Raw genomic sequence first — 140,197 nt, 5'->3', positions numbered from 1 at the left:
CCTCCACATGAAGCCAGCTGGGTGACCTTGGGCTAGTCACAGTTGTCTTAGAGCCCTCTCAGCCCCACCTACCTCACAGGGTGCCTGTTGTGGGGAGGGGAAGGTGATTATCAGCCGGTTTGATTCTTCCTTAAAAGAATTCTACCTACCAGTATGGTGTAGTGGTTAAGAGCGGTGGTTTGGAACAGTGGACTCTGATCTGGAGAACCAGGTTTGATTCCCCACTCCTCCACTTGAGTGGCAGAGGCTGATCTGGTGAACTGGGTTGGTTTCCCCAGTCCTCCACATGAAGCCAGCTGGGTGACCTGGGGCTAGTCACAGCTCTCTTAGAGCTCTCTCAGTCCCACCTCCCTCACAGGGTGTCTGTTGTGGGGAGGGGGAGGGAAGGTGATTGTAAGCCGGTTTGATTTTTCCTTAAATGGTAGAGAAAGTCGGCATATAAAAATCATCTCTTCTTCTTCTTCTACACTGCAAACTGACACAGCTGCTTTCTACTGTTGGTGCATCCAGAACAGTAATGGGAGGTCTTTAGCTGAAAGAGGCTTTTCCAAATACGTACTGCGGCAACCACCAGGGATGAAACTGGGGACCTTCTGGATGCTAAATGGGTGCTCAATCAGTCTTTGATTTTTCCCTGTGAACACATGCAGCCTATCCAATTTACTACTTTGAGAGGCAGCAGTTCGTGTACCTGGCTTGGGGGGCTTGCTGGGTGGCACAGGGGGCGTTTTGGGTGGTCTGTTGCCTGCAGTCCAGCATACTTTGATTCCGCCTGGTGGAGGTTTCCCTGTCAAGAACCAAAAGAAAACGAATTGGATTTTTGTTATTCTCCCCAACAGTTCACAAGCTTCCTGCATTTCCAATCAGCTTTGAATTTTTGCAAGAAAACCTCCATTAGAAAAAAAATGTTGATCTGGATCAATTTTGTTTTTCGGAAGGGTGGTTACCGATTCGTTACCATTTCTCCTGCAGGGAATTATGCCAAGAGAGCCAGCGGACAAGCAACCCGGCCCCTTCTCAGCTGCTATTGGCTGTCAACAACTGCTTTAGTCTCTCTTTTTTAAAATATATATATATTTTATTAAAGGTTTTTTGGGGTACAAAAATAAAAAGGGTGGGGAAGGAAAAAGGGTAACCATTAAATTTCAGTGTCCAAACCTTTCCAGTACGTTACATCCAAATTTCATGAGTTGGCTTAGTTTAGAGTACACCCTTTGATTTCTTATCAGTAAAATATGCAGTATATCTTTTTGTAAACTAGTCTTATACAGATACTAATATCTTCTAATCTAAATATCTCTATTAAAGGCTAGCACTGAATATATCAGCTTCGGATTATATTTAACAAACTGGTCTATTAAGTGCAATTGGCAAAATTAATTGTTGAAACGTATTTGTCATACAGTGGTTGCTATTTACGCTTGAAGCCATCTAATGGCAGTCTTTTTATCAAACAGATTAGTTTTGACATCGAGGCAAAATCAAATAATTTATAAATCCACTCGTTCGTTGTGGGGATCTTAGAACCTTTCCAATATGAAGCGTACGAAGTTTTAGTCACAGTGATTACATATTGAAAAAGTTCTTTAAAAATTGGGCTCACTTGTGAAGGAATAATTCTCAACAGCATATATTTAAATCAAGTTTAAATACAGACGGGTCTTACTTCCATGTTTGGTGGACATGTCCTAAAATTCAACTGTACTGGAAACAGATTCACAGAGAACTCCAGACGATATTGAAAATGAAGATATTACAAGATCCCAAATATTATTTACTCAGTATCGTGCCACCAAACTTGCCTTTAAAACATCATGATATTTTTAAATATGCCACAACAGCAGCAAGAACGGTCCTGGCAAGGACTTGGAAACAAACGTCTACTCCCGAAATTGAAGAATGGAAAGAAATGCTTTTAGATTATGCCAGTATGGCAAAAATGACTTTTATTCTAAATCCAAAGATTAACGAATCCATGGAACAATTTAATGAAAAATGGGAGTCATTTTATACTTATATGTCTTCCAGATAAATAATTGATCAGCTAATATCTCTTTCAAAACGATATATTGACAAATGAAAGATATTTACTTTTAAAATATCATTTTATTAGATACACTGTACAATGTTTGTTCGATACTTTGTTGTACTCTATGAGCTTATTTTTTAACCGAAACTGTAACGATGTTTTTATATATTCATGATTTATCTTTTCCCCTTCCTTTTTTTTCCTTTTTGTACCCCTTAAAACATAAAGTAAAATAAAAAAAAAAAGTTGCACTTACAAAATATCTTGAAGCAAACTGTATATTAAATACAATTGTCAATGTTCACTGTTGAAGCATATTTTTCATATAGCGGTTTCCATTTACGCTTGAAGTCATCTAATGGTTGTCTTTTTATCAGACAACTGCTTTATTCTCAGAGCGTCACAAAGCCGGATCCACTTACCTCTGGCCATGTTGGTTTGCCTTGTCTCAACCTCATCTGGAAAAAAATAAAATGCAAAACAGGCATCAAAGAGATGGGGAGACAAAGGGGCTTTCTGTCCCCGCTTGAAAAATCCTTAAAAATTGGGCCCAAAATCTCCATCTCTGGGCCCGCTCCCAAGGTTAGAGTGTTGGACTAGGCTGGGAGACACAGGTTCAAACCCCTCCTGTGCCAGGAAACCCTCTCTCTCTCTCTCAACCTAGCCAATCTTAGGCCGTTAAGGCATGGCTCCTTTCTCGTTTCTTGGTCCCTGTTAAGTTGGATGCTTCCCCCCCAACCCAAAAAGAAAATGCAAGGCGCACCTGGTGGGAGCTGCCAACCGTGCTGTACTCCTCCACCCCGCTGTCCCAGGGTGGAGGCGAAAGGAAGCCAGCTGCGGGTGGAGGAGTGGGAGAGGGGGGGAGATAAGAAAGGGTATGGGGTCCGGGGGGGCTGAAAGGGGCAGCCGCGAACCTTACTTTAATATCAGGACAACACAGGAATTGGAAAACCTTGAAAAGTTACGCAAGAAGGTGGTGAGCGCTCCTTCCCTGGAGGTTTTCAAGCAGAGACTGGATGGGCATCTGTCAGCAATGCTCATCGTATGGCCTTAGGCAGATGGTGAGAGGCAGTTCATGAGAGGGACGGCATCTTGGCCATCTTCCGGGCATGGGGTAGGGGTCACTGGGTGTGAGTGGGGGAGGTAGTTGTGAATGTCCTGCATTGTGCAGGGGGTTGGACTAGATGACCCTGGTGGACCCCTTCCAACCCTATGATCCTATTATTCTATGAAAGGAGGTGGGTTGATCATGTGGGAGGGAGCCGACCGTGCACGTTGCCTGCAGAGATTCGCAACATTCGTAGGAGAATTGCAGGACGAAATGACCACGCGGTAGCGGCCTTAAAGAGACCATTGCGAGGATAAAATGAAGGGCCAAACTCTGAGCAATGTGGAGAAAGTGATCCAAATTAAATCAATTGCAATCGCTATGATTTATCGTTTTTTAGGAGGGAAGGGGGAAAGCTGAGGTGCCCGCTGACATATAACCGCCCTTGCGTCAGTCCTGGAAAGCTGAACAGTCGGTGAACATTCCAGGACCTCCCCGTGGCTCCTGCCAGCCACGGATGACACCCAATTTTTAACTCCTGATACAGCTCACCTTCAGGGTTCATATATGCCTGTTCTGGCTCATCTTCCACCATGTACTCATTCTCAGGCACGCCGGCTGGAGGGCTCTGAGGGGGTGGGACTGACGGAAGAGGTGGAGGGGCCGTTGGTGGTCGGCTTCGGGGAGGCAGTGAGGGCTTCTGCCGCTCCGTGACACCGTCTGTGTAGACAGATGGGATGGACAGAAGAGGAAGAGTCGGTTGTTATACCCTGCTTTTCTCTACCTTAGGTAAAGGTGGTCCCCCAGTGCAGGCACCGGGTCATTACTGGCCCATGGGGTGATGTCACATCGCAACGTTTACTAGGCAGACTGTGTTCATGGAGTGGTTTTCCATTGCCTTCCCCAGGTGTCTACACTTTACCCTAGGTTTGCCAACCTCCAGGTAGTAGCTGGCGATCTCCTGCTATCACAACTGATCTCCAGCCAATAGAGATCAATTCACCTGGAGAAAATGGCCCCTTTGGCAATTGGTCTCTATGGCATTGAAACCCCTCCCCAAACCCCACCCTCCTCAGGCTCTGCCCCAAAAACCTCCTGCCGGTGGCAAAGAGGGACCTGGCAACCCTACTGTACCCCCAGCAAGCTTCTCTACTTTAAGGCGTCTCAAAGCAGCTTACAATCACAATCCCTTCCTCGACCCACAAAAAGGCACCTTGTGAGGTAGGTGGGGCTGAGAAAACTCTAAGAGAGCTGTGGCTAGCCCAAGGTCACCCAGCTGGCTTCATGTGGAGGAGTGGTGAATCAAACCCGGTTCACCAGATTAGACTCTGCCGCTCATGTGGAGGAGTGGGAAATCGAACCCGGTTCTCCAGGTCAAAGTCCGCCGCTCTTAACCACTACCCCACGCCGGCCCTCAGGATGGACAGCTTATTTAAGCCTACCCCACCTAAAACCAAGACCTCTTTGAAATGTCTGTAGTAACTTCTAGAACTTACATCATTCATATGCCAATTTGGATTCTTATTAGGGAGAAAAGCAGGATATAAATGTTTTTAAAATAAGCCTTATTAATAGCATTGCCAACTCCAGATTGGGAAATTCCTGGAGGTTTGAGGGTGGCAACTGGGAACGGGGGAGATTCAGGAGGGGAGAGACCTCAGCAGAGCATAATGCCACCGACCCCACCCTCCAAAGCAGCCCTGTTCTCCCCCAGGAAGCTGATCTCTTTAGTCTGGAAATCAGTTGTAATTCCAGATCTCCTGGCCCCACCTGGAGGTTGGCAACACTGATTATTAAAATAAATAAGCCTCATGTGTCCCCCTGTCCCCCAACACACACACACACACACACACATACACACACCACAACGATAATGTATATGCCTTATTAATTTTAGTGAATGGGGTCAGAGCAGGATTTTCAGCGTCTGCAAGGAAGATGGGGTAGGGAGTAAAAACCAAGGCCATTTATGCAGGGCTGTTTCCCCGCCAACTGCTTTGGGGCTTCCTTTTGATTATGCATGCCTTTCTCGACCGTCAGAGGTCGCCTCGCTCTCCCCACCAGTTTTCACGCATTTCGCCCGTGTTCTCCAGATGCTGTTTTAGCCAAAATCTGGAAAACGTGGGGAGAAACACACGGAAATGTGCTGGGAGCGTAAGACACATGAAGCTGCCTTATCCTGAATCAGACCCTGGGTCCATCAAAGTCAGTATTGTCTACTCAGACTGGCAGCGGCTCTCCAGGGTCTCAGGCAGAGGTCTTCCGCATCACCTACTTGCCTAGTCCCTTTAACTGGAGATGCCAGGGATTGAACCTGGGACCTTCCGCATGCCTAGCATGTGCTTTACCACTGAGCCACAGCCCCTCCCATGAACACATGAAGCTGCCTTCTACTGAATCAGACCCTTGGTCCATCAAAGTCAATATTGTCTGCTCTCCAGGGTCTCAGGCAGGGGTCTTTCACATCCCCTACTTGCCTGGCCCCTTTAACTGGAGATGCCACTGGGGATTGAACCTGGGACCTTCTGCGTGCCAAGCAGATGCTCTACCACTGAGCCACAACCGCTCTGATGGTTTGGAAACCATGCACAATCAAAAGGTAGCCCCAAAGCAGACAGCACAGGTGCGGTGGAAAAACAGCCCTTTATAAATGGCCATATATATTTGCCCCATCTATTGGCATTTGCACTGGAAAGCTGAGCTGTCTATGAACTTTCCAAGACATCACAGGAACTCCGACAGACAACTAGGTTATAAAACTCACCTTCACTTGCTACAGAATTTGGGTTACCTCAGTGTAGTGTTGAGGACTTTAGTATCTCTATAAGCACAGTGTATACAGAGACCCAGTCAGTAGCAGAAACAAGCTGCATAAAATTTGGCCCAGGTGCTGGAGAAACCTGTTTTTTGCTGCCTGCCTCTCAGACTGCAAGAACAGAAAGTGCCTGGCCAGCTCCGGGAAGCCCACAGCGCAGGATCCAGGTCATTCAAAGTTGGGTGTGTCTCCCAAGAGCCTAGCCCTCAGCCAGCAGGAAAAGAAGAGTTTAGTTTTGCCCAAAGCCAAGCAGAATCACCTCTTTGGGGTAGCGGCAGGATATCAGGCAGCCGGGGGGGCTTTGGGACGGTCCGCACGCTCTCCCCGTTTTCATTATCCGTCACCACAAACTCTGTGAAAATAAGCAAAGGGAAGAAGAAGGGGAGCGGGGTGAGATCACCAAAGAGTCCTGGGTAGGGATGTTAAGAGCTAGACGGGAAAGAGAGATTCATCGTGAGAGCCAGCATGGCGTAGTGGTTAAGAGCAGTGGTTTGGAGCGGTGGACTCTGATCTGGAGAACTGGGTTTGATTCCCCACTCCTCCACATGAGCGGCGGAGGCTAATCTGGAGAACCGGGTTGGATTCCCCACTCCTACACGTGAAGCCTGCTGGGTGACCTTGGGCTAGTCACAGCTCTCTCTGAGCTCTCTCAGCCTCACCTACCTCACAGGGTGTCTGTTGTGGGGAGAGGAAGGGAAGGTGACTGTAAGCCGGTTTGATCCTTCCTTAAGTGGTAGAGAAAGTCGGCATATAAAAACCAACTCTTCTATTTCATCGTGGCCAGAGATGCTTGGAGACTCACATCAAGGTCTTTTATGCATGGCTGTTTCTCTTGCCGTCACCCCTCTGACGACTTCGGGTCTTTGTGTTGATTAGGCATGCCGTTTCCTACTGTCAGAGGTTGCCTCGCTCTCCCCCTGGTTTCCCCACGCTTTGCCTGCATTTTCAAATTCGAGATAAAACTGGACTCCGAAAATGGGGGCAAAACATGGGGAAATGCAGGGGGAGAGCGAGGCAACCTCTGACGGTCAAAAACGCTGTGCATAATCAACACAAAGACTGGAGGTCGTCGGGGGGGGGGGCAGCAAGAGAAACAGCCATGCATAAAAGGCATAAAACACTTTAGCCAGCATGGCGTAGTGGTTAAGAGCAGTGATTTGGAGAGGTGGACTCTGATCTGGAGAACCGGGTTTGATTCCCCACTCCTCCACATGAGAGGCGGACACTAATCTGGTGAACCGGGTTGGTTTTCTCACTCCTACACACAAAGCCAGCTGGGTGACCTTGAGCTAGTCACATCTCTCTCAGCCCCACCTACCTCACAGGGTGTCTGTTGTGGGAGGGGAAGGGACTCTTCTTCTTCTTCTAGTCCTCTCCAACGGTGACCTCAAGGGAGGATTCTCCAATCTGAAGGTCTCACAGTTGCTGAATCCACCTTTACCTACAACAGAGCCACGTGGGATCTGTTTCTGGGCAGGGGTGTCCCACTAGCTTCTGCCTTACCTGCGTCTATCAGGCATGCTGTTGAACAATCTCTATTTTGTTTTGGAGTCTTCATCACGGGACCCTTCCTTTTCATACCCTTGTGCCAAAATCTATGTGTTTTTTCAACCTTTTTTGTAACGAGGGCATCAAAACAGCATCAAAGAAATGGGGGACGGCAGCAGGAAAAATGGGGGCGCCGACAACAGGGACACAAGGAAACAATGATGAAAGGGCATTATCTTGTGCCCCAGCTGTCGTGATCCATGTGGTTAAGATAGATCCCTCCAGTTTTCCCCATCTGATCCTTGCCCCCATTTTCTCCTGCTGGTTCGGCACATCCCTGCATTTCTCTGTGTGAATCTCTGAAGTTGGAAGCCACCCCGGGACGGGTCATTTCGTTTGCTCAGGCCTTTCCCCGGCTGCTTCTCCAGAGATCTGCTTGGAGTCGCTCCCAAACCAGTAACACTGTGCTGCCCCAACAGAAAGTGAAATGTTACATAGAAAATGTTTGTAGTAGTTAGCCCTTTAAGACTTACTGGACGAGACAAACACAGGGGTGTCAAACATATGGCCTGTGGGCCGGATCTGGCCCCTTTAGAGCTCTTATCCAGCTTGCAAGCCAACCGAGGCAGCCACCTCCCCCAGTCCCGATCTGGGCTGGTGAGCCCACTGTGGGCTAGCCAGGTAAGGCAGCTACCTCCCCCCACCCCCACTCTCAATCTGGGCTGGCGAGGCATGCCCAACCAAGTGACATTTATGCCATATCCAGCCCTCTTAACGAGTTTGACACCCCTGTGGTAACATTTAAATGAATGACAAGGACCAAAGCCAACAGGAAATGATTTTTAGAGGATACAAATAGTTAAACATTTTTGTTTGGGGTGGAAGATTAAGCCTGGAGGAAGCGAGACCTCACTGAGGTCTGGTCATAGAATCATAGAGTTGGTTGGGACCACCAGGGTCATCTAGTCCAACCCCCTGCACAATGCAGGAAATTCACAACTACCCCCCCCAACACACACACACACACAGTGACCCCCTACTCCATGCCCAGAAGATGGCCAAGGTGCCCTCCCTCTCATCATCTGCCTGAGGTCACAGAATCAGCGTTGCTGACAGATGGCCATCTAGCCTCTGCTTAAAAACCTCCAGGGAAGGAGAGCTCACCACCTCCCGAGGAAGCCTGTTCCACTGAGGAACCTCTCTAAGGTTGGGTAAATTCCCCGCCCAGGTAGAGGAGGAAATCTCACAAAGGCCTCTCGCCGTGTGTGTGTGTGTGTGTGTCCCTTCTTCCCACAACATACCCAAGGTTTCGGCATAGCTGTCATCGAGTTGCAGGGGGATCAGGGTTTGTTTGCTGGTTTTAACAAAGAATTCCACCACGCCTGCCAGAGAGGAACAGCAATACTGCGGGACGGAACAAGGAAGCAAATGAGATTAACATTCAGTCTGATACCCTTTGTAGAAAGGGTTTCGAAGACTTTCACGGCTGACTGCTCATGGCATTCTTGGCATGTTTACTCAGAAGGAAGCCCATTCTATTCAGTGGGCCTTACTTTCAGGTGAATGAGACTGCCGCCTTTCATTTCCCAGCAAAGCCTTGCCCTGTCATCACTACGGTTGCTAACAGTCTTGGAGGAAAACGGCCTTTTCCTGTAAGAGAGGCGTCATGTATGGAAATGAGCAGCCGCAGCTTTTCACGGTATGGAGGTAAATCACATCACCTGGTAAAGAAAATCCCAGCCAGGGGTAGGAAATGGTTTCCTCCAGGCCTGTGGGTGACCCTAGGGACAGATGCTTCTTCAGCTCTACCAAACTTGGATCTTCGAATCATAGAGTTGGAAGGGACCACCAGGGTCATCTAGTCCAACCCCCTGCACAACGCAGAAAATTCACAACTACCTCCCCCACACACACCCAGCGACCCCCTACTCCATGCCCAGAAGATGGCCAAGGTGCCCTCCCTCTCATCATCTGCTTAAGGTCGTAGAATCAGCATTGCTGACAGATGGCCATCTAACCTCTTCCACTTCCTTAAATTAGTCTACCCTTCCCCTGCCCCCCTTGCATCCCCATATAGCTGAAGCCCTTGCCCAAAGGCCTCCTCCTCCCTATCTAGGATTGCCAACCTCAAGGTACTAGCTGGAGATCTCCCACTATTGCAACTGATCTCCAGCCAATAGAGATCACCTGGAGAAAATGGCTGCTTTGGCAATTGGACTCTATGGCATTTAAGTCCCTCCCCTCCCCAAACCCGCCCTCCACAGGCTTCGCCCCAAAAACCTCCCGTTAGTGGTGAAGAGGGACCTGCAACCCTATCCCTTACATCTATGGACATATGAAGTTGCCTTATAGTGAACCTGACCATCAGTCTATCAATGTCATTATCGTCTACTCAGACTGGCAGTGTGGTGTAATGGTTACAGTGTGGTGTAGTTGGTTAACAGCAGTGGTTTGGAGCAGTGGCCTCTGATCTGGGGAACTGGGTTTGTTTCCCCACTCCTACATATGAAGCCAGTTGTGTGACCTTGGGCTAGTCACACTCTCTTAGCCCCACCTACCTCACAGGGTGTCTGTTGTGGGCAGGGGAAGGGAAGGAGATTGTAAGCCGGTTTGATTCTCCCTTAAGTGGTAGAGAAAGTCGGCATATAAGAACATAAGAAAGGCCCTACTGGATCAGACCCAGGCCCATCAAGTCCAGAAGTCTGTTCACACAGTGGCCAACCAGGTGCCTCTAGAAAGCCCACAAGCAAGACGACTGCAGCAGCACCATCCTGCCTGTGTTCCACCGCACCCAAAATAATAGGCCTGCTCCTCTGATACTAGAGAGAATAGGTATGCAGCATGACTGGTATCCATTTTAACTAATAGCCATGAATACCCCTTTCCTCCATGAATATGTCCACTCCCCTCTTAAAGCCTTCCAAGTTGGCAGCCATCACCACATCCTGGGGCAGGGAGTTCCACAATTTAACTATGCGTTGTGTGAAAAAATACTTCCTTTTATCTGTTTTAAATTTCTCACCCTCCAGCTTCAACAGATGACCTCGCGTTCTAGTATTATGAGAGGAGAAAAACTTCTCCCTGTCCACTCTCTCCAAACCTCTATCATATCATCCCTTAGTCGCCTTCTTTCCAAGCTAAACAGCCCTGAGCGTCCTAACCGCTCCCCATAGGACAGTTGCTGTAGTCCCCTGATCATTTTGGTTGCTCTTTTCTGCACCTTCTCAATCTCTGTAATATCCTTTTTTAGGTGTGGTGACCAGAACTGTACACAGTATTCCAAGTGTGGTCTCACCATAGATTTGTACAAGGGCAGGACGTTGTCAGCAGTTTTATTCTCTATTCCTCATCTAATTATGGCCAGCATGGAATTTGCCTTTTTTACAGCAGCCGCACACTGGGTTGACATCTTCATTGAGCTATCCACTACCACCCCAAGATCCCTTTCTTGATCTGTCGCTGCCAGCACAGTTCCCATCCAAAATCCAAATACACAATGTCCACAGGCTCATTTCTGTCCACATGCTTATTGACGCTTTCAAAAAACTCTAATAGGTTAGTGAGACAGGACCTACCTTTACAGAAGCCATGTTGGGTTTTGCTCAGCAGACCCTGCCCTTCTATATGCTTGACAATTCTAGCTTTAATAATGCTTTCCACCAATTTACCCGGAACAGACGTTAAGCTAACTGGCCTGTAATTTCCTGTATCCCCCCTGGAACCTTTTTTTATAAATGGGTGTTACGCTGGCAATTCTCCAGTCCTCTGGTACAGAGGCTGATCGAAGGGACATATTACATATCTTTGTTAGAAGTTCAGCAATGTCCCATTTGAGTTCCTGAAGAACTCTAGGATGAATACCGTCTGGTCCCTGTGACTTGTTAGTTTGCAGTTTGTCTAGACGATGTAGGACTTCCTGCCTTGTTACCACTATTTGCCTCAGTTCCTCATTCTCTCCTCTCCAAAATCTCTGTTCAGGAGAAGGACTCTGCCCTGTATCTTCAACAGTGAAGACAGATGAGAAGAATTCATTTAGTTTTTCACAATCGCTTTATCCTCCCTTAGAGTTCCTTTACGCCCATTGTCAACCAATGGTCCAACCGCTTCCCTAGCTGGTTTCCTACTCCTAATATACTTAAAGAATTTCTTATTGTTTGTTTTGATGTGTTTAGAAATATACCCCTCAAAATCTTTTTTTGCATCTCTAATTATCTGCTTGCATTTCCTTTGTGCAAGTTTGTGTTTGCTTCTGTTCGCCTCATTTGGGCAACCCTTCCAGTCTCTGAAGGAAGACTTTTTTTCTCTAATTGCTTCCTTCACCTTACCCGTTAGCCATGGTGGTGACCTCTTGGACTTATTACTACCTTTCCTGACCTGTGGTATACAAGTTAGCTGAGCCTCTAGTAATGTGGACTTGAGTAACCCCCAAGCCTTTTCCAGAGATTTAACCCTCCTAACTGTTCCTTTCAACTTCCTCTTTACCAGTTTTCTCATTTTAGAGAAGTTCCCTCTTTTAAAGTCAAAGGTAATTGTGTGAGATTTCCCAGTCACTTTCCCACTTGCATATAAATTAAATTTGATGCCATTGTGATCACTATTGCCAACTGGCTCAACTACATCCACATCCCGCACTAAGTCACTGGCAGCACCTCAGAGTATCAAATCCAGGATTGCCTCCCCTCTGGTTGGGTCTATGACCAACTCTTCTTCTTCTTCTCTCCAGGGTCTCAAGCAGAGGTCTTTTGCTTGTCACCCGAACCTTTCACACTGGAGGTGGCGGGGATTGAACCTGAGGACTTCTGCATGCCGAGCAGATGCCCTGCCACTCAGCCACGGCTCCTCCCCTGTCTTCCTCGCAGTTCCCTTTGCTGACCTGCCAAGGGGTTTGGCCTTGTTCCCTAACTGCTCCCTCCAGCCCATGGTCTCAGGCAGGGAGGGGTCATTCTCAGCATCTGCTACCCAAGATCCTTTGTCAGCTGGAGATGCCAGGGATTGAACCTGGGGCTTTCTGCATGCAACCACTAAGCCTGACTACGCCCTTGCTAAATTCAAGAACTAGACCTTCTGTTTACCCGCATGGGGCAGGGAACTACCTGGCCCCAGCCCCAATTTTCTGCCCTTGAGGAATTAAGGAGCTGGTGTAAAAAATGGCCTCCACATAGTGACACTCTTGGACTTTCCCCTGCTCTCTAAGGGAAATACCACGGACTAGGGGAGGCGGTGTAGAATGTCACCCAAGAGTGACATCACATCCTCCCCCAACTCCACCCTGCCCAGGCACTCTCCCCCCCCAAAAAAAAAATCTCTTGGCATTGGCTGAGGCATTGTTGGGAGGCCAACCAAAAACTGCCATCTTACCGGATCTTCGAGGTCAACGATGTATTGCTTGTCAACTTGGTTGATTTTATAGTGCCTTAGCACACCGGTTCTGCAACAGAGAACAAAGGGTCTTCAGTCAAAGTGGCCTCCCGATGTCATGAGAACATAAGAACCCCCGTGGATCAGACCAAGGAGGGTTCACCTAATCCAGCATCCTGTTCCTACATTGGCCAACTATATTCCCATAACCAGAGTACAGTGACCAAAACCATCCTCAGCTGCTCCTTTCCATCAACCTGTGTCCAGAGTAGGCATACTGCCTCTGAACAGGGAGGTTCCATTTAGCCCTTGATGGCACGCTCCTTCTTGAGTTGGTCTCTAACCCATTTGAAAGTCATCAGAGTGGGGGGGCCACAGCTACCTCCTGTGAACACCAATTTTGTGTGGGAGGTTTTAGGGGCCGAGCCTGAGGAGGGGAGGGTTTGGGGAGGGGAGGGACTTCAATGCCATAGAGTCCAATTGCCCAAGCGCCATTTTCTCCAGGCAAACTGATCTCTATCTCCAGCTAGTACCTGGAGGTTGGCAACCCTAAATAAGAACAAAAGGGAATGTTTTTCTGAGCCAAACATGGGCAGACGTCTGGGCAATTCGCAGGCATAGCGAATCAGGAGGCTTCATACTACCTGCCAGTCATACTACCTGCACAACCCCATTCTCTTCTGCTCCTGAAAAGGGTGCCAAAGACCCCAGCACAAGGATCTGCGCCCCCAGATGACTGCAGCCCAAACTCACCCATTCACCACCTGGCGTGTGGTCACGGAGACGCTCTTGCCGTCCCTGCCTGGCCGCAGCAACATGTTCCCACAGCTCTCGTTCTTCTCCAGAAGCGCCTCGGCTTCTGTCCTGGAGACGCTGAAGAAACAGCTGGGTGGGGGAACCAAGGAAGCAGAGAAGGGTGGTAAATCCCATCCCGGGCAAGGTCCTGCCATCAGGAGATGTTACCTACTAAGGTGTTTTGAAATTATACTTTTGGATACATGTAGCTGACGAAGCCATATGCGAAACGTGATTATGATCTAGACAACACGTCCTGTCATCCTGTATTGTGGCTTTGCAAATGTTGCTTAATTTCCAGCGTACTGAAATATAGTCTGAAAAGACATACAACTGATCCCCATAAAGGGAATATTCTTCCTATATAACTACTGGATTTATTGGACTTACATCCGAATGGACTTCCAAGTCCTTGACATGCTGGATTGAGATATATTACTTACCTGTATCTTGTTGTATTATATTGTATATATTTATTGTCACTTTTGCACTTTACTCATAAAATTAAGCATTTCTTATATGGCCTCCAGGTGGTGGTTGGAGAGCTCCCACTATGGCAACAGATCTCCAGGTCACAGAAATCATTTCACCTGGATAAAATGGCCACTTTGGAAGGTGGACTCTATAGCATGGTACCCCATTGAAGCCCCTCCCCTCCCCAAACCCCGCCCTCCTCAGGCTCCACCCCCAAACTCTCCAGGTAATTCCCAACCCAGAGCTGACAGCTCTGTTGACCCCACAAGGCAGTGTTTGATTGGCAAAGACCTAAATCACCCGCTCCTGCCCTTAGGGTTGCCTGCTTGGGGTTGGGAAATACCTGGCGATTTGGGGGTAGAGCCTGGGGAGGGCGGGGCTTGGGGAGGGGAGGGGCCTCAACTGGCTTTAATGCCATAGAGTCCACCTGCTAAAGCAGCCATTTTCCCCAGGGAACTGAACTCTGTAATCTAGAGCAAGGCTTCTTAAACTGTGGGACGGGACCCCATATGGGGGTCACCTAACTGAATGTGGGGGGTAGCGAAAAATTTGGCAACGGTACGCAAATTAGTATGCAAATTTGCTTTTTCTTTAATAAAAGGTAAAATTGTATGTATACCAAAGAATTGTTTTAAAATACATTTCTTTATGATTTATCATAAGTAAATGTTTTATTTTTGTACCTACTTTATATACCTATATACCCGGGGTCATGTAAAAATTTCTCAGGTGAAAAGGGGTCACAAGTGGAAAAAGTTTAAGAAGCCCTGATCTAGAGGGCAGTTGTTATTCCTGTGTGTGTGTTACGTGCCGTCAAGTTGCTTCCAAGTTATGGTGACTCTGTGAATAACTGACCTGTATAACATTCTCTTATTAACAGCCTTGCTCAGGTTTTGCAGACTGAGGGCCGTGGCTTCCTTTATTGAGTCCATCCATCTCTTGTTGGGTCTTCCTCTTTTCCTGCTGCCTTCCACTTTTCCTAGCATTATTGTCTTTTCCAGTGACTCTTGTCTTCTCATAACAAAAGATGCTAGCCTCATGTCTACCCACCTGAAACTACCTATTAATACAGTTATTATCTTAATTGCTTGTCGAAGGAATGGGACAGGATAGAAGCCAAATGAAAATATATAAAACTTGTACATGCTGCCGTATTTGAATGGACTGACAAGACTCTGCCCTCAAGGAGCATACAAAGCCACCCACTCTGGATGTTTTGCCTCTGGCGCCTCTCTTCCAGGGGGAACGAAGTGCTCAGTAACCTTGGGGCTGGGGAAACCTTCCCGTGAGTCAGGCAGATCCAACTTGAATCTCTGCTCCCTCTCCTTCTCGAGAGCTTCCAAGAGCATGTAGATGTGGCCGGGGAGCAAAGACAGGCTGGAGGGGACTTTCATCTGTGGGGAAGCAGAGCACAGGATTAGAGCCCGGCTGGGGCACATAAGAAAGGCCCTGCTGGATCAGCCCCAGGCCCATCAAGTCCAGCAGTCTGTTCACACAGTGGCCAAACAGGTGCCTCCAGGAAGCCCACAAACAAGACGGCTGCAGCAGTATTGTCCTGCCTGTGTTCCACTGCACCTCATATAACAGGCATGCTCCTCTTAAAGCCTTCCAAGTTGGCAGCCATCACCACATCCTGGGGCAGGGAGTTCCACCATTTAACTATGTGTTGTGTGAAGAAATACTTCCTTTTGTCTGTTTTGAATATCTCACCCTCCCGCTTCAGCAGACGACCCCGCGTTCTAGTGCTATGAGAGAGGTAGAAAAGCTTCTCCCTGCCACTCTCTCCATACCATGCATAATTTTATAGACCTCTATAAACTATATAGACTATATATAGACTGGGCATCCTGGGGCAGGCCACCTTCACACCTGTGCGAGTCATAAGAAAAGTACTGCTGGATCAGACCGAGGTCCATCAAGTCCAGCAGTCTGTTCCTACAGTGGCCAAACAGGTGCCTTCGGGAAGCCCCCAAACAAGACGAGTGCAGCAGCATCCTCCTGCCTGCGTTCCACAGCACCTAATATAACAGGCCTGCTCCTCTGATCCTGGAAATAATAGGTATGCATCATGACTAGTATCCATTTTGACTAGTACCCATGGATAGCCCTCTCCTCCATGAACATGTCCACTCCCTTCTTAAAGCCTTCCAAGTTGGCAGCCATCACCACATCCTGGAGCAGGGAGTTCCACAGTTGAACTATGCGTTGTGTGAAGGAGGCTTGCCTTCTCACCCGGGGATATTGCTCACCTCCACCATTGTGAGAATGAATCCTTTCCACATCTCCCGAGACTCCACGCTCTCCATCTGAAAGAGAAACGCAACTCCGTCACATCGAATTTCCTCAGGTTAACTCACAACCGTCTGGACACAGAAGCGATCCTGTAGGCCTCCGTTCCCAGAAACGGCACAGTGGATGTGCAGAAACTGACGGGCTCTGAATGTGAACTTTGCCAGTCCAAAACGCCTGGCTGTATTTTTTATTAGTATTATTTATTGCCAGCAAGGAAGTAAGTGTGGAGTTATTTACAGGAGGAGCTCATTGGGTGGCCCAAAGCGGAGGAGCAAAGGTCACAAGTCGGGCTGTGAGAGAGGAGAGATACCGGGGAAAGGCTGGATGCAGGGATGCCAGCAGCCTCCAGGTGGGACCTGGGGATCCCCCGGAATTACAGCTCATTTCCAGGCTCCAGAGATCAATACCCCTGGAGAAAATGGATCCTTTGGAGGGCTGACTCTATGCAGTCCTCCCCAGGCTCCCCCCCCAAAAAAAAATCTCCAGGAGTTTCCCAACCTGGATCTGACAACTAGGGTTGCCAACGTCCAGGTAATAGCTGGAGATCTCCTGCTATTACAACTGAGCTCCAGCCGATAGATCTGTGTCGGCTTGGGCTGGAAATGCTTCGTGAGCGCCGTTGAGATCTCGTCGTAGGTTGCCGCATCTATTGCGACGGGGGCTATCAGTCCCTGGGCCAGCTTGAATGTTTCTTGTCCGCAGAGGCTGAGGAAGGTCGCCTTCTTTTTCTCAGCCGTTGTGATATTGTTGGCAACCATGTGATATTGAAGTCACACGGCGTAGGCTTCCCACTTCTCTGGAGCGGCTGGAGAGAAGGGCTCGATGTTGCCCTGGGATGCCATGGTCAGTTGCGCCCCGTCCTTTCCGCGTCTTGGGCTTGGCTGTCTATCGTCCCCATAGTACCCGATCTCTCAGGAGCCCATCCTCGTCGCCAATATTGTGTAGCGGGGGCGATACACAACAAGAGAGACGGAGCTCAGGATACAACATCTTTATTGCAAGAAACCATACTGGCGAACACAGAACAAAGCTCAATCGCCCTACTTTTATGTCCTCAGATAGCCTGTGCTTTCCCCCCCTCCCGTGCTCTAACTGGTGGGTTCAAACTGTGATCCAGTAGGGGCTATCTGCTCAGGGTTTCAAATGTTCCCGCTTAACTATCAAGGTTTATTGCATACGTAACACCCCCGTTGCCCAGAAGGGTTACCTTTAATTGCACTTCTCGGGTTCTCATCTTCAGGGTCAGTTTGGCCCCCTCCGCGGACCAGGCCGCCACCGTCCTCGGGGGATTGTCTTCCGCGAGAGACACGTAGTCAGACAGATCAAGTAGGTCGGCATACTGGGGAGGAATTGCAGGCAGGCTCAGGTCCCAAGTTTCTAGACCTCACGTTTCCGATTCAAGTTTTCCACCTCTCTGCCAGGTTTCTAGGCTTTTACGTTACCTTAAAGTTCTCCACCCCTCAGCCTATAATTAATCTCCTATAGGTCTCTGTTGCAAATGCTTGAAAAATGGCACAGCATTTTCTTTACTTAATCTTTATTTTACGTTTGCCCCGCCTTTCTCCCCAACAGGGACACAAAAAGCGACTTTTTTCATTCTCCTCTTCTCCACTTTATCCTCACAAAAACCACCCTTTGAGGCAGGTTATGCTAAGCATGTGTGACTCTCACACGCTCACCTGGCTAGCTTCCATAGCAGAGTGGGGATTTTGAACCTGGGATTTCCACATCCTACTCTGATACACTAACCACTACACTACACCACAGTTGGAATCTTCTATGCTATTTAGAAAAGCCCCCTTTCTCCCCACCCACCCCCACCCCACAGCAATTGCAGACCTGGGTTAAACCCCCAAGCCATAGATTTGCCTACCTGCTAGGCAACACTGCCTCTCTTCCCCAGTGCATTTACCTGGATATCTCTGTTGGTGTTGTAGAAATAAAGAATGAGTCCTCGAAGGCCAGCCCAGAATTTCTTGTATTCCTGTTGGTACGGGGAAGTGACAGTCGTTAGTATTATATTCTAGGTGCTGGATGGATCTAGAGTCTCTACTCCCAAGAAGTTATAATCAACCTGGAGGTTTTTAAGAAGAGGTTAGATGGCCATCTGTCAGCAATGCTGATTCTATGACTTTAGGCAGATGATGAGAGGGAGGGCATCTTGGCCATCATCTGGGCATGGACTAGGGGTCACTGGGGGTGGGGGGGAGTAGTTGTTAATTTCCTTCATTATTCAGGGGGTTGGACTAGATGACCCTGGAGATCCCCTTCCAACTCTATGATTCTAACATCAGTAAGAGGCAAAATAGAATGTGCTCTTTATTTTATTTTTAAGTCCCCACAAATCCTGTAATTTACCAAACAGTTGGAGATTCAGACTTCAGCCGCAGATCCTATTGTTTGGCAGAAATCCCTGCTGAATTCTGTCGAGCAAACATGTCCTGGGTCATCAGGCAAAGGTGGGATTTTCTGCATGCTTACTTGAGTGTCAACCCCCAATGAGTGGGACTGTCTTCTGAGCGAACATGCATAGAACTGCACTGAAATCAGGTTACAGAAAAGACTGTTTTTGCAACCTGCCTTCAACTACCAGCTTGGTGTCTGCACTGACTGCACCAGATAACAATATTTTTTCTCTCAACTGTGGATATTTGCAGACATAAGAGAAGGTTGCCCTGTCCCTCATCAGTCGGCCACTCTGAAAAAGAGAGCTCCTTCCTTCCTTTACAAACTCATATTTAACTCAACAAGAACTCTGGGGCGAAATCTGAGCTTAGGGTCGCCATGGGCCAGCTCCAGAATACGAAGCAATAGTGTCTCTGAGCATGCAGAAAAAGCCTTTGGGTTCATGCTCCCTAATCAAATGGCCACCAATTAAAGACCTATTTGTATCCCATCTCTCAACCATGACTGTTCTCTGGATGATTTATGTAAAATAATCAAACTGAAACGGACTGAGAACAACAACAAAAATCTGAGGCTAATTAAAACCAGCACAACAACCCCATAACCCCGCAACATTGAAGAAGCAAGAATGGTCACAGATCCTAAACACAGGGGGAAATATACCCAGTGAAGTGATTTAAAAAGAATACAAAAACAGGCAGCAAGAATATCTGACAGTTCAATAGGGCACAGAGGAGAAGCGTAAATCCATCAACTATATGCTAATTCTATGAAGCAATGCTGATTCTTTGGCCTTAGGCAGATCATGAGAGGGAGGGCATCTTGGCCATCTTCTGGCCATGGAGTAGGGGTCACTGGGGAAGTGTGTGTGGGGGAGGTAGTTGTGAATTTCCTGCATTGTGCAGGGGTTGGACTAGATGACTCTGGTGGTCCCTTCCAACTCTATGATTCTATATACAAGACAAGGAATGGGGAGATCGCCTACGAAAGACTTCTTCACCTATCTAACGAGTGCATTTTTCTCCCATCCTTCCTCCAACGCACACACAACATGCATCCAATATTCTCCATTTTATCATGACAATAATGCTGCCAGGTAGATTAGGCGAAAGAGAGAGAAAGTGACTAACCAAAGAGTATAAAGGGAACTCCGTGGCAGAATAGGAATCGGAACCCAGGTCTTTGAGTCTTTAGCCTGATGCTCTAACCATCCCGCCAGACAGGCTCTCACCTGGCTCACCGGGGTCAATTCCAGGCTTGCCGGAGTGCCCCGTCTGGGGGGCCACCACCAAGAAGGCCAATCGATAATCGGACGACTTTGCCAGACCCAAAAAGCGAAATAGGGGGAATCTCTGATTTACCAAACCGTAAAGCACCGTCTGATCAGCGGCGGCAGTCCCAGCCACCTTGACTCAGGAGGAAACCCACTAGAAGTGAGGTTCAGAAACGTTAACCAAGTTTTCTTTCGGCATGCTTATTTTAAAATCTTGCCAATCCATCACATACGTTCATGGTAATTACTCAATTCCTACCATCCTGAACAAACTGTCTGCTTCGGCCCCCTGCAACTGTGCCCTTCGTGGCCACCCGAGCTGATCATGCCCAGCTTCATGCCGCAGCGAGCAGGTTTCTGCCGCTCACACCTCTGCTAAAAGGCTCATGCGCTAGCTAAACCCGTTTTTTCCTGGACAGTTGGCAACACTTACTTTTTCCCGCGGCGCCTTCTTCTCCAAGTACCCCTCGTAATAATGGCGCGGCAGGCTAGCCCTTGGCTTCCTGCCCTGGCCGGGTGGCACGGCCATCTCCCACCGGCACCCTCGGGTTTCTGGCAGGTTCTCTCCCACACTCCAAAACCAGGAAGCAAAACGCAATAAATTAAAGCGCACTGTTGACTCTTTTCTGGTTTTTCTTTTACCTGAAATTACCCGGGGCCCTCCCCTCTGCGGGCGTGATTGAGCCGCTGAACCTTGGACAGATGAAAGGCTTTCTTCCTGCCCGGGCGAGAGGAAGAGCAAACCATTCTTTTAACCTGCAAATGCCCAGGGCTGCAGGAGTTGGCTCCCGGATGCCAACTTCCCAAAGCTGCCATGTGTGTGCGTATGAATACATAATAGTGTTCTAAACCAGCCCTTATATTGTAATGTCTGTGTTGGCAACCCTAGGAACTTCGAATCAATATAACACAGTGGGAGGTTGATAGTTTAAAGCAGCAGTTTATTGAGCTTAATATACATACCGGATAAAACTGCCCTAATGCGCAGGACAGTTTTCAAAGGATTGCTACCCCAGTTATAACTTCTGGTTAGGGATGTTCCAATTACGTTGACTTACTAAACATTGGTTGTCTGCCTTTCTTTAATTAACATAGTATATAGAGATTGGTAGAAGCTGTTTTTAAGCAAGCACTTGGTCTTGTGATTTACATTCTTAACAGTGAAGGTAAGACACTGTTTTTCTCTACAGGGGAAAGCCTGTACCAGGCAATGTGTTTTGTTGACCTCTTATAGTTATGGATGCCAACGTTCCCAAAGTTTCCATGTGTGGGTAGAATATATCTGCCTGATGCTATGCTCTATTTTTGAGCATAGCACCTCATGAACCTATGAATGTTTATACATATGAAAGAATATATGTTTTCCTATAAATGAAGTTTATAGGCACTTCAATATCTGGGCATTAAAGTCCGAACCGGAGTTTAGCCCTCAAATCTATTTCCAGCTCCATGATTCAGCCCCCGTATGTGAAATGTCCTTCCCAACCCTCTTCCTGTTTATAATGTCAGTCAAAACCCCACAGATGACTTCTGACATTTCTGCAGCTAGACAGTGGCAGCCAGAGGTTTATAGTATCGGTTTAGAAAAACAAAACCCCTCGGCTGTGCCAGAGGACGGCCAAAGCTCTGGTTCATAACGCTGGCGAAACAGAAGAGGATTGACTCGTTGCGTTTCCACCTCCAGTTATCCGGAGCCAGAAGGTTTCCTGCAAACTCTCCCTAAAAATGAGCCTGAAGGAATCCATCCTCCCCAGTCCCATTGCTGAGTCTCCCTTGTCTGAAAACTTCTGAAAAGCGCTTAGAGACCGTCTCAGTTTCTCTTCATTGGCAGCAGCCAGTAGATGGCACCAGAAATGCTGTCATTTGGAAAAGACTCCAAGCCGGATTATCAAAGGTTTGGGAACATGGTGCAAATTTATCATAGAATCGTAAAGTTGGAAGGGACCTTCAGGGTCATCTAGTCCAACCCCCTGCACAAGGCAGGAAATTCGCAACTACCCCCCACACCCCCAGTGACCCCTACTCCATGCCCAGAAGGTGGCCAAGATGCCCCCCCCTCTCATCATCTTCCTAAGGTCATAGAATCAGCATTGCTGACAGATGGCCATCTAGCCTCTGCTTCAAAACCTCCAGGGAAGGAGAGCTCACCACCTCCCGAGGAAGCCTCTTCCACTGAGGAACCGCTCGAACTGTTAGGGAATTCTTCCTAATGTCTAGATGGAAACTCTTTTGATTTAATTTCAACCCGTTGGTTCTGGTCCGACCTTCTGGGGCAACAGAAAACAACTCGGCACCCTCCTCTATGTGATAGCCCTTCAAGAACTTGAAGATGGGAATCTGTGATGGGAAATACTTGAAGATGGGAATCTCAGAGGGAATCTGTTTAAAATCAAACCAAAGAATCTCAGCATGAATGGCAGACGATACAATAAGTGAATGAGAATACGCCACCAGGGTTGAGGTTTGCTATATTACATAGCAGGGCATAATTTGGATCCCAAGGGCCTCCGCTGCGGGGAAGCTGATGCGCCATCCCTAGGGTTACCAACTCTGGGTTGGGGGATTCCTGGAGGTTTGGGGGTGGAGCCTGGGCAAGGGAGGGTTTAAGGATGGGAGGGACCTCAGCAGCGCTATTATGCTTTGGAGGGTCGGCTCTATACGCAAGCATTTTCTCCAGAGCAGCTGATCTCTGTAGGATGGGGATTTATTGTCATTCCGGGAGATCTCCATGCCCACACCTGGAGGTTGGCAACCCTAGCCATCCCACCTTAGGAGCCCAGAGCCTCTGAACCCTAAAGCTGACCTCTGCCATTTTATTATTATTTTAAAAGACCTTTTTTTTGTTGTTCTTTCTCAAAAGCGGCTGTGAAAGCCACTGTTGTGAGCTTGGAAACTTTCCCGGGAGAGAAGAAGGGGTTCCAAAACTTCTTCCCATGACATTTGCCACCTGAAAACCCCCCAGCTCCCAACGACTTTTACCCTCTGCATGATCAAAGAAATACACTTACATCTTTGCAAAAATGTCATGTCATGAGGGCAGGATATTGGGTGGTGGAGAACTGGTATTGGAGCAATAACACATCTTCTCTGTCTTCTTCCCATTGGCTAAAATAGCTTTTGCTCTCAAGAAACTGGATGGAGGTACTCCATTATCTAAACAAGTGAGAGTCACATTTCGAGGTCAGAAAGGCAGGCGCAGAGAGGACACATCTGGAACGAGACCCCTCCCCACTGCAGCGTTCTGCCAGCCTCCATCGGTCTCCTGCGGGTTTCATTTCCCCTGTCCCAAAACCCAACAGCATGCTTCTTATTTGCACTGGCATACAAGGAGCTTCACAGTGGTCGAAAACACAGCCCCTGATCCTGTGGGTTCAGTCAAACATCCGCTGTAATTAACCTGAATTAACCCCCTTGACTGGCAGGTTGCTCCTTGGAGGATTTCTGCTCTTGGGAGTCGCAGAGAGCTCAGGCCAGAGCACATGCTTGCTCATGGAAGGTCCCAATCCCTGCCACTGCCAGAAGGGCAGAGAGAGCGCGCCTGTTAGCAAGAGCTGGCAGAATTTAGCCAGGTGGAGCAATGCCTGACTCTGCCTAAGGCAGCCTCCAATATTTACCGAAGCTTCCAAAGTTCAGTGATACGGCATTTACTTTGCACACAGAAGGACCCAATCCCTGCCCTCTCCGCTTCTGAGGAACTCAGGACATAAGAGCATAAGAAAGGCCCTGCTGGATCAGACCCAGGCCCATCAAGTCCAGCAGTCTGTTCACACAGTGGCCCAACCAGGTGCCTCTAGGAAGCCCACAAGCAAGACGACTGCAGCAGCACCATCCTGCCTGCCTTCCACAGCACCTAATATAATAGGCATGCTCCTCTGATCCTGGAGGGAATAGGTATGCATCATGACTAGTACCCATTTTGACTAGTAGCCATGGATAGCCCTCTCCTCCATGAACAAGTCCACTCCCCTCTTCAAGCCTTCCAAGCTGGCAGCCATCACCACATCCTGGGGCGGGGAGTCCCACAATTCAACTATGTGTTGAGTGAAGAAATACTTCCTTTTATCTGTTTTGAATCTCTCCCCCTCCAGCTTCAGCAGCTGCCCTTTCTCTCTCTGAAACCCTAGGGACCCTGCCTCCTAAAGATCAAGAGTGAGGGAGCCAGGCACACCTCCATGGGGATGTTGTTCCATAATGGTGGGGCTGCCCCCGAAAAGGCCCTCTCTCGCTTATCCGCCAAATGAGCTTCTTTGATTGGTGGGGCAGTCAGGAGGGCCTCTCCCTGTGACCTTAACTCCTGGGCAGGAACATATGGGAGAAGACGGTCCTTCAGCTATAGATGTTATATAAATATATATATTTGCCTGAGCCAGCTTCACCCTGCAGTCGGCGTCTGTCTGCTCCTGGCAAGGAACATCCCCAATCTATTATGGTCTTCTGCTGTGGTCGGCCACTGATGAAGGGGTTCTGCTGTGCCAAGGAAACCCACGCAGGGAAATTATAGTGGACGGAGCTCAGCCGAGGCTCCCAGTCTGCGGAGAGAGCGGCTGGCCAGCGAGGGGTTCTTCGGACCCAGTGGAAGAGGATGGACCCCTCCTCGGCCACGAAAGCCACCCTCAAAGCGCTGGGCTGGTGCGCCGTCCTGCTGCTGCTGGCGGCCTCCGCCACCATCTCCGTGGCCGTCATGGTGTGGCACTCGGAAGCGGCCCGGCAGCTGAAGGGGTGCCAGGCAACGGCCACCAACGAGTCGGGGGCCCTGGCCAACAGGCTGGCGGAGCTGGAACGGGCTCGAGCCGAGCAGGCGGAGGAAGTGGCCAGGCTGGCTCGGAGGGAAGAGGAGCTTCGGCGGCAGCTCAGCCAGGCCACGGAGGGCCGGGAGAGGCTCGAAGCCACCTTGACGGGCTGCCGGGAGAACGTGGTAGGACCCGGGGGTGGGGGGAGGTCATGAATGGACATGCCAGTGACATCACACGGGGATGCTGACACATGCCCCCCCCTCCATTTCACCCATTCCCGTTGCTAATTTGTTTTTGCCTGGTGCCCTTTTCATGCCATCTCATTCGTAGCCAAGGCCGGGTATAGGGTTGCCAGGTCCCTCTCAGCAACCGGCAGGAGGTCTTTGGGGCGGAGCCTGAGGAGGGTGTGGTTTGGGGAGGGGCTTCAATGCCATAGAGTCCAATGGCCAAAGTGGCCATTTTCTCCAGGTGAACTGATCTTGTGGGCTGGAGATCTGTTTTAACAGCAGGAGATCTCCAGCTACTACCTGGAGGTTGGCAACCCTATTTGCCAGCTCTGGGCAGGGAAATACCTGGAGATTTTGGGGGTGGAAACTTGGGAGGGCGGGGTTTGGGGAGGGGAGGGACTTCAATGCCACAGAGTCCAATTGCCAAAGCGGCCATTTTCTCCAGGGGAACTGATCTCTACCGGCTGGAGATCAGGTGTGATAGCAGGAGATCTCCAGCTAGTACCTGGAGGTTGGCAACCCTACTGATGCTGCTTTTGTGAGAAACCCTCTTTTTCGGAACTTGAGGAGCTGAGAGGACCAAGAGGCGGAGAGGCGGCTGCCACAGTGGCAGATGCTCAAGCCGGGCCCCGCCCTTCCCCGGACCTTTTTCGGGCACACGTATAATTTGAACACACCTCCAGGTGGCGGCGGCAAATTGCACACCCACGTTTCTTTTTTTTAACCCCCCAAAAATTGCTGCCGGCCTAGCTGGAAGGCAACCAAGACGGAGCCAGAGATCTTGAAGGTGCTAACGGGGCCATGTGGAGAAAGAGAATGGGCGGCGGTGGCAGCATTTCCTAAAAAACAGGAGCCGGGGCTGGAAAATCCATCCCGTCCTTCCCTCGTCCTTCTAAACAGCTTCCTCTACAGCTGCAGGGGGGGGGGAGAGATGGAAAGGGGTGGTTGGGGAAATGACCCCACCTACATTTTTGGCATCTGAAGACGTGAGCTGTGACTCAGCTCTGACCCTGCCAGAAATTGTGTTAGTCTTTAAGGTGCTGCTGGACTCTTGCTCTTTTCTACTGCTTCCTTTTTGCCTGAATTTCTCCCTGGGGTCCCCCACATCTCACATGAAGCTGCTTTCTACTGAATCAGACCTTCAGTCCATCAAAGTCAGTACTGTCCACTCAGACCGGCAGCGGCTCTCCAGGGTCTCAGGCAGGGGTCTTTTCCATCACCTACTTGCCTGGTCCCTTTAACTGGAGATGCCGGGGACTGAACCTGGGACCTTCTGCAGGCCAAGCAGATGCTCTACCACTGAGCCACAGCTCCTCCCAAATACACATGAAGCTGCCTTCTACTGAACCAGACCCTCGGTCCATCAAAGTCAGTATTGTCTACTCAGACGGGCAGTGGCTCCCCAGGGTCTCAGGCAGAGGTCTTTCACATCACCAACTTGTCTGGTCCCTTTAACTGGAGATGCCGGGGATTGAACCTGGGACCTTCTGCATGCCAATTCTGCATTCCCAATTCCCTGCTCCAAAGTGGAACCGAGGGCCTTTGGAAAACTCCACCGCTCTGGCCATCACGAAATACTTCAAATGTCGTACAGTGCATTGTTCACGGGCCGCTGGCCACATGTTCCAGTTCTTCTGTTTGCTACACACCTCTGGTGCCCATGTGGTGTAGAGCCAGCGTGGTGTGGTGGTTAAGAGCGGTGGTTTGAAGCGGTGGACTCTGATCTGGAGAACCGGGTTTGATTCCCCACTCCTCCACATGAGCGGCGGAGGCTAATCTGGTAAACCGGGTTGGTTTCCCCACTCCTACACACGAAGCCAGCTGGGTGACCTTGGGCTAGTCACAGCTCTCTGCGATCTCTCTCAGCCCCACCCACCTCACAGGGTGTCTGTTGTGGGGAGGGGAAGGGGATTGTAAGCCGGTTTGAGTCTTCCTTAAGTGGTAGAGAAAGTTGGCATAAAAACCCAACTCTTCTTCTTCAACGTGCTTTCATACAACACTCAATAGGGCTGCCAACTCCAAGTTGGGAAATTCCTGGAGATATGGGAGTGAAGACTTGTGCAGGGGGGGTGGACTAGATGACCCTGGAGGTACCTTACAACCCTATAATTCTATAACTAAGGAGGGGGGAGGGGAGGGGCCTCAGCAGGGTATAATACCATAGCGTCCACTCTCCAAAGCATCCGTTTTCTCCAGGGAAGCGGAGCTCTGTAGTCTAGAGATCAGTTGTGATTCTGGGAGATCTCCAGGCTCCACCTGGAGGTTGGCAAGCCGAATCATCAAGCCGAACACGTGATGAGGTCTGCAAAAGCCAGTCTTGTCTCTCCTCTGCTTGGGTGTGACTCTCCAGGGTCTCCAACAGAGAGAGGCCCTTGCTCAGGAACTGCATGCCCCCTACGGTGTCCAGCCTCCAGGTGGGGCCTGGAGATCTCCAAGGATTGCAACTGATCTCCAGACTACAGAGATCAGTTCCCCTGGGGGAAATGGATGCTTCGGAGGGGGGACCCTCTGGCATCACTTCCCCCACTGAGCCCCCTCCCGTCCCCAGACTCTGCCCTCCACAGGCACTGCCCCCAAATTTCCAACCTGGAGTTGGCGACCTCAAAGGTGGTTCTCTCCTGCTCCATTGAATCCACCCTAAGAGCTTCATAGGGAAGTGGTGATCTGAACCCAGGTTTCTCCAATGAGCTCACTACACCGCGCTGGCTGTGCCCCTGGATCTCTTTCGCTAGACATTTGGAACCGGCCTGTCCGTTGTGCCCAGGTTTCCCACCCCAATTAAACTCCCTGCGGTGGTAAAAAGGATCAGCTTTGGCGCATGATAGTTTAGTAGGTTCCAGGCAGGGCTGCCTGCCTTTGCAAGCTTGTTTTGTTATGGGGGGGGGGGGCGAAGACCTGATTTCTCAAGATGCAGGTGTGGGGGCTTAGCCCTTTGAGAGACCCCCTGGAAGAAATCTCCACTCCTGGTGCTAAGAAATTCTGTACATGCTCAGATATTGCCTTTCCTGCCCCCTCAACATGTGAGTCCTGTTTCTTTCAAGAAGGAGTTATGGCCAAAACTGGGAGGGGGTTGATGCTAAATGGGTGTTGATAAAAGAGGGAAAGGGCGGGGCTGTAAGTGGGGTTGCCAGCTCCGGGTTGGGAAATACCTGGAGGTTTTAGGGGCGGAGGCTGAGGAGAGCGGGGTTTGGGGAGGGGAGGGGAGGGACTTCAATGCCACAGAGTCCCTAAAACCTCCAGGTACTAGCTGGAGACCAACTGTAATAGCAGGAGATCTCCAGCTAGTACCTGGAGGCTGGCAACCCTAGCTATAAGAGCAAGCTGAACTTGCACGTTTCCCTCTCCCTCGCTCTTTATGCAAGTGGCCTCCTACTCTCTTGCAGACCCTGTTGGACGCCAGCACGTTGGCCCTGCACAACGAGGTGTTTGCTTTGCAGGCAGCCGGCACAGAGACGGACAGTCAAAATGGTGCCCTGAAGGGTGAGGCGGCCATTGTAGGGTGCAGCGGGGTGGGGTGGGGTTGCAGTGTTTGGACAGAGGTTGCCAACTCCAGGTTGGGAAATCCCTGGAGATTTGGGGGTGTGGAGCCTAGGGAGGGATCTCAGCATGGTGTAATTAGGGTTGCCAGGTCCCCCTTTGCCACCGGCGGGAGGTTTTTGGGGCGGAGCCTGAAGAGGGCAGGTTTGGAGAGGGGAGGGGCTTCAATGTCATAGAGTCCGATTGCCAAAGCGGCCATTTTCTCCAGGGGAACTGATCTTGGTCGTCTTGAGATGCTGACAACCCTCGGTCAGGGTGAATTGGCCCAAGAGGGAAGCGTGGAATAGATAATCCTGGTTCGCCTTCAACCAATAAGAGGCACCTACTTCTGGAAAAGGCCCTCCTACCAGTAGCTCCACTCCTTGCATGAGGCTCCACTAGGGATGCCAACCTCCAGGTCCTAGCTGGAGATCTCCTGCTATTACAACTAATCTCCAGCCGGTAGAGATCAGTTCCCCTGGAGAAAATGGCAGCTTTGGCCATCGGACTCTAGGGCGTTGAAGTCCCCCCTCCCCAAACCCCTGCCTTCCTCAGACTCTGCCCCCAAAACTTCCCACTGGTGGCTAAGAGGGACCTGGCAAGCCTTACGCTCCACCCATCCAAGCTGCATGAATGGAAAGAATCTGGGCTGTGTTCCTTCTCAGATCTCCTTCAGTCCCCCATTTGAACTATTTATGGCTATTATTCCATCAAAACATTTCCATCACGGTGGACACATCAAGGCAGGCAGATAAAAATGCACTAAAAATGTCATCAAAGTTGAACATTTGTAACGGAGCCCTAGAATGAGGTCTTTCGTCCAGTTAAAAATATTAATTAAATATGTGTGCTTTAGTTGAATCTGCATACATTTATACCTGAGAAAAACAATCTTTTTTTTTAATCTTCTGTTGCTTTAGGTGAGGGATGCATGTGTTGCATAGCTAGGGTTGCCAACCTCCAGGTACTAGCTGGAGAAAATGGCTGCTTTGGCCATTGGACTCTATTGCATTGAAGCCCCTCCCCTCCCCAAACCCCACCTTCCTCAGGCTCCACCCAAAGATCTCCAGGTATTTCCCAACCTGGAGCTGGCAACCCTATGCCCAGCCCCGAAAGAAGCCTTCTTCCTTTCCTCTGTCACACGCAGGAGGGAATGCCTCTCGGAAGGCAGAACTCACTTGCCCCAATTCTTGCTGAATTTGTCGTGTAACCATTTGACTCCAGGCGCTTTGTTAGTCAGCCAAAAGGTGTGAAATTGATTAACTGAATATTGCAGCTAGGGTTGCCAACAGGCCTGGAGAAAAATGTCCTGCTCCCTTTAACCAAGGCGCCATGTGAGGGACTGCATGAGGTTGTCAACTCCAGATTGGGAATATTTTGAAATTTTGGAGGTGGAGCCTGGGGAGGGTGGGTTTGCGGGAGGGGAAAAACCTCAGCGGGCTACAATGCCCTAGATTCTACCCTAAAAAATGTCAATTTCTTCCAAGGGAACTGATATCAGTAGTCTGGAGATCAGCTGTAACCCCAGGAGTTCTCCAGGTAGAGTTGCCAGCTCTGGGTTGGCAAATATCTGGAGATCTGGGGAGCGGAGCCTGAGGAGGGCAGGGTTTGGGGAGGTGAGGGACTTTGGTGGGGTATAATGCCACAGAGTCCATCTTCCAAAGTGGCCATTTTCTCCAGAACTGATTTCTGTCACCTGAAGACCAGTTGTCAACCCTATCTCCAGGCCTCACCTGGAGGTTGGCAACCCTAGGAACTGGGCAGCTGACGCTTTGCAGGGCAGGGAGCAAAATAACATCCCCTTAAGCCTCTTTCGAAGGACAGGGCATTTTTGTCTCGAGGCCGTTGGCATTGGCAACGTTAGGCGTAGCCCCATTTTGCACCCTGGCCTCCATGTTTTCTGGGGATAAGGAGAAAACCTGCTTCCCTTCCTACTGCAGCGGAGCTGGCCCAATGGGAGGCACAGGTGGCCCACCTGGAAGGGCGGCTGGAGGAAGCCGAGCGAGCGCAGGCCACTGCCGAGGCCCAGAAGGGGGACTGCGAGGCCAGGCAGGAGGCCATCCAGGAAAGCCTGTGAGTAGAGGAAAGCTGGAGCCCACCGGAGGGAGGAGCAGCCGGAGGATGGGTCTCAAGGAGCATTGGGGGGGGGTGCAACTTGTTGGAAGGGAAGGACTTTGCGCTATTGGAAAGATAGAGGAGACAGAATATGCTTTCTTCGACTGCTCCGATGCTAACTGTTAAGTCCGCATGGGAAGGATTCACGAGATCAGAGACGGAGTTCAACAACACAGCTTTATTTGATTTCAGCACAGAACTAACTTACACACTGAACGTGCCCTGCTTAGATGCCCCCCTGGCCGCCTGCGGCCACTCCCCCCCCGATCTGTGATGGGGAGAATACCTCTCGGTGACCAATGGGACATGCTGGCTTAGGGCCAACAGGATCCGTTTGTTTGACCAATAGGGTGAGCAGGGTTTAGGATCCTTCGTGCAGAACTCAAGCTCCTGAGTCCCCCTTGATTACTCCCCAACTATATACATACACAACACTAACCCTTGGGTGTGCAGATTGCTACTCTCTGGGAAACCTCCTTCCAGCGCAGATTGCTACTCTCTGGGAAACCTCCTTCCAGGGAGTTCCCAAACTAGCGCTGGGACCCTTGTGCCCAAATTCCTTGGGCCAACCTCAGGCCCAGCCATTCAACTGGTGCAAATTCTGGGGATTCAGTTATAGAAATGCCCCTGGTTTTGAACACATGAAGCTGCTTTCTACTGAATCGTACAGACCCTGGGTCCATCGAAGTCAGTATTGTCTACTCAGACCAGCATTGGCTCTCCAGGGTCTCCGGCAGAGGTCTTTCACATCCCCTACTTGTCCAGTCCCTTTAACTGGAGATGCCGGGGATTGAGCCTGGGACCTTCTGCATGCCAACCAGATGCTCCGCCACTGAGCCACAATCCCTCTCCCCAAGAGTTACCAGAGTTAAGGGGATTTGCTACTCAAGGCAGAGAGAAATTCCAGACCAATAAAGGAAGGGGGGCAGATTTTCCGCTTTCTGCATGAGGGGATGGGTGGGTAATGGCCGGTGATGGAGAGTAACTCCCTCTTCCTTGTTCTTTTCTCTCCGCAGCCACGGCTACCAGGCCGAGATCGCTTCCCTGCAGCGCCGCCTCAGTGCCCGCCCCTCTACCCATCGCAGGTGCCCCCCCTTCCGGTACTTACTGTGGGGTCTGGCAGGCTTTTCCCCTCATATGTTTAGGAGTGAGATGAGTTCTGGTGGAACTCCCTGCCACAAGGAAGAGAGAGACAGAGGCCAGGAATAATATTAATGCTGGGAGAGTTGAGCGGGTGACGATGGGGAGCAGGAATGCATCAGGGGGGCTTCTGAAATAGCCATAGACACTCTGCACATGCTCAGATATTGATGGAGCCAAGTTTTAAAGAGGAGGAGGAGGAGGAGGAGGAGAAGGAGGAGGAGAAGGAGGAGTAGGAGAAGTAGTAGTAGTAGTAGTAGTAGTGGTGGTGGTAGTAGTAGTGTTGGTTTTTATATGCCGGCTTTCTCTACCACTGAAGGATCAAACCAGCTTACAATCACCTTCCCTTCCCCTCCCCACAACAGATACCCTGTGAGGTAGGTGGGGCTGAGAGAGCTCAAAGATTGCTGTGACTTGCCCAAGGTCACCCAGCTGGCTTCATGTGGAGGAGCGGGGAAACCAAGCCAGTTCACCAGATTAGCGTCCGCTGCTCATGTGGAAGAGTGGGGAATAAAACCTGGTTCTCCAGATCAGAGTCCACTGCTCCAAACCACTACACCACGCTGACTCTGTATATGGTTTTGGACCAGCATACTTTAAGGACCACCCACTCCCATGTGAACCTACCTAGCTTTGGGGGCCCTGCTTTGGGTGGCCCCTGTAGTCTAAGGTTAGACAGGTGGCAACGCCCAAGACAGGGCCTTCTCAGTCAGGGCACCAGAATTATGGAACCCCCTCCCCAGGGACCTTCGGTGCTCCATCACTGTCTTCCGCCTGCAGGTGAAGACCTCCTTGAGGCATTCCCCCAATGACCGCTCCTTCCAGTTTTCATTGTTGATTTTGTGCTTTTATGCATGCATTTTATTTTGGGTTTTGTAATGGGTCTTTGATGCTCTGTTTTTAATTGTCAGCAAAAAAAAAAAAAGGCAGGATATAAATTTTGTAAATAAGTACAATTAACAAGTAAGTTTTAACCTGTTGATGCAACCCTGTTTTTACCCCTAAACTGAGCCCCGGATACACCACCGGAGACCAGCCTTACCAGCTTGCCTCACCATCAGATTGCCCTTGCACTCTTCCTATGCTCAGAGGAACACCCTGATCTCCAACGATCTGACGGGATGAGGGAGAAACAAACAATTCTGGTCTCCAGGCCCCTGATCCTCCTCGTCGCTCTCTTCTGCACCCACTCCATTCTGTCCACATCCTTATCCATCTCTAAGGTGCTGCTGGACTCGAGTCTAGCTATTCTCCCACAGACCAGTTCAGCAACCCTCATAAAAATAAAGCCACCTTGTGATCTGACGACAGGGGTGACCTTCGAAAGTGGGAACTTCATAGTGGTTCTTGCACTGAAACACAGGAGGATACCTTGTGGGTGGAGTTTGAGAAATTATTCCGGCAGATCCTTGTGTGGCCCTGCTGTTATAAAACACCGGCTGCAGAAGGATTGATCCAGCTTAAACACGGACAGTCGGTAACCATCATCACATGCAACTCATCCGATGCTTTTTGCGTTCTCTCTTTCAGGAAAGGCTGAAATCTCTCCTCTGGAGCGACTTGGCGGAGCCTTTCCAGAGATGGAAACTGACTGGAGACCTTTGTTGGCTGACAAATGCAGGCGCACGCAAGTTCCGTTGCAATTTCTGGGAAACAACGGGACACTCACGCCAAACAAATCCAGCCGATTGTTCTTTTCATGCCAAATTAAAATGTTTTGCTATCCAGGTGGCCAATTTTCCTTGATGCGTGGTTTTGCAGATTTAACGTGTACTCCTGAATCCTGGCTGCTTCCACATGCAGTCCCACCTTGGCTTTCTTATTGCAGCGGGCATGTGACGTTGTCCTGTTTATCCGTGGCCATTTGTGCATGGCTGTTTCCTCGCAGTCACCCCGCCAACAACTGTGGGGCTTTGCTTTGATCATGCTTGCATTTTCCAACCGTCAGAGTTCATCACGCTCTCCCCACGTTTCCACATGTTTTCCTAGCGTAGCTCCTAAGTAGTTGGCAGGGTGGCTGTGAGGAAACCTTGTTTTCTTGCATTTTGCTGTAAATTTTCCCAACCCCCTGAATAACTTTTGCACATGCCAAATAATCCACTTTCAATCCACTTTCAATGCACTTTAACGACAGTTTGCAAGTCGATTTTGCTGTTTCGCACAGTAAAATCCAGCTTCAAAGTGAATTGAAACCGGATTGGAAGTGCAGTATTTGGCATATGCGGAAATGCCTAAAGTTGTTACAATCTTTTGGGAAAGATCACAAAGGCCGTTTATGCTTGGTAATTAGCAGCGCGTTCCAGGCTGAAGTGCCCCGCATATTGTTATTTCTTCATGCTGAACCTTCATTCCATCCATCACTGCGAAGCTGGGCACATACCTGCTTTGCATTTCTTAAGAGCCCCTTTAATCCTCTGCCCTCACATTGAAGCATTGACTGAAGGAACCATGAAAAATCACAGCTGCGGCTTAGCTATGCAAACGATTGCTAATGGCTATGCAAATGAAAGAGCAAAGGAACAGGCAAGTGTGTGTGTGTTATGTTCTGTCAAGTCGCTTCCGACTCATGGCAACCCTATGAATGAAAGTCCTCCAAAAGGTCCTATATTTGACAGCCTTGCTCAGATGTTGCAAATTGAGGACTGTGGCTTCCTTTATTGAGCCAATCCATCACTTGTTGGGTCTTCCTCTTTTCCTGCTGCCCTCAACTTTTCCTAGCATGACTGTCTTTTCCAGTAATGTGTCTTCTCATAATGTGACCAAAGTACGACAGCCTCAGTTTAGTCATTTTAGCTTCTAGGGTGCCCTGACCTGGATGGCCCAGGCTAGCCTGATCTCGTCAGATCTCAGAAGCTAAGCAGGGTCAGCCCTGGTTAGTATTTGGATGGGAGACCGCCAAGGAAGTCCAGGGTTGCTGTGCAGAGGAAGGCACTGGCAAACCACCTCTGTTAGTCTCTTGCCATGAAAACCCCCCCAAAAAAGGGGTCGCCATAAATCGGCTGCGACTTGACGGCACTACACACACACACACACACACAGCTTCTAGGGTCAGGTCAGGCTTGATTTGATCTAGAACCCACTGATTTAGGTTCGGGCTTGATTTGATCTAGAACCCACTGATTTGGGTTATAGCAGGCAAGTGGGGGTGGAATTTGTTTGACTTTCTCCTCTTGCATCGGGACCATGAATAGTCATTTTAAAGGGCGGATTTAAAAAAGCAGCTTTGAGCGAGCATCAAAATGGACCCTACATAAATGGCCAAAGCGCCATTGGACAGAAAAGTGTGCTTTTTCAATAGGTCCCACCATTCCCCTTTCCCCTGCAGCAACCATTCCCCACCCCACCCCATTCCACAAAGGCTTTTTCCAGCCTGCACCTTTCCCCTTATAACTTCTCAATTCAAAGTGTTTCAGACTTTTTTCTTTTGGCAATAGATAAGCCTAACATTATTAGGCTATAGCAAACCAATTGTTGTGTGTGTGTGTGTGTGTGTGTGTGTGTTCTTTAATGCCCCCTGGTGGAAGGGGGAGAAATGACAGCATGGCATGGCATTGCTCTGAAAATGAGAAGTCCCCACATGTCCCGGTTAAAACTGTGGCCACCCTTTTGCCATAGCTGCCTTTGGGTGGGCACTGCAGAGGGCCCATGGGGCAATGGGAATTGACACGGCGACCATAAAGGTAAAGGTCCCCTGTGCAAGCACCAGGTCTTTACGGAGTGGTTTGCCAGTGCCTTCTCCAAAGGAGACCATAGCCAGAGGCAAAAGGGCTATTAGACCTGGGCTGATTGAACATTTCTCCCTCTCCCCTAACACTGGGGCCATTTATACAGGGTCGATTCTGCTCCTCGCTCAATGCTGATTTTTTAAAATCCGACCTTTAAAATGACTATTCACGGTCCCGATGCAAGAGGAGAAAGCCAAACAAATTCCAAAAGAAGAAGGCTTTCTCTACCACTTAAGGGAGAATCAAACCGGCTTACAATCACCTTCCCTTCCCCTCCCCACAACAGACACCCTGTGAGGGAGGTGGGGCTGAGAGAGCTCTAAGAGAGCTGTGACTAGCCCAAGGTCACCCAGCTGGCTTCACGTGGAGGAGTGGGGAAACCAAACCCAGTTCACCAGATTAACGTCCACCACTCTTGTGGAGGAGTGGGGAATCAAACCTGGTTCTCTAGATCAGATTCCACTGCTCCGAACCACTGCTCTTAACCACTATACCATGCTGGCTCTCTCTGGGGGATTTGTTAAATTGCCGCAGCTCCACCAGCACTTGTCCAATGGTAAGAAAATGCCTTTTTTTATAGGTCAATGTTATCTGCGCAGTAGCCTGGTCTGCCCCAGCAGGGATCTGCCTGGGCCTTTGGCCTGGCAGGGCGGGAGATGACTTGGTGCTATTTCAAGAATTGGAAAGGGAAGGACGCCTGAACTGGAAAAAGGAGACTCTCTGGTGGGAAAAAGGGCGTTGAAAGGACCCGCATCTAATGGGATCGAGCAGGCAGGATGCCAGAGGGCCCCCTCTCCCTTTATATTGGCCCAAACCCTCCTGCCTCTGCCCAAGAGAGTATTTGAATGCAGATCAGGCTTTAAATATTCAAACACTAGGAAATTGAGGCGGGGGGAGAGAAATATTTCAATCTCCCTGGACATTTAGCAGTAGACTTCCGAGTTGCAAAACGTCAGGAGAAAAGTTTCAAAGGGAGACTCCAACGTGAAACTTCTGGAATTCACATCTGGACTAGTACTGTTATGGGGAGGTGAATTTCTTTTTCTGAAATTCATTTAAAAAAAAGATTTAGCCATCGATTCCTCTTTTTCTCCTTTTCCCTCTTTTAAGAGGGATTTCTCTTTGAAGAGAAGTCAGGGCAGCTTTTTGTATCTTTCAGCCCTTGCTGATTTTTTTTTTTTTAATGTGGTGTTCTAACAGGACAGAAAGCTTTGAGAAGATGTTGCTGCCTCTGAGCATCTGCAGAGTGAAATTCTGCAGAACCCCCCTTCCTGCCCATTCTCTCTTCAAACTTCTCTTCGATCAAAATGGAACTGATTACAAACTGACTGCAAATTCTTTAAAAGGGGGGGAGGGAGGATCGTTGGGTTTCAGGGAGAAACTGGGTAAAGAGGAATTAAGAGAATTTCTCTTAACTCCCCTAGATTTAACACTATCAAGCTTGGGCTCAAGAGGCTCTGGGAGTTGCTGCTGACTCATCCTGGAGAAGAAGGGTTGGTTTGAATATGCCGACTTTCTCTACCACTTAAGGGAGAATCAAATTGGCTTACAACCACCTTCCCTTCCCCTCCCCACAACAGGCACCCTGTGAGGGAGGTGGGGCTGAGAGAGCTGAGACTAGCCCAAGGTCACCCAGCTGGCTTCATGTGTAGGAGCGGGTAAACAGATCCAGTTCACCAGATTAGCCTCCGCCGCTCACATGGAGGAGTGGGGAATCAAACCCAGTTCTCCAGATTAGAGTCCACCGCTCCAAACCACCGCTCTTAACCACTACACCATGCTGGCTCTCTTGTTGAAGTTTACCAGCCCGATTCAGTTTCATCCTCCTTTGCCAATTCAGTACCAGGAAAGAGTGGACCACACACCCACCACAGTCTGTCAGCAGTCTCCCAAAAACCTCTGCCATAATACAAGTGCCCATTTTTAAGACACCACAAGTTTCCAGGGGCTTCAGACCTCAGCGGACTAACATGCGTGGGAGCAGGGGAGACAGATGTCTTTATTTTGTATTCATTCTCCTTCATTTCTACTCCCAATGGGGATGCAAAGCAACATACATCGTTCAAGGTCACCCAGCAAGACCAGGGACTCACGCCTGGTCTCCTAGTCCATCACTCGAGAAACTCTGGGTCTCCGGGATGGGGCTCCTGTGCTTCTGCAAGCTGACCCTGTTTCGCAAACGGCCAGGCGCCGTGCCAGACCCTCGGCCGCCGCTCTCCTGGCTGACGCTTTCCCCGGGCCCTCTGAGACCGAGGGGGCCCGCTCGGCCTCGCTCGGCCTCCTCCGGCCAGGCCCAGAAGCAAAACAAACAGGGGGGAGACGTTTCCCCTCATCTGGGAGAACAATGGAGCTTCTGTGGGCCTGTTGTGCGAACCCATAAGTGGCGGCCGTTCCGGCAGGGCAGGAAGGAGCCAGGAGAGAGGAAATATTCATCAGCGCAATCTAAACAGTGGCGAGAGCCTCGCCCCACCCCGCCGAGGCAAAGGCCGAGCTGCCGAGGGGGTCCGGCCAGTCGCCGGAGGCAGCCATGGAGAAGAATCCCTACACCATGGCCAAGCTGGGCCTGGAGAGCAACGGCAAGCTGCACTCGCAGCGGGACTGCGGCTTCTACGCCAAGTACGTCTTCCTCTTCCTCTCCCTCATCCAGTTCCTGATCATCCTGGGTCTGGTCCTCTTCATGGTCTACGGCAACAACCGGGCCGCCACCGAGAAGCACCTGCAGGGGATGTCCATCTGGCTGCAGGAGTGCCGCGTCCAGACGGGGGCCCTCGCCAAGGAGAAAGCCAACCTCACCAGCCTACTGAACGCCAGCCGCGTGGAGAACCGCCAGATGATGGCCGAGGTGAAACGGCACAACACCAGCGTGAAGTTCTGCCTGGCAGAAAAGGTCAGTCTTCGGTTTCGTGGTCCTCTTGGGAGGGGCTGTGGCTCAGTGGTAGGGCATCTGCTCGGCATGCAGAAGGTCCCAGGTTCAATCCCCGGCATCTCCAGTTAAAAGGGACTAGGCGAGTAGGTGATGTGAAAGACCCCTGCCTGAGACCATGGAGAGCCATGGAGAGGGACCATGGCTCAGTGGTAGACCATCTCTTCGGCATGCAGAAGGTCCCAGGTTCAATCCCTGGCATCTCCAGTTCAAGGGACTAGGCAAGTAGGTGATGTGAAAGACCTTCTGCCTGAGACCTTGGAGAGCTGCTGCCAGTCTGTGTAGACAATACTGACTCCGATGGACCCAGGGTCTGATTTAATAGAAGGCAGCTTCATGTGTTCATGTGTGTTCATGCGGGCACCCTGCCGTCTGCCATGCTGGGAGAGAAGCTGCCATTTCCAGCTAAGATTCTCCCCATCTCCAAACGCATTCTGGATTTGTGCTGGGGTCTGCTCCAAACGGAGACCTGTTTGAATCCTCGTTAACAAGGGTTAGGCGGGTTGCAACCCGGGAGAGGGCCTTCTCGGTCAAGGCCCCAAAGCTCTGGAACTCTCCCTCCAGGGAGACTCGCCTGTCCCCTTCTGTCGCCGGCTTCTGCCAGCGGGAGAAGATTTTTTGTTTGTTTGTTTCGTTTGGCATTCCCTCAATGATCCCTCCTTCCTAACCAATGTTTTAATTACTATTTTTATGTTTTGTGTCCATTTTAAGTATCTTTTAATTGTTTTCATGATTTGTGCTTGGGGGAGGGGGTTGATTTTAATGTGTTAGTCTGTCTCTAGCAGCAGAAAAGAGCAAGAATCCAGTAGCACCGTCAAGACTAGCAAAATTTCTGGCAGGGTATGGAGCTTTTGTGAGTATCTGAAGAAGTGAGCTGTGGCTCAGTCTTCTCCTCTTCAGGCTAAGCATACCCAGCTCCGCCAACCTTTCCTCATAGGACTTGGCCTCCAGACCCCTCACCATCTTTGTTGCCCTCCTTAACCGCCTGTCATTCATCTCACCCAGTTGCAGGTTGAGGCTCAACCCGTTTTGCCTTCTGCGATGGCAACAGTTCTCCAGGCCCCCGGGGCAGAGGAAGATCTTTCCCAATTCCGGCTCCCCGAGAGTCTTTCAACTTGAGTTGCCAGGGGCTGAACCTGCAGCCTTCTGCAGGCCAAGTCAATGCACATTAAGTTAGGTGTAAAGCAATAGATGGACAGTCAGATACAGGCAGGTCAAGTAACGTTATAAAGAAGCCTGCCAAAGGGAGAGAAGTTTGGACTGGAGAGAATTGGGGAGGCTTTCCTCCAAGTTGCGTTCACCCTACCATCTCGGCTAATCCCTTCCCCGCCCCCCATCCACCCCCTGCCCCTGGGAGATTTGGAGCGCTTTCGAGCCTTGAGGTTCCAGCAACTCTCTTGAATTGTGCCCAGCTTAACTAAAAGCAGCATTCCCAGCCATCTTGAACACATGAAGCTGCCTTATGCTGAATCAGACCCTTGGTCCATCAAAGTCAGTATTGTCTACCCAGACTGGCAACAGCTCTCCAGGGTCTCAGGCAGAAAGAGGTCTTTTTTACATCACCTACGTGCTTAGTCCCTTTAACTGGAGATGCCGGGGATTGAACCTGAGGCCTTCTGCATGCCAAGCAGATGCTCATCCACTGAGCCACAGCCCCTCTTCTTTCCCAGTCCAGCATCAGCCACAGGGAATAAACATCTCATGATCTTTCTCTAGGTGAAGGTACAGGTACTGCTTCGGCAGGCAGAAAGCACAATCAGCAGCTACCGGGAGTGCTACCAAATTCTGAGTTTCTTCAACGCTACCTATCCAGGTAAGAAAGCCCATCCCAGCGGGGACAGCTCATCATAGAGAGGATGCTGCGGAGTTGTTTTCTTTTGCCCCAGATGGTCGGACCAGAAACAACGGGTTGAAATTAAATCAAAAGAGTTTCCGGCTAAACATTAGGAAGAACTTTCTAACAGTGAGAGCGGTTCCTCAGTGGAACAGGCTTCCTCGGGAGGTAGTGGGCTCTCCTTCTTTGCAGGTTTTTAAGCAGAGGCTAGATGGCCATCTGTCAGCAATGCTGATTCTATGACCTTAGGCAGATAATGAGAGGGAGGGCAGGAAGGGTTGCATCAGCGCTTGGCTCTCGTGGCCCTTTCTTACATGCCCAGGGAAATGCCAATCGCCACTTTGGGGGTCAGGAAGCAATTTTCCTCCAGGCCAGATTGGCCAGAGATCCTGGAAGGTTTTTTTGGCCATCTTCTGGGCATGCAGCAGGGGGTCACTGGGGGCATGGAGGGGGGGAAGGTAGTTGAGAATTTCCTGCATTGTGCAGGGGGTCGGACTAGATGACCCTGGTGGTCCCTTCCGACTCTAAGATTCTATGATTTAGAGGCAAAGGCCCAAGAGCTCTTCTCCTGGATCCGTCTTTCCACCCGACTTGTCAGCCACCTCCCCACTGCACCTCTAGGAACAGAAATGGGCAAAGTCCCTCGCATTCACCTGATTTAGGTAAGGTAAAGGTCCCCTGTGCAAGCACCGGGTCATTCCTGACCCATGGGGTGACATCACATCCCGCCGTTTACCAGGCAGACTTTGTTTACAGGGTGGTTTGCCAGTGCCTTCCCCAGTCATCTCCCCTTTACCCCCAGCAAGCTGGGTACTCATTTCACCGACCTCGGAAGGATGGAAGGCTGAGTCAACCTTGAGCCGGCAACCTGAAACCAACTTCCTTCAGGATCGAACTCAGGTCGTGAGCAGAGCTTGGACTGCAGTACTTGCGGTGGGGCCTCCAGGTCTGTCACAGGCCTTCTGTCTCCCCTCTTACAAGAAACCACAGTAACACAAGTCAAAATTCACAACAAAATATACACTTCAATTCACGTAACAATCTATATACATTGGAGTTCATTTCACATCCAAGAATCAACAGTAATATCTAATTTCTCCAGTAACGAAATAAAGTATAGTCCCTTATTGCATAGGGAGCATGCCAGTGATGATAAGCAAAAGTGAATTGAAGTGTATATTTTGTTGTGAAATTGACTTGTGTTACTGTGGTTTCTTGTAAGCCCTTCTGTGTTGGATTTTGTTACTACAATCCATGTAACACAGAGGTGCCATACTTTTGGCTAACCACCTGGAGGTTGGCAACTCTACTCACAGGGTCATTGCGAGGATCACGGAGAACAGGGAATAGCGGTAGAAGACAGAGCCAGGATACAGGATGATCTTGACAGGTTGGAGAAATGGGCTAGAATTAATAAAATGCACTTCAACAAAGACAAATGTAAAGTTCTGCATTTAGGTAGGAAAAATCAAATGCATAATTATAGGATAGGGGAGACCATTCTGAGCAGTAGTGTGTGCAAAAAGGATCTTGGGGTCTTAGTAGACCAAGCACTGAAGCTGAGTCAGCAGTGTGATGTGGTAGCTAAAAAGGCAAATGCGATCTTGGGCTGCATCAACAGAAGTATAGTGTCCAGTGTTATGTATGTATATAGTTAGGCGATATGCAGGGGGAACTTAGGAGCTTGACCGACCTCGTGTGTCCTCCCCACGCGGACTTAACATCCAGAACACATGAAATGCTGGTATCGCTTTACTCTGCTCTGGTTAAACCTCACCTAGAGTATTGTGGTCAGTTTTGGGCACCACAATTTAAGAAAGATGTAGACAAGCTGGAATGTGTCCAGAGGAGAGCAACTAAGATGGTGAGGGGGTCTGGAGACCAAGTCCTGTGAGGAAAGGCTGAAGGAGCTGGGTATGTTTAGCCTGGAGAGGAGAAGACTGAGAGGGGATATGAGAACCATCTTCAAGTACTTGAAGGGCTGTCATAGAGAGGAGGGTGCAGAGTTGTTTTCTGTTGCTCCAGAGGGGCGGACCAGAACCAATGGGTTGAAATTAAATCAAAAGAGTTTCCATTCTAGACATTAGGAAGAATTTCCTAACAGTTAGAGCGGTTCCTCGGTGGAACAGGCTTCCTCGGGAGGTGGTGAGCTCTCCTTCCCTGGAGGTTTTGAAGCAGAGGATAGATGGCCATCTGTCAGCAATGCTGATTCTATGACCTTAGGCAGATGATGAGCGGGAGGGCATCCTGGCCATCTTCTGGGAGTGGAGCAGAGGGTTGCAGGGCGTGTGTGGTGGGGAGGTAGTTGTGAATTTCCTGCATTTTGCAGGGGGTTGGACGAGATGACCCTGGTGGTCCCTTCCAACTCTATGATTCTATGAACCACTTTGGGTCACCACTGAGGAGAAAGGCTGAGTATAAATGAAGTAAGTAGGCCAACGCGTCTGCTCATCCCTCCCTGCCCTCTGTGCTTTGCTGGTCTCCCGCAGACAAAGTGAAATCTCTCCAAGAACAGCTGAAGGCCAAGTCTTTGCAGGCCGAGCTGGAGAAGAAGAGCTTGGAGCAGGAGAACCAGCGCCTGCAGGCCCAAGTCAAGAAGGCCGAGCAGGAGGAGGCGGCCTGCCAGCGGGAGGTGCTCCAGGTCAGGACCCAGGTGAAGAAGGCCGGGGAGCTCGAGCACCAGGTGATGGGCGAGATGCAGGCGGCCAACCTGCACCTGAAGGGCATGGTGGAGACGGCGCTGCCCAGCCAGACCATTTGGAGCTGCAACACGGAGGAGGTCCGGAACCTGCAGACCACGTGCAACAATCTGTCCAAGCAGCTGGACGGCTACATGGCCACCCTGGGCCACCGGCTGGAGGACAGAGTCAACACCGTGGCCCAGGATATCGCCTTGCTGAAGAAGGAGAAGGAGGCCTGCGCCCAGGGCCAGCAGGATCTGAGCAGCAAACTCAAGGCCCAAGAGCAGCAGGCCGCGCAGGAGAGGGATCTTTGCAGCACCACGAAGGCAAAGATCTACGCCGAGCAGCAGAAGCTCTTCGACGACAAGGAAGCCCTGCAGCAGGAGCTGGACAAGATCAAGCAGAAGTGCTGGGTATTTATTGAAATTGGTTTCAAATCTGGTCCCTGGCGCCGTGGTTCAGGCTGGAGGGTGGCTTGAACTAGGGTTGCCAAGCTCCAGGAACTAGCCGGAGATCTTCTGCTATTACAACTGATCTCCAGCCGGTAGAGATCATCAGTTCCCCTGGAGAAAAGGGCCGCTTCGGCAATTGGACTCTTTGCCGTTGAAGCCCCTCCCCTCCCCAAACCCGCCCTCCTCAGGCTGTGCCCCAAAAACCTCCCGCCAGTAGCAAAGAAGGACCTGGCAACCCTAAATCCAGAGGTTGACCACTGCTGGACATGGAGGCTCCATTTAACTATCATAGCTAGTGGTGCTGATATAGACCCTTCCTCCATGAATCTGTCGAGTTTTCTTTGAAAGCTGCCTCAGCCAGCCCATCTTGAGGCAGGGAGTTCCACTGCCTGTTTCTCAAATTGTAACTCTGGATTTGCTTAGAAGCTTCTCAAGGGTTCCTTGACGAGAAGATCAATGGTAGCAGATGTGTTTGCCCCACATTTCCAATCTCTTCCTGTGATATTTCTTTCTGTAGGCACGGCTGTACTCCTTTTCTCCCCACTGGGGACTCACAGAAGTTGACTTTAAAAAAAAAAAAAACACCAGAAACGTGTATTTTAAACATTAAAGACAAAAATATACAACATGAACTCCGGGGCAGAGCCCAGATCGACCGGGCTAAGCAGTCACAGCTACGAGCCAAGAGCTATTTGGCTCTCACCTCTGGCTTAAATATCTGCAAACAGGAAGGGAAACAGAAGTTCAGCCTGCAGTAAGCAAAGCAATTCCCCTCCCTGCCAGCAGCCGCTGGGGTAGGATTGCCAGGTCCCTCTTCGCCACTGGCGGGAGGTTTTGGGGGTGGAGCCTGAGGAAGGTGTGGTTTGGAGAGAGGAGGGGCTTCAGTGCCATAGAGTCCAATTGCCAAAGCAGCCGTTTTCTCCAGGGGAACTGATCTCTATTGGCTAGAGCTCAGTTGTACTAGCAGGAGATCTGCAGCTAGTACCTGGAGGTTGGCAACCCTATGCTGGGGTACAGTCTAAGTTGCAGTTGAGGGTAACGATTAGGCCCAGTGGTAGGGTTGCCAACCTCCAGGTGGGACCTGGAGATCTCCTTGAATTACAACTTATCTTCAGACTAGATACATCAGTTCACCTGGAGAAAACATAGGATTGCCAGCCTCCAGGTACTAGCTGCAGATCTCCTGCTATGACAACTCATCTCCAGCCGATGTAGATCAGTTCCCCTGGAGAAAATAGTAATGCAAATCAGTCCTGGCTCCAAAAACAAAACACTCGCATTCTTTTCCTGCCAGATAACAATGCGAACACACCAATGAATATATTAATTATTTTTAATTAAATTGTTTTAAACTTACTTTTACCCGGGTGTTATAACAAGTTTTTTTTCCCTTGTGGAGGCAATTTGTTATATTAACATCGCTTCCAGGATGAGGTAATTGATTAAATTCTTTGGTTCTTGTAGGTTATCTGGGCTGTGTGACCGTGGTCTTGGTATTTTCTTTCCTGACGTTTCGCCAACAGCTGTGGCAGGCATCTTCAGAGGAGTAACACTGAAGGACTAGTGTTACTCCTCTGAAGATGCCTGCCACAGCTGCTGGCGAAACGTCAGGAAAGAAAATACCAAGACCACGGTCACACAGCCCGGATAACCTACAAGAACCAATGAACTCTGACCGTGAAAGCTTTCAACAATAGATTAAATTCTTATTTGTTTATTTATTTGGTAAAAATAAAATACTTTTTTTTAATTTTCTTTATTTTTTAAGATTTGAATATTGCTATGTAGAGCAACCCTAACTCTTTACTCAGTGCATATTTCTTGTATCTTAGTAATGTTTCACTGTGGTATATTGTCCATATTTGATGACCACTGAAGAAGACATAGTCGAAATGCGTCTGATCAAGCATTTCTGATCTGTTTTGATATTTTATGTATATTTAGATATTTTGTCAATCATGCATTCCTGTTTTGTTTTGGTATTATATGTAGACAGAGATAGTTTGATAATACATTTAATATACATATATATGTACGCTCTTGTTCGTTTTCTGAACGTCTTCCTTCCTCCATCAAAGTAAACAAAAATAATAATAAAATAATAAAAATAAAGAATAAGAAGTTGCAGAGGAACTATATATATATAGTTCCTCTGCAACTTCTTATTCTTTATTTTTATTTTTTTATTATTATTTTTGTTTGCCTTGTTGGAGGAAGGAAGACGTTCAGAAAATGAACAAGAGCATAGTTTTCCTTTGCAAGAAAATTGCAATTCAAAGATTTGTTACTGTTATTCCCCACCCCCATCAAAAATAAACAAATTATAGAATCAGGTTGCCATTCCTCTGTAAATCAAGTTTGTAATTACCCCCCATAACCCTGAGGTCTGTCTTTTATTCTACAGGCTGGCCCTCAGCCAAGGGTGCCTGGGGCTTCGGGCGGCACAAGCCCTTTTGGCAGCTTCCCTGGGAATTTCAACCCCGTAGTCCCGATGGCCCCTAACGCCTTCAACCCGCATTGGCCAAGGGCCGGAGCCCTGCATGCCCCGCCTCGCGCTTTCGGTGACCTGGGGCCACACGGGAACCTGCCTGCTCAGCGGAACTCCACACCACTGGGAAACGTTGGCTCCCACAGGACTTCCAGCCACACCGGTGAGTTTGCCACTCCGGGGCAATGATGGGCGAAAACGCACGGTCACTTTATCCTCCTTTAATCCGTTTCAGCCAGGATTCAGCCAGGATCGAACGCATGCTTTTCGCCTAATGTGCATTCAATCCTGGCTAAAACAGGGATTAAAGGAGGATAAAGCGACCATGCGTTTTCGCCCATAATGTCCTAGAGAAGAAGAGTTGGTTTTTATGTGTTGACTTTCTGTACCACTTAAGGGAGAATCAAACCGGCTTACAATCCCCTTCTCTCCCCCTCCCCACAACAGACACCCTGTGAGGTGGGTGGGGCTGAGAGAGTTCTGAGAGAACTGTGACTAGCCCGAGGTGACCCAGCTGGCTTCATGTGGAGGAGTGGGGAATCCAACCCGGTTTCCAGATTAGCATCCCCTGCTCACATGCAGGAGTGGGGAACCAAACCCGGTTCTCCAGATCAGAGTCTGCCGCTCATGTGGATTCGAACCCGGTTCTCCAGATCAGAGTCCGCCACTCCTAACCACCACTCTTAACCACTATACCACGCTGGCTCTCAGAGATGCCAGGAGAGGTCCTCCCCTGACCCGGCAGTAGTCCTTGGTGCGATCAAGGCTATTAAGAGGCTTGGGAGACATTGGCGTGGAAAAGCAAGAGGGAGGGGTGCCAAAGGGGGGCCGGTGTTAGGGTCTGGAATAGGGTTGCTAACCTCCAGGAGGGGGCCGGAGTTCTCCCAGAGTTGCAGCCGGTCTCCGGACTACAGAGATCCGTTCTCCAGAGGGCAAACTCCATGGCATACCATAGATCCCAGGTGAAATCCCTCCCCAAAATTTTCTCTCCACAGACAATGCCCCTGATCTCCAAGAATGTGACAGGCTGGAGTTGGCAACCCTAGTCTGGAACCTAAGGGGTCCCAGGTTGAGGGGGAAGCCGTGGTGTTCCTATTTCCCAAGACTAGTATTCATAGCCCTGTCTGGGTCGGGGTAGAGTCAGGGTCCCGTGGGTCCTTAAGTCAGGGGTACAGCATGGGATAAGGGCCTGTGGATCCCCAGGGCTGGGAGAGAGCGTGTGTCAGGGGTCCGTGGGTCCCTCTGTGAGGGGTAGAATGTGGGTCAGGGGCCCATGGGTCAGGGTAGAGAATGGGTAGGGGCTTGTAGCTCCCTCAGTCGTGGGTAGGACATGGGTCAGAGGGCCCACCTGTGAGTCCCTCAGTCAGGGGTAGAGCATGTAGGGTTGCCATCCTCCAGGTACTAGCTGGAGATCTGTTATTAGACTGAGAGGGGATCTGATAACCATCTTCAAGCACTTGAAGGGCTGTCATAGAGAGGAGGGGGCCGAGTTGTTTTCTGTTGCCCCAGAAGGTCGGACCAGAACCAAGGCGTGGAAATTAAATCCAAAGAGTTTCCATCTAGACATTAGGAAGAACTTTTTAACAATTAGAGCGGTCCCTCAGTGGAACAGCTTCCTCATGAGGTGGTGAGCTCTCCTTCCCTGGGAAGTTTTTAAGAAGAGGCTAGATGGCCATCTGTCAGCAATGCTGATTCTATGACCTTAGGCAGATGATGAGAGGGAGGGCACCTTGGCCATCTTCTGGGCATGGAGTAGGGGTCACTGGGGGGGGGGAGGTAGTTGTGAATTTCCTGCATTGTGCAGGGGGTTGGACTAGATGACCCTGGTGGTCCCTTCCAGCTCTATGATTCTATTCCAACTGATCTCCAGCCGATAGAGGTCAGTTCCCCTGGAGAAAATGGCCGCTTTGGCAGTTGGACTCTATGGCATTGAAGTCCCTCCCCTCCCCAAGCCCTGCCCTTTTCAGGCTCTGCCCCAAAAACCTCCCGCCGGTGGCGAAGAGGGACCTGGCAACCCTAAGAGCATGCGTCAGAGGCCTGTGGGTCGAGGTAGAGACTTTTGCTCTTGTCAGGAGGGAGCGTTCTTCTGCACGAAATGCTTATCAATGTTTGCTTCTTGTTTAGGCCACACCAAGCCGGAAGAGGGCAAGAAGCCTGTTGGGGCCGACGCCATTTCCCCCTACCAGCCCCTGCTGAAGCCCGCCGGACAGCCCAGGTGCTCTTGATAGCTTGTGCTTGTAAAATGTTAACTCAGTGGGTGGCGCCAGGGGCGGGGCTTGTCTGGCCAGGGGTGGGTCTTGAGTTTGGGGCAGATCCAGGTGTCCCTTCAGCACCTGGGGGTGTTGCCCATTAAGACACCCCCGGCACTCCCTTCTTCCCCGGGACTAGCAGGAGTCTGCTGTGACTGCAGCAGAGGCTTGCAAAACTTTGCAAGACCTGAGCTGCTTGGCTGATGCAGCCGTGCTTCGTTCAAGCTGCAGGGAGGAGGGGTCGTGGCTCAGTGGTAGAGCATCTGCTTTGCATACAGGAGGTCCCAGGTTCAGTCCCCAGCATCTCCAGTTAAAGGGACTAGGCAGGTAGGTGATGGGAAAGACCCCTGCCTGAGACCCTGGAGAGCCGCTGCCGGTCTGAGCAGACAATACTGACTCTGATGGACCAAAGGTCTGATTCAGTCTAAGGTAGCTTCATGTGTTCAGTTCTGTGAGTGCTTGCTTGTGGGCATGCCCCACGGGGGGTGGGGGGACTGCTACTGAATGTGACGCGTGTAATCCAAGTTGCATATGGGACAAGGCAGGGGAAATGAAGGAGCAAGAATTCTTCTGCATGAAATCCTTAAGGCCGTTTGCAACAAGGAGAGAAAACAGAAAGAGAGAAAAACGGCGTCCCTTAACCTGCACCGCTTTCCCCACACGATCACGTTCTGTTTTCTTGGAGAAAAAAAATGTTGCTTCTTACCTGGTTTTACCGTTTCCGTCATGTCCTTTTTGCATTTCCTTTCCCCCTTCCAGCGGTTAACGGGGTCAGCAGAGAAATGCCAGCCAGAAACAGCCCCTGGCCCAGTGGATTGTGAAACAGTGCAGAAAATAATGGACTGCGAGGGTCCGTGACTGGAAAATTTCCATGCTGGACGCGCACTTCAGACTGGCAAGAGAGAAGAGGAGGCCCTGGGCAGCTCTCTTGAATGGCAATGCCAGGTTGGCATCTCTCGGCCTTGCCCGCCTTGGACTGGGGCCCCCCACCCCTAGCACATCCCGTGTACATAGGTATTTCTCAAGGTAGCACTGCTCTGTTCGGATAGCCCTTCCCCTCTTGAAGAGCCCTTCCCCCCATCACCAGCAGACACAGTGTGTGCTGCATGACCCCCCTTCCCGGAGCACTAACAGTCCTGCAGGCTTACCTACCCTGCAGGGTTGTCGGGAGGCTAAAATTGAGATGTCCCCCACATCAAGAGCTCTTGACTCTATGGAGAAAAGGAACATGAATCCAGTTAGAAGAAGAAGAAGAGTTGGTTTTTATATGTCAACGTCCTCTACCACTTAAGGGAGAATCAAACCGGCTTCCAATCACCTTCCCTCCCCCTCCCCACAACAGACACCCTGTGAGGGAGGTGGGGCTGAGAGAGCTGTGACTAGCCCATGGTCACCCAACCGGCTTCGTGTGGAGGAGTGGGGAATCAAACCCGGTTCTCCAGATCAGAGTCCACCACTCTTAACCACTACACCACACTGGGTGTAGTAGAGGACGGCTTCACCAAGAAAGGAATTCCTGCTGCCATATTTTTAAGACATGTTATGTTTAATGTATGCACCAATTGTATATGCATGATGTACACCTTTAAGTATAGATCTATGTAAGACCAGGTTAACAAAAAACAAAAAAACATTTAACGGCTTCCCCGCCTTTCCCCTGATGGGATTGCATTAGCCAGGATAGCAAAATAGCCCCTCCGTCTTCCACGGCAGAAGCTTCCTAATTCCCAGATGCTCTGGGACAAACTAAAGGGAGTTCTCCATCACTGCTTGGTATGCAGAAGGCCCCGGGGTCCCACTGCCATTGCAGGGTGTTAGGAAAGGCCCTGCTGCCAGTGAGAGGGGACAGGATGGATCTCTAGGGTTGCCAGGTCCCTCTTCGCAACCGGCGGGAGATTTTGGGGAAGGAGCCTGAAGAGGGCAGGGTTTGTGGAGGGGAAGGGACTTCAATGCTATAGAGTCCAATTGCCAGCGCGGCCATTTTTCTCCAGGTGATCTGATCTCTATCGGCTGGAGATCAGTTGAATTAGCAGGAGATCTCCTGCTACTACCTGGCAGTTCAAACAACAATATATGTGACCTAAGCTGTCTTTATCGTACAGATATTTCAACTACCTGGCAGTTGGCAACCCTATGGATCTCCTGGGGTGAGATTCCATCTTAGAGGTGCCCTGCTCCGCCTCTGGCATTCTGGAGGCATCTGACCCGCTCCCTCTCCGATCTGCAGCTCTCTCCGTAATGCCCGTTTTGCAGAGCCCTGTGATCTTTGAATTAGAATAACAGAATCATAGTAAGCGTGCAGGGGTGCGCCATCCAACCTCAGGGACAGAACCCACGACCAATAAATGCTCTATGAAAACATGGCCTGGAGCCGCTCTTGATTGGGCATTGGGGTTTGCAATCTGAAACACTTTGCAAGTGGGATTACTCATGAGGAGGAACCCAGACAGGCTTTCCCCCAGCTTTCAGGATGGCTCTAAACAAACACCCTTGAAGGTTGTTGGGCAAAAGCTTGGAGAGGGACACAGAGGAAAAATCCCAGATGCCTCAGAAGTAGGATTGCCAACTCCGGGTGGGAAAATTCCTGGAGATTTGGGGTTGGAACCTGGGAAGGGCGGGGTTTGGGAATGGGGGGGGAGGCTTCAGCGAGGTATAATGCCATAGCGTCCACCCTCCAAGGCAGCCTTTTCCTCCAGGGGAAATGATGTTTGCGGTCCGGATAATGTGTAATTCTTTGAGATCACGAGTCCCTACCTGGAGTCTGGCGGCTTTACTCTTCGGACGCCTGGTTTTATGTGCTCCTTCCTTCCTTTGCATGCCGAAAAATTCCAGGAACAGTCATGGTGGGGGTTCCTTCCCTTTGGATGGTGGGGAGCACTGGGGATTTAGTGCTCAAGATTCAGTGCGTAAGTGCTCAACGTATAAATGCACACCAGAAGAACAAATGTCAATGGAAAAAATAGAAACGCAATAAAATCCACCACCTAAAAAACGTTCAAGGCTGCAGTTAAAGTACATTTGAACAGCAGCTCAAAAGCGGGAGGGCTGGCTTTGCCCCCTTGCCATTCTGGCCCCTGGCCCACAAGACAATGCCCTGCCAGGCTGGCAACCCTTCTGGGACAACCAGACCTCCTTGAGAAGCCACCTGTAGCCCGGCCCAAAGGGGAACTTGCTGGTGACACCAAGCCGAACCAAGAGCACAAAAACCTCCTCTCCAGAGACAATGAGAGACCCACGCCCTTGCGCCCAGGTTCGTGCACACCTGAGCCACACCAGCCTTCTCCAATTGCCTGCACCGGCTTCCCGAGCTGTTCAACAAGAGGGTGCTCAGTGACATGAACGGATTAGGCCTCGCCACCACAAACAGTTCACAGTGGGTAGCCGTGTTAGTCTGTCTGCAGTAGTAGAAAAGGGCAAGAGTCCAACAGCACCTTAAAGACTAACAAAAATATTTTCTGGTAGGGTAGGAGCTCTTGTGAGCCACAGTATCTGAAGAAGTGAGCTGTGGCTCACGAAAGCTCATACCCTACCAGAAAATATTTTTGTTAGTCTTTAAGGTGCTATTGGACTCTTGCCCTTTCCTACCACCACAAACAGTGCGAGCCTGGGAGAACACCCCTCTTCGTTAGATTCGAGTCCAGAAGCGCCTTAGAGATCAGCAAGATTTTAGGGGTGCAGGCTTTGGAAAGTCAAAGCTCTCGGGAATTTTGACTCTCAAAAGCTCATAACCTGAAAATATTATTGGTCTCTACGGTGCTTCTGGACTCGAATCGAGCAGGTCTGCCGCAGGCCAACACGGCGGCCCTCCAAAACCCCTCTTTGTGTTTCATAAGAACATAAGGAAAGCCCTGCTGGATCAGACCCAGGCCCATCAAGTCCAACAGTCTGTTCACACAACCAGGTGTCTTTAAGACCGCAAGTAAGATGACTGCAGCAGCACCATCCTGCCTGTGTTCCACAGCACCTCATATAATAGGCATGGTCCTGGAGAGAACAGGTATGCATCATGATCCTGGAGAGAACAGGTATGCATCATTACTATCCGTTTTGACTAGTAGCCATGGATATCCCTCTCCCCCATGAACATGTCCACTCCCCTCTTACAGCCTTCCAAGTTGGCAACCATCATAACATAAGAAAAGCCCTGCTGGATCAGACCCAGGTCCATCAGTTCCAGCAATCTGTTCACACAGCGGCCAGCCAAGCGCCTCCAGGAAGCCCACAAGCAAGATGACGGCAGCAGCAGCATCCTGCCTATGTTCCAAAGCACATAATAGAATAGGCATGCTCCTCTGATCCTGGAGAGAAGAGGTATGCATCATGACTAGTATCCTGAAGAGAATAGGCATGATTCTGATCCCAGAGAAAATAGGTATGCATCATGACTGGTCTTAATTTGTGGTTATTATTCACAAGCGCTGCTTTCTGCCCCTCTCCCCACATTACAAAAGTAACCACGGGAAAAAGTCTAAAACAGGGGTGTCGAACTCACGAGGGCCGGATGTGACATGAATGTCACTTGGCTGGGCCATGCCTCGCCAGCCCAGATCAAGAGTGGGGGGCGGGGGGCTGCCTTGCAGGCTAGATCAGTGGTCTCAAGGAGCCGGATCCTGCCTGCGGGCCGTATGTTTGACACCCCTGGTCTAAAATCTCTCTTTTTCCAGCTTAAAAACTTAAATAGCACCATGGAGGGGGTGCTAGTCCTCAGAAGACAGCAATCTTTCCTTCTCTTTTCATCTACTCTCAGGAGGCTGAATCCGGCTCAAGTTTGTCTTTAAACAAATATTAAAGTTAAGTAATTTTAGGATATTTGGTTCACATAATTTTATAGGGCTATTTTAAATGTTGCTTTAATGGTTTTATTGACTAAGTGGGATGTTATTCCCTTGTAAGCCGCTCTGAGCCCAGTTTTGACCGGGGAGAGCGGGGTAGTAAATCGAAATAAATAAATAAAGATAAACTAAGTGAAAATTTGTGGGCTCGTTCGGGTTGCACAATTGGAGACCCTAATGGAAAAAAGAAATCCTCTGCCATTCAGCCTTGGAGAGCCTGGCAGCTGGTAATAGTCACAAAGGAATACGTCCCCCCCACCGCCGCCTTTTAAACTCACGTGAGAAGGTCAAGCCGTGTGTGACTACTCGGTCCTGGCAGAAGAACAGGCTGCCCAGGAAGGTGACTCGCATTGTTCCTACTTTATAAGGGGACCTGATGTTACGAACAGATAAGCAACATCCCCCTCCATTTCAAAAAAAATGTCCCCTCTTGCAACCATGACGCAGGGGTAACAGTATCCTTTGACTTCCTCGCACACCACAGGGGTGATGGAAAGTACTGTCCAGTCGCAGCTGATTTATGGCAACCCCCTTATGGGGTTTTCGAGGCACGAGAGGAACAGAGGGGGTTTGCCATTGTCCGCCTCTGCCTAGCCACCCTGGGCTTCCTTGGTGGTCTCCCATCCAAGTACTAACCAGGTCCGACCCTGCTTAGCTTCCAAGATCTGACTTGCCGGGGCCATCCAGGTTAGGGCCTGGAAGAGATGGGGGTGTACAAACGGGATTTTGCGGAAACCGATTCTCTGGAGTGCTCCGTGGGGTGTGGGGAGAGTGACAGTGGAAGCAAAGGGACTCCCAGCAAATGCCCAGCCTGGCCCCATCTGGGAGTTCCCTCAACGCCTCCACGTTCACACGCAGTCTATCTCTGGCTATGCAAACAGACGTCAGGGAGGGCTTTCCTGTCCCGCTGGGGCGGGCTTGCCCAAAACCATCTGGCTGTCCCCTGCGGCAAACAGGATGCCGGACGGACTTTTTGGCGGATCCAGCCGCCGCAATTCAGATGTTCTTAATCATTCCAAAACGGAACTCTCCCCGCCCCCCAAGCACAAAGTGTGTCATGAACTATTCGGTGTTGGCAAAGATTTGGCATCCTCATCTTGCAAACGTCAAAGTCATCCATGACCCTTGTGAGTGAGTTTAAGGAGAGTTAGAGCAGTTTCTAACAGAGCGGTTCCTCGGTGGAACGAGGCTTCCTCAGGAGGTGGTGAGCTCTCCTTTCCTGGAGGTTTTCAAGCAGAGGCTAGGTGGCCATCTGTCAGCAATGCTGAGTCTATGACCTTAGGCAGATGATGAGAAAGGAGGGCACCTTGGCCATCTTCTGGGCATGGAGTAGGGCGGGGTCTCAAAACTGCGGCTCCAGAGCCACATGTGGCTCTTTGGCCTGTTGAGTGCGGCTCTCCGAACTTGGTTCGGAGCCCCTGCTCTTGCGGCCGCTCGCGCTGGCAGCCGGGCTGTGGAGCCGGCGCGCCTAAGAGAGAGTGGGCGAGCGGGCTGTCTCTCCCCCCCCCACGCCGTGGAGAATGGCTGGGTCCCCCTTTCCCTTGCCCTCAATGGTTGGGAGGCTAAAGCCTGCCCTCCCCTCTAGCCACGCGATTGCTGGGCTGGTGGCTCAGCGGTTCCTGCCCCCCCGCCGCCTATCAGCTGTTGGGCGGGGCGGGCTTCCTTTGGTAGACCTGGCCTCCGGCTGAGTCCCATTGGGAGGCCATGTCTACCCACTGGCTTTCTTGGCGGTAGACCTGGACTCCGAGGAGGGGAAAAGTCCCCCTTCAGAGGCCAGGTCTACCCATTGGCTTCTATGGGCCTCCGGAGGCCAGGTCTACTGCCAAGAAAGCCAATGGGTAGACCTGGCCTCCCAATGGGACTCAGCGGGAGGCCAGGTCCACCAATAGGCTTTTATGGCGGTAGACCAGGCCTCCAGACGAGGCCTCCAGACGGGGAGGGGGAAATGGAAGGGACGTACAATTTAATTTTTATCAATAAATAAGATCACTATTAAGTATGATATCAAGTTTTATTCAGTGTACCTATAGTTTAATTAAGACTTAAAACTTTAATTAAAATTTATCAAGTTAATAAACAGTGTACCTACCGATATAGTTTAAGAAATTTGGCTCTCAAAAGAAGTCTCAATCGTTGTACTGTTGATATTTGGCTCTTTCGACCAATGAGTTTGCCGACCCCTGGAGTAGGGGGTCACTCTGTGTCTGTGTCTGTGTGTGTGTGTGTGTGTGGAGGTAGTTGTGAATTTCCTGCATTGTGCAGGGGGTTGGACTAGATGACCCTGGGGGTCCCTTCCAACTCTATGATTCTATTATATGACTTTATTTTTGCTTCTGAATTCTTGCTTTCACATTTTCGATATATTCTCCGGTGTGCCCCCCCTCCTTAAAAACGACTAATTTGTCATATTTCCAGACCTGCCCCTCTTGACTCTGCCTGACTGTCTCTGATGTGATTTCTGGTTCAGATTGGGCCAAGGGCTTACAGAACAAACAACCCCCCCCCCAAGGCCAGGATGTATTTAATGGGACAAAAGGCAGTTTGTTTTTTTTAAAAAGGGGGGTATTCTCAGTGCTGGCAGATTTCCTCCTGTCACTGTAAATCATTTTTACAAGCTTGTTTTCCTGAACTGGCAACTGGGAAAGCCAGAGACAGCCCCTCTCCTCCGGTGCCAAGTCAGAGGGTTTCGGTAAAACACAGCAAACCTTTCCAAAGAGCCACGATTGGGTTTATCGGGTTTCAGCATAGGGTCACTGCCTTCGAGAGCACGAGGGTCCTGCTTAAATCCAGGCCCTCGAGAATCTGGACCTCCGCTCGTCTATTCATTGAGTGGATGCCCATAAGCCGAGCGCCCATCCCTCACTACGACCCGGGTAGTGATTAGACTGTCAGGCTGGAATCTGGGAGACCCAGGATCAAATTCCCACTCTGCCATGGAAGGTTGCTGGGGGACCTTGGCCTGCGCAATCCGCCTAACCTACCTCGCAGCGTTGTTGTCAGGATAAAACGGAGGGAGAGAGTAATGTAAGCCGCTTTGGGTTCCCACTGAGGAGGAAAGTGTGGCATAATTGAAGTTAAATAAATAAAACCACCTCTACCCAACCCCAGATCTGTGATCTGGAGACAGGGAGAGGGCTTAAACAGAGGCTTCCACTGACTTGTGGCAGAAAGTAAATATAGCCCATCATAGTAAGAGCGTGGTGTAGTGGTTAAGAGCGGTGGTTTGGAGCGGCGAACTCTGATCTGGAGAACCGGGTTCGATTCCCCACTCCTCCACATGAGCGGCGGAGGCTAATCTGGTGCACTGGATTTGATTTCCCCACTCCTACCCATGAAGCCAGCTGGGTGACCTTGAGCTAGTCACGCTTTCTCAGTCCCACCTACCTCCAGGGTGTCTGTTGTGGGGAGGAGAAGGGACGGTGACTGTAAGCCGGTTTGAGTCTCCCTTAAGTGGCAGAGAAAGTTGGCATATAAAAACCAACTTTTCTTTTTCTAGTTAGGTACCAGCATTGGAAAGCTGCTTCTGCTTTGCAAGGAAGATACTAGGTTCTTAGTTTCAGTGAATGGCCAATCCTTGACTTTCCCGTCTCAAATATCCTCCATGTCTTTTCAAGCAGATCAATATGAAATCTCCTATACACAAATGGGTACAGAGACATAATTCTGGAACTATTGCTTGACCAGCATGGTGAAGAGTTCCTTTCATTTTTGGAATGTGTGAGAACTTCTGATCAGCAGCTTCCCCGGTTGGATAGTCATTTGAAGCATAATTTAGAATTTTGGGTAATTATTTTATCTCAAGTTTTAACTACATTGTATTGTATTATATATTCGAACTGCTGGAAGCTGCCCTGAGTCCCGACTTGGTTGGGAAAGGGCAGGGTATAAATCGAATAAAATAAAATAAATAAACAGATGGCCTTTGACACAGTTGATCATTTGGTCCTTGCCTCCCTGGGGTTGAGGGGCACGGCCCTTCGTTGGTTCTCCCCGTTCCTCCAGGGACGCTCTCAGAGGGTTGCTATCGGGGAGGAGAGGTCTTCCCAAGAAGCCCTGAATTGTGGGGTCCCACAGGGTTTGGTCCTCTCTCCGATGTTCTTTAACATATCGATGCACCCCCCTTGCTGAGATCGTCAAGAGGTTAGGTGTTCGGTGCCAACAATATGCCAATGACGCTCAGCTCTTCTTCCTGCTGGATAAACAGCTGGCGGCCAGGGCTCTCGGCACTGTCTCAGGATGCAGGAGTCCCGTGGCTAAGGGGGAGCTGACGGAAGTGGAATCCACCCAAGACGGAGGTCCCGTGGCTGGGAAAGACCGAGATGCTACAGTACCTGGGGGGCCCCTCCCGAGGCACGATGGCACCCACCTGACAACCGCTGACTCCGTAAATAGCCTCGGTGTTTGGTTAGATTCTGCGCTCTCATTGGATGAACAAGTGACCATGGTCCTTGAACTAGGGTTACCTGAGTAGACAATACTGACTTTGATGGACCGAGGGGGGTCTGATCAGTGTAAGGCAGCTTCATGTGTTCTGTGGAAGGGCCATAGCTCAGTGGTTGAGCCTCTGCTTGGCAAGCAGAAGGTCCCAGGTTCAATCCCTGGCATCTCCAGTTAAAGGAACCAGGCAAGTAGGTGATGTGAAAGACCTCCGCCGGAGACCCTGGAGAGTCGCTGCCGGTCTGAGTAGACAATACTGACTTTGATGGACCAAGGGTTTAATTCAGTACAAGGCAGTGTCAGCTGTTCAGATGCTTCAGGTGAGTTCTGGAATTACATGTGCTCTCCCAGCTACAGCAATCAGGGCCCCTGGAGGAAATGGCAGCTTCACAGGGTGGACTCTATGGTATACCACAGAGTCGAGGAGAAAGGCACTGCTCCCAAACATCCAGGAATTTCCTAAGCCACAGTTGGCAGCCCTAACTTGAACCCAAGATGCCCCCCCTTCTCCATCCTAGACTGACACGCTACCCACGACCCAGGGCTGGGTCCCTTCCAGGCCCCGTCTTCCTGGTCTGTTCTCATTAACAGGGGGGAGGGAAATGTGGGGGGGGGGTGCACTTGCCTCTCTCTCCCAAGGAAACGTCTGCTTCCCATTGATGGATGGGCTGGGAGACGCCTGCAAAGAGGAAGCATCCCCCCCTCAAGTTCCTGTCTTCAGCTCCTTCTCAGCGCCTGCAGAGGAAACACTCTTGTTTTCCTTGCGTTCGGACAGGCACGACAAGAGATTTTCAAAGGCAGCTCCCACCTTCTCAACCAGCAACATGGGAGTCCCCAGGGTGGGGGTGGGGAGCAGACAAACTGCATAGGACAGCCCAGACTGTGCCCCCTCAAGCCCCCCTCACCTGACAGACCAGAAACATGTGTCCAATCTCTGCAGCAGTAGACAGCGTGCTGTTTGTGGAACTGCGGGCCACAAGGTTAGAGGGCTTTTCAGAAGGGTTTCGTGGAGGGCAAGATCTATCATGTTTGCAAGCGTGAACATCTCCAAGAAGCCCAGAAGCAAAGCACCGAGACTAAAGCCCTCCGCTTCCCAACAACTGTTGTTTAGAGGTAGACTGCTTCTCAGCATGGACTCTCCACTGACCTCCACTTCCCAACAGCTGTGGTTTAGAGGTAGACTGCTTCTCAACGTGGACTCTCCATTGGGCTACTGCAGGCTTGCCTGCCATGATATGTACACCTCCCTTTAAAAAAAAAAAAGAAGAAGCATCTAGCCTTGTGACCACCTCCCATCTCCTGAGGCCTGGCATTCCAGACGTTAACAAAGCATTATGCACAGGCCTTCCCTCTAGGTATGGGGTCCTGAGCCTACAAGCAGGCAGCTGAACACCACATTGCCCCGTTCTCTTTTACGCTAAACCAAAAAGCCCGCAACAGGGAACCTGGGCAGTCAGCATCTTGAATGTGCTTCGGAAAACTTGTGTGATGGGCAGGGAGTCATAGAATCATAGAGCTGGAAGGGACCACCAGGGTCATCTAGTCCAACCCCCTGCACAAGGCAGGAAATTCACAACTACTTTCCCCCCACATACACACACACCCCCTGGGGACTCCTACTCCACACCCAGAAGATGGCCAAGATGCCCCGCCTCTCATCATCTGCCTAAGGTCATAGAATCAGAGTTGCTGACAGATGGCCATCTAGCCTCTGCTTCAAAACCTCCAGGGAAGGAGAGCCCACCACCTCCCCAGGAAGCCTGTTCCACTGAGGAACCGCTCTGTCAGAAAATTCTTCCTAAGGTCTAGATGGAAACTCTTCTGATTTAATTTCAACCCGTTCGTTCTGGTCCAACCTTCTGGGGCAACAGCAAACAACTCAGCACCATCCTCTAGATGACAGCCCTTCAAGTACTTGAAGGTGGTCAATCATATCACCCCTCTCAGTCTTCTCCTCTTCGGGCTAAACATACCCAGCTCTTTCAACCTTTTCTCCTGGGACTTGGTCTCCAGACCCCTCACCATCTTTGTTGCCCTCCTCTGGAGACGTTCCAGCCTGTCTACATCTTTCTTAAATTGCGGTGCCCAGAACTGAAGACAGTACTCTGGGTGAGGTTTGCAAGGATGAACATCTCCAAGAAGCCCAAGAGTCCGTCATTCCTTCTGCCGAATACAACTCACCCACTGCCCCATTCTTAAAACAAAACCAGATTCCTCATTTGCTTCTTCCTCAGCTCCTGCAGATGTCCTTCCCTGCCGAGCCTTTGGAACTGCCTGCCACTTGGAAGAAGGGCCCACGCCCATGGCCTGAAGAACCGCTGCCCACTGGCCGCCCGTCTCTCTCACTTCCCAATGCAGAAGTCCTTGAAGATGAGAGCGAGGATCTCCTCAGCCCCCACCTGCCCAGTCAGCTGCCCGAGGAGTCGGCGTGCCCGGCGTAGGTCCTCGGCTGCCAGGGCCAAGTCCAGGTCCCGGTGTCGGCGGAAATGGCTCAGGGCCTCCAGGCACTTGGTTAGGCTGAGCCGGTGACGCGCCTGCGTGGGGCTGGGGGAACCCAGGAGGGGGTCCCCGCACCTGGAGGGGAAGAAGAGAGAGTTGTACTGGTTAGGTGAAACCCACGGGGTAAGTCTGTGCGGAGGCAAGATGAGAAGAAGAGTTGGTTTTTATATGCTGACTTTCTCTCCCACAGGATTTTCTAACAGTCAGAGCGGTTCCTCAGTGGAACAGGCTTCCTCGGGAGGTGGTGAGCTCTCCTTCCCTGGAAGTTTTGAAGCAGAGGCTAGATGGCCATCTGTCAGCGATGCTGATTCTATGACCTTAGGCAGATCATGAGAGGGAGGGCATCTTGTCCATCTTCTGAGCATGGAGCAGGGGTCACTGGGTGTTTGTTGGGGAGGTAGCTGTGAGTTTCCTGCATTGTGCAGGGGGTTGGACTAGATGACCCTGGTGGTCCCTTCCAACTCTATGATTCTATGATTCTAAGGAAGGAGCAAACCGGCTCACAATCACCTTTCCTTTCCCTCCCCACAACAGACACCCTGTGAGGTAGGTGGGGCTTAGAGAGTGTGACTAGCCCAAGGTCACCCAGCTAGCTTCATGTGTAGGAGTGGGGAAACAAACCCAGTTCACCAGATCAGCCTCCACCGCTCATGTGGAGTGGGGAATCAAACCTGGTTCTCCAGATCAGAGTCCACCGCTCCAAACCACCACTCTTAACCACTACACCACACTAGAATTGCCATGAAATTGTTATGAGGGATTGTTGATAAACAGGAAATGTACTCCCCATCCCCATAAGAAAGGCCACAGTTCTGATCCTGTGGAAAGTCCCAGTTGAGTCCTCGGCATCTCCTGTTACAAAGGTCCAGGGTGGAGGGAACCACCTTGTAGAGCCGCTGGGTGATAGAGACCGCCCAACCGCTCACTTCTGCGTGGGCAAGACTGTGAAATGGAGACGACACAAAATGAGAATTTGGCTCCCCCACCACTTAGGGTAGAGAGCCCCGTGGCACAGAGGGGTCAGCTGCAGTCCTGCAGTCAAGAGCTCTGCTCACGACCGAGTTAGATCCCTATGGGAGTCAGTTTCAGGTAGCCGGCTCAAGGTCGACTCAGCTTTCCATCCTTCCAGGGTTGGTAAAACGAGTACCCAGCTTGCTGGGGGTAAAGGGAAGATGGGAAGACACTGGCAAACCACCCCATAATCACAGTCTGCCTAGAAAACGTCAGGATGTGACGCCACCCCATGGGTCAGGAATGACCCGGTGCTTGCACAGGGGACTACCTTTACCTTTTTTCCCTTTAACACTTAGGGTGGCCCATCTGGCATCGACCAGAGCCCAGGCCTTTGCCCATCATGGTTTCGGCTCTGCGGAAGGGGCCCCCAGAAGAGGTGTGTGTGTGTGGGGGGGGGGGCTTCCTGGAGATCTTCCGGAGGCCGTACAAGGCCTGCATCTTTGCCAGGGGTTTGGAGGGAGTTCGAATGGCGGGCATCTTTCAAAGGGTGGCTTGGGATTTGGGGGTCTGATATTTTTTTAAGCCGCCTTGAACCACAAGGAAAGGCTGGATATGAATGTTTTGGAGGTGTTTAAGCAGAGGTTAGATGGCCATCTGTCAGCAATGCTGATTCTATGACCTTAGGTAGATGATGAGAGGGAGGGCGTCTTGGGCATGGAGTAGGGGGTTACTGGGGGTGAGGTAGTTGTGAATTTCCTGCATTGTGCAGGGGGTTGGACTAGATGACCCTGGTGGTCCCTTTCAACTCTATGATTCTATGATAAAACAGAAATAAAATAAACCACACAGGTTTTGAGTGCCAGCTCCCGGCCACCCCCATTTTCCTCGCCATTCTCACATGTGGCTGAGCTGCTCCTTGAAGGTGCCCAAGAAAGCGGGGAGCCCTTCTCCAGTTTTGCAGGACATCAGGCAAGCGGGAGGGAGCCCCAGCCGGCCGCAGGCCCCCAGGAGCTCAGCTTGGTCCTGCCCTCCAAGCAGGTCGGATTTGTTCAGCACCAGCAGACTTGGCCGGGCCTCAGCTGGCTGGGCAGGAGGCAAGATGTCCCGCAGGGTGTCCGCCAGTCGGCTGGGCTGCTGGGCCACCTCTGCCGCATCCAGCACGGCCAGGATGAGGTCCGCGCTACGTACCCTGCGGAGGAGCAGAGAGAAAGGTCAGGGCACTGCCATCACCAGCCCGAGTCCCAACAGAGGTGGGATTCTGCCCACTGCTCATTTCCAGAGCTCACAAGATGAAGAAGAGCTGGTTTTTATATGCCGACCTTCTCTACCACTTAGGGGAGAATCAAACCGGCTGACAATCACCTTCCCCTCCCCACAACAGACACCCTGTGAGGTAGGTGAGGCGGAGAGAGCTCTAACAGAGCTGTGACTAGCCCAAGGTCACCCAGCAAGCTTCATGTGTAGGAGTGGGGAAACAAATCCAGTTCTCCAGATCAGACTCTGCCGCTCCAAACCACCGCTCTTAACCACTACACCATGCTGGTCACCACCTACAGGAGGGGTCCCCAACCTTTTTGAGCCTCTGGGCACCTTCTCACACAGGGTGGTGGGTGCCACCACAAAATGGCTGCCACAGGTGACAAAGCTACCCATACAGAGAAATACCAAGTGCAGGGGAGAAGAGGAGGAATTAAAAATACACTGGGAAAGAGGAGCGAGAGAGAATAAACCCCCCGATGTTGCTCCATTCCTTTCACCTCTCACGAGCTCGACTCACGCCCTCCTTCTCAAGGGCATCATCTGTGTCCCGCATCCCCGCCGTGTCGCTCAGCACCACCGGGAACCCCCCGATGTTCAGCGCTGCTTCCACCACATCCCGGGTGGTCCCTGCCACTGGGGAGACAATGGCCGCTGGCTTCTGACCTAGAAGAAGAGGGCGTAGTCAGGAAGACTGTACCAGATGGGTGAGAGACAGTGGCAAAGATACCCTGCCAAGAAGAAGAGTTGGTATTTATATGGCGACTTTCTCCACCACTTAAGGAAGAATCAAACCAGCTCACAATCACCTTCCCTTTCCCTCCCCACCAGACACCCTGTGAGGTAGGTGGGGCTGAGAGATTGTGACTAGTCCAAGGTCACCCAGCTGGCTTCATGGATAGGAGTGGGGAAACCAACCCAGTTCACCAGATTAGCCTCCGCCGCTCATGCGGAGGAGTGGGGAATCGAACCTGGTTCTCCAGATCAGACTCCACCACTCCAAACCACCACTCTTAACCCCTACACCATAGCCCATTTCCAGAAATTTTGAAGCCAAGGGAGAAGTATTGGGAAAATGTAAATACATGTCATCCTTATCAGGTTATATTTGGCATACTTATTATGTTTTCAAGTGTAAATGCCATAACTTCCCACACGCCAAATTGCAAATATACCTAATATTTAGACAGAGAGAATTGCAAGCTACTGCGTTCTATGCTACCTTAGCACGTTTAGCTTCGTTTTTGGTAGGAAAAAAACAGAACTTCAACATAGAAAACAGTGTCTTTGTAGTAAGCAAAAGAAAATGTATGATTTAGACAGGAACAGTCATACAATCATAGTAGAACTAAATCGATATCTAGTTATGTTTTCTGTCGTGAACTCTCAATAGTGTATTATTGTCAGATGTTATGGCATACTGATTGTGGACAAAATTAGTAACACTTGAACAACAGACATCTTTGTCTACTGTGTAGACAAAGACAGCATCTTTTCAAAGGAATGGTCATTCTCTAAAACCATAGATTATTACATAAAACAATCTTCATTTCACACTTTCGCTGTGACTAAACCCTTGTCTTAAAAAGCAGTTCCCTAATTCCAAAAGAAAAATTGTTCCAAACCATTTTTCTCACTGCTCCCCCAAATTTCCAATCTTGCTTCCAGAGAAATATTCCCTCCCCCTGGGGAATATTTCAAAAACAAAACAGGAAATGTCAGGAGTGGCAGATTCCCTTCAGTACGTTTGTGAAGGGCTGGAAGACTCCTTTTTCATTTCAGGAAAAAAGCAGGGGAGGAGAAGGGCCAGATAGTTTTTCTTAATTAATTACCCCCCCCCCCGCGTGATCAGGCTTTATAAACAAATTACTAACCCAGTACTCCATCCCCAATGACCTTCTAAGACCTTCAGCAGCCAACACGCAACAAAGAGACAGGGTCTTTAGGTGCGATGCCCTGCCTGACAGAGCATCAATTCAGAAAGCACAGTCTGCACCATGGCTTAAATTATTTAAAAGCAACCACCTTAGAGCCCGAAATCTAACTAAGATTTCAAATTATAACCTCAGAGCAGTGTTTTCTGCTCTGCGCTTTGAAACTATGCCAACGGCCGTTTTAGTCGGGCGGTACAAACAAATCCCCAAGGATCAACGCTAGGGTATCTGCAATACCCGTGGGCAGGAGGATTTACCCCATTATTTATTTCATTGTCCACTCTACGCACAGCCCAAGATTAAGTGTCTTGATGGGCTACTAGCGGGTATAGACCTCCACTCAAAAAAGGAGAAAATCATATTCTTGCTGTCTGACACCAATGAGTCTATTTCTCATAGAACATCATTGTTTGCTCTGGCAGCAAGAAAAATAAGAGCTAAGGTAGTTAGCTTAATCCCACAAATGATGTTGTTTTTGGTGGTTCATATCTTGTACATGTCCCTTTTTTAACATTGTGCTACTCTGTGGATGATGTTTTGTGAAGGCCTATGACCACATACAAATAAATTCTACTACCGCTAATTAATTACCCCAGTAAACAAACCCAAGATGAACCAGGCATGCCAGGGAGAAGCAACCCATAAATCGCTGGCTTGCAGGGGCAGAAATGGACCCCCCCATTTACATTCCACCCCCTTCCAGTACCATCTAGCCCCCAGGCTTAACTCTCTCCCACAAGCAGGAGGGGAAGGCTGGGAGATTCTAAGGAAGAGAGCCAACAGGGCCGTACCCCGGCCACCCAAATTTTCCCCAGCTGGGGCTCAACCTGAGACATCTCCAGGTTGGGAAAGCCCTCTCTCTGCTGGAGAACAACTTCCAGCCTGAGCAGGGACCACAGGGTCATCTAGTCCAACCCCCTGCACAATGCAGGAAATTCACAACTACCTCTGCCCTACACCCCCAATGACCCCTACTCCATGCACAGAAGATGGCCAAGATGCCCTCCCCTCTCATCATCTGCCTATGGTCATAGAATCAGCATTGCTGACAGATGGCCATCTAGCCTCTGCTCAAAAACCTCTAGGGAAGGAGAGCCCACCACCTCCCGAGGAAGCCTGTTCCACTGAGGAACCGCTCTGACTGTTAGAAAATTCTTCCTAATGTCTAGTCGGAAACTCTTTTGATTTAATTTCAACCTGTTGGTTCTGGTCCGACCTTCTTGAGCAACAGAAAACAACTCGGCACCCTCCTCTACGTGACAGCCCTTCAAGTACTTGAAGATGGTTATCGTATCCCCTCTCAGTCTTCTCTTCAGGCTAAACATACCCAGCTCCTTGAACCTTTCCTCGTAGGACTTGGTCTCCAGACCCCTCACTGCCTTTGTTGCCCTCCTCTGGACTCCTAATAATGCTGCTGTTCGAGCAGCCTAGAAGCTAACAGCCCTCAGCGTGGTGTAGTGGTTATGAGCGGTGGAGTCTGATCTGGAGAACCGGGTTGGTTTCCGCACTCCTCCACACGAAGCCAGCTGGGTGACCTTGGGCTGGTCACACTCTCTCAGCCCCACCTCCCTCACAAGGTGCCTGTTGCGGGGAGGGGAAGGGGATTGTAAGCCGGTTTGATCCTTCCTTAAGTGGTAGAGAAAGTCGGCATAGAAAAACCAACTCTCTTCTTCGTCTTCTTCTTCTTCGCCGAAGCATCGACAGCCTTGTGCTGCCACCCTGTGTCCATCCAGGAGAGCACGCCAAGGTAACAGCGAGCAAAACAAACCTTCTGGCCGCAGCTGACGGAGACGTCCTAACGCTGCCAACATCCAGGTGCTGGAGAGAAAACTGCCCCATAAGACGGTGCAAAATGTTGGAGGTGGGAACCCACAGCATCAGCTAGCAGGGAAGTCATGCCACACTGGCCGCGTCCCGCAACCCAGACCGAGCTTTGGGAGACACGGCGCCCCACTCACACAAGTGGTTGAGAAGGCTGCTCTTCCCGGCATTGGTCGGCCCGGCTATTGCGACGTGGACACCGTCCCTCAGCCTCTCCCCACGCCGGCTGTCTTGCAGGTGCGCCCTCAGCTCTCTTTCCAAAATCTCCACCGTGGCCTCCACTACAAGAAAAGAGGAGAAGACTCCGCTGAGGAATTTTGGCTCCCCTATTTTTCCTCCACAGCCACAAGGCCGAGTGTTGCGCTTTTGACTCTGGAGGGCTTGGAAAGGGAGATCTCGCTTTCCTCTGAAAATGGGGTTTCCGCTGCCACTAGATAGCCTCCGCCTCCCCACGAACACATGAAGCTGCCTTACACTGAATCAACCCCCCCCAACCTGGTCCATCAAAGTCAGTATTGTCTGCTCAGACCAGCAGCAGCTCCCCGGGGTCTCAGGCAGAGGTCTTTCACATCACCTACTTGCCTGGTCCCTTTAACTGGAGATGCCGGGGATTGAACCTGGCACCTTCTGCATGCCAAGCAGATGCTCTACCACTGAGCCACAGCCCCTCCCAAATACACACGAACAAATGAAGCTTTCTACTGAATCAGACCCTTGTTCCGTCAAAATCAGTATTGTCTTCTGAGGCCAGTAGTGGCTCTCCAAGGTCTCAGGCAAAGGTCTCTTATATCACATAGTTGCCTAGTCCCTTTAGCTCAGTGCTTCCCAACCTGTTTTTGACCAGGGACCACTAGGACTTTTTGGTTCGGTGCAGGGACCCCAAGGTTTAAAATAAAAATTCTGAGAATTTGAAAATAAACTTTAATCATAACTGTTAGTTAAACATTAAACTTAGAAAAATATTTGAATATATATTTTTATAATAGAGAACTTTTAATTGAAAATATTAATTTATTATGGGTTTATAACTTTGTTTCGTGGACCTTAATTTAGTTCTCGCGGACCCCTGGGGGTCCACGGACCCCCGGTTGGGAACCAGTGCTTTAGCTGGAGATGCTGGGGACTGAACCTGGGACCTTCTGTATGCCAAGCAGACGCTCTACCACTCAGCCACGGCCCCTCCCCAACTCTCTCTCTAACCCTCTTAATCAATAAATCAATAGAGTGTTTTATCTATTCCTTGTTTCCCAGTATTGTTATCTAGTCCAACCCTCTGCACAATGCAGGAAATTCACAACTACCTCCCCCCCACACACCCCAGTGACCCCTACTCCATGCCCAGAACATGGCCAAGGTGCCCTCCCTCTCATCATCTGCCTAAGGACATAGAATCAGCATTGCTGACAGATGGCCATCTAGCCTCTGCTTCAAAACCTCCAGGGAAGGAGAGCTCAACCACCTCCCGAGGAAGCCTGTTCCACTGAGGAACCGCTCTGACTGTTAGAAAGTTCTTCCTAATGTCTAGATGGAAGCTTTTGAACTAAATAAAACGAGTGCTTAATTTCTCCTTTTTTCCCTATTGTACAGCCTGCTGGGTGTTTTCAGTCAGGTACCGTTCTAAAGTTCCAGTTAATGTCGTGGCCAAATATTTCAACTGTGATGTGCCTAAAGGTAGTAGGTGAGGTGTCAGAATTCTACTTTTCACACACACACACACCCTGACACCCCAATTCACACAGCCGACTAGGATTCTGTCTTTGGGCAATTTGATGAGTCCCACATCCAGGGAGTTGTAAACACTCTGCTATATTCCACACAGGAAGGCTCACTGGTTGTATATTTTGCTACCAAACTAAGAACTTTTTCTCAAAACCTTTCTCTCGCCCTCCTTTCTAAGAATCTCTCCCAACAGTCTCTCGTTCCGCAGCCAGTCAGCACGTATCTCGCAAGCCCCCACCTGGCTTCTTTTCTTTTCCCCTTTCTTACCTCCAGGACTCCAACTTTAGGAATATAACCAATGTACAATGAACTTACCAAAACATGGAATTATTAACTAATGAGCATTTCAGAAGTCAAAAATCATTACAGCTAGCAACTTCTTTCTTTTTCTAAACGTCAAGATTGCAGTGCCAAGATTCTATGGAACAGTTGGTTTTGTTGAGCTGAATGGAAAAGGGATGGGGTGACGGCTGCCAACTTGGAAGGCTTTAAGAGGGGACATGTACATGGAGGAGAGGGCTATTCATGGCTACTAGTGAAAATGGATACTAGTCATGATGCATGCCTATTGTCTCCAGTCTCAGAGGAGCAGGCCTATTATATGACCCCTGCCTGAGACCCTGGAGAGCTGCTGCCGGTCTGAGTAGACAATACTGACTTTGGTGGACCGAGGGTCTGATTCAGTGTAAGGCACTGAGATGCTGTGGAACACAGGCAGGATAATGCTGCTGCAGTTGTCTTGCTTGTGGGCTTCCTAGAGGCACCTGGTTGACCCCTGTGTGAACAGACTGCTGGACTTGATGGGCCTGGGTCTGATCCAGTGTGGCTTTTCTTATGTCCTTAATAAGAAACAGAGGAGGGGGCTCACCTTGGGAAAGGACCCCCTCTTCAATGTTGTCGTCTTCGCTGAAGTCAATGTATGCTTCGACATGGGCCAGGGCCTGCAGGGAAGGAAGGGTTAATACAGCTGGGACACCCTGTTTCTCTCTCTCTTTCACACACACAAATCTCTTTGCATCAAGGATTCACAGAAGGGTAGGTTGTGTTGGGTAGGCAGTCTGGGCCGCTCCCACCCCCTGCGACCCAAATTAAAGTAGCCGACTGAATCCAATAGAAGATGGAAGCCACTGAAAACTGAGACAGCCTGACTTTGAACCCAAGGCTTCACCATCTTAGTCCAAAGCTGTAAACTTACACACGTGTGTGTACACACCCTCTCCTGATGGAGAGACCTGTTGTGGCCATGGAAGTCTGCGCAGCTTGCAGTTTGAGGTGTTGCAAGAGGCTGCCTCAAAGTACATCTTCGTTGGATCAGCTGCATCCACTGGGGGTTTCCTTCCAGCTGGGATCCAAACTGCAGTGGGTTTTTCTGGAGGACTCACAGCCCCCCCCTGCCCCGTGGTCCCCTTCCCATGCTTTCCCTCCAGCTGCTGCAACCTCTCTCTTTCAAAAGGTCGTAATAAAAAGAAACACCCTGGGAAGGTGTGCATTAATGCACGCCCCACCCACATGGGCGCCATTTCCCCTACCTCGGACTCTCTGCAGCTGCCATTTTCCCACTCCAGAACTGGAGGGATTGAGGGGGTTATTATTGGAGAACTTATTTGGGCGGAAAGGCAGCACATAAATGTTTTGAATAAATAACTAAAATATCTCTGCCACAGTGTGTTAGCAATTAAAAACAAATAGAACTGGAGATTCAGAAGACTGAATAGAAAGATTGCTATAACAATGTCTTTTATAACCAAGTTTAAAAACAAAAACTCTAGTAGAAGAGTTGGTTTTTATACCCCGTTTTTCCTCTACCTTTAAGGAGTCTCAAAGCAGCTCACAATCACCTTCCCTTCCTCTCCCTACAACAGACACCCTGTGAGGTCGGTGAGGCTGAGAGAGCTCTAAAAGAGCTGTGACTAGCCCAAGGTCACCCCAGCTGGCTTCGTGTGGAGGAGCAGGGAAACCAACCCGGTTCACCAGATTAGAATCCACCGCTCATGTGGAGGAGTGGGGAATCGAACCCGGTTATCCAGATTAGTCCGCCGCTCATGTGGAGGAGTGGGGAATTGAACTCGGTTCTCCTGATTAGAGTCCACTGCTCTTAACCACTACACCATGCTGGCTCTCCAGTAGTGCAAAGGAGAGAAAAAGAGCCAGTGTAGTGTAATGGTTCGAGTGTCGGACTAGGATCTGGGAGACCCAGGTTCAAATCCCTGCTCCGCCACGGAAGCTTGTTGGACCAATCACTCTCTCTCCCTCTCTCAGCCTAACCTACCTCGCAGGAATGTTGTGAGGATAAAATGGAGAACGGCGTAAGCTGCTCTGGTTCCCCACTGGGGAGAAAGGCGGGGTATAAATGAAGCAAATACATTTTTTAAAATGGCAGCCGTAGGAGAACGGGGGAAGAAAAGAGCAGGGGAGACTTTGGGGTGGGGGCTCCATTGGCAAGGCCACTACTCTGCATTCACAGGGGCCGTGAAAGCTACATCAAAAATGGTCAGAGCTGGACCATGGGCATCCTGGGGGCGTTCCGCACCTGCAACCCGCCCGCCTTGCCTTGGTGAGCGCGTCGCTCCAGCGCTGGTACAGCCGCCCCAAGTCACCACCCATCTGGCGCAAGGCCTGCCTGCGCTGGCCTTCTGTCTCTGCATGGATCAGGTCCCCCAGCCCCTCCGCCTCCGTTAGGTCGAGTTTCCCATTCTGGAAGGCCCTTTTGGTAAACTCTCCAGGGTCTGCAAGGCGCAGCTGAGGGAGGGATCCTGAAACAAGAAAGAGGGGTATCTCAAGCCCCACAAGTCTCAGAGGAACATAAGGACAACATAAGAACATAAAAAAGGCCCTGCTGGATCAGGCCAAGGCCCATCAAGTCCAGCAGTCTGTCCACACAGTGGCCAACCAGGTGCCTCTAGGAAGCCCCACAAACAAGGTGACTGCAGCAGAATTTATCCTGCCTGTGTTCCACGGCACCTCAGATAATAGGCATGCTCCTCTGATCCTGGAGTTAATAGGGATGCACCATGACTAGTATCCATTTTGACTAGTAGCCTTGGATAGCCTTATGCTCCATGAACATGTCCACTCCAGGTGCCTCTAGGAAGCCCACAAGCAAGACAACTGCAGCAGCATTATCCTGCCTGCGTTCCACAGCACCTAATATAATAGGCATGCTCCTCAGATAACGGAGCGAATAGGCATGCATCGTGACTAGTATTAAGAACATAAGAAAGGCCCTGCTGGATCAGACCCAGGCCCATCAAGTCCAGCAGTCTGTTCACACAGTGGCCAACCAGGTACCTCTAGGAAGCCCACAAGCAAGACGACTGCAGCAGCACCATCCTGCCTGTGTTCCTCAGCACCTCATAGAATAGGCATGCTCCTCTGGTACTGGAGAGAATAGGGATGCATCATGACTAGTATTCATTTTGACTAGTAGCCATGGATAGCCCTCTCTTCCATGAACATGTCCACTCTCCATTTAAAGCCTTCCAAATTGGCAGCCATCACCACATCCTGGGGCAGGGAGTTCCACCACTTCACTATGTGTTTGTGTGAAGAAATACTTCCTTTTATCTTTTTGGAATCTCTCACCCTCCAGCTTCAGCAGATGACCCCGCGTTCTGGCATTATGAGAGAAGGAGAAAAGCTTCTCCCGGTCTACTCTCTCCATACCATGTGTCAGCAGAAGATAAGGATTTGAACATAGGTAAGTAAGTAGAGCCACGCTGGATCAGACCGAAGGCAAACCAAGTCCAGCAGTCTGTTCACACAGTGGCCAACCAGGTGCCTCTAGGAAGCCCATGAGCAAGACGACCGCAGCAGCATCCTCCCGCCTGGCCTCCCCCGCAGCTAATGTAAAGAGGCTATCCATCACAGCAGGTAGCCATTGGTAGCCCCGTCCTCCATGAATGTGTCCCCTCCCCTTTTAAAGCCTTCCGGCCCGGTGGCCATCACCACGTTCTGTGGCAGCAAGTTCAAAAATCTAACCATGGCTTCTGTACAATTAAAAAAAAGTCAGAGCTGTCCAATTTATTGAAAAGGAAACCTACCCAAAGCTGCCAAGACTCCGCTCACCACGGCCGGCCCACCGTGGACGTGGAATTCAGCAACGTCTTCCCCCGTGAAACTGCCCGGCCCTGAAAAGCAATATGATAGTCGGGGGAATTATCTGACCTCAGTCCAGAGGGAACAGGAGAAGGACATACAAACACACGGAGCTGCGTTCTGCTGAATCAGACCCCCCCCCCCTTGGTCCAGGGTCTCAGGAGGAGGTCTTTCATATCACCTACTGCCTGGTCCATTTCAGTGGAGATGCCAGGGTTTGAACCTGGGACCTTCTGCATGCCAAGCAGATGCTCCGCCTCTGAGCTACGGCCCTCCCCAAAGGAGCATCTTCCCCAGCCCACCAAGGCCAACCACAAGAGCGCAGAGGTTTCGCTTTTCTAACCTGGGAACCACACGACGAGACCCCGGTCCAGCATTTCCGAGGACTCCGGGTCATAGATCCGGCGCAAGGCAGCCGATCGAGGGAGAGGCAGCTCCTTTGCCCCCGTCAGGCGGCGGACAGCCGGACCGCTGGCCGGGCCGCTGGTTCGGATCACAGCCACGCCACACTTCCCTCGGCCAGAAGACAAAGCAAAGATGGTATCCCTCTTGGCAGTCTGGCTGTACCACCTGCAACAAGCACAGGAGAAGAAGAGTTGGTTTTTTACTTTCTCCACCACTTAAGGGAGACTCAAACTGGCTTACAATCGCCTTCCCTTCCCCACAACAGACACGCTGTGAAGTAGGTGGGGCTGAGAGAGCTCTAAGAGAACTGTGACTAGCCCAAGGTCACCCCAGCTGGCTTCATGTGGAGGAGAGGGGAAAGCAACCCGGTTCACCAGATTAGAGTCCACTGATTATGTGGAGGAGTGGGGAATCAAACCCGGTTCTCCAGATCAGAGTCCAAGGAATTCCTGATTGGTGTGGTGAAGAGGAAAGGGTGTCGTGGAAAGGGTGTCGGACTAGGACAGGGGTCTCAAAACTGCGGCTCCAGAGCCGCATGCGGCTCTTTGGCTCGTTGAGTGCGGCTCTCCGAACTTGGTTCGGAGCCCCTGCTCTTGCGCCCGCTCACACCGGCAGCCGGGCTGCGGAGCCGGTGCGCCTGAGAGTCAGAGCGGGCGCGCTGTCTTCCCCCCACACACACACACACCGTGGAGAATGGCCGGGTCCCCCTTTCCCTTTCCTTCAATGGTTGGGAGGCTAAAGCCTCCCCTCTAGCTGTGCAATTGCTGGGTGGGCGGCTCGGCGGTTCCTGCCCCCCCCCCCCCGTCTATCAGCTGTTGGGCAGGGCGGGCTTCCTTTGGTAGACCTGGCCTCCGGCTGAGTCCCATTGGGAGGCCATGTCTACCCACTGGCTTTCTTGGCGGTAGACCTGGACTCCGAGGAAAGTCCCCCTTCAGAGGCCAGGTCTACCCATTGGCTTCTATGGGCCTCCGGAGGCCAGGTCTACTGCCAAGAAAGCCAATGGGTAGACCTGGCCTCCCAATGGGACTCAGCCGGAGGCCAGGTCTACCAATAGGCTTTTATGGCGGTAGACCAGGCCTCCAGATGAGGACTCCGGACGGGGAGGGGGAAATGGCAGGGACTTACAATTTAATTTTTATCAATAAATAAGATCACTATTAAGTATGATATCAAGTTTTATTCAGTGTACCTATAGTTTAATTATTAACTTAATAAACTTTAATTAAAATTTTAAGTCTTAAACAGTGTACCTACCTATATAGTTTAAGTTTAAGAAATTTGGCTCTCAAAAGAAATCTCAATCGTTGTACTGTTGATATTTGGCTCTTTTGACTAATGAGTTTGCCGACCCCTGGACTAGGACCTGGAATGAGCAGGTTCGAATCCCTTGCTCACTCGACCACGGAAGCCAGCTGGGTGACCTAGGGCCCTTCACAATCTCTCAGCTTAACCTACCCTCACACGGTTGTTGTTGCGGGGAGTAAGAGGAGGAGGGGGAAACTATGCTGAAAGCCACTTTGAGTCCCTGATCAAGGAGAAAAGCGGGATATAAATAAAAAGTAAAAAAAAAAAAAAGAACTATCCAGGCAGTTTATTTTAAACAGTATTAAAAGAAATTGAACTTTGCAACATTGGCTGGTCCCAGGGTTTCCGAGTCCCCACCGGCTGCGGTCAAGGGATGGAGGGGTAGGGTTGCCAGCTCCAGGATGGGAAACTCCTGGAGGTTTGGGTACAGAGCCTGGGGAGGACAGGGGCCTCAGTGGGGTACTATGCCATAGAGACCACCCCCTCCACAGCAACCCTTTCCTCCAGGGGAACTGATCTCTGTAGTTTGGAGCTGCAATTCTGGGGGATCTCCAGGCCCCACCTAGAGGCTGGCATCTCTAGCTGGTCCCAGCCCACCCCACCTGTATGCAAATAATATCACAAGAATATAAGAAAGAACATAAGGAAAGCCCTGCTGGATCAGACCAAAAGCCCATCAAGTCTAGCAGTCTGTTCACACAGCGGCCAACCAGGGGCCTCCAGGAAGCCACAAACAAGATGACTGCAGCAGCACCATCCTGCCTGTCTTCCACAGCACCTAATATAATTATATATAATATTAATAAGCACATAAGAAAAGCCCTTCTGGATCAGACCCAGGCCCATCAAGTCCAGCAGTCTGTTCACACAGTGGCCAACCAGGTGCCTCCAGGAAGCCCACAAACAAGACGACTGCAGCAGCACCATCCTGCCTGTGTTCCATAGCACCTATTATAATAGGTATGGCTCCTCTGAACCTGGAGAGAATAGGGATGCATCCGGACCAGTATTCATCTTGACTAGTAGCCAAGGACAGCCCTCTCTCTCCTCCATGAATATGTCCACTCCCCTCTTCAAGCCTTCCAAGGCGGCAGCCATCACCACCTCCTGGGGCAGGGAGTTCCCCCGTTTAATATGTCCCCCACCCAGCTCCTGGCACCAAAAGAATCTTCTTTGTTCACTGGGAAAGGCCGTCTCGACCCCCGCCTGTCCAACGCCCAAGATCGCGGGTGGGGAGGGGGGGCTTACTGAGACCCCCCCCCGCCGAGGGGTCCAGCCGTGCCAAGCCCGCCCGCGCACACACGCCCCCGCCCTCCCCCGGCGGCCAGACCCTTCCCCGCCACGCGCCCACCTGCGCAGCGCCCAGCAGCTGGCCCCGCGCAGCAGCCACATGGTCCCCGCGAGAGCCCCGGCTTCCCTTCCCCGCCAGGCCTGCGTGACGCCGCCGTTCGGCTTCAACTGCGGGCAGCGGCCTGATTGGTCGAAACGGGAAAGGGGCGGGGCGGCGGCGCGGCCTGGAGGCGGGCGGGGAGCGCGTCTGCCAAGGGTTGTGCGGTTGTCTGTCAAGGATGCAAAGGGTTCGGGAGGAGCTCCCCCCCCCCCTCTTGGCCGTGCGTCGTAGGGTGCAAACACGGGTTTGCAAGCCAGCGCCTGGAGGTGCTTTTCTGGGTTGGATGGGGTGCAAACGCAGGTTTGCAAGCCAGCGCCTGGCTGTCAAGGCGGCGGTGCTTTTGTGGGTTGGGGGCAGGCTGGAAAGAGAACAGCTGGAGGAGGGGGATGCAAACCCAGGTTTGCAAGCCAGCGCCTGGTGGTGCTTTTCTGGGTTGGGGGCAGGCTGGAAAGAGAACAGCTGGAGGAGGGGGATGCAAACCCAGGTTTGCAAGCCAGCCCCTGGCGGTGCTTTTGTGGGTTGGGGGCAGGCTGGAAAGAGAACAGCTGGAGGAGGGGGATGCAAACCCAGGTTTGCAAGCCAGCCCCTGGCGGTGCTTTTGTGGGTTGGGGGCAGGCTGGAAAGAGAACAGCTGGAGGAGGGGGATGCAAACCCAGGTTTGCAAGCCAGCACCTGGCGGTGCTTTTCTGGGTTGGGGGCAGGCTGGAAAGAGAACAGCTGGAGGAGGGGGATGCAAACCCAGGTTTGCAAGCCAGCGCCTGGCGGTGCTTTTCTGGGTTGGGTGGGGTGCAAACCCAGGTTTGCAAGCCACCGCCTGGCGGTGCTTTTCTGGGTTGGGGGCAGGCTGGAAAGAGAACAGCTGGAGGAGGGGGATGTGCGGGCACCCCAAGGCGGTGCAGAATGGACGGCATAAGAGCATCAGAAAGGCCCTGCTGGACCAGACCCAGGCCCATCAAGTCCAGCAGTCCGTTCACACAGGGGCCAACCAGTGGCCTCTAGGAAGCCCACAAACAAGACAGCTGCAGCAGCACCATCCTGCCTGGGTTCCACAGCACCTAATATAATTATATATAATATTAATAAGAACATAAGAAAAGTCCTGCTGGACCAGACCCAGGCCCATCAAGTCCAGCAGTCCGTTCACACAGGGGCCGACAAGGGGCGAAAACGCACGGTCGCTTTAGCCTCCTTTCTTCCCTGTTCCAGCCAGGATTCAGCCTGGATCGAACGTGCATTTTCACAAGCAAGACGACTGCAGCAGCACTGTCCCGCCTGTGTTCCACAGCACCCAATAGAATAGGCCTGCTCCTCTGATCCTGGAGAGAATAGGTATGCATCATGGCTAGTGTCCATTTTTACTAGCAGCCATGGATAGCCCTGTTCTCTATGAACATGTCTCCACACATTTTGACTAGTAGCCATGGATTGCCCTCTCCTCAATGAACATGTCCACTCCCCTTCTTAAAGCCTTAGAACATAAGAGCATAAGAAAAGCCCTGCTGGATCGGACCAAAAGCCCATCAAGTCCAGCAGTCCACAACCAAGTGCTTCTAGGAAGCCCACAAACATGATGATTGCAAAAGCATCCTGCCTGTGTTCCACAGCACCTAATATAATAATAGGCCTGCTCCTCTGATCCTGGAGAGAATAGGTGTGCGTCATAACCAGTAGCCCTTTTAACTAGTAGCCATGGATAGCCCTCTCCTCCATGAACATGTCCACTCCCCTTTTCAAGCCTTCCAAGTTGGCAGCCATCACCACATCCTGGGGCAGGGAGTTCCACAGTTTAACAACGGTGACTGACACTGACGATGGGCTATTCCTGACCAAATATGGCTAACGCTGCAGAGGGATAGGGAATTGCACTTGGCATATGCTCAGATGCACCGTGGCTGGTGGTGCAAACTGAACCCAGGGCCCGTTATGCTGCAGGAGGATGTGGGAGTGCGCCCGCAAATGGAAGAGGGTGACACCCCTCTGAAGCTCCGGCCCATGTCCAATTCTTCCTTGTTTTCTTCCCCGGAGGGCTTGGCTACCAGCTGGCAATAAAAACACAGCTGGGAAGACTCTGGAGGGTGGTGTGTGTGTGTGTTTTTTTAATATGCATTTCCTTGAAACTACATTAGGGTCTGGATCCTTGCCCAGATAGGTGTCTCCTTTTAAGCAAACAGCCTGCAGCAGCGCGCGCGTGCACAGAGGCAGCCCTTCATTCCTTTCTGCGGCAAGAAAAAGAGCCAGCAAATCCTCCCTCCCGCACAGTGAATCCGTCTGTGCAACACAGAATTGATCTGGGATCTCTCTCCCTTTGTGTGCTTTGTAGGAGAAGATTGAGGCTCTTCAGAAAGGCAGCTGTGGAGGGCTGCAGCCAGACTCCTGGGTCCTCTCCCTGCATGTATGGGGGTGCCCTGGGGGTCTAGGGGGATTAGCTATTGGAAAAGGGGATGCAGTTTGTGTGTTTTTATTAACGCAAACAAACAAACACACACACACACACACACACACACGAATAAAGATGCACACATACAGTGTCCTAAGTATTAGCCAAATTAGGGCAGGACTAGAACCGAAATATATAAACAGGGATCCCTGATCTTTTAGAGGGTTCAATGCCTTTTGTGTGCATCAGTCCCGGAATTCTGGCAACAGCCCTACACAATAGGCCGCTTACAAGCTCCCCATTGCAAAAAATGTGGGGTGGGGGGGCAAATGGGCTGTGGGGTACCAAAGGCCACATAGTGAGCTGGTAATACAAAGAAAAGGAGTGGAAATAGAATTGCTAGGATCTGTGGATATAGCAAAAATAACGCAATTCAGGCTAACATTCACCTCAAACTGGAAAATTATATTCATATCAAAGATTATTATATTCACATCAAAGAATCCGGCAGTTGTGTATTACAACATGTAATTCTCTTAACTTTGTAATTCAAACTATATCTATCTACCTAAGAGCCCCGTGGCGCAGAGTGGTAAGCTGCAGTACTGCAGTCCAAGCTCTGCTCACAACCTGAGCTCGATCCCGGAAGTTGGTTTCAGGTAGCCGACTCAGCCTTCCATCCTTCCGAGGTCGGTAAAATGAGTACCCAGCTTGCTGGGGGTAAAGGGAAGCTGACTTGGGAAGGCACTGGCAAACCACCCCGATGTGACGTCACCCCATGGGTCAGGAATGACCCGGTGCTTGCACAGGGGACCTTTACCTTACCTATCTAATGCTCTATAACAAATACAGTTGGAAATCCATACACATTGCAACAAAGTTCAGTCCATATAACAGAGGCTTTCTTCCTTAGAACAGAAATTCTCTCCAGATAAACTGAGGCATGTTGTTTTAAAGTCCGTGGTTTAGTGTCCTATGCCAATAGAACACTATTGCCACGTCCATCCTATTGTTTTCCCTCTTTACAGGTTTCCGGTATTCACCTGTTTCGACTTGATTTTTTCCTCAGAAGATAATAATGGACCACGTGTGGAAACTGACCATGCTCTTGGTGGTTCTTCTCACATACAGTTCATCTGATTGTACACAGGTCTGTACTGAAGAGACTCGCTCTCAATCCTTGATGCGAATATAATGTTCTGTTTTTACGTGAATGTTAGCCTGAATTGCATTCTTTTTGCTATACAGAGTGAGTTGGCGGCGGAGAGGAGATGTTCAAATGGAAGGTTGTTTGCTTGCTTTTTAGCATCTATGGTCCCAAGCTCCTGCTCAAGGCACAGAGGAATTGCACTCTGTATATGCTCCAGTGCGTTGTGGCTGGCTCTGCAGACAGGTGTTAGGGGCTGAACCCGAGTCACCCCCGGGGCAGTACGTGAAAGCAAACAAAGGTGCGTTGAAGGGTCCTGAAATGACCAGCCTAGGTCAGGGCTTCTTAAACTTTTTCCACTCGCAACCCCTTTTCGCCCACGAAATGTTTACACGACCCCGGGTATATAGGTACATAAAATAGGAATACCAATCAAACTTTTACTGATAATAAATAATAAAGGCATTTATTTGAAAAAAAATTTAAAAAATTTGTGACCCCCCCCCCCACATTCAGTTACGCGACCCCATATGGGGTTGCGACCCACAGTTTAAGAAGCTTTGTCCTAGAGCATGTGATTCAGGGCAGAGGGGGCATTTCTGTCTGATACTCATTTTGGAGAGTGCAGCACTAAGATCCTTCTTTGAAAATGGGGGGGTGGTATTGAGGATCAAGTCTTGGGTCATTTGGCTGGGACCCCTCCCCCTTTTTTACCTGATCCTAAATGTGCAGCAGCAGGGAGTTGGAAGTTATGATTATTTATTTATTTATCCGCACATCACCCGCCCTCTTTCCTGGCAAGACGGGAATGATTAGATTGGATTCGAGTCCAGCAGCACCTTAGAGAACAACAAGCTTTTTGGGATATGAGATTATAATCATAGAATCATAGAGTTGGAAGGGACCACCGGGGTCATCTAGTCCAACCCCCTGCACAATGCTGGAAATTCACAACTACCTTCCCCCCCACCCCCAATGACCCCTACTCCATGCCCAGAAGATGGCCAAGATGCCCTCCCTCTCATCATCTGCCTAAGGTCATAAAATCAGCATTGCTTCTTTTTTATTATTATTTTTATAATAACAATAAAAAAAGAAAAAATATAAGAATTATAAAAAAGATAAACATAAAAGAAAATACAAAAAGAGCACTTATACAATAGTCAAAATTACATCTTATCATGAAAATTAAAAAATACACAGTGCTCTAATACCCACCACCCACCTTAACATTGTGTCCCACCACCAATTGACTTCCGGAGAAGTGTTTGACAGTATTTAAAATTATTTAAACAAATTATTATAACAAACATTACATTTTATCTATAATTCATTAACTATATTTGTAAAATTCATTTTCACCAGTTTATCCCAAAATTCACAACTACCACCCCACACCCACACCCACAGTGACCCCTACTCCACGTCCAGAAGATGGCCAAGCTGCCCTCCCTCTCATGATCTGCCTAAGGTCATAGAATCAGCATCACTGACAGATGGCCATCTAGCCTCTGCTTCAAAACCTCCAGGGAAGGAGAGCCCACCACCTCCCGAGGAAGCCTATTCCACTGAGGAACCGCTCCAACTGTTAGAGAAAGTTCTTCCTAATGTCTACACGGAAACCCTTTTGATTTAATTTCAACCCGTTGGTTCTGGTCCGACCTTCTGGGGCAACAGAAAACAACTTGGCACCCTCCTCTGCTAAGCATCCTGCCTTCCGGATAGGCTGAGCTACAACACCTGTCTAAACCACTGGGTGTCAAAGAAGGAACTGCTTTTGTAAGAAGGACGTCTGTACCAAAATGCTTCTTCCTTTCCGTGCTGCAAAGTGGTTTCCCCCACCCGCACACTCTACAGTTGTCAACCTGCAAGTGGGACCTGGAGTTACAACTGATCTGCAGATTACAGAGGTAATTTCCCTTGGAGAAAATGGCTAGTTTGGAGGGTGGACTGTATGGTATCTTTTCCCTGCTGAGAGCCAGTGTGGTGTAGTTCTTAAGAGCGGTGGACTCTAATCTGGGGAACCGGGTTTGTTTTCCCCGTTCCTCCACATGAGCAGCAGACTCTAATCTGGAGAACCGGGTTCGATTCCCCACTCCTCCACATGAGCGGTGGACTCTGATCTGGTGAACTGGGTTGGTTTCCCCACTCTTCCACATGAAGCCAGCTGGGTGACCTTGGGCTAGTCACACACTCTTAGCCCCACCTACCTCACAGGGTGTCTGTTGTGGGCAGGGGAAGGGAAGGAGATTGTAAACTGGTTTGATTCTCCCTTATACAAACCAGCTCTTCTTCTTCTCCTACACATGAAACCTGCTGGGTGACCTTGGGCCAGTCACAGTTCTCTCCGAACTCTCTCAGCCCCACCAACCTCACAGGGTGTCTGTTGTGGGGAGGGGAAGGGAAGGTGGTTGTAAGCCACTTTGAGATTCCTTAAAGGTAGAGAAAAGCAGGGTCTCAAAACCAACTCTTCTTCTTCTCCCCCCTCCCGATATTCCACCCTCCCCAGGCCACCCTCCCAAATCTCCAGGGATTTCCCAAGGTGGAGGTGGCAACCCCCCCCCACTCACACGCGCCACTCCCCCTGTGACCTTGGAGGCCCGGAGGCCCCTCTCCAGCAAGGAGCTTGTGAGTCCACCCCCACCCCCGGTCAAATTACCCGGCTGGTATCTCCATACCCATCCTGGGTCTAGAAATAACCACTTGACCTTCGGGGCCAAGAAGTAATTTGAGGTCAAGTCAGCAGTGGGGTGCAGAGGGGCCCGCACCAGGTGCCTCGTTCAGCCCAGGGCCAAATGTAAGCCAAGAGGGCCTCAAAAATCCAAAGAAGCGAAATTATTCTACAAATATATTGAGCCCCGCTGTTAACAAAAACAAAATAAGAGAGTAGATATTTAATTTAATTTTTTATTTAGATGGTTATTTTGATTGCAGTGATATTAAATACATTTGATAGATGTGATTTGGCCATCATTTTTTGATCATATTATATGATTAGCAATGCTTAAATTTTTTTTACTACTTGGGCATATTATATGAATAGCATATTATATGAATAGCATGGCAATGCAATCTGTTTGACTTATTTCTATATCTTTGTCCTTCTAATTGTACTGTGGATACCCCTATTTCCCCCCCCCCCTTTCTTCCTTCTCTTTCCCATCTTTTATAAAAGTAAAAAAAAATTAAATCTAAAGAAGCCACCCGTTCTGTGGGAAGGAGCGAAGAAAGGGGTTTCTTTGCAAGGGGAGGAAATGGTATGCAAAGCAAATGGGCTGGGATGAAGAGTAGCCCTGTCTGGAAACTGGCAAGCAATTAATAGCAGCAGTTGTAGGGAAACACTTTTTGGGAACTCGGCTCTCCCGTGGCGGAAGTCATCCCCAAAAGCTTTTGAAAGAGGGGGCCTTTTTAATTTAAGAATTGAGACCAGTTTGCCCTGGACACATCTATCATGTGCCCCGGTAGCTCTGGAACCTCCATCATCAGAGGCAGGCTACCCTTGAGCAATGGGAGCTGTAGACAAATGGAGGGGTTAACTGTCTTATCCATTCCCCTTCCCGTTTTTTGTAAATTAAAATTTGTTTTTGAAAATGATATATTATCGGTTGTAATATCGCTAAGCCAAATTAAGTTTGAAAACCAGCGGACACACATTAATTTCTAATAACTAAACCTCACTGTTTTGGGCATGACTCTTCCGTTAAATTTAAACGTCTAATTCAAAGATGCCAACTTTCTTCATACTTTACATTCCCAAAAAGTTGCGGAGCACATCCCTTTTTTATTAGGAAGTACCAGGGTCTTCCAATGTTTCCCCGCTGCACTTCCGAGTCTACACTCACCTGGGAAGAGAGGGTGGGGGACATTAAAATATCTGTATGAAATATACATCTGGATAAGGTTTCTTTCTTACTTTTAGAACGGTGGACTCTAATCTGGAGAGCTGGGTTTGATTCCTCGCTCCTCCACGTGAGCGGCGGACTCTGATCTGGTGAACTGGATTTGTTTCCCCACTCCTCCACACGAAGCCAGCTGGGTGACGTTGGGCTAGTCACAGCTCTCTTAGAGCTCTCTCAGCCTCACCTACCTCACAGGGTGTCTTTTGTGGGGAGGGGAAGGGAAGGTGATTGTAAGCCGGTTTGAGTCTCCCTTAAGTGGTAAGAGATAGTTGGTATATAAAAACCAACTCTTTTCTTTTTCTTTCTTTCTTTCTTTCTTTCTTTCTTTCTTTCTTTCTTTCTTTCTTTCTTTCTTTCTTTCTTTCTTTCTTTCTTTCTTTCTTTCTTTCTTTCTCTTTTTGTAAACCCCAACCAAAAAACGCAATCACCCCAGCAATTCTTGCAACGGCCCTGTAAGGTAGGCAATCTATCGTGGAAGGTCTTCTCCATCTTCTGGGCATGGAGCTGGGGCCACTGAGGGGGTGGGTGGGTGGGTGGGGGGAGGCAGTTGTGAATGTCTTGCATTGTGCAGGGGGTTGGACGAGATGACCCTGGGGGTCCCAACTCTAGGTTTATATGATACTTGAAGGGCTGTTGTAGAGAGGATGGCGCCGAGTTGTTTTCTGTTGCCCCAGAATGGCAGACCAGAACTAACAGGCTGAAATTAAATCCAAAGAGTTTCCGTCTAGACATTAGGTTAGAGCGGTTCCTCAGTGGAACAGGCTTCCTCGGGAGGTAGTGGGCTCTCCTTCCCTGGAGGCTTTTAAGCAGAGGCTAGATGGCCATTTGTCAGCAATGCTGATTCCATGACCTTAGGCAGTTCATGGGGGGCATCTTGGGCATCTCCTGGGCATGGAGAAGGGGTCACTGGGTGTGTGTGTGTGTGTGGGGTGAGGTAGTTGTGAATGTCCTGCCTTGTGCAGGGGGTTGGACTAGATGACCCTGGGGGTCCCTCCCAACACTATGATTCTATCTTCTGGGCACGGAGCGGGGGTCACTGGGGGTGTGGGGGGGAGGTGGTTGTGAATGTTCTGCATGGTGCAGGTGGCTGGACTAGATGACCCTGGGGGTCCCTCCCAACACTATGATTCTATCTTCTGGGCACGGAGCGGGGATCACTGGGGGTGTGGGGGGGAGGTGGCTGTGAATGTCCTGCATGGCGCAGGGGGCTGGACTAGATGACCCTGGTGGTCCCTCCCAACACTATGATTCTATCTTCTGGGCACGGAGCGGGGGTCACTGGGGGTGTGGGGGGGGGGAGGTGGCTGTGAATGTCCTGCATCGCGCAGGGGGCTGGACTAGATGACCCTGGGGGTCCCTCCCAACACTATGATTCTATCTTCTGGGCACAGAGCGGGGGTCACTGGGGGTGTGGGGGGGAAGTGGTTGTGAATGTCCTGCATGGCGCAGGGGGCTGGACTAGACGACCCTGGGGGTCCCTCCCAACACTATGATTCTATCTTCTGGGCATGGAGTGGGGGTCACTGGGGGGGGGAGGTGGTTGTGTATGTCCTGCATCGCGCAGGGGGTTGGCCTAGATGACCCTGGTGGTCCCTCCCAACACTATGATTCTATCTTCTGGGCACGGAGCGGGGGTCACTGGGGGTGTGGGGGGGAGGTGGCTGTGAATGTCCTGCATGGCGCAGGGGGCTGGACTAGATGACCCTGGGGGGTCCCTCCCAACACTATGATTCTATCTTCTGGGCACGGAGCGGGGGTCACTGGGGGTGTGGGGGGGAGGTGGCTGTGAATGTCCTGCCTGGCGCAGGGGGCTGGCCTAGACGGCCCTGGGGGTCCCTCCCAACTCGATCGTGCTCTGATTGGAGACGGCCCTGGGGGTCCCTTCCAACGTTGTGATTCTATCTTCTGGGCACAAAGTGGGGGTCACTGGGGGTGTTGGGGGGGAGGTGGCTGTGAATGTCCAGCATCGTGCAGGGGGCTGGACTAGATGACCCTGGGAGTCCCTTCCAACTCGATCGTGCTCTGATTCGAGGCGGCCCTGGGGGTCCCTTCCAACGCTGTGATTGGAAGGGTGGGTGGGCGGGTGGGGTGGGCGCGCTGGGGGCCCGACGGCGCGCTGCCAAGGCGGCGGCGGGGCATCGTCGGCGAGGGCGCTGGGGAGGCGCGCGGCAAGCAGCGTATTGCAGGCGGTGCGGGGCGGTGCGGGTGGGTGGGGGTGGGTGGGGGCGTCCTCCCGGCTCGGCCCCTGCCGCTGCTGGCCCGCGGGCGGAGAGGCTGGGGAGGCGGGGGGGGCCGCCCCGATGGAGCTCCGGCCGCCGCCGCCTTCGCCGCCTGGCCGCCCGGCGCCCGGCTGCCCGCCCGCGATGCTGCGCTGGCCGCGGGAGGCGGCGTGAAGGCGGCGCACCATGCCCCACGCCGCGCCGGCCGAGGGCGAGGCGGCCCCCGGCATCCTGGGTGAGTGAGTGAGCGAGCGCGACCCCCCCCCAGCCGGGACCCCCGCCCTGGCCCGCCCAGCCCGCCCGCATCCCATTGTCTCCACGGGCCGGGCGGCGGTGCCAAGGGCGCGCGTGGCGGAGGGACCGGGGTGGGGGTCTGTCGGTCGGTCTGAAGCCTTTGTCGCCTAGAGGGGGGGGGGTCTGTCCCTAGCCAGTGGCCGGGAGGCGAAAGGGATGGGGTGTGTGTGTATAGGGGGGGGGGGTTCCGCCTGGAGAAACCCCCAGGACCAGCCTATGGATGGGAAACGGGTTCGGAGCCAAAGATCTGGGTTCTGCAGGGAGGGGACGCCGAAGGGCTTGGAGGGGCTCTCGGTTTTTTTTTGGGGGGGGGGAAGGAAGGCAATAAGAGATGGATGGACTCAATAAAGGAAGCCACAGCCTTCAGTTTGCAAGATCTGAGCAAGGCTGTCAAAGATAGGACATTTTGGAGGACTTTCATTCATAGGGTCGCCATGAGTCGGAAGCGACTTGACGGCACTTAACACACACACACACACACAGGCAGGCAATGCAGGGGGATGCCTTGAGCCGTTCTGCCCGGCTGGGCTGCTCCGCAGGAAGCCGGAGAAGGCAGGGCTGGTCTGCAGCATGGATGACCTTACCTTCCCGGCTCCAAGGTGAGGCGTGGAAAACCCGGCGAAGGACCCCGGGTGGGGGAGCAGATTGGGGCAGAACGGCAGAGGAGGGGCAGGGGTCCCCCAAGAAGTGTGCCCACCCCCCACCCTCCACCGAACGTCCTGCCCAGTTATGGGCTTTCACAGGAGTGAAAATCGCCAACAGACGTCCTCCCCAGGGAGAGATCTGGTGGCAGCGGCAGCTCCTTGCCATCTGATCAGTTTTCATCTGTGTTATTTTATGTCTTCTGCCGGCAGAACAATTTTGTTTGCCTGTTGGGAGGAGTAAAAGTAAACTTTGCGAGAGCTCAGTTGCTGGGTCAGGCGGGTGCGCTAGAGCCAAGCTGCCAGGCTGACGCAGACATCCTGGCAACGGTATATCTACGGGGCAGGCTAACGAATGCACCACTCCTCTGTCCATTTACCTGGGAGAAAGTCCTGGTGAGTTCAGCAGTGCAGAGTAAATCTGCATAGAATTGAACTGCATTGACAAATTAGCTTAAGTCAGTGGTTCTCAGAGCTGTCTAAACTTACTGTGGATTTCCGGATCAAATTGGGACGTACCCACATGACTCTTTCACCCTCCCCAAAATCATAGAATCATAGAGTTGGAAGGGACCACCAGGGTCATCTAGTCCAACCCCCTGCACCATGCAGGAAATGTAGGGCTCTCACATCAGTTAACACTGAGCATCTTTACATTTTGTCATTCGGGTTTCGCCTTCATAAACCCGTGTAGCGTACCGTAATTGAACAACAGGCTGTCGTCCATGTTGCACAAGATGCAAAGTTTGTTTTCAGGGTCCTGGACTCTTCCTCTCTCAGCTCAGCCTGTTCTTCCCTCCCGATCCAACTCCCTGGTTAATCCCCAGTATCTCCAGTTAACGGACCAGGCAAGCAGTAGGGGGTATAACTCTGGATGACTCTGGTTTCTCTTCAGACGGTATAAATCTTTCCCCATTTTGTTAACCTGAGGGGGGTTGAAGTCTTAGAAAAAGCTTTTCTCCCTCTCTCATAATACTAGAACGCGGGGTCACCTGCTGAAGCTGGAGGGTGAGAGATTCAAAACAAACAAAAGGACGTATTTCCTCATACAACACATAGTTAAATTGTGGAACTCCCTGCCCTAGGATGTGGGGATGGCTGCCAACTTGGAAGGCTTGAAGAGGGGAGTGGACATGTTCATGGAGGAGAGGGCTATCCATGGCTACTAGTTAAAATAGATACTAGTCATGATGCATCCTTATTCTTTCCAGGATCAGAGGAGCATGCCTGTTAATCTTAGGTGCTGCTGAACACAGGCAGGATGCTGCTGCTGCGGTCGTCTTGTTTGGGGGCTTCCTAGAGGCACCTGGTTGGCCACTGTGTGAACCGAATGCTGGACTTGATGGGCCTGGGTCTGATCCAGCAGGGCTTTTCTTAAGATCTTATGGAGGACAGGGCTATCCATGGTTACTAGTCAAAATGGACACTAGTCATGATGCCCAACTATTCTCTCCAGGATCAGAGGAGCATGCCTATTGCATTAGGTGCTGTGGAACACAGGCAGGATGACGCTGCTGCAGTCGTCTTGTTTGTGGGCTTCCTAGAGGCACCTGGTTGGCCACTGTGTGAACAGACTGGTGGACTTGGTGGGCCTGAGTCTGATCCAGCAGGGCCTTTCTTATATTCTTATGATGGCTGCTAACTTGGAAGGCTTGAAGAGGGGAGCGGACATGTTCATGGAGGATAGGGCTATCCATGGCTACTAGTCAAAATGGATACTAGTCGTGATGCATCCCTATTCTCTCCAGGATCAGGGGAGCAGGGCTATTATATTAGGTGGTGTGGATAATGCTGCTGCCATCGTCTTGCTTGTGGGCTTCCTGGAGGCACCTGATTGGTCACTGTGTGAGCAGACTGCTGGACTTGATGGGCCTGGGTCTGATCCAGCAGGGCTTTCCTTATGTTCATGATGCATGCCTATTCTCTCCAGGATCAGAGGAGTATACCTATTCTGTGAGGTGCTTTGGAACACAGACAGGATGCCGCTGCTGCAGCCGTCTTGTTGGCTTCCTAGAGGCACCTGGTTGGCCACTGTGTGAGCAGACTGCTGGACTTGATGGGCCCTGGTGTGATCCAGCAGGGCTTTCCTTTTGTTCTTGTGTTCTAACAGGGTCAGTGACAGGTGCTGGGAACACACATGTCCTGAAGCAAGCAGAGAATGAGGGACGCAGGCATGAAACGTAGTCTGACCCCTGACAACGTGGTCGCTCGCCTGCCTGGTGCAAAGGTCGCAGACTCCACACACTGTCTAGATAGGTCGATTGGAAGTGCCGGGGAGGCGTTCGCAGTCATGGCGCATGTTGGCACCTGTGCCATTGGGAAATGTCCTGGGAGAAAGCAGGAAGAAGAGGGAAAGTCTGGGACCTCCACAGCAGCGCTCTCAGAGTTGCCATCGGCTCCATCTGCAGGGCCAGCCAGACAGGCACGGATGAGGCTTATCAATGAGCAGATAAGGAAGCGGTGCCGGGGGGAGGGAGGGTTTACGTTTGTTAGGGACTGGGGAACCGCCTGCCACAAGTCAAACCTTTGCAAGAGAGAGGGGTTCACTCAAACCGAAAGGGAACCTGAATGAGAAGAGGAAGAAGAAGAGGTGGTTTTTCTATGCCAACTTTCTCTACCGCCTAAGGGAGACTCAAACCGGCTTACAATCACCTTCCCTTCCCCTCCCCACAACAGACCCCCTGTGAGGTTGGTGAGGCTGAGACAGCTCTAAGAGAATGTGACTAGTCCAAGGTCACCCAGCTGGCTTCATGCGTAGGAGTGGGGAAACCAACCTGGTTCACTAGATTAGCCTCCGGCACTCACGTGGAGGAGTGGGGTATCAAACCCGGTTCTCCAGATCAGGGTCCACCGCTCCAAATCACCACATTTAACCACTATACCACGCTGGCTCTTACGCTGAGGGCCCTCTATACCAAGAAGGTGTCAGAGCAGCTTCTAAACTCACTTCTGAGGGGAAGCCCACAAGGTCTGGGGGCCCTCCGGTTGAGGACGACTTGTCTGTAAGGGACGGTGCGGTGAATGCTTAGGGTGATATAAATGGGATCATGCTAGAACCGAAGGATGGATGGATGGATGGATGGATGGATGCAAGGAAGAAAGAAAGAAAGAAAGAAAGAAAGAAAGAAAGAAAGAAAGAAAGAAAGAAAGAAAGAAAGAAAGAAAGAAAGAAAGAAAAGGTTTTGTGAAGAGGGACAAGCGAAGAGGGGATCTTTAGAAAGGGACATGAGGAACAGGTGCCAGAAGTCTCTGAGCCAAGGTCCGGGTGTTGGAGGGCTTGGTACTAAACAACGATGTAGATATCGTGGGCATTTAAAAAAGCTGATGGTATGGGGAAAATAAGTGGGCCACCAGGGCACTATCCCAGGATACAAATTCTGTAAACAGGACAGGGAGGGGTGTGTTGTGGGTGGCAATGGTCTGTATAGCAAAGAGACCGTAGCGTTTAAGAAGCTAGAAAATATATGGGGAAGAAACTCCCCCACAGAATTACTATAGGTGGAGATACTGGGCCTTAGTGTTTACTTTAACATGGGGTATATTCTTGATCAAAACCAGGAGGCAGATCCTGAAATGAAGAGGAACATAAGGTGATTAATGTGGGAAATGTTGTAATACTGGGTGACTTCAACTAACCTCATATAGTAAGGTTATAGTTATAGTAAGCTATAACTCCTTTATTATATTAAAACTCCCTCTTAAGTTTAGAGTTGTCTTGTGCTAGAAAGGAAGAAGGTGAAGCATAATTGCTATTTTGGATTTAAAAAATAATCTAATTGCAAGGAATTATGTTGAGGTGTTCTTAGTATGTGGCACTGTTTCTTCTCTTGCTGTAATGGAAATCCTCCCAGCGAGTGTGCCAGTTAGGAGCAGTGGTTTGGAGTGGTCAACTCTAATCTGGAGAACTGGGTTTGATTCCCCACTCCTCCACATGAGCGGCGGACACTAATCTGGTGAACTGGGCTGGTTTCCCCACTCCTACACACAGAGCCAGCTGGGTGACCTTGGGCAAGTCACAGCTCTCTTAGAGCTCTCTCATCCCCACCTACCTCACAGGGTGTCTGTTGTGGGGAGGGAAAGGTGATTGTAAGCCGGTTTGCTTCTTCCTCAAGTGGTACAGAAAATCGGCATATAAAAACCAACTCTTCTCCTCCTCCTCATATTGATCGGTCAAATATGTACTGGAGTCATGCTGTAGAACTGAGGTTCCTAGATTTTGTTAATGACTGAGTGTTAGAAGAGTTGGTCAGAGAGACAACCAAAGGCATCGTGACCCCAGACTCGGTTCTGAGCAGGGCTCAAGGTTGGTGCGGGATGTAGATGTTGTTGTACCAGATGGGGACAGTGACCGCAATGCTATGAAGTGAGGTTAATGGAGAGGAGGGCAAAAATTGACAACACAGTGAGCGAAAACAGAATCTGAGGAGTGGAGGGCATTGCTCAAAACATCGAGACTAACAATAGGCATTTCTTCAAATATATTAGAAGTAGGAAACTGGCCAGAGAGGCAGTTGGGCCATTGGATGACAAAGGAACAAAAGGATTGCTAAAGGAAGATGGGGAGACGGCAGAGGAGCTGCATGACTTCTCTGTGTTTGTTGTGACTATAGAAAATGTGGGGCACAAACCAAACCAGAGATGCTTGTTTGGGTCTGAAGAACCAGGTCTAGTTGAGGTAACTAGAGATGAAGTTGTCGAAGTCCTAGGTAAACGGAAACAAATTAGCCTCTGGGCCTGAATGGCATACGTCCAAGGGAGCTTAAGGAGCTTAAATGTGAAATCGTTGATCTGCAACCAGCTGATGTGGTGTAGTGGTTAGGAGCGGTGGACTGTATTCTGGAGAACCTGGTTCGATTCACCACTCCTCCACACGAGTGGCGGACTCTAATCTGGTGAACCAGATTGGTTTCCCCACTCCTCCACATGAAGCCTGCTGGGTGACCTTGGGCTAGTCACAGTTCTCTCCAAACTCTCTCAGCCCCACCTACCTCACAAGGTGTCTGTTGGGAAGGCGATTATAAGCTGGTTTGAGTCTCCTTAAAGGTAGAGAAAATCAGGGTATAATAACCAGCTGTTCTTCTTCTGTATGTAGCTAGCTGCTAAAATCGGCCACTGTAGTGGAGAACTGGGAAGTAGCAAATGTTGCAGCAGTTTTTGAAATGGTATCCAGGAAATTACGGGACAGTTTTCTTGACATTTTGTCCCTGGTAAATTAGAATGTAGGCAAGTGTAAAGAGATGCACTATTGGAACAAAAAGACTAATTTTTAATGTATGCTGATGGAATCTGAATTGGTTGAGATTGAGAGGGAAAGAGATCTTGGGAGTTGTGGGAAGCCCTATTAAATGGCTACTCAGGGTGTTGCAGTGGTACAAAGGGCATGCTGGGGGTCATTAGGAAAGGAACTGAAAATAAAATGTCCAGTACCCTAATACCCTTGTGCAGATCTGTGGTGAGGCTTTAGTTAGATTACTATGTACAGTTCTGGTCACTGCATCTCAAAAAGGATATTGCAGAGCTGGTGGAAATACAGGCTGTTACCGCACTAGGTATTCCCAGCGATGTATTAAGAGTTTGAAAACGTTATAAAAAATACTGTTCGCACTTTCTATGTACTCCCACCGATGTATTAAGAGTTTGAAACTGTTATGAAAAATACAGTTCGCACTTTGTTTGGCCCTTTTAGCTGTGAAGACATCTTCCAACCATTTTTTAGCCGTGGCATCCAAAAACCCTTTTAAAGCGATGTATTTTAATAACATTTTCAAACTCTTAATACATCGCTGGGAATACCTAGTGCGGTAACAGCCACAGAAGTGGGCAGCCAAGATGACCAAAGGGTTAGAGATCCTTTCCTGTGACGAAAGGTGTAACGTATCTCGGGTTTTTCAGTCTAGAAAAAGGATGGTTAAGAGGGGACACAATAGAGGCTTATAAAATTACACAGGGGGAGGGGCAGTGGCTCGGTGGTGAAGCCTCTGTTTGCCATGCAGAAGGTCCCAGGTTCAATCCCCGGCATCTCCAGTTAAAGGGATTAGACAGGTAGATGATGTGAAAGACCTCAGCCTGAGACCCTGGAGAGCTGCTGCCTGTCAGAGTAGACAATACTGACTTTGATGGACCAAGGGTCTGATTCAGTATAAGGCAGCTTCGTGTGTGTTCATATGTGTGTGAGTGAACACAGGTAACCTTTTCTCCCTGGGGCACCCAATGAAGTTGATCGGTAATAGATTCAGGACAGAAAGGACCCTGCACGTGTGAATGCTCGAGGTGCCGCTGTGCCCAGCCTCCCGTCTGCCATGGGATGGCCTCGCTTGCAGTCAGAGTACACCATGCCACCCTGTGCCCACTCTAGCGTCGTACCACGGAGTTCTTTGGCACCCACAATGCCCGGCCTGTTTCCTTCACAGCTGGGAGAAATGCTCTCTTTATTCTCCCTGAGCGGGGGCTGGTAGCCGGCAACGGGCAAAGAGAGGGATCCTTTGTCAAAATTTCCGATGCCCGTGGAACTGGGTGATTTTTTAATGCCGCCTCTTCCCCAGCAGTAGGGGGTATAATTTTGGATCACTCTGGTTTCTCTTCAGATTGTATAAATCTTTTCCCATTTTGGATTGTTAACCTGAGTGGGGGTTGAAGTCTTCGAAAATGGGATTATGAATTAACGCGAGTGAAAAAGCCGATCACAGAGCGGAGGAAAGAGGTTGGAGACGCCTTCTCTGAGAGAGGCGGCCGAAGATTTGGGGGCTTCTCATCAGGGCAATTGAGAGGGGACATGTCAGATGTTTATACAATTATGTCATCAGTGGGAAGAGAGAACGCTTCCTCCCTCTCCCAAATTACTAGGAGGCATCCAGGACAAACAAAAGGAAGCAGTTCCTTCACACCTGATGCAATTGCCTTGTGGGACTCATTGCCACTGGATGCTGTGATAACTGCTTTCTTGGACTTGGGTTGAAAAGTGGATGAGACCCCATGAGGATAGTCCCATCGATGGGTGTGGTCCACGAACCTCTAATAAACCTTCTTTGGAGGTTTTTAAGCAGAGGCTAGATGCCCATCTGTCAGCAATGCTGATTCTGTGAACTTGGGCAGTTCATGAGAGGGAGGGCAGGAAGGGTTGCGTCAATGCGTGGCTCTCGTGGGCCTTTCTTACATGCCCAGGGTAGTGCTGATCACCACTTTGGGGTGAAGAAGCAATTTTCCTCCAGGCCAGATTGGCCTGGGATCCTGGAGGGGTTCCCCCCCCCATCTTCTGGGCATGGAGTAGGGGTCACTGGAGGTGTGTGGGGGGGAAGTAGTTGTGAATTTCCTGCATAGTGCAGGGGGTTGGACTAGATGGCCTTGGTGGCCCCTTCCAACTCTGTGATTCTATGAAACCTCTGAATACAGTTACTGGGATGGTGGGGAAAGCTTTCACCTTGAGACCCTGCATCTGATTGAGAAACATGATGTTGGACTAAGTGGTCTGAACCTGGAGGGTTCTCCTTATGCCACCTCTGTGGTTCCTGCCCTTGCAACAAAACCTCCTGGCTCAAAGGCAGTATACCACTTATTCCGAGGCAAAGATCAGGGGAGCTTTCCCGATGAGTCAGGCTGGCGACTGGCCTAGATGGGCAGACCCTAGCTGAGTTCCCCCTATTATACAGAAGTCCTATCAGCTGCAATAGCTTGATAGAACCTCCTGGTTCAGAGGCAGTCTACCTCTGATGCTGGCGACAAAGCCGTCACCTCTCAAGCTGAACTTTGCAGGCTTCCGTTGGCCTCTGCCGTGCCCTTTTCCGTGGCCTCTGCCATGCCACTGCTGGAAACAAGACACAGGGCTAGGCGGGGCATCAGTGTACTAGGTAGTGTGGAGTAGTGGATAGACCGGCAGACTGGGATGCCGGGAGACCCGATTTCAAATCCCCCCTTCTACCATGGAAGTTTGCTGGATGAACGTGGGCCCATCACAAACTCAACCAGGCCTACCTCATAGGGTTGTTGTGAAAAAACCTCGGCAGGGAGAGCGATGTTCTAAGCCGCTTTGAGTCACCACCGTGGGGAGACAAGTGGATATAAATAAAGAAATGCAAATTCCTCCTCCACCAGTCAAATCCAGCAGTTCTTTTCTTCGGCTCTTTGAGGAAAGCAGGGTAGGAATGCCACAAGACCGAATAGTCGCCCAGGAATCAGGCATGCCCAGGTACCTCGCAGGCAGGCTCTTTAGACTGGCACCTCCCATCTTCCAGGGGACCCCCCTCCACCCTCTCCCAGCAGCCTTTCTTTTTTGGGGGGGTAAACCCAGTTGTTTTCAAGACCAGATGCGAACAGCGTGTTGCTCTTTGACCCCTGGCTGGATCCAGCTGTTCACACCCATTTCCTGTCTGCTACCTATTCCGGTCTGGCTGGTTTGCTGGGCTGCCGAAGCAGGAGAGCCCCAGCGGGTTCCGATCCTGTGACCCTTTTGGAAGGGGCGTCTCCATGGGCGTGGTGGCAAATAGCTTGATTGGCATCCAGAAGGTGCCACGGTTAATTCCGGGCAGCCTCCCCAGCGAGAGAGACTTCAGATCCCAGCAGGTGATGTCTCTGGGGGTACCCCTTGCTCTCCCTGAGCCACTAGATGAGATGGGAGGGGCCGTGGCTCAGCGGCAGAGCCTCTGCTTGGCAGGCAGAAGGTCCCGGGTTCAATCCCTGGCATCTCCAGTTAAAATGAGGCAAGGAGGTGATGTGAAGGACCTCTGCTGCCGGCTGAGTAGGCAAAAGCAAGGGTCTGGTTCAGAATATGGCAGCTCCGTGTGCGTTCTTGGACCAGTGGTCTGTTTCTGGAGGGAGCAGCTTCTTTGCCCCGTGTTCGGTCCTTGGCAGCTCTACTTACAAGAATCCCAGGGACTGGGGAAAACCTCTCGCTGCCTGGGAGACCCTGAGGAGCTGCTGCCAGTCAGAGGAGATACCCCACACACACCCAGGCCAAGTCTAAGCCAGCGTGGTGTAGTGGTTAAGAGCAGTGGTTTGGAGCGGTGGACTCTGATCTGGAGAACCGGGTTCGATTCCCCGCTCCTCCACATGAGCGGCGGAGGCTAATCCGGTGAGCTGGATTTGTTTCCCCACTCCTACACATGAAGCCAGCTGGGTGACCTTGGGCTAGTCACAGCTCTCTCAGCCTCACCCACCTCACTGGGTGTCTGTTGTGGGGAGGGGAAGGGAAGGTGATTGTAAGCCGGTTTGAGTCTCCCTTAAGTGGTAGGAAAAGTTGGCATATAAAAACGAACTCTTCTTCATTCTTAGGGTTGCCAACCTCCAGGTGGTAGCTGGAGATCTCCTGCTGTTACAACTGATCTCCAGCCGATAGAGATCAGTTCCCCTGGAGAAAATGGCCGCTTTGGCAATTGGACTCTATGGCAGTGAAGCCCCTCCCCAAACCCCACCCTCTTCAGGCTCTGCCCCCAAAATCTCCTGCCGGTGGTGAAGAGGGGCCTGGCAACCCTATTCATTCTCCTCTAGGTCAAGAGGGCAAGGCCTGCCCCATAACCGGGAATTCTCTGCCCTCTTGCCATACTGGTTTCCAGGATGTTTTGGGGAGTTGGGGGGGGGGGGGAAACTGTGCCGGTTGTACACACTTGAAAGTACCATACAAGGGACCCTGTTCTCAGCAGTTTGCTACCTAGCAGTTTGCCAACTCTGGCTTGGGAAATTCCCGGAGATGTTGGGGGTGGCGTTTGTGGAGGGTGGGGCATGGGGACGAAAAGGAGCTCAGCGGGGTATAATGCTAGAGAGTCCGCCCTCCCAAACAGCCTTTGTCTTCAGTAGAATTGAGCTCTGTAATATGAAGATCAGTTATAATTGTGGGAGATCTTCAGGGCCTGCCTGGAGGCGGGCAACCCTAGCGCTACCCTGCGCATCCTCCAATCACTCGCATCACGGGTTATCCGTCTCTTGACGGGAAACCCGTGTTGGAATTAACATACGCAATCGGCATGTGTGAGGTTCGCTGCTGTTTTGCCGCACTTTGTAATGTCCGGTTGCTACTGGCCGTGGGGTTTTGGCACGTCCGGTCCACGTGAACTTGTAGCAAAAACTGCCGGCATGGGATGGTTGGGCACAAGTCTTTTAATGGCCCATCGCAGATGTTTTTGGTTGCTGGTGGGGCACTTGTAGCCCCTTCTGGGTGGGGCGGGAAGAGAGACAAAATGCCGTCTAGACATTAGGGAGAATTTTCTAACCGTTAGAGCAGTTCCTCGGTGGGATAGGCTTCCTCGGGAGGTGGTGAGCTCTCCTTCCCTGGAGGTGTTTAAGCAGAGGCTAGATGGCCATCTGTCAGCAATGCTAATCCTATGACCTTATGAAGATGATGAGAGGGGGGGCATCTTGGCCATCTTCTGGGCATGGAGTAGGGGGTCACTGGGGGTATGTGGGGCGGGAGGTAGTTGTGAATTTCCTGCATTGTGCAGGGGGTTGGACTAGATGCCCCTGGTGGTCCCTTCCAACTCTATGATTCTATTCTTTTTTAAATTTTATTTTCAGTATAAGGGGAATACAAAATACAAAAAGGAAGGGGGAAGACAAAGGGGATAAGGGTGTCAATAATGAATTTGAAAAAGACCAAAAAGGAGAAAAGCAAATCAGACAGATTACAATGCCATGCTATTCATCAAGGTTTTGCAACCAAAATAACTGCCCAACTTAAAGAGAGAAGTTTTAGCATCACTATTCTTGCAACCAAATACTAAACATCTTATCAAAAATATTTTGCATCTATACCCTCAATTTTCCAAATGTGGAGTTGGCTGAGGTTTCGCTATGGTTAATTTACATCTACTCTCTTATTATATGTAAGCGTTGCCTTTAATTTTGTGCTAAAGAAAGGGAGGTGGGGAAGGACTGGGCTAGATTGGCAGGTCCAGGGGAGGACCAAACCCACAGAGAGCCACTCACTGGTCCTCTCCTTGAGGAGGTTGCCATAGAGACAGCCGGCTTTTGAAAACTCCCCTCTTCCCCATCTTCTTGGCTGCAAGGGGAGCGGTAGGTCTTGGGATGGGGAGGGGGGGCCTTGCAGGCCTTTGGGCAGGGCTGCCAGGTAAGAAACTGTGGGGGTGGGGGCTTGACCACGACTGGTGAGAAGAGCAGGAGGACGGTGGTTGGGAGCTTCAAGCCATCTGCCGCGGTCTCCTCTGGAACTGGGGGCCGGCCAGCAGGGATGCAGCAGGCTGAAACCCTGCAGGGAGGTGCAGACCGGGAAATGCCACAGCAGCCCTGGGAATGGCATGTGGGCGGGCATTGTTCGGCTGTTCCCTGGCATGGGGGGGGGTCAACCACCATTCTGCAGCAAGATCCGTGGCTGACGGCCTCCCAGTCTGGGTGGTTTCAATGGTCGGATTGGGTCTGCCCGTCCCTCCTTCCTCAGCATGCAAGGCTTCTTGCACGGTTCCTCTTCTGCGTGGTGGACAAGGAAAGATACTGAGGGGGAGTCAGGTTTGCTTGCCTCTCCCCCTCCCTCTGTGCCATGGCTATGCCTGAGTGTGTAACCTGCCGCTGGACCACATCTGCCAGGGATGGCCAATACTGAACGGGACCCCACAGTTTTAGGGACTCCAGGATCCAGGCCAGGGAGTACGGGGTGGGGTTTCAAGTCTGCAGATGTGAGAGCATGAGAAGGAAGCAGATCATGAGAGGGAGGGCATCTTGGCCATCTTCTGGGCATGGTCACTGGGGTGTGGGGGGGAGGTAGTTGTGAATTTCCTGCATTATGCAGGGGGTTGGACTAGATGACCCTGGTGGTCCCTACCAACTCTGTGATTCTATGAAGTCTGCGGACGCACACCAGGCCCTGGCAACTGCTGGAGACTGGGGTGGGTTAGGGGAGACCTGGTACACATGAAGCTGCTTTCTACTGAATCAGACCCTTGGTCCATCAAAGTTAGTATTGTCTACTCAGACCGGCAGTGGCTCTCCAGGGTCTCAGGCAGGGGTCTTTCACATCACCTACTTGCCTGGTCCCTTTAACTGGAGATGCTGGGGATTGAACCTGGGACCTTCTGCATGCCAAGCAGAGGCTGTACCACTGAGCCATGGCCCCTCCCCAATGGTAAAATGGCATGACGCAATGCCACAACATCACTTCCGGCTGCCTAACTAGAAGTGATGTCGTGTTGCATAGTGTTCTACGATTTCCCCAAAACTCTGTGGCAAAAACCATAGAGATTGGGGAAATTCCTAGAGCATGGTTGTCAAACATAAGGCCGGGGGGCTGGATGCAGCCCCTTGAGAGCTCTTATCTGGCCTGCAAACTAGCAGAGGTAGACCTCCCCCCCACACACACACACACTTTTGATCTGGGCTGGTGAGGGATGGCCCAGCCTGACCAAGTGGCCTTTATGTCCTATCCAGCCCTCGTAACAAATGAGTTTGACACCCCTATCCTAGAGTGCTGCACAATGCAGGAAATTCACAACTACCTCCCCCCCACGCCCCCAGTGACCCCTACTCCATGCCCAGAAGATGGCCAAGGTGCCCTCCCTCTCATGATCTGCCTAAGGTAGGGTTGCCAGGTCCCCCTTCACTACCAGCGGGAGGTTTTTGGGGCGGAGCCTGAGGAGGCCGGGGTTTGGGGAGGGGAGGGACTTCAATGCCATAGAGTCCGATTGCCAAAGCGGCCATTTTTCTCCAGGTGATCTGATCTCTGTCGGCTGGAGATCAGTTGTATTAGCAGGAGTTCTCCTGCTACTACCTGGCAGTTGGCAACCCTAGCCTATGGTCATAGAATCAGCATTGCTGACAGATGGCCATCCGGCCTCTGCTTAAAAACCTCCGGGGAAGGAGAGCTCACCACCTCCCGAGGAAGGAAGGAAGGAAGGAAGGAAGGAAGGAAGGAAGGAATCATAGGATCATAGGATCATAGGATCATAAAATTGAAAGGGACCACCAGGGTCATCTAGTCCAACCCCCTGCACAATGCAGGAAATTCACAACTACCTCCCCCCCATACACCCCCAGTGACCCCTACTCCATGCCCAGAAGATGGCCAAGATGCCCTCCCTCTCATGATCTGCCTAAGGTCAAAGAATCAGCATTGCTGACAGATGGCCATCTAGCCTCTTCTTATAAACCTCCAGAAAAGGAGAGCTCACCACCTCCCGAGGAAGCCTCGTTCCACTGAGGAACCGCTCTAAGTGTTAGAAAATTCTTCCTAATGTCTAGACGGAAACTCTTTTGATTTAAAAGAGCAGCCGCCTGGCACCCCTGGGGCTACACCCCTTATCCAAACACACACGTTCAATTAAAGAAACATACGTCGTGCCAGCCCACTGCTTTCTGGCTGTGCCCGCATGCTGGGAGACTCTACGGGCATGAACGCCATGCCCTCAACAGAGTTTATCATTCCTCCAGGACTTGATATCGGGTCAAGAGGCCATAACTCTAACCCATTCCAAAACTAGAGGAGGCCCAGCCACTCAATCAAGTTCCGGAAGTAGTCCCAGGGACGTGTGGAACTCACTGCCACAAGATGCGGCGACGGCGACCCACTTAGTCAGCAGCTTTATTTTTTAATAGGCCAGATTAGTGGAGGTCTGCCAATATCCATGTAGTAAAAAGCCCCCCACCCCCCAGACATCTCATTTTACCTCATGGGATGTGGAATTACCTCAGCTGGCCCAGTTTTCAAGCCGCTAGTCCTCACTGTTCTCCTTCCTCACCGTCTGGGACTTACAGGACTTGTCTTTGTGGACACCCACATGTTGGGAATTGGGAGTATCTATGTCTAGTAACCTGTTCTTCCTGGCCCTTTAGCTCTGCCTCTGAGGAGACTCTGCTCCATCTCAAAAGTCACCCTTCTTCGCCAAACCACCAAGGTTTCAGGAGAAACCTTGGGAATCTCATCCCTTAGAGCCGGCGTGGTGTAGTGGTTAAGAGCGGTGGTTTGGAGTGGTGGACTCTGATCCGGAGAGCTGGGTTTGATTCCCCACTCCTCCCCATGAGCGGCGGACCCTAATCTGGTGAACCGGGTTCTTTTCCCCACTCTTCCCCACGAAGCCAGCTAGTCACAGCTCTCTTAGACCTCTCTCAGCCCCACCGACCTGACAAGGTGTCTGTTGTGGGGAAGGGAAGGTGATTGTAAGCCAGTTTGATTCTTCCTTAAGTGGTAAGAGAAACTCTTCTCCTTCTTCTTCTCCTTCTCCTTCTCCTTCTCCTTCTCCTCCTTCTCCTTCTCCTTCTCCTTCTCCTTCTCCTTCTCCTCCCCAAACAGACGTCTCCCGAGCTTCTCTTTGTATCTTGATAACCGTGAACATAAATAGGTGCAGAGACTGGTGATAACAAGGGAAAGGGTAGCAAGGAAAACATACATTGGGTTCAATTCAGGCAGCCATTAACTACTGGAATATGGCAGAGGGAAACACAATGGGTAATATCCGCATCAACTCGCCGTGGGTCTAAAACCGACCCGCATGATGGTGAAGGGCTGTCCTAGAGAGGAGGGGGCCGAGTTGTTTTCCGTTGCCCCAGAAGGTCGGACTAGAACCAACGGGTGGAAATTAAATCAAAAGAGTTTCCATCTAGACATTAGGAAGAATTTCCTAACAGTCAGAGCGGTTCCTCGGTGGAACAGGGGGTGAGCACTTCTTTCCTGGAGGTTTTGGAGCAGAGGCTAGATGGCCATCTGTCAGCAATGCTGATTCTATGACCTTAGGCAGATCATGAGAGGGAGGGCATCTTGGCCATCTTCTGGGTGTGGAGCAGGGGTCACTGGGGGTGTGGGGGGGAAAGAGGTGGTTGTGAATTTCCTACATTTTGCAGGGGGTTGGATGAGATGACCCTGGTGGTCCCTTCCAACTCTATGATTCTATGAAGTAAGAAGTAGGCGGAATAACCTTGATGTTTCCAGATTTCTGGTGGCTTTACCTTTCTCCACCATCTTGTTGGCGTTCCTCCTTTTCGGCTCCTGTGCTCTGGTCTGATCCTGTGTGCAAGGCGTGTTCTCCTATGAAGCCCACTCCCCATCTTTGCCTAGCTGAAAGTCACCGTCTTAAAAAAAAGAAAGAAAAAGAAAAGCAATTCCAGAGGACTCTTCTTTTATCTAATACCAACCTTTTGGTGGTCCCCAGCCTGAGGAGCGTCCAGCTAGCCTCGACCAGGGCCGGAGCCTTCTCTGTCCTGGCCCCTGCCTGGCGGAATAGCCTCTCCAGTGAGACCAGGGCCCTGCGGGACCTTGGAGAGTTCCTCAGGGCCTGTAAAACGGAGCTATTCCGCCAGGCCTACGGTTGAGGCCAGCTACAGTTCCCATATAGATAAATGCTGGCCTCCCCTAACCTCCACAACTATTATATCCCCCCCCCCCCGCTATATTCCAGCCTGGGATCTTGAACACCTGAAGCTGCCTTCTACTGAATCAGACCCTCGGTCCATCAAAGTCAGTATTGTCTACTCAGACCGGCAGCGGCTCTCCAGGGTCTCAGGCTGAGGTCTATTCTCATCATCTACTTGCCCGGTCCCTTTAACTGGAGATGCCGGGGATTGAACCTGGGACCTTCTGCATGCCAAGCAGACGCTCTACCATGGAGCCACAGCCCCTCACTGAGCCACAATCTTACCCGTCTGCTTGCCAGATTTAGCTTTATGTTACATCTCAGAGGCGCCAGATAACTTAAGACATTTCTGTTTGGTATGATTGTTTTATGGGGCTATTTTAAATGTTGTTTTTAAGGTTTTATCTATTTAAGGGGATGTTTTATTCCTCTGAGCCTGGCCTTGGCTGGGGACAGCAGGGTAGAAGTTGAAATAACAAACAAACAAACAAATAAGTAAATAAGAAGGGCCCTGCTGTTCTCTCCAGGCCCCTGAAGCAGGTCTCTTATTTTCCTGGCAACTTCCTTTGGCATATGAACCTGACTGTCTAAAAGCAGGAAGGGACCCTTTGTTCTGCAACCTTTGGGCTACCCATCAAGGCCATTTTAAGTTTAGCCACCGAATGTTCCCAGAGCACCCGTTCGAGACTCGCCTTTTGTTCACAGCTGCCTGGGGCAAAGTGTCATTTCACCCCTGGCTAAATGGAAACTCTATGTTCTGGAGCAGTCTTCCTCTGAATACCATGTGCTGCCAACCAGCGACAGACATTTGCTTGCATTCTTAAGTGGGTCCATCAGCGGCTGTTAACCATGGTGGTTGACCGTGGAACTTCCAGGTACAGAAGAAGTCTTTCTTCTGCCTACCAGCTTCTGGCTTGTCATTGATGGAAATAGTACGCTGGACTAGGGGGTTGGACTAGATGACCCTGGTGGTCCCTTCCAACTCTAGGATTCTGTGATTCTATGACTGATCAAGCATAGCCAGTGGTTGCTGAATAGGACCTCACGGTTTGTAGCCCTGTCAAGTCAGTCCGACACAGTTTGTTTGTGTGTGTGTGTGTGTGTGTGTGTGTGTGAGTAAGGGACAGTGTTACACATTTGTGTAGGGCCATTTATGCACGAGAGGTTTTGCCTTGGATTTGCCACTCTCTAGATGCACATTTTCCCCATCCAGATTCTCAGAACTCTGCATCAGGCTTATTGTTGAGTTTTGAGAATTTGGATGGGGGAAATGGGCATCTAGAGAGCAGCAAATCCGAGGCAAAACCTCCCGTGCATAAATGTCCTAGGAATCGTTGTAACCACCCCTTTAGCACATCGTGAGAGGTCCTTCTGCCATAAGATTGCCCAATTTTCACAGATGGTGAAGACGCTGCACCTCATACACACGGGAGCAGATTTGTGTGGGGAGCTGGCCGCCCTCCTGCCTTTGGCTTTCAACCGTGCTCTTTGCCTCCCTACAGACAAGCTCTTCGGGAAGCGGCTGCTGCAGGCCGGGCGTTACGTCATGTCGCATAAGTCCTGGATGAAAACCGTGCCCACGGAGAACTGCGACGTGCTCATGACTCTGCCAGGTACGTGGGGTTGGGGCGGAGGCGTGCCAATTCTGGGCTGGGGATTACTGTAGAGGGGAGGGGAGGAAGCCCAGCAGGGATGTGATGCCACGCGGTTTCCGAAACTTCTTCCAGGGGAACTGATCTCTAGTCTGGAGATCGGTTGTAATTCTGGGGCGGGGGGGGTCTCCAGGTCTTCCTGAAAGCTGTAGTTCTGCAGTTCTCTTGGACTGGAATTTGCCAAATTAACTGCACCTTTAAATGCAGGAAGAAATTCAACTGGCATAGCCTGCCCCCATCAATTCATCTTTAGGCCAGGACTGGGCTTCGCTGGTTAAATGGCTGCTGTTCATGCCGCTGTTAAAGCAGTCCGGGCAGGAAAAATATGTTGGGATCTCACCTGACGAACGCCGTCTTTGTTAATCTATTGCATGAGCGTTGATCGATGCTAATGAAATTCCTTGCACGCCTCAGCATACATTTACACATGAATAAAGATAAGAGTTCCGAAACGTTATCTGTTTTTAAATGAAGCACTGCCACGGTAACCTTGTTAGGAGAGGCATTCCCTTCTGCCTGAGAGAGTTATAGTGGGAATGCCTCTTCTAAAGTGGGGTATTTATACTGAAAATATAAGTGCCTTTATACTGAAAATAGTTAACTGTGTTTGAGAGCCTGCGTGATGTAGTGATTAAGCGCGGTGGTTTGGAGCAGCGGAGGCTAATCTGGTGAACCAGGTTGGTTTCCCCACTCTTCCACACGAAGCCAGCCGGGTGACCTTGGGCTAGTCACAGCTCTCTCAGCCCCACCTACCTCACAGGGTGTCTGTTGTGGGGAGGGGAAGGGAAGGTGATTGTAAGCCGGTTTGATTCTCCCTTAAGTGGTAGAGAAAATCGGCATTTAAAAACCAACTCCTCTTCCTCTTCTTCTTCATCCTCTTCTTCTTCCTCTTCTTCTTTCTCCTCCTCCTCCTCCAACTGCTGAAGTTCCCCTGCTCCGCTCAGAATGGAGTTTCTATTTCAGAGGGATCAGCCTGTGAAGAGAGCCCAGGAGTCCTTAGCCACAGCAGGGCCCCCGAGCTTTTCTCACTTCTCCAGATGAACCCGCTGTCTCCAAGCTAGCCTCGTTGTGCAGGGGGCCGGGTTTTTTCCCCCTTTCTGGCAGCGTCTCAGGGTTGCAGGTTGGTTGCTTGTAAGGGGATACCAGTCTGGGCAGGGTGCCAGGCTGTAATGGAGCGCCAAGGAGAAAAACCTTCGGATCCTCCCGTAAGTGCTGCCTGGGAAGAGGTGCTGCCGGTTGCCAACAGCCCTCCGTGGGAATTGCGTCACGCGGCGCCTGATGCCCTGCAGATCTTAGCAGCTGATACAGAATCACCGTGTTTGGGGATGGGGTGGTGGTTATTCATGTCTATCTCCGCACGGAATGATTTGGACGCAGGGTTTATTCTCCAGGGAGGTACTTCGCTGTGCAAGTCATAGAATCATTGAGTTGGGAGGGACCACCAGGGTCATCTAATCCAGCCCCCTGCACAATGCAGGAAATTCACAACCACCTCCCCCCAGCTAAGAGGTGATGTGAAAGGCCTCCACCTGAGACCCTGGAGAGCTGCTGCCAGTCTGAGTAGACAATACTGACTTTGATGGACCAGGGGTGTGGTTGCATAGGAGACAGCTTTATGTAATCCTAGAATCATAGAGTTGGAAGGGACCACCGGGGTCATCTAACCAACCCCCTGCACAATGCAGGAAACTCACAACTACTTTCCCCACACACACACACACACACACACACACACCCTCAGTGACCCCCTACTCCATGCCCAGAAGATGCCCAAGATGCCCTCCCTCTCATCATCTGCCTAAGGTCATAAAATCGGCATTGCTGACAGATGGCCATCTAGCCTCTGCTTAAACACCTCCAAGGAAGGAGAGCTCCCCACCTCCTGAGGAAGCCTGTTCCACTGAGGAACCGCTCTCACTGTTAGAGAAAGTTCTTCCTAATGTCTAGACGGAAACTCTTCTGATTTCATTTCCACCCGTTGGTTCTGGTCCGACCTTCTGGGGCAACAGAAAACAACTCGGCACCCCTCCTCTCTATGACAGCCCTTCAAATACTTGAAGATGGTTCTCATATCCCTTTCTCAGTCTTCTCCTTTTCAGGCTAAACATACCCTCCTATACTGCAAAATAGACATAGGGATCATCTTGGCACGTGTATGGGCCATGTGCGTATGTGCTAATAGTGGTGTGTCAAATGAGCATGTGTAGTTGCCTTCTGCTAAATCCGGTCCTCCATCTGCCATTACAGACCCTTTGACTCATCTGAGAAGAGGCTTTCCCTCCTGCGAGGAAGGGGGGGATGCCTCATTTTAGGGGGCAGGATTCTCTCCTGTGGGGTAGGGAAAGGAAAAATAGCTGGTCTTAAGAGAGGGATACAGAAAAAAAGAAGGGGGAGAAACCTCTGATAGAAGACAGGGAAAAAAATGTGCAAAGCACCAGAGGTTACAAGGCGTTTATCTAATCACTTGTAGCTACTCGAAAGTTTTACAAAATAGTAATAACAACAAAGGTTCAAATAAATTACAAAACATGTATTACAGTATACAAACAGTGAGCAAACGGGATACTAGCCAGCAAACCTGTCACTCTTGTGGTTTTGTGTTATTTTACCAACACTTTTGCTTTTTGTGTTTGCTCATGATTTGTGTACTTTAATACATGTTTTGTAATTTATTTGAACCTTTCTTGTTATTACTGTTTTGCAAAACTTTGGAGTAGCTACAAGTTATTAGATAAACGCTTTGTAACCTCTGGTGCTTTGCACATTTTTTTTTCTGTCTTAAGAGAGGGATTCCTTCCTACTAAAGAGGGGGATGAGATGTCCTCTTGTGGCTGAAGGGATGGGTATAGACCCTGTCTTCTGAGAGGGATTTCCTCCTGTGGGTGGGAGAAGGTGGGGTATGCCTTTTTGAAGGTGGTGTCGGCCATTTTCCTTTCTTAAAGAACTTGCATTAAAAATAATTAAGTTATTTTTAATGCAAATAGTATTCCTAATTACTTTACCCAACATATCACTGAGAGGGGATATGAGAACCACCCTCAAGTACTTGAAGGGCTGTCATGTAGAGGATGGTGCCGAGTCGTTTTCTGTTGCCCCAGAAGGTCGGACCAGAATCAAGGGGTTGAAATTAAATCCAAAGAGTTTCCGTCTAGACATTAGGAAGAATTTTCTAACAGTCAGAGTGGTTCCTCAGTGGAAGAGGCTTCCTCGTGAGGTGGTGAGCTCTCCTTCCCTGGAGGTTTTTAAGAAGAGGTTAGATGGCCATCTGTCAGCAATGCTGATTCTGTGACCTTAGGCAGATGATGAGGGGGGGCATCTTGGCCATCTTCTGGGCATGGAGTTGGGGTCACTGGAGGCATGGGAAGAGGTAGTTGTGAATTTCCTGCATTGTGCAGGGGGTTGGACTAGATCACTCTGGTGGTCCCTTCCAACTCTATGATTCTGTGTTAATTAATTGACTTGTCCCCGCACTGTGTCTTCTCTCCACCCCCCACCCCTCAACTGCCTCCCACCAGACACGACGGACGACCACACCCTCCTGTGGTTGCTGAACCACATTCGGCTGGGAATCCCCGAGCTCATCATCCAGATCCGACATCACAAGCACACGCGAGTCTACGCCCTCTTCGTCACGGCTACCTATGAGAGGCAAGTCCCACCTGGGGGTGGCTGGGGTAGGGGTGTGTGTGTGTGTGTGTGTGTAGATAAACGGTATGGTTTTCTGGGACCAAGAGAGAGAAAAGGATGGGTGAACGTAAGAACATCCCTGCTGGATCAGACCCAGGCCCATCAAGTCCAGCAGTCTGTTCACACAGTGGCCAACCAGGTGCCTCCAGGAAGCCCCACAAGACGGCTGCAGCAGCATTTATCCTGCCGGTGTTCCCCAGTACCTAATATATTCGGCATGCTCCTCTAATCCTGGAGAGAATAGGTATGCATCATGACTAGTATCCGTTTTGACTAGTAGCCATGGATAGTCCTCTCCTCCATGAACATGTCCACTCCCCTCTTCAAGCCTTCCAAGTTGGCAGCCATCACCACATCCTGGGGCAGGGAGTCCCACCATTTAACTAGTTTAATTTAACAATTTAAACATTCAGCAGCACCACCTCTTTGGCCACAAAGCTCATGGGATGACCTTGGGCTGACCGCCCTTTCTCAGCCTCCCCTACCTCGCAGGGGTGTTGGGAGGGCGGGAGGAACAAGAAGGGCGGGAGAGGGAAGCGGGAAGGGGAAGCTGTCGTGTCGTGCCTGAGTGTTCTTGCCCTGCCCGTTTCCTTGGCAGTTTGCTACGAGGGGCGGACGAGATCGGCCTGCGGAAGCCGGTGAAGGCCGAATTTGGGGGCGGCACCCGCAGCTTCTCTTGCGAGGAGGACTACATCTACGAGAACATCGAGAACGAGCTGCACTTTTTCACTTCTCAGGTGAGCCCCCCCACCCCTCTGGCCAGGCAGCCAGGCGAGAAGCCTTCCAAGTTGGCAGCCATCACCACATCCTGGGGCAGGGAGTTCCACCATTTAACTAGTTTAATTTAACTATTTAAACATTCAGCACCACCACCTCTTTGGCCACAAAGCTCATGGGATGACCTTGGGATGACCGCCCTTTCTCAGCCTCCCCTACCTCGCAGGGTTGTTGGGAGGGCGGGAGAGGGAAGCGGGAAGGGGAAGCTGTCGTGTCGTGCCTGAGTGTTTGTGGTGGGGGGGCTGGCTGGCTGCTCCCCAGGGCCGGGCAGAAGAATCAATTTGTCAATAAGTTCTTCTGAAGAGAGACATCAGAATATCAGAACAGGACTTTTCCGGGCTGACCCGGCACCTGGAGTTTCCGTCCAGCTCTCAGCAGCAGGCGACGGGACCGTCTCCCGCCACTAGTCTGTCTGCACGTTTTAAAAGCCTGAGCTATGCGGTTATCACTATTTATGTGGCAGTGAGTTCCACTTGCCAGTTTTGCCCTGCATGGAGGAGGAATAATTCCTGAACTTGCCACTGGGGCAGCTTGGCTGGGAGCCAGTGTGGTGTGGTGGTTAAGAGCGGTGGTTTGGAGCAGTGGACTCTAATCTGGAGAACCGGGTTTGATTCCCCACTCCTCCCCGACATGAGCGGCGGAGGCTAATCTGGAGAACCGGGTTGGTTTCCTCTTTCCTCCACATGAAGCCAGCCAGGTGACCTTGGGCTTGTCACAGCTCTCTCAGCCCCACCCACCTCATAGGGTCTCTGTTGTGGGGAGGGGAAGGGAAGGTGATTGTAAGCAGATTTGATTCTCCCTTAAGTGGCAGAGAACGCATGAAGCTGCCTTCTACTAAATCAGACCCTCGGTCCATCAAAATCAGTATGGTCTACACAGACCGGCAGCAGCTCTCCAGGGTCTCAAGCAGAGGAGGTCTTTCCCATCACCTACTTGCCTGGTCCCTTTAACAGGAGATGCCGGGGATTGAACCTGGGACCTTCGGCATGCCAAGCAGAGGCTCTTCCACTGAGCCACAGCCCCTCCCCAAAGACAGAACATGCCTTCTTCTACTGCTCCGATGCTATCCTTTGGATGTGTAGATTGCTACTCTTGGCATATAAAAACCAACTTTTCTTCTTCCTCTTCCTCTTCCCCCTACTCCATTTGGGGATAATGCACGCCCCCTTTTCCTGGCTATGTTGTGTATTTTTTTCTGTTTGTAGTCAGATGGAATGCTGTGGTCTGGATATCCTCAATCTCTAGGAGCAGGGTCTACTCTGGGGCTGCCCCGTAGTGCAGCAGAGACGGGACGGGGGACTGGCAATCCCAGCCCCACTAACCGCTGCTCTTCTCCTGTCCTGTCTGCAGGAACGGCAGAATGTCATCAGGTATTGGTTGGAGAACCTGCGAGCCAAACAGGGCGAGATGCTGCACAACGTCCACTTCCTGGAGGGGCAGCCAATCAGTGAGTGAGGGCTGGGACCCTGAGGTGGGGGTTGGGGGTGCCAACCTCCAGGTGGAGCAGGGAGATTTCCTGGAATTTCAGCTGATCTCCAGACGACAGAGATCAGTTCCCCTGGAGAAAATGGCAGCTTTGGACGGGGGACTTTATGCCATCCCACTGAGGTCCCTCCCCAGGCTCCACCCCCAAAATCCCCAGGAATTTTCCAACCTGGAGTTGGCAACCTACAAGGAATGCATGTGCAGATAGAGTGGGACCAACACTTTGCACAAACTTTAAAATTAGGACCATAAGAAAGGCCCTGCTGGGTCAGACCCAGGCCCATCAAGTCCAGTAGTCTGTTCACACAGCGGCCAACCAGGTGCCTCCAGGAAGCCCACAAACAAGACAGCTGCAGCAGCATTTATCCTGCCTGTGTTCCAAAGCACCTAAGATAATAGACATGCTTCTCTGATCCTGGAAAGAATAGGTATGCATCATGACTATTATTCATAAGAACATAAGAAAAGCCCTGCTGGATCAGACCCAGGCCCATCAAATCCAGCAATCTGTTCACACAGGGGCCAACCAGGTGCCTCTAGGAAGCCCACAAACAAGACGACTGCAGCAGCAGCATCCTGCCTGTGTTCCTCGGCACCCAATACAATAGGCATGCTCCTCTGATCCTGGAGAGAATAGGTGTGCATCATGACTAGCATCCATTTTGACTAGTAGCCATGGATACCCATCTCCTCCATGAACATGGCCACTCCCCTCTTCAAGCCTTCCAAGTTGGCAGCCATCACCACCTCCTGGGGCAGGGAGTTCCACAATTTAACTAGTTTAATTTAACTATTTAAACATTCAGCACCAACCCCCAGAAGACACAATCCGCCGTTGACTTTCTGAATTCTGGCCATTTTCAAATTTCAGTTTGGAAATGGACTATTCAGCAGGGCAAGGGTGCTCCGTGTTTTTGAAAAATCAAAAGTCTTCTGCCTCTTTGAGGAGCTTCAAGGCATGCTCCCCAAACTCTCACCTTGTTACATTTTCATGGGGAAACCCGTGTCCTTTTCGGCACGGCCAGCCGTGGAAACCCAGCAGCTGTGCACGAAGGAGCAACCCGCAGCAGAAGGACTCCCCACCCACACACACCCCTGCCCTTCTCAAAGCCTCTCACAAATTTAGTTCCAGGGAATTACCAATAATCAGATCTCCACTCAACCAAGGAGAGAGTTTCTTGACTCCCCACTCCCTGCACACACTCTTGCAAGGGCATCTTCTAAATTGGAGCACGAAACAGAATTCCTCTGAGGCAGATGTAAATCGGAACGCTTGGGAGCCGAAGCCCAGCTAATGAGATTTCCTTGAGCATCTTCCTTCTTCCTCTCGTTTGTAACTGCCAGTTGAACGGGGACGATTGGTAAAGCTTTTCCTGGACTGTATCACTTCAGGCTGGAGAGAGAGCGCATGTCTGAATGTGCCGGAAACACCCACCCCCAAAATAACACTGTGCAAAGGAAAGTGAGCTTGTTAGGAAAAGGGCTTAGCTGTTTTTCTGTACACAGGAGCAGGGTTCAGACATGCACCCTGACACCAGAGAATCATAGAGCTGGAAGAGACTACCAGGGTCATCTAGTCCAACCCGTTGCACAATGCAGGAAATTCTCAACTACCTCCCCCCGCCCCCACCCCTAATGATCCCTACTTCATGCCCAGAAGATGAGGAGGGAACCCTACAGGATCCCTGGCCAATTTGGCCTGAAGGAAAATTGCTTCCTGACCCCAAAGTGGCCATCAGCATTACCCTGGGCATGTAAGAAAGGGACACGAGCCAAGCACTGACGCAACCCCTTCCTACCCTCCCTCTCATGATCTGCCTAAGTTCACAGAATCAGCATTGCTGTCAGATGGCCATCCAGCCTCTGCTTCAAAACCTCCAAAGAAGGAGAGCCCACCACCTCCTAAGGAAGCCTGTTCCACTGAGGAATGTTCTTCCTAATGTTTAGCCGAAAATTCCTTTGATTTAATTTCAACCTGTTGGTTCTGGTCCGACCTTAGAATCATAGAGTTGGAAGGGACCACCAGGGTCATTTAGTCCAACCCCTCACAATGCAGGAAATTCACAACTACCTCCCCACCCCACACCCACACCCTCAGTGACCCCCTACTCCATGCCCAGAAAATGGCCAAGCTGCCCTCCCTCTCATCATCTGCCTAAGGTCATAGAATCAGCATTGCTGACAGATGGCCATCTAGCCTCTGCTTCAAAACCTCCAGGGAAGGGGAGCCCACCACCTCCCGAGGAAGCCTGTTCTACTGAGGAACCGCTCTCACTGTTAGGAAATTCTTCCTAATGTCTAGACGGAAACTCTTTTCATTTAATTTCAACCCTTTGGTTCTGATCCGACCTTCTGGGGCCACAGAAAACAACTCGGCACCCTCCTCTCTATGACAGCCCTTCAAGTACTTGAAGATGGCTGTCATATCCCCTCTCAGTCTTCTCCTATTCAGGCTAAACATACCTTCTGGGGCAACAGAAAACGGTCTGGTCCAGCAAGATATTTATTGGTACGGCACCAGCCAGACAAAATGAAGTGATGGTTTTATTTTTGTTTATTCTTTATCCCAATACTCGACCATATTTCTCTATTTCCTCCATAAAATGTTCTATTGACTCTGCAGGGTTCTCCAATGTTAAGACCATGTCATCGGCATAGCATTTTAGTTTATATTCCTCTCCATCAACTTTCAGTCCACCAATTTTCTCATCTTGTCTTATTCTGGTTGCTAATACTTCCAAAGCCACATTAAATAACAACGGCCATAGTGGGCATCCTTGTCTTGTGCCTTTTGTAGTGCCCTAATTAACTTAGTTTATAGAGAAAACATATATGCTGTCACATATATGCATATTCACATAGCATAACACACACACACATATATAGATTCTTATGTACAAGTCTAGAATCACTTTGCATTATGGGTAACATGTACTTTGGTCAAGCTACATTCATTGCTGAGGAGCCTGGGTCAGAGTGACCCAGCAAGCAGTTTGCAGGCAGCTGACTAGGTGAGGTCATTCCCTCTTGGTACAGGCAGGTTGCTTAATTAAGCCTGGAGCTTTGATTTAAGACAAGACATGTCATCTTGGAATGTGAAGCTGTGCCTCCTCATTAACCATTAGGCAACGCCTTGAAGAGCATTTTCTATTGGATATGCAAATAATTGCTTATACGTCCAAGAGGTTTATTGAACAGTTCAGTGTTACGTGTGTATTACGTTTCTGTAACCACCCATCATCAAAGTCTATATCCATGCTTGCAATCCTTTGATGTGTGTGGAAATTGCTCTGCGCTTTAGGCAATTTTCACCAGCATTTTGTTATATTGGCCAATAAAATAACCTGCTTTGATTCTTCAGCTTCCAACTGTTTTATTGTGATTGAATATTAATACAATAAGGAAGTAGAACATTACACTTTCTTGATTTCAAATTTTTCTGATAATTTCCCATTGATAACCAATCTCGCTGATTGTTGCTGATAAATGCTCTGAATCAATTTAAGATGTAAAGCTAGTTCTTCTTCAAAGCATCTATAGTATCGTGCTGTCAAACCATCCGGTCCGGGTGCTTTATCCGTTTTCTGACTTGCAATAGCTGTAGTAACTCTTGCATAGTAATATTCTGATTCCACCAAGAATCATCTTTTTCAAATGTTTTTTATCTTGGAATCCTTGATATAACTATCTATTTCATCTTGATTATGTCCAGGTGAGATTGATATAGATTCTCAAAATATTTTACAAATTGCTCTTTAATGTCTTTTTCTTTAAAACTGACTTTGTACCTTATCTTGACACCTGTTATTGTCTTCTTTTCCATTTGTTTTCTAAGATAATAAGCTAGGTATTTTCCAGGTTTATTTGCGTGTTCAAAAAACTTCTGTTTTGCAAATAGGATTTTCTTTTGCATCTCTTCTGTGTCCATCATGTCGATTTCTGTTTTTACCTTTTTTATTTCTTTCAGGATACTCCTTTTGCCCACTTTAACATACTGTTCTTCTAGTTTTTGAAGCTCTTCTATCAAATGTTCTCTGCGCTGTCTTTTTTGTTTTTTGAGTTTGGAGTTAATAGCAATCAATCTTCCTCTCATAAAAGCTTTGCTAGCATCCCACACCGTTCTGATCGAAACTTCCGATGAGCAATATATCTCAAAAAATTCTTTTAATTCTTTTTTGCACTGATGTATAACCTCTTCTTTCAGTAGCAGATTATTGTCGAGTCTCCATCTCCTAATTCCCGATCTCCCATATTTCCAAGTCAGTTCAATTGGATTATGATCTGAAAGCAGTTTTGGTAAAACTTCTACGGTTTCTAAATTATTTAGTAATGTCTTTGAAAACCAACACATATCAATTCTTGAATGAAGTGATGGTATCACTTTACTCTGCTCTGGTTAGACCTCACTGTGTTCAGTTTTGGGCACCACAATTTAAGAAGGATGTAGACAAGCTGGAACGTGTCCAGAGGGGGGCAACAAAGATCGTGAGGGGGTCTGGAGATCAAGTCCTATGAGGAAAGGTTGAAGGAGCTGGGTATGTTTAGCCTGGAAAGGAGAAGACTGAGAGGGGAGGGCATCTTGGCCACCTGGGCGTGGAGTAGGGGTTACTGGGGGTGTGGGGGGAAGGTAGTTGTGAATTTCCTGCATTGTGCAGGGGGTTGGACTAGATGACCTTGGTGGCCTCTTCCAACTCTATGATTCTATGTATCCCTGGCCCTGAATCTGTGGGCATGTGTGTATTTTCCTTTGAGGGGTCATGGTCCTCAGGGAGGGTGAGCTTCTGCTCCTCTTGGCTCTTTCATCCTTTTCCCGATTCTTTCTGCAGTCCCAGAATTAGCCGCACGTGGCATTCTCCAGCAGGTCTTCCCCATCCATGAGCAACGGATCCTCAACCGACTGATGAAATCCTGGGTACAAGCCATCTGCGAGCCACAGCCTCTAGGTACGTTACCGGCCGAGGAGACCTATGGCCAGGTGTTTGCTCATAGACCCGTCCTCGCATGCAAGCCCCAGAGGTCGTGTGGGTCCATCTGTCCAGAGGCACAGCTCAGGTTTCATATCCTTCCCAGAAGAGAGAGAGAGAAACAGATACATGACCCATTTTTATCTTTATCGGCTGGATGAAGAGTATAAAGCATGAATGAAGAGGAAAATGGCACAGCTGTGTTAAAGTCCAGTTCCAGTACAAAAAGAGTGCCCGTATGCATATCAGCATTCAGGCGTAACTGGATTATAAATTTCGGTGTATCATCAAGGCAGCCATTAGATAATAAACTACAGGTAGAGTAACAGCCTTATCTTTACCAGGCAGCAGATAAATTAAATGATAATTGTTTGAACATAAAGGGAAGTGTGAAATCAATGGAGAAATAAAAAGCAGTTCTAACCAGAGACAGTTTGAAAGGCAATTGGAAGCAATTCCAAGAATAGCAATGTACTCCAGGCGATTCCAAAATGCAGTGGTGATATTCGGCCACAAATCCCTGGTGCCCAATTTAATTTAGAATTTAGCCCCAAAAATGTGTTCCACATGCAGCGTGTCCACAGAAAACCCACCGGTAGAAGGAGGGTGGAGTGCGTCTATTCTAACCGGGATGAGAAACCCGGGGGTGTGTGTGTCTTAGATAGGACAGGAGATCAAGAGCATGGCTGGCATGGGAGAGGGGTTTGGGGAATGTAGGAAGGTGTGCCATGCCACATGCGGCCAGGGACATGTGGCCCCAAGGGAAGGGCATGCTCCGTAGCGCAAGGGGGAGAAAAAGAGGATGTGAGGACAAAGCATGGGGAAGGAAGCAGTATGGTAGAAGTTAAGCCATTCTTGGCCTACCTTGAAGGGTCAGTGTTCTCATGATGGTGGTGGAAGAAGGTGTGTGTGGGGGTCCAATTCAAGATGTTGGGGGGTGCCTTCTCAAGATGTTTGGGGGCCAAGGGAGTCTCTTTTATTCCCTAAATTTGCCCCTTTTCTGTCAGTAGTGAGGAAACCAAACTCGGGGTATGGCTGTTACTGTGGAGGAGAGGCGAATGGGGCCAGAGATGACGTTATCCTTTTGAATGAGGATCTGATTAGTTTTCCAGGCCAGGCAGCGTTGGGAGGGATATTCTCAAGTGACATGATACAGCCAGTGTGGTGTAGTGATTAAGAGCGGTGGTTTGGAGCGGTGGACTCTGATCTGGAGAACCGGGTTCGATTCCCCACTCCTCCACGTGAGCGGCGGAGGCTAATCTGGTGAACTGGATTGGTTTCCCCACTCCTATGCACGAAGCCAGCTGGGTGACCTTGAGCTAGTCACAGCTCTCTTAGAGCTCTCTCAGCCCCACCTACCTCCCAGGGTGTCTGTTTTGGGGAGGGGAAGGGAAGGAGATTGTAAGGCAGGTTTGAGTCTCCCTTAAGTGGTAGAGAAAGTCTGCATATAAAAGTCAACTCTTCTTCTTCTTCTTCTACATGGAGTGATTGCCCTGTATGCCCCAGTTGTTTGTCCTGGCCTAAGCCTGATGTGGCCCAGAGAGCCACTTCATGGACCCCCCAATTAGGGCATGTGCCGGCTTTCCTTGGGGGGGGCATGAGAAGATGGGCTGAATTGCATGTCATCCTAGAACTATAGAGCTGGAAGGGACCACCAGGGTCATCTAGTCCAACCCCCTGCACAATGCAGGAAATTCACGACTACCTCCCCACCACACACACACACCCAGTGACCAGAAGACGGCCAAGGTGCCCTCCCTCTCATCATCATAGAATCAGCATTGCTGACAGATGGCCATCTAGCCTCTGCTTCAAAACCTCCCGGGAAGGAGAGCTCAACCACCTCCCGAGGAAGCCTGTTCCACCGAGGAACCGCTCTAACTGTTAGGAAATTCTTCCTAATGTCTAGACGGAAACTCTTTTGATTTAATTTCAACCCGCTGGTTCTGGTCCAACCTTCTGGGCAACAGAAAACAACTCGGCCCCCTCTTCTCTATGACAGCCCTTCAAGTACTTGAAGATGGTTATCGTATCCCCTCTCAGCCTTCTCCTCTGCAGGCTAAGCATACCCAGCTCCTTCAACCTTTCCTCATAGGACTTGGTCTCCATACCCCTCCCCATGTCTGTTGCCCTCCTCTGGACCCGTTCCAGCTTGTCTACATCCTTCTTAAATTGTGGTGCCCAAAACTGAACACAGTACTCTAGGTGAGGTCTAACCAGAGCAGAGTAAAGTGAATCATGATGACGATTCATTGGGTTGATATCAGAGGGAGTCTACCTGCACCTCTGGGATCTATGGGTGCTCTTGGGTTCCACAACCCTTAGCCATGAGGGGTCTGTGAGCAACAGTTTTACTCTGCTCTCCTGCTGGCAAGTAAAGGACCTTCAGGTTTAAAATGAGAGGTGAACGGTCATTTCTGAATGATTGCAAAAGCAAACTAAAAAAAACCTTTCTGGGAGTAACTGAAACTTGCAGGAAAAAACAACAGGAAAAAGAATGTCCCCCGGTTTTGCCTCTAGAGGCCAGGGCATTTGCGTGGCCTTTCGTTGTCTTGCAAACACCTGTGTCAAAAAACGTGGCGGGGAGTATCCCTTGAGGAAGGAGGGGAGCAGGGCTTGAGGTTTTACTTCAAGCGAGGTGCAAAACAAAGCCGTAAAAAGCAGACGTGTTTCCCATTGAAACCAATGGAAACAAATTGAATAACACACAGGAACAATAAAAAGCCAAACAAAACAGGTTCTTGCTTAGCTCTCATTCGAGGGGCTGCAGCGTTCATTCACTCCACCCATAATATCTTGCCATCCCTGTTTTGCAAAGCTCATGGGCAGTGGGGGGAGAGTGGGGTGGGGGTGCATCCTAAAACTCATCATACCTGCAAAAAACCCAATCATATGTTGGGAATGAGCAAGAGTGACGGGAAGAGGCGTTAGAGAGCAGGCAGGTATTTTTCCATGGCCCCGTGGCGCAGAGGGTTAAGCTGCAGTACTGCAGTTCAAGCTCTGCTCACGACCTGAGTTCGATCCTGACAGAAGTCGGTTTCAGGTAGCCGGCTCGAGGTGGACTCAGCCTTCCACCCTTCCGAGGTCGGTCAAATGAGTATCTAGCTTGCTGGCAGGGCCATCTTAACGCATGGGCCCGATGGGCACTTGCCCAGGGCCCCCACGAGCATAGGGGCCCTATTCTAATCTGTGTATGTTAAGTGACTTGCCATAAATAAATACTACTACACAGTAGTCTAGACTATACTAAACTTTTTATTCCTATGAGTGGTTGTCGTAGGGACCCCAGCACACTGGTTTGCCCAGGGGCCCATAATGCTGTTAAGACTGCCCTGCTTGCTGGGGGTAAAGGGAAGATGACTGGGGAAGGCAATGGCAAACCACCCCGTAAACAAAGTCTGCCTGGTAAACGTCGGCATGTGATGTCACCCCATGGGTCAGGAATGACCCGGTGCTTTCACAGGGGACCTTTACCTTTACTTTAAATATTTAAAAAAGTTTCAGCGTGTAACGCATTAGGGTGTGCGTGTGATTGATTTTAAGATAATAACGGCATGACCCTGAAGGATAAGGAGAGAATTACAGGATCCACCTCTGCAAATTGAGAACCCCTCTCCTCAAAATAGGCTTCAAAGGCGATTTTTTAAAATAGTCGTTATGTGGTTGGAGAAGGATTCCCCCAATTATAAACACTACAGGGAGGCGAAATGTATTTTGTCCTCCAAAACCACTCTCCTGACAAGCACAGATTGAAGCGGAGGGCTAGCAATGGTTTGGATCTCTCCGAAACTATTTGAGTTCTTTTGCGGGCAGGGAATGAGAATGGCACCGGGTGCGAGTCATTGATATAGAGGGTGCTAAAATGCACATACGGACTCTTTCAACGCCCTCCAGAATAGACATATCCAGAGATGCTCTTTTTGTTTCTTTTCTTCCCTCTGGTTGTTGTTGGGGGTTTTCCCCCTGTGATTTGTGACCTTTTCATTTTGCCCTTTTTTTTGTGGCTAGCTTCTTTCCCAGGTGCCGGTTTGCACCTTTTTATGCCATTTTTATAAAGCTGATAACAAAAACAGTCGGCACTTTTAACAGAGATCACTCTATCCAATGTCTATCCAATGTCATTACATGGTTCAGGATAAAAAGGGACTGTGCATCCAAAATGGGAATTTTTGAAAAAATTGAGCATTTGTGCTCACGAAACCTAGGCAGATCACAAGAGGGAGGGCAGGAAGGAGTTGCACCAGTGTTTGGCTCTCGGGGCCCTTTCTTGCATGCCCAGGGTAGTGCCGATCGCCACTTTGGGGTCAGGAAGCAATTTTCCTCCAGGCCAGATTAGCCAGGGATCCTGGAGGGTTTTTCTGCCATCTTCTGGGCATGGAATAGGGGTCGCTGGCGGTGTGGGGGTTAGAGGTGGTTGTGAATTTCCTGCCTTGTGCAGGGGGCTGGACTAGATGACCCTGGTGGTCCCATCCAACTCTATGGTTCTAGGATTCTAGTTTTTCCCAGTCCAGGATCTGCCAGCCCTGGAGGGGGACTCTGTCTCGAGCCGTCTTGCCCTGCTGAAGTTGCCCCCTTCTTCTCTTGCCCCCCTCTAGATGAAATCTGCGAGTACTTTGGCGTGAAGATTGCCATGTACTTTGCCTGGCTGGGCTTCTACACGTCAGCCATGGTGTACCCGGCTGTCTTTGGCTCGCTTCTCTACACCTTCTCAGAGAATGACCAGGTGAGAGCAGGGCCGGGGGAAGGAGGGACACCTCAGGGATGGCAGGGTGGGGAAGGGGGAGTTTGGACACCCTGGAGTGACATCACCCCCACCACATGCTGGGGAGGGGCCATGGCTCGGTGGTAGAGCATCTCTTCGGCATGCGGAAGGTCCCAGGTTCAATCCCCGGCATCTCCACTTAAAGGGACAAGGCAAGTAGGTGATGTGAAAGACCTGCCTGAGTAGACAATACAAACGTTGATGGACCAAGGGGGGTCTGATTCAGTATAAGGCAGCTTCAGGTGTTGGGGAGGGGCTGTGGCTCAGTGGTAGAGCCTCTGTTCAACATGCAGGAAGTCCCAGGTTCAGTCCCCGGCATCTCCAGATAAAGGGACTAGAGGCAACAGCAGGTGCTTGTTCAGAGGCAAGTAGGTGATATGAAAGACCCTGGAGAGTTGGTGCCGGTCTGAGTAGACAGTACTGACTTTGGTGGACCAAGGGGGGACTGATTCGACACAAGGCAGCTTCATGTGTTCATTTGTGACTATACCAAAGGCAGGGATCTTTGCTGTCCTCATTACTGATTTTGATCGCACCATTCAGTACACTCGGAGTCCGCTTTTCAGCAGCTCCCTGAGGGTTTGAGGCGGGGGAGGGACCTCAGCAGGGGTGTGATGCCATAGAACCCACCCTCCAAAGGAGCCATTTTCTCCATGGGAACTCACCTCTGCTTGGAGATCTACCATAATTCCGGGAGGTCTCCAGCCCCCACCTGGAGATTGGCAAGCCTGAGGCCATCGCACCCAGCACTCTGTTTCCAACAATGGCCATTGGGAAGACTTATCTATGAATTTGCCCGGTCTTCTTTTTAAAAAGAAAAGGATCTACGTTGATCACAACCGCTGTGACTTGTGTCACTGAGTTCCATAAGCTGCTGTGGCATAGCACTCCACTCCGGTAAAATGAGGACCTGGCTTGCTGGGGGTAAAGGGAAGCTGACTGGGGAAGGCACTGGCAAACCACCCCGTAAACAGAGTCTGCCTAGGAAATGTCGGGATGTGACGTCACCCCATGGATCAGGCATGACCCGGTGCTTGCACAGGGGACCTTTACCTTTACCTCTGAATGTGTTACTTGGGAGAGGGGGACAAGCAGCGGAAGAGGGCTGCTGCCTGCATGCCACCATTTTTGAGCTGCTCTCCGGCTCCCTCCTGCTGGAAAACGGGAGCTGGGCAGGGGCAAAGATGGTCTGGTCTGTCCGGGGCTGCTCTTGTGGCTTCTGTGTGGCCCCGGGAAGGCACAACGGTGGCAGCCCTGCTTGTCGGGTCAGGCGGGCTGACCAGCCGGGCTCTCCGCGCTTCCTTCCCGCTGCTCAGTCTTCTTTGCTTCCTCGCCCCCAACCCAACCAGACCAGCCGGGACCTCTGCTGCGTGATCTTCGCCGTCTTCAACGTCATCTGGTCCACGCTGTTCCTGGAGGAGTGGAAGCGCCGGGGGGCTGAGTTCGCCTACAAGTGGGGGACCCTGGACACTCCCGCGGAGTCCATCGAGGAGCCGCGGCCACAGTTCCGGGTCAGTGGGGCCTCTCTTCTTGGCCCTGAACCTGGAGGGAGCCAGGACTACCAGGCAGAGGGCAGGCCAACAGCCAGTGGAGGGAGGGGCTGTGGCTCAGTGGTAGAGCATCCGCTTGGCATGCAGAAGGTCCCAGGTTCAATCCCCGGCATCTCCCGTTAAAGGGACTGGGCAAGTAGGTGATGTGAAAGACCTCTGCCCAAGACCCTGGAGAGCCGCTGCCGGTCTGAGTAGACAATACTGACTTTGATGGACCAGGGGGGTCTGATTCAGTATAAGGCAGCTTCATGTGTTCATATGTTATGGGGAAGGTCCGTAGCTCAGTGGCAGAGCCTCTGCTTGGCAATGCAGAAAGTCCCAGGTTCAATCCCCAGTGGCATCTCCAGCTAAAGGGACCAGGCAAGTAGGTGGTGTGTAAGACCTTTCTCTGCCTGAGACCCTGGAGAGCCACTGCCGGTCTGAGTAGACAATACTGACTTTGATGGACCAAGGGGGTCTTATTCAGTGTAAGGCAGCTTCATGCGTTCATGGCCTGTGGGCTGAACGGGGTTTCCCAAGAGGCTCACCTGGCCAGGTGTGGCCGGCCAACGTGGCCTCTTGTGGGATGGTGCTGTGGCTCAGGCGTGGCTACAGTGGTGCCAAAGGGGGTTGCCGGGCCCTGCACTGTTTTGCTGCCCGACCGCAGCTTGGTGGGTCTCTCTAACACCGCCCGTCCTTTTCCAGGGTGTGAAGCACATCAGCCCGGTGACCAACGCCGAAGAGTTCTACTATCCCCCGTGGAAGCGGCTACTGTTCCAGGCCTTTGTCAGCCTCCCTGTCTGCCTCTTTTGCCTCATCTTTGTCTTCCTCGCCATGCTGGGTTGCTTCGAGCTGCAGGTGAGACCCCCCGGCACCTCTGGGAGAGCGGCAGAAAGAAAGGTGTGGGGGGGAGGGAAATTCAGGGTGGTGGCGGTGGGATTTAGATCACGAGCCTGCAGAACCCTCCACCACAAGATGCTGTGATGGGCACTAGCTTTAAAAACAAAAAGGTTTAGACAAATTCATGATCCATCAAGATCAGTCAGCCATGACAGCTAAATGGAACCTCTATGATCAAAAATCAAAAGAGTTTCCATCTAGACATTAGGAAGAATTTCCTAGCAGTCGGAGCGGTTTCTCAGTGGAACAGGCTTCCTCGGGAGGTGGTGAGCTCTCCTTCCCTGGAGGTTTTGAAGCAGAGGCTAGATGGCCATCTGTCAGCAGTGCTGATTGTATGACCTTAGGCAGATGATGAGAGGGAGGGCACCTTGGCCATCTTCTGGGCATGGAGTAGGGGTCACTGGGGGTGTGGGGGGGAGGCAGTGGTGAATTTCCTGCATTGTGCAGGGTTGGACTAGATGACCCTGGTGGTCCCTCCCAACTCTATGATTCTATGATCAGAGACAGTATACCTCTGAGTTGGGGAAAAGGAGCAAATTACAGAGGAGGGACTTTGCCTTTGCACTTCGTTTTGCTGGATTCCAGTGTGATGTAGTGGTTAAGAGTGGTGGACTCAAGTCTGGTGAACCGGGTTGGTTTCCCCGCTCCTCCACATGAAGCCAGCTGGGTGACCTTGGGCCAGTCACAGTTCTCTCCGAACTTTCTCAGCCCCACCTACCTCACAAGGTGCCTGTTGTGGGAGGGGGGAGGGAAGGCGATCGTAAGCTGCTTTGAGACTCCTTATAGGGAGAGAATATCGGGGTATGAAAACCCGCTCTTCTACATCCCTCTCTTGTTGATCTCTAAGGTGCTACTGGTCTCAATTCTAACAGTGTAAAGAAGTATTTCCTTTTGTCTGTCCTGATGTAGTGGTTAAGAGGGGTGGACTCTATTCCGGAGAACCAGGTTTGATTCCCCACTCCTCATTGAAGCCAGCTGGGTGAACTTGGGCTAGTCACAGTTCTCTCTGAAGTCTCTCAGCCCCACCTCCCTTCCAGGTTGTCTGTTGTGGGGAGGGGAAGGGAAGGCCATTGTAAGCCGGTTTGATTCCCCTTCAAAGGTAGAGAAAGTCAGCATATAAAAACCAACTCTTCCTCTTCTTCCTCAAAACATCTGGCCAAAGCAAGGAGGACCTCTTCACCTTTGGATCTGAGAAAGAATTAGAGCCTTTCAGTGATTTGGGGTGGGTGGGTGTTGATGGTGGGTGGATTGTTTGCTTTTAAGTGCTTTCAGGTTTAAGTGTTGATTTTTCTCTGTTCTTGGATGCACCTTTTTGTAAGCCACCTCCAGCCTTTCTGAGGGAAAGGCGGGAGCTAAATAGGCAAATTTTGTGGTATGAGAAGATGAAGTCTTGGATCCTGTAACACCGTTCCCCCGGCGCTTCTCTCTGGTGGCGGCAGAGGCGTCTGTCTGCCGCAGAGACGGTTTCCTCTGCTGCTAGTCCCTTGCGCGCACAGGAATACTGCTGGCAGATGAAGCAAGGGCTGGAGCGGAAGAAAGACCCTGCAGTGGCCAGAGGGGAGGGGAACGGTGTCCTAGGATCCAAGCCAAAGAAAAATTAGGAAAGCTACGTGTGTATTTCTGTTCTGGAAGTACATTCATATAATGACACTTAAACCGGTTTGAATCTGAACAGTTTGCGATAGGCAGCCTTAGAGAGACCTGGGAATTCTAATTTTGCTGTGAGCGCCAGCCCTCCTTCCTCGGTGGCCGTCTCTGGATAACTAGCAGAGAGATCCTAAGCAGAATCACTCCCTTCTAAGCCCCTTGAAGTCAACAGACTTGGAGGGGAGTAACTCCGCTTAGGACCGCACCTGCACCCCAGGGTTCCTTGGTAGGAAACCATGAATCAGGTTTCAAGCTGGATGGAATACTCCATTTGATGGGGTCTACCCTACCAATCTTTGGGTGGGGGGTGGAAAGAGCTGTCAAGTCACAGCCCACTTATGGCCACCCCATAGGGTTTTCAAGGCAAGAGATGTTCAGAGGTGGTTTGGCCATTGCCTGCCTCTGCTTAGCCACCCTGGACTTCTTTGGGGGTCTCCCATCCAAGTACTAAGCAGGGCAGACCCTGCTTAGCAGCCAAGGTCTGACGAGATTGTGCTAGCCTGGGCCATCCGGGTCAGGGAAAATCAACCCTGATTCTATGACCTTAGGTTGATTCTATGACCTTAGGCCGATCATGAGAGGGAGGGCACCTTGGCCATCTTCTGGGCATGGAGTAGGGGTCACTGGGGGTGTGTGGGGGAGGTAGTTTGGAATTTCCTGCATTGTGCAGGGGGTTGGACTAGATGACCCTGGTGGTCCCTTCCAACTCTTATGATTCTATGAACGCTTTAGAAAAAGAAAAAATACTTACTGTTTACAAATTCCATTTCTTTTTTTATATGCATTCATCTTTTGTTCCACCGGCTTCGATTTTCTGCTTCCCACTGTCAATTTTGTCATTGCTGTACACTTTCTGCAGATTTTGTACACAATTTCTCCTGTATTTACAGAACAATACGTGTAGTAGACACATAATGCTGATGTTCCGACTTTGCACAGACATACTGAATGGGGAGCCCTGACCTGGATGGCCCAGGCTAGCCTGATCTCATCAGATCTCAGAAGCTAAGAAGGGTCGGCCCTGGTTAGTATTTGGATGGGAGACCACCAAGGAAGACCAGGGTTGCTGTGCAGAGGAAGGCGCTGGCAAACCACCTCTGATAGTCTCTTGCCATGAAAACCCCAAAAGGGGTCACCATAAGTCGGCTTGACGGCACTTTACACATACTGAATGGGGGGATATTTTGACAGTGTGTTTGAAAGTCAAGCGGGTTAAGAGGCTCGTTAGCATCGCTTGACATTTTTGACGTGATGCCAGAGTGAAAAATGCAAACATTTTATAAGGTAAACACAGAGCGGAAAATGATGCCAAAGAAAACTTCTGCAGACTGGAGCCCAATTCATATACTACATCCTGTATGACGAAGCAGGCTCCTAAATGCCTGCCACTGGGCCCCCGTTTGTTATTTCTGTAACAGACTCATGCAGCTACTTAAAAGGAAGTATTTCTTTGCACAACGCATAGTTAAACTGTGGAACTCCCTGCCCCAGGATGTGGCAATGGCTGCCAACTTGGAAGGCTTTAAGAGGGGAGTGGACATGTTCATGGAGGAGAGGGCTATCCATGGCTACTAGTCAAAATGGATATTAGCCATGATGCATACCTATTCTCTCCAGGATCAGAGGAGCAGGCCTATTATATTCAGTGCTGTGGATCACAGGCAGGTTGGTGCTGCTGCAGTTGTCTTGCTTGTGGGCTTCCTAGAAGCACCTGGTTGGCCACTGTGTGAACAGACTGGTGGACTTGATGGGCTTTTGGTCTGATCCAGCAGGGCCTTCCTTATAAAATCATAGAATCATAGAGTTGGAAGGGGTCACCAGGGTCATCTAGTCCAACCCCCTGCACAATGCAAGAATTTCACAACTACCGCCCACACACATCCCCAGTGACCCCTACTCCATGCTCAGAAGATGGCCAAGATGCCCTCCCTAAGGTCATAGAATCACCATTGCTGACAGATGGCCATCTAGCCTCTGCTTAAAAACCTCCAGGGAAGGAGCATTTACCACCTCCCGGGAGTATTGTGAAAAATAAGGATTTGTGGGTAGGGTTGCCAGCCTCCAGGTGAGGCCAAAGCTGAAGCAAATTCCCTGCACAAGGGAAAAGAAAAACAGCAGCAATGGGAATTTTTGAGGCCAGAAGAACCTAGAGAAACAATTTCCCTCCAGGCCAGATTGGCCAGGGATCCTGGAGGGTTTTTATTGCCATCTTCTGGGCATGGAGTAAGGGTCACTGGAGGGAGGTAGTTGTGAATTTCCTGCCTTGTGCAGGGGGTTGGACTAGATGGCCCTGGTGGCTCCCTTCCAGCTCTACGATTCTATGAAATCCAGCATCGCTTTGGTTTGTCCCTTCTTGTCTTCTGTCAGATCTTGAACCTAAAAAAGCTCAAAACTGACGCTTGACTTCTGGCATTCTGAGCACGAGCCGGCAAGGGCGGTGTAACCCTGCGGGCCTTGTGGTTGGTGGGCGGGCGTTCCCGCTGCATCCACCCCACTGCCCGTTGGGTCTTCCTCTTTCCCCACTCAGGAGTTTGTAATGAGCATCAAAGAGCTCCCCCGGATTGTGCGCTTCTTGCCGAAGATCCTGCTGGCCGTCATCGTCACGGCCTGCGATGAAGTTTACAAGAAAATCGCCTACTGGCTCAACGACATGGGTGAGTGACCTGCTCACTCATATATCCTGCTTTTTCTGCACACACACACACACACACACACACACACACACACACACACACACACACACACCGTGCTGAATTTTCACCTCCGCTCTGCCGAATTGCAAGCTTTGAGTATTCACTTTCTGAATATGGGGATTTTGGCATTTAGGCTTGTTAGCATCTCTTAGCCAGCATAGTGTAGTGGTCCAGAGCGGTGGACTCTGAACTGGAGAACCGGGTTCGATCCCTCACTCCTCCACATGAGCAGCGGAGGCTAATCGGGTGAACATAATATAAGGGTGAACTCCCTTATAGAGTCAATCCAATTCCTCTGTTCCTGCTGTCTTCCACTTTTCTCAGTATTATTGCTTTTCCAATGAGCCATGTCTTTTCATAACGTGGCCGGCGTGGTGTAGTGGTTAAGACTGGTGGTTTGGAGCGGTGGCCTCTAACCTGGAGAACCGGGTTTGATTCCCCACTCCTCCACATGAGCGGCAGACGCTGATTAGGTGAACCGGGTTGGTTTCCCCACTCCTCCACATGAAGCCAGCTGGGTGACCTTGGGCTAGTCACAGCTCTCAGAGCTCTCTCAGCCCCACCGACCTCACAGGGTGTCTGTTGTGGGGAGGGGGAGGGAAGGCGATTGTAAGCCAGTTTGATTCTTCCTTAAGTGGTAGAGAAAGTCAGCTTATAAAGACCAACTCTTCCTCTTCTCCTCCCTGGGGTGGGACTGAGGAATTATCCACGGCAGCTCTAGAGACCTGCTGCTTTGCCTCTTATGCTTTCTCACCACCCTCTTTTTTTTCATTCTGGCAGAAAATTACCGCTTGCAGAGTGCCTATGAAAAACACCTCATCATTAAAATGGTCTTGGTAAGTTGGGCTGACATGCAGGGCTTTGGGAATCTGGTCCTCCATGTCCGTCCGTCCATCCGGTCCCGTTCCCCACCTCCCCCCGGCAATCTCACTTGGACATAGGGTTGCCAGACCCAGGGTGGGAAATTCCTGGAGATTTGGGGGGGGGTGCCTGAGGAGGGTGGGGTTTGGGGAGGGGAGGGACTTCAATGCCACCTACCCCACAGGGTGTCTGTTGTGGGGAGGGGGAGGGAAGGTGCTTGTAAGCCGGTTTGAGTCTCCCTTAAGTGGTAGAGAAAGTCGGCATCTAAAAACCAACTCTTTTTCTTCCAAAGTGGCCATTTTCTCCAGGTGAACTGACCTCTGTTGCCTGGAGATCAGTTGTAATAGCAGAAGATCTCCAGCCACCACCTGGAGGTGGGCAACCCTCCTTGGACAGCTTTAAGCATCTTGACAGAGGATGGCTCTACCTCCAGCTAGAAGCCATGAGAGCTAAATTAAAACCTCCAGGCCCTGGGGCAGTCTATCCCTGAAACCCCAAGGGCGGGGGCACATGCCAGGGCATTGCTCTTTCTGCCTTGTTTGTGGGCTTCCCAGAAGTGGAAGTGTACTCTCCCTGGAACGGCCACTGGGTCTCCCTCTAAGGGGGCTGGCCGGCAGCCCGCTTAGGTGGTTTGAAGTAGTCATTAGTGGGTGGCATGGAGGCGAGGCCTGTAGAACCCGAATTCAGGACCTGTCGCGGGCCAGGGCTGGGCCCGTGTGAGGGTGGAGAGCCTGGGTGGGTGGGGGGCACAGCTGCAGGGAGCAAGGCACACCAAGGAGTCTGGAGCCTGGTGTGGTGGTTAAGAGTGCCGGACTAGAATCTGTGAGGCCCGCGTTCGAATCTCCACTTTGCCATGGCAGCTCGCTGGGTGACCTTGGGCCTGTCACACAGCCTAGCCTACCTCACAGGGTTGTTGTGAGGGTAAAAAAGGAGGAGAGGAGCATGATGTAGGCCACCAGCGTGGTGTAGTGGTTTGGAGCGGTGGACTCTGATCTGGAGAACCGGGTTCGGTTCCCCACTCCTCCACATGAGCGGCGGAGGCTAATCTGGAGAGCCGGGTTTGATTCCCCACTCCTCCACACGAAGCCAGCTGGGTGACCTTGGGCTAGTCACAGCTCTCTTAGAGCTCTCTCAGCCCCAACTACCCCACACGGTGTCTGTTTTGGGGAGGGGAAGGGGAGGCGATTGTAAGCCGGTTTGATTCTTCCTTAAGTGGTAGAGAAAATCAGCAAATAAAAGCCAACTCTCATTCTTTTTCTTCAAATGAATTAAATAAATGGATAAATGAATGTCCTCTAATGGTGCTGCAACTCCTTTTCTCTCCCTCTCTGCTTTTCCTGCAGTTTCAGTTTGTAAATTCATACCTAAGTCTTTTTTACATCGGATTCTACCTCAAGGACATGGAGCGCCTCAAGGAGGTAGGGCCGGGCCAGGACGGGCAACTCAGAGGCATCGGATAGGGGTGGGGATGTGGGGTGGGGAGGGCAGCCCTGCGTGCCCAAAGCTCTCGCCCCGAGCGGTAGCAACCGATCGAGACGCTGCTCATCTTCCAGATTGACCGCTGAGCAGAAGGTCCGGTCTGTGTGTGGGGGGGCCAGGCAGTCCGCTCCCCCCCCCCAGACTTCTTAGGCAAAAATGACTTCTTGATCTGCCCCCCGCCCCCTTTTTCCAAACAAGACACTGCACATGCCTTGTTTTCTGCCAAATGTTTTATTTACGGGTTTATCGGATGTTTAGTTTTGAAGGAAATGATCCTGGCTTGAAAGCCACACCGGAATGGCTAGTTTTCCTGTGTTCATTTTCCGATTAGAGTTGATGTTACTTTTAATTTTCGCTTTAATTTAATTTCGTTCCTCTCTCTCCCTCTCTCTCTTTCTCCCCCCCCCCCCCCCACAAATCAACAGCTCCTGCTCATCTTTTCTCTCTTCCAAAGCCTGGTGCGTCAGTTCAAAGACGCCCTGCTCCCAACTGTCTTTCTGCACCTCCACCTCTCTCTCATCTCCTTTAAGAGCCTGCTGAGTTTTTCCTGGCAGTGGGGATCCTCCAAAGTAGGAGCTGGGTGCAAGACCAAAGGGGGCGGGGGTGGGGGGGAAGCAGGCTGGGCTGGAATCTCTGCATGGCAGGACCTTTGCCCTCACCATTAGACAGTTTGGCATCGGGGCTGCCAGCTCTGGGCTGGGAAATTACTGGAGGTTTGGGGGCAGAGTTCAAGGGGGGAGCTGAGCTGCAATGTGATGCCATAGAGTTTCCCCCCCTCCCCTCCAAAGCTGACATTTCCTCCACTGGAGGAACCAGAACCGGTCTGTGTATTCTGGAGATCAGTTGTAATTCCCCATCTCCAGGCCCCGCCTGGAAGTTGGCAATTCCAAACATTAGGAAGAACAGTCGGAACGGTTCCTCAGTGGAACGAGGCTTCCTCGGGAGGTGGCGAGCTCTCCTTCCCTGGAGGTTTTCAAGCAGAGGCTAGATAGCCATCTGTCAGCAATGCTGATTCTGTGACCTTAGGCAGATGATGAGAGGAAGGGCACCTTGGCCATCTTCTGGGCATGGAGTAAGGGTCACTGGGGGTTTGGGGGGGAGGTAGTTGTGAATTTCCTGCATTGTGCAGGGGGTTGGACTAGATGACCCTGGTGGTCCCTTCCAACTCTATGATTCTGTGATTCTATTAGTCAGTTAGTTTGCATCCAGATGGCCAGGCGGGAGGAGAGGGACCTTGGCAGAATATAATGCCACCCTCCAAAGCCGCCATTTTCTCCAGGGGAACCGACTTCTCTGGTCTGGAGATGAGCTGTCATTCCAGCAGATCTCCAGGTCCCACCAGGAAGTTGGCAACCCTGCTGGCAGGACCCTTTGCTCTCCAGGGGTCAGCCCAGTCCTCCTGGCTCTAGTGCGGTTCTGGACTCTACCTCTCTTCCTGGCCTATCCATTTCACCCTGTTTTTTCTTTTGTTGTTTACCAGTCTGGTTATTTAGTATTATTATTACTACTAATCTATCATTGCAACTAGCATAGAAGGAGTGTCAGGCCCCACGGAGCTTAGGGATGGGTTTGATGGTGAGGAAAAGGCAGAGGCGGAGGGGGGAGGACTGAAAGCAGGGACTGAAAGGGAAAAGCCAGAGGAGGAGAAGGGCTTAGAGGGGGTACAGGGGGGGCTGGCCAAACTTGTTTTCAGTCGATCAATCAATCGATTTATTACAGTCATAGACCAACAGAATAAAGCATACATTAACACAGTGGTTATAAGAGAATATAATCCGATAGATAGATAGATAGATAGATGATAGATAGAGCAAATATGTGTCATTGGGTGCTTTCACACAAGCTGAATAATGCACTTTCAATCCACTTTAACAATAGTTCGCAAGTAGACATTAAGACATTATTGATATAATTGTTTTTTAGGGCTTTTAACTGTTGTTTTAAGGTTTTATTTATATAATAGGATGCTTATTCCTTTGTGATCCTCTCTGAGCCTGGCCTTGGCCCAGGGAGAGCGAGATAGTAAGTAAAAACCATAAATAAATAAACAACCAAACAAATAAATATAGATCTTGCCATTTCACGCAGTAAAATCCAGCTGCAAAGTGCATTGAAAGCTAATTGAAAGTGCATTATTCAGTTCGTGTAAATCAACACCATATGGTTAAATCAACACCATATGGTCAATCTTTTCATTTTGGGATCGGAATTTGTGCAAATGATTGGCCTACTTTGCATAATATATTCAATCAATCAATCAATCGACCTTTATTGGCATATTCTCAGAAATTTAGCATAGACAGTACACAAGAATCTTCAAACCATAAATTTCCCATGTAAATATAATTTAAACTTTGATCCTCGTCTTGACTACTTCCGTCAAAAATTCCACCACCTTTAGTGTGACTTCAGGGAGAGAGTCATTCATTAGAAACTGGCATACGAAAGATTCCTGGCTAGATTTCATTTTATCAATCAAGTTTAAAATTGTTTTCTTACGAGGACCATCATGCAGAAGACAATGTATGATTATACGCTGAAGTGTATCATGTTGAGTCAAACCGCATAAACATAATCTTTTCTCGGATAATATATTCCTGGCCCTGAATTTAGCGTGCACGCACCCACTAGCTCAGACGGGGATAGGAACCGGTTGGGGCAATGTTGCCGTTCTAGCGAGGAAGGGCGCGCGGTTTCCTCGTCTTCACCGTGGCTGGCTTGTAACCCCGTCTTTCTCACTGCCGTCCCCCTTAGATGCTGGCCACGCTGCTCATCACTCGTCAGTTCCTGCAGAACATCAAGGAGGTCTCTCAGCCCCACCTCTACAGCAAGTTCAAGCGAGGGGACTTCAGTGTCCAGAACCTCCGGGAGGTTGGCCACACGCTCTTCCGGCTGCTCACCCAGAAGTACACCTCGGCCAGACCTCCGGGGGCCGGGCCCCAGCCCCGGCAAGGCCACCCGCAGGCGGGACACGGGCTGGAGCCCCCCGAGGCGGCAGAGGGGGCCCCCAAGGGGGAGAAGAAATGCCTGAACGGGGGGTGCGGGGTCCCCGAAGACGAGGAGGAGGAGGAGAAGAAGGAGTCTGACTCGGAAGACGAGAGCATCCTCGACTGCGGGCTGAAGCTCAAGAAGGTACTTGAAGGGCTGTCATAGAGAGGAGGGGGCCGAGTTGTTTTCTGTTGCCCCAGAAGGTCGGACCAGAACCAACGGGTGGAAATTAGATCTAAAGAATTTCTGTCTAGACGCTGGGAAGAATTTCCTAACAGAGTGGTTCCTCAGTGGAACAGACTTCCTCGGGAGGTGGTGAGCTCTCCTTCCCTGGAGGTTTTTCAAGCAGAGGCTAGATGGCCATCTGTCAGCAATTCTGATTCTATTACCTTGGGCAGATGATGAGAGGGAGGGCATCTTGGCCATGTTCTGGGCATGGAGTAGGGGTCACTGGGGGTGTGGGGAGGTAGTTGTGAATGTCCTGCATTGTGCAGGGGGTTGGACTAGACGACCCTGGTGGTCCCTTCCAACTCTATGATTCTATGATTCTAAGGTGAGCTTTATCGAGAAGGCCGAGCGGAGGTCCGGGGATCTCCGGGGCCTGGAGGAGGTCAGCTTCTCGGAAGAAGGCAGCCCCACCATGGTGGAGAAAGGGATGGACCCGGACTCCGTGTTCGAGCTGTGTGAAGATGACGAGGAGAGCGACGGACCCTCGGGCAGCCCCCTCAGGGGCCCGCCAGAGGCCAAAGAGCCCATGGTCGTCATGCGAAGCAGGAGGCCGCGAGGCACCAAGAACCCGGTGGAAGGCGAGGAGGAGGAAGACTATGAGGATGAGCGGAAGCCAACAAGGACCTCTTGGATTGACCCACCGGAAGAGAACTACACCACCCGGCTTGCCCAGGCTGAGGTGGAGAGCTGCATGAAGAAATACGAGGTCAGCTGCGAATTGGGGGATTCTTGGAGATTTGGGGTGGAGCCTAAGGACAGGCAGGTTTGGGGAGGGGCGTGGCCTCAGCAGGTATGGGATGCCACAGAGTCTACCCCACCTCCCAGCAACCTTCTTCTCCAGGGGAACTCATCTCTGTAGTCTGGAGATCAGTTGTAATTCCAGGAGATCTCCAGACACCACCTGGAAGTTGGCAAGCCTGGGTGAGGTTGGTCCCCCCCATAAGGAAATTCCTTCACCCCACCAGCTTTCTTTTCTTTTATTTTCTTTTAATGTTTTTTTTTATTTTTCAAATGAGTAAACCTCCTCCACATGAAGCCAGCTGGGTGACCTTGGGCTAGTCACACTCTCTCAGCCCCACCTACCTCACAGGGTGTCTGTTGTGGGGAAGGCGATTGGAAGCCGGTTTGAGTCTCCCTTAAGTGGTAGAGAAAGTCGGCATATAAAAACCAACTCCTTCTTCTTCATCTTGTGGCCATGAGTTCCGAAAGTGAACCCCCCCCCGCCCCCGTTCTTCAGGCTCCTGCACTGAACCAAGGTGTGTTTGGGTGCCCTTTAGAGCCCAAAGGGGCAAAGCGGTGGCTTTGGCGGGGGGATCCTAATTCTCCGCCTCCCCCTCCCAGGACACATTCCAGGACTACCAGGAGATGTTCATCCAGTTCGGCTACGTGGTTCTCTTCTCGTCGGCCTTCCCGCTGGCTGCCATGTGCGCCTTAATCAACAACGTCATCGAGATCCGCAGCGACGCCTTCAAGCTCTGCACGGGGCTCCAGCGGCCTTTCGGGCAGCGCGTGGAAAGCATCGGAGAGTGGCAGGTCAGGAGGGGCCGCATGTTCGTTGTTATTCCCACCTTCCTGTCCCACCCCCATCCAGGTTGTACTCACTTAGCAGAAGAAAAACAAGAACTGAAGCCTCGGGTGGACCTCAGAGGCCAGCGTGGTCTAGTGGTTAAGAGCAGCGGCTTGGAGCGGTGGACTCTGATCTGGAGAACCGGGTTTGATTCTCCCACTCTTCTGCATGAGCAGCAGACGCTAATCTGGTGAACCGGGTTGGTTTCCCCTCTCCTACACACAAAGCCAGCTGGGTGACCTTGGGCTAGACACAGCTCTCTCAGCCCCACCTACTTCACAGGGTGTCTGTTGTGGGGAGAGGAAGGGAAGGTGATTGTAAGCCGGGTTGATTCTCCCTTAAGTGGTAGAGAAAGTCAGCATATAAAACCCAACTCTTCTTCTTCAGTGAAGGGTAGGATCAAGCTCTTGTTGAGATGCTGAAAGCAGGGGAAGAAGTCATCTGCTAGATGAGTCACATGAACACATGAAGCTGCCTTGTACTGAATCAGATCCTCGGTCCATCAAAGTCAGTATTGGCTACTCTGATGGGCAGCGGTTCTCCAGGGTCTCAGGCAGAGGTCTTTCACAGCACCTACTTGCCTTTAACTGGATTGAACCTGGGACCTTCCGTATGCCAAGCGGTTGCTCTACCACTGAGCCACAGCCCCTCCCCTCTCCCTAAGTCACTTTTCATCTCCGCTGCTCCGCTCAAAGAAACACACGTCTGTTTGTTCTTTTCTCTCTACAGAAAGTGATGGAGGCTATGGGAGTCCTCGCCATTGTGGTAAACTTCTACTTGATCGGCCAGTGCGGGCAATTGCAGCGCCTGTTCCCGTGGCTCAGCCCCGAGGGGGCCATCATCTCCGTCGTGGTGCTGGAGGTAACGGCTTTCTCTAGCATCCTCCTCTCTTCCTCCTCTCGGGTTTCTGCAGTCAGGACCAGTCAAAACTACAGAGTTCAGTGGTGGTTTTGGCTCTCCTTGTGAATCCCAGCACACAGAAGAGCAAGATCCGATGGGGGAGGCTGGGAACAAGGGGCCATAGAGGCCATCTAGTCCAGCCCCCTGCTCAATGCAGGATCAGCCTAGAGCATTTCTGACAAGTGCTTGTCCAGCCTCTTCTTAAAGACTGCCAGCGAAGGGGAGCTCGCCACCTCCCTAGGCAGCCAATTCCACTGCCGAACAACTCTTACTGTGAAAAAAATTTTTCCCCTAAATTTGTGCATTTGCCACCTTTTTCCTAAATTGGTGCATTTGCCACCTTTTTCCTAAATTGGTGCATTTGCCACCTTTCCTCATGCATTTGCTCCTTCCCTTCCCTGCAGCATTTTGCCTTCTTGCTCAAATATATCATCCAAGTGGCGATTCCGGACATCCCGGCCTGGGTGGCGGAAGAAATGGCAAAACTTGAATATCAGCGGCGTGAGGCCTTCAAGGTGAGAGCGTCCAAACGTGTTTCCCCCTCTGCCAGAGCAGAACACACGGTGCCCTGCGGCCGCCGTTCAGGCACAGCGAGCCGGGAAGGGGACTAAAACTTGGCTGACCAAAAAAGGTTTTAAAAAGCTGTTTCTTTCTTGATTGGGTGGGGAGAAGGAAGAATAAAGTGGGGGGCGTAGGTGCACCACTGAAGACGAGTGATCCGTAGCGCTAGCTATAAATTAGGAAGTTATGGTTCAAATCCCACCGCTGACAGAAACACAGAAGGGAACTTGGGGCAGTTGTCTTCTCCCTTTTTGCAGTAAGGGGATAATTGTAATAATTGGGTCTCCGACCCCACAGAAGATAGCAGGGCAGATCCGTGGGCCCAACCCAGAATTCTGCCCTCGGACCCACGGGGCAGTGAGGGGCCTCCTCAGCCCCGCCGTCTTTTAAAAGGAGATGCCACGCTTTCAAGTTCATCAGGTCGGCGTGGTGTAGTGGTTAGGAGCGGTGGACTCTAACCTGGAGAACCGTGCCCAGTGGCTCTTTTCTGCAGTGCAAGGAGCTGCTATGAGGAACGGTTAAAATGCTTAGGGCTGTCTAGCTTGGAAAGAAGGCGGCTAAGGGGAGACATGATAGAGGTCTATAAAATTATGCATGGCTTGGAGAGAGTGGACAGGGAGAGGCTTTTCTCCCTCAGAACACTAGAACGCGGGGGTCATCTGCTGATGCTGGAGGGGGAGAGATTCAAAACAGATTAAAGGAAGTATTGCTTCACCCAATGCATAGTTAAATTGTGGGACTCCCTGCCCCAGGATGTGGTGATGGCTGCCAACTTGGAAGGCTTTAAGAGGGGAGTGGACATGTTCATGGGGGAAAGGGCTATCCATGGCTACTAGTCAAAATGGATCTCTCCAGGATCAGAGGAGCAGGCCTTTTATATTAGGTGCTGTGGAACACAGGCAGGATGCTGCTGCTGCAGCCGTCTTGTTTGGGGGCTTCCTAGAGGCACCTGGTTGGCCACTATGTGATCGGACTGCTGGACTTGATGGGCCTGGGTCTGATCCAGTAGGGCTTTCCTTGTGTTCTTATGGAGGACAGGGCATATCCATGGCTACTGGTCCAAATGGCTACTAGTCATGATGTATACCTATTCTCTCCAGGATCCAAGGAGCAGGCCTATTATTTTAGGGGCTGTAAAGGAATACAGGCAGGACGGTGCTGCTGCAGCCGTCTTGCTTGTGGGCTTCCTGAAGGCACCTGGTTGGCCGCTGTGTGAACAGACTGCTGGACTCGGTGGGCCTGGGTCTGATCCAGCAGGGCTTTTCTTACGTTCTTATGCCAGCGGAGGGCAGAGGGCTCCCTTGCGCCTGCACTAATGGGATCGGGGCCCGTTCTCAGCCGTGGTCTTTCTCGCCCCCCCCCCGCAGAAACACGAGCGGCAGGCTCAGCACCACTTCCAGCAGCAGCAGCGTCGCAAGCGGGAAGAGGAGGAGCGCCAGCGGCACGCCGAGTACCACGCCCGGAAGGAACGGGACAGCAGCCGGGAGGAAGGCAAGGCCGACGGGGGGGCGCCGGACCCGGCCCACGAGAAGAGCCAGCCCAAGGGCAAGGGGTCGAGCGGGTCGGGCCACGGCTCCGAGAAGCCGAAGCGGCCCAGCTCCCTCCTGGCGACCAACAACGTGATGAAGCTGAAGCAGATCATCCCACTGCAGGGGAAGTTTTTGTCGGGGGGCGCCGGGGCGGCGGGCATGGGGACGGCCCGCTCCCCGCAGTCCCCCACCAGCACAGACAACAAACTGCCCGGCTTCCTGAGCTTCAAGTTCCTGAAGTCCCCGGAGACCAAGCGGGAGGCCAACTCGGAGAAGGTGCAGTCCCCCACCAAACCTTTCAACCCGAGCAAACTCTTCAACTTCAGCAAGTCGGACGGGGGGAACGGAGCCCCTCTGCCGCCGCCAGCGTCCAGGCCCGGCCACGCGGCAGACCCCGGCGAGAGGCCTCCGGCCAGCAGGTCACACCTCAATGGGATGGTGGCCGAGGAGACGGCCGAGGAGTCCGAAATCCGAACGATGGTGGAGGAGGAGGGTCCGAGCCATAAACTCTAACCTGGGGCTGGGGGGCGAGGGCAGGGGAAGCGGAGGGACGCAGCCGTGAGTCGCAGGGGTGGGGCGGGGGCTGGTTCTTCAAGCAGAACCGGGGCATCCTTGGTCTGGACGCTGCGTGGATGTGGCACAGCCCGGGTCATTTTGCTTTGGTTGCAAAAGCAGTCTCCTGAGGTGGGATTTGACGGCAGAGAACAGGGAAGGGGAAGAGGGGCCCAAGAACCAAAGTGTTTCCAGCTGGGTAAGCCGAGGGTGGGTAGTGACTTCAGCGCAGAGCTGCAGGCGCTCCTCCTCCTGCCTGTGGTTCAGCTCCAGGGTTGGGGGCAGTAAAGAGACCCCCAGTGCAGGGGGGTGGCCGATGGGTTGCTTTCCCACAGGGGGTCTCTGTCCTGCTCCCGCGTCTCTTGTCGGAGACCCGGGTCTCCAAGCTCCGTCTGAAGGGCTCTGTTTATTTGCGTGTTGATGCTTGTGGGTCGTTGGAGGGAGCACCCCCTGTGGGAAACCTGCCCAGAATCCCCTCCTGGACTAATTTTTTGGGAAATTTTAGGGGAGCGACAGAATGGAGCTCAACCATTGAGGGAAGAGAATCTGGGGGTGGGGGGGGCTGATCCTTTCCTAAGGTTTGCAGCTTTGGCAAAAGCCAGTTTTTGGCTGGGTTATTTGGGAAACTGTTGCAGACGCCCCCCCCCCCCCCCATATTTATAATATTTTCCACATTAGAGCAAAAATTAGTTTGGGAGGGGGGGAAATAGTAGCTCAGATTTGCTTCCAAGTGTTAATATTCTGTTTTAAAACCACCACCACCCCACGCATCCCTGCCCAGCGGTACTAGTTATAGACCCTGACGGATTTCATGTGGTTCACAGACCCAAAACGATCTCATTTAGCAAACAAAGACTTTAATATCTCTGCCTTAAAATGCTTCAGCATAATTTTTTGCAGCGAACCTCAAAAGCGTAACAATTCTGAAAAGGTGCAGGAGTCTAAAAGCAGCATCTGAATTCGGAAACGTTGCCACGTTTAGAATTTGGACAGACGTGCCCTTTCAGCTCGGTGCCACGCTGTTTTTGCGCTTCGGCTCGGCAGTGGGAATCAGTGGGGAGGGTTTTGCCCACAAGGTGAGGAATTGTTGGCGCTTCCTGTATTTTACACCCAAAACAAGTCACATCATGGCGACTCCTTGAACGATTTCCAGACCCGCTATTAGAGATGCAAAGCCTGCCTGCCTTTGAGCAAAGTTCCCTGCTCTCACTGCCACTCTCTCATCTCCCTTCCTGGAGAATTCACGTAGCAAACTGCCCCCTTTCTGCTTGAACAACAGCCCTGGAGGGCAGCCCTGGACCCAGATTGTCGGGTCGGGGGAGACACTTTTGAGCAGAAGTTCATGCATGGTTGACATTTCTTGCACTATAAACTAAACCAAGATTTCTTTCGCCTTTCCTGCGGATGGCTGGGGGACTGTGCCGGCGGCCACTGCCTTGGCTTTTGCAAAACTGGACCGTGGGGTGGGGGTGGGGGGCAGGCATTGGCAGACCTGGCAACGAAGCTCTACTCCATGATTTTTATTTAAAAATTTTCACTGGCAGGGAAAACAAATGAGAAGGGAAGCCCTTACGAGCCATTTTGGGGTGGCCGGGGGCCATTAAAATAACTTTTTTTGTTCTGTTCTCACGCAATAAGGACCTCATCACTGCTACGCCAAGGATAGGGTTTTTGATCCTGCTGTTTGGTAATGCGGGGGGGAATGTGTTTTGTTTTTTAAAAATCCAGAATTAAGGGTATGCAGAAATGGTGAGTGGGTGGGCAGGGAGGGGGGCTCAGCCAATCAGCCTGTGGCAAGCAAGGAAAGATTTGCTGTAGCGGGGGGGGGGGGGGTTAGTTGTAGCAAGTTTTAATCCCTTGGAAATGGGGGTGGGGTGGGGTGGGCTTGGTAGGCAGTACTGTGTGTAGTTTCACACTATCTTTGTTATCTTTCCCAGTTGGGTTATCGATCCAAAAGTCCTCTCTTTGGCTTATCTGTGACTTTCACTATGCCCGTCTCTCTTGCAGGGCCTGTCTGGCTCTGGTTTATTCTTTTTTTTTTTGTAAAGAAAGGAAAGGGATCAGTCTCCAACCTCCAGAATCCTTGCTCTTAATTTTGCAAACCCAGGAGTCGGTGGGTGTTGGATCAGGATGGTCTCCTCCGGTGGAACGGCCGCAGTGTAGAGGCACGATTTTAAGGATGGATCTCAGGTTCGGACCTCTCAAAAAGTTTGGTTTGTTTGTTTGTTGTGGGGCTCAGCTGTTCCACAAACCCCCACCGGAAGGGAAGAAGACATTGTAAAATGAAAAGATGCATCTCTGTCCTCCATTCACAAACGATTCCCTGAAGCCATGATCACGCGGGACTCAGCAAACCGTTGACACAAAGGTGTGTTTTCCCAAAAAGCCATTCCAATGATGGGCAGGTGAGCGGGCGCCAGGTGTGCTTCAGTCCTTTGCGCAGCCAGCTTTCGTTGAAGAGGGTTGCGATCCCAAAAACCCTCCGAAGAAAAAGCATCCCAAGTTATATCGCCCCAGCTGCTGAACCGTTCTGAAATCCTGGCTGAAGCGGCGGCCCGCCAGGGCCTGAATCCTGAAGGGTGGACCGGTTTGCATTTTGCGTATCCCGTTCTTCCACGTCTGACATTTTCATGTCACATCCAAGCCATTTCGTGACAGCAATAACTCTGCTCTGGCGGGTGGCGGCAGCCCTCGACTCCTGACGCCCTCGCGGGCTCTCCGTGCTGACAGAAACGTGGAGGCGAGGAGGAGATGCCCACCCCACCCCAAAAAGCATTCAACTCATCCTGCTGTCAATGGGGGCATTTCCATCTCTGCCAGGCAGGACGAAGATAGAATCCACCTGCCAGTCTCAAGAAAGGGACGGTTCACTCGAGTGGGCACAGATGCCGAGGTGTCTCCCCTCCGCCGCGGCCTTTTTGTGGTGCAGGTGGGGTTATTCCCTGCTCAAGTGGATGAAGCACCGCTCCGATTCTGCTCTCTTTTCTCCCCACGTGGAGAGGACGAAACACTGTGGCTCTTGGTGTAAGGACGGTCTCCCCACCACCACCACCCCGATCCCGTGCTCCCATCCACAAGGTTGTTGCTTCATCGTCTCGGAAGCACGGAAGATGTTAAGCAGGTGTCCAGCTTGCTGGAGCTCAGCCGTCTGGTGCAGAGAAGCCAAGCGAAGGCAACGGTCAAACATAGGACAACTCTTCGAAGTGGGGGGGGGACGCTTCCCAGATTCCCCGCCCTCTATCCCCACAGCAAAATGCAACGCTGTCAGTTCGAAGTCTTACTCCTCTGAGCAATTACTACTGTACAAAAGAGGAAATTCCTTTTTTTGGGGGAGGGAATGTTATTTTTTAAAACTTATTTATTTGCTGCATTAATTTATTTTGCCTTGAATAAGGAAACAGAAAGGGGGGAACAACGGGAGGATCTTTTCTTTTTAAGTTATTTTTGTCATATTTTTGTAAAAACCGGCAGAATTGCAATAAAAAAAACCTATATTTCAACAAAAAGGGGAGGAAGAGTGAGGCTTTTGTGAGGGTGATGGACATTGTGGCTTTCCTGCACACTAAATGACGGAAGCCCTTATTTTGGGGGGGGGGGGGCATTTACAGAATCCTGCAATCGACCCAGCCGATGCAAGGATTGCTACGCAGCTTGTTCCTACGCAGGTTTATTCGGACGTTCCGCTGAGTTTTCACTGGGCCTTACCCCACACACAACACATAGTTGAATTGCGGAACTCCCTGCCCCAGGATGGGGTGATGGCTGCCAACTTGGAAGGCTTGAAGAGGGGAGTGGACATGTTCATGGAGGAGAGGGCTGTCCATGGCTACTACCGGTAGTCCAAATGGATACTAGTCATGAGGCATGCATGTTCTCTCCAGTGTCAGAGGAGCAGGCCTGTTAGGTGCTGTAGATAATGCTGCTGCAGTTGTCTTGTTTGTGGGCTTCCTGGAGGCACCTGGCTGGCCACTGTGTGAACAGACAGCTGGACTTGACGGGCCTTCGGTCTGATCCAGCAGGGCCTTTCTTGTGTTAAAAGGGCACAGCGCTCGTGGCAAAGTTGTCGTGAGGTGCGGTGCACCCGTTGTGGTGTGCCCCCTAAAATGATGCCAACGGGTGGACCATTCAGCATGACCAGGGCATAGCAAGGGGCTGCTGGCAAGGAAACCAACTTGTCTCTGAAGAGCCCTTATTAGTCTCAGGGCAAATCAAGACCCCCCCCTTTTTTTTTTTTTACTTTGCTGCACCTGAGAAATGGGTGGGTGGGTGGGGGGACAAGAATTAGCAGGTTCTCCCCTCATTTGAACACTGCCTGGGGGGGGAGCCCTGCTATTCAAAGCCTCTCCTCCCCCACCCCAATCTTCATTTAGGAGCTGCTGCAAGGGTAAAGACATTCCAGCTTGTCTACATCTTTCGTAAACTGTGGTTCCCAGAACTGAACACAATACTTAAGGCCTCAACTAGAGTACTGTGTTCAGTTTTGGGCACCACAATTTACGAAAGATGTAAGCAAGCTGGAACGTGTCCAGAGGAGGGCAACAGAGATGGTGAGGGGTCTGGAGACCAAGCCCTATGAGGAATGGCTGAAAAAGCTGGGCGTGTTTAGCCTGCAGAGAAGATGGAGAGGTGATATGGGAACCATCTTCAAGTACTTGACAGGCTGTCATATAGAGGAGGGTGCCGAGTGGTTTTCTGTTGCCCCAGAAGGTCAGACCAGAACCAACAGGTTGAAACTGAATCAAAAGGGTTTCTGTCTAGACATTAGGAAGAATTTTCTAACAGTGACAGCAGTTCCTCAGTGGAACAGGCTTCCTCAGGAGGTGGTGAGCTCTCCTTCCATGGAGGTTTTTGAGCAGAGGCTAGATGGCCATC

The 140,197-nt window shown here is 50.8% G+C and overlaps 5 protein-coding genes across 5 annotated transcripts in view; 3 read left to right on the top strand and 2 right to left on the bottom strand.

Annotated features, from left to right (window-relative positions):
* STAP2 (signal transducing adaptor family member 2) overlaps nucleotides 1–20,507 on the bottom strand; it is a 22,026-nt gene extending 1,519 nt beyond the window's left edge. The window contains exons 1-12 of the mRNA XM_056867599.1: nucleotides 20,412–20,507; nucleotides 19,914–20,021; nucleotides 18,212–18,283; nucleotides 17,507–17,638; nucleotides 16,257–16,313; nucleotides 15,214–15,401; nucleotides 13,492–13,623; nucleotides 12,739–12,808; nucleotides 8,682–8,784; nucleotides 6,152–6,244; nucleotides 3,630–3,797; nucleotides 2,452–2,487 (exon numbers count right to left, since the gene is read on the bottom strand). Coding sequence (XP_056723577.1) covers nucleotides 2,452–2,487; nucleotides 3,630–3,797; nucleotides 6,152–6,244; nucleotides 8,682–8,784; nucleotides 12,739–12,808; nucleotides 13,492–13,623; nucleotides 15,214–15,401; nucleotides 16,257–16,313; nucleotides 17,507–17,638; nucleotides 18,212–18,283; nucleotides 19,914–20,021; nucleotides 20,412–20,507 — 1,255 coding nt within the window. The remainder of the gene's footprint in view (nucleotides 1–2,451; nucleotides 2,488–3,629; nucleotides 3,798–6,151; nucleotides 6,245–8,681; nucleotides 8,785–12,738; nucleotides 12,809–13,491; nucleotides 13,624–15,213; nucleotides 15,402–16,256; nucleotides 16,314–17,506; nucleotides 17,639–18,211; nucleotides 18,284–19,913; nucleotides 20,022–20,411) is intronic.
* Nucleotides 20,508–24,560: 4,053 nt separating this feature from the next.
* Nucleotides 24,561–33,249, top strand: CCDC194 (coiled-coil domain containing 194). The gene is made up of 5 exons (XM_056867598.1): nucleotides 24,561–24,893; nucleotides 28,322–28,418; nucleotides 30,395–30,527; nucleotides 31,586–31,669; nucleotides 33,240–33,249. The coding sequence occupies exons 1-5, from the start codon at nucleotides 24,561–24,563 to the stop codon at nucleotides 33,247–33,249; spliced, it is 657 nt and encodes a 218-aa protein (XP_056723576.1).
* A 4,688-nt stretch (nucleotides 33,250–37,937) lies between these two features.
* On the top strand, nucleotides 37,938–48,037 carry PLVAP (plasmalemma vesicle associated protein). The gene is made up of 5 exons (XM_056867596.1): nucleotides 37,938–38,321; nucleotides 40,074–40,170; nucleotides 42,681–43,285; nucleotides 45,729–45,975; nucleotides 47,937–48,037. Exons 1-5 carry the CDS (start codon nucleotides 37,962–37,964, stop codon nucleotides 48,035–48,037), a joined length of 1,410 nt encoding a protein of 469 aa, XP_056723574.1. The 5' UTR covers nucleotides 37,938–37,961.
* Nucleotides 48,038–59,672: 11,635 nt separating this feature from the next.
* Nucleotides 59,673–84,539, bottom strand: GTPBP3 (GTP binding protein 3, mitochondrial). Its single transcript, XM_056867595.1, has 11 exons — nucleotides 84,144–84,539; nucleotides 76,551–76,635; nucleotides 74,671–74,833; nucleotides 71,953–72,179; nucleotides 71,555–71,641; nucleotides 70,065–70,267; nucleotides 68,383–68,455; nucleotides 65,933–66,076; nucleotides 62,541–62,706; nucleotides 61,682–61,972; nucleotides 59,673–59,904 (listed from the first exon to the last, which is right to left on the bottom strand). Exons 1-11 carry the CDS (start codon nucleotides 84,537–84,539, stop codon nucleotides 59,673–59,675), a joined length of 2,067 nt encoding a protein of 688 aa, XP_056723573.1.
* Nucleotides 84,538–135,286, top strand: ANO8 (anoctamin 8). Its single transcript, XM_056867594.1, has 20 exons — nucleotides 84,538–84,590; nucleotides 85,185–85,244; nucleotides 93,629–93,857; nucleotides 101,964–102,177; nucleotides 105,732–105,864; nucleotides 106,502–106,640; nucleotides 108,031–108,127; nucleotides 112,992–113,108; nucleotides 117,725–117,852; nucleotides 119,241–119,402; nucleotides 120,126–120,278; nucleotides 124,495–124,621; nucleotides 125,441–125,496; nucleotides 126,865–126,939; nucleotides 129,755–130,132; nucleotides 130,542–130,922; nucleotides 131,558–131,749; nucleotides 132,513–132,644; nucleotides 133,088–133,198; nucleotides 134,612–135,286. Exons 1-20 carry the CDS (start codon nucleotides 84,538–84,540, stop codon nucleotides 135,284–135,286), a joined length of 3,612 nt encoding a protein of 1,203 aa, XP_056723572.1.
* The last annotated feature ends 4,911 nt before the right edge of the window (nucleotides 135,287–140,197 follow it).

This window comes from Euleptes europaea, chromosome 2 (assembly GCF_029931775.1).
Source record: "Euleptes europaea isolate rEulEur1 chromosome 2, rEulEur1.hap1, whole genome shotgun sequence".
NCBI classification, from domain to species: Eukaryota; Metazoa; Chordata; class Lepidosauria; order Squamata; family Sphaerodactylidae; genus Euleptes; species Euleptes europaea.
This window is presented reverse-complemented; position numbering and strand designations above follow the sequence as displayed.

What these genes read in the sequence shown, in the direction of transcription:
- CCDC194 (XM_056867598.1), top strand. Translation starts at nt 24,561, where the DNA reads ATGGACCCCTCCTCGGCCACGAAAGCCACCCTCAAAGCGCTGGGCTGG. An exon ending in TCAAAATGGTGCCCTGAAGG is followed by an intron (nt 28,419 to 30,394) that starts GTGAGGCGGCCA and finishes TTCCTACTGCAG; the next exon opens with CGGAGCTGGCCCAATGGGAG. An exon ending in GAGGCCATCCAGGAAAGCCT is followed by an intron (nt 30,528 to 31,585) that starts GTGAGTAGAGGA and finishes TTCTCTCCGCAG; the next exon opens with CCACGGCTACCAGGCCGAGA.
- PLVAP (XM_056867596.1), top strand. Translation starts at nt 37,962, where the DNA reads ATGGAGAAGAATCCCTACACCATGGCCAAGCTGGGCCTGGAGAGCAAC. An exon ending in CTTCAACGCTACCTATCCAG is followed by an intron (nt 40,171 to 42,680) that starts GTAAGAAAGCCC and finishes GGTCTCCCGCAG; the next exon opens with ACAAAGTGAAATCTCTCCAA. An exon ending in CAGGACTTCCAGCCACACCG is followed by an intron (nt 45,976 to 47,936) that starts GTGAGTTTGCCA and finishes CTTCTTGTTTAG; the next exon opens with GCCACACCAAGCCGGAAGAG.
- ANO8 (XM_056867594.1), top strand. Translation starts at nt 84,538, where the DNA reads ATGCCCCACGCCGCGCCGGCCGAGGGCGAGGCGGCCCCCGGCATCCTG. An exon ending in TGCACTTTTTCACTTCTCAG is followed by an intron (nt 106,641 to 108,030) that starts GTGAGCCCCCCC and finishes TCCTGTCTGCAG; the next exon opens with GAACGGCAGAATGTCATCAG. An exon ending in AAAGCATCGGAGAGTGGCAG is followed by an intron (nt 131,750 to 132,512) that starts GTCAGGAGGGGC and finishes TTCTCTCTACAG; the next exon opens with AAAGTGATGGAGGCTATGGG.
- GTPBP3 (XM_056867595.1), bottom strand. Translation starts at nt 84,539, where the DNA reads ATGGTGCGCCGCCTTCACGCCGCCTCCCGCGGCCAGCGCAGCATCGCG. An exon ending in ATTCCCTATCCCTCTGCAGC is followed by an intron (nt 74,834 to 76,550) that starts GTTAGCCATATT and finishes GCCCGCCTCCAG; the next exon opens with GCCGCGCCGCCGCCCCGCCC. An exon ending in AGCTGCTGGGCGCTGCGCAG is followed by an intron (nt 72,180 to 74,670) that starts GTGGGCGCGTGG and finishes TGCTTGTTGCAG; the next exon opens with GTGGTACAGCCAGACTGCCA.